The sequence below is a fragment of the Leuciscus leuciscus genome (genome assembly GCF_965113295.1).
Source record: "Leuciscus leuciscus genome assembly, chromosome: 7".
Taxonomy (NCBI): domain Eukaryota; kingdom Metazoa; phylum Chordata; class Actinopteri; order Cypriniformes; family Leuciscidae; genus Leuciscus; species Leuciscus leuciscus.
In genome coordinates, this window is record NC_138731.1 from 32,339,187 (window position 1) to 32,482,537 (window position 143,351).

General features: G+C 38.8%; 7 protein-coding genes and 2 long non-coding RNA genes across 18 annotated transcripts in view; 6 read left to right on the top strand and 3 right to left on the bottom strand.

The window, feature by feature from the left end:
* The window catches only part of LOC309503230 (ladderlectin-like), a 7,196-nt gene extending 5,894 nt beyond the window's left edge, over positions 1-1,302 (top strand). Inside the window, exons 4-6 of the mRNA XM_082175927.1 lie at positions 472-597; positions 761-881; positions 1,061-1,302. Of these exons, the coding sequence (XP_082032053.1) occupies positions 472-597; positions 761-881; positions 1,061-1,128 (315 nt within the window). The 3' untranslated portion in view covers positions 1,129-1,302. The remainder of the gene's footprint in view (positions 1-471; positions 598-760; positions 882-1,060) is intronic.
* Positions 1,303-16,257: 14,955 nt separating this feature from the next.
* casq2 (calsequestrin 2) lies at positions 16,258-43,015 on the bottom strand. Of its 2 annotated transcripts, XM_082175705.1 has the most exons (12): positions 23,286-23,462; positions 22,911-23,165; positions 21,828-21,912; positions 21,042-21,142; positions 20,827-20,938; positions 20,334-20,407; positions 20,066-20,196; positions 19,917-19,962; positions 19,159-19,213; positions 18,930-19,030; positions 18,722-18,796; positions 16,258-18,626 (listed from the first exon to the last, which is right to left on the bottom strand). In XM_082175705.1, exons 2-12 carry the CDS (start codon positions 23,145-23,147, stop codon positions 18,393-18,395), a joined length of 1,251 nt encoding a protein of 416 aa, XP_082031831.1. In that variant the 5' UTR covers positions 23,148-23,165; positions 23,286-23,462; the 3' UTR covers positions 16,258-18,392. The 2 variants fall into 2 exon arrangements, with proteins under 2 accessions (XP_082031831.1, XP_082031832.1); XM_082175706.1 differs by lacking the exons at positions 22,911-23,165; positions 23,286-23,462 and adding an exon at positions 42,877-43,015.
* LOC309503020 lies at positions 31,451-37,292 on the top strand. The gene is made up of 2 exons (XR_014207466.1): positions 31,451-33,625; positions 34,467-37,292. It is a non-coding gene; the product is annotated as an uncharacterized lncRNA (long non-coding RNA).
* Positions 35,040-43,015, bottom strand: slc5a3b (solute carrier family 5 member 3b). The gene is made up of 2 exons (XM_082175704.1): positions 42,877-43,015; positions 35,040-39,742 (listed from the first exon to the last, which is right to left on the bottom strand). The coding sequence occupies exon 2, from the start codon at positions 39,461-39,463 to the stop codon at positions 37,343-37,345; it is 2,121 nt and encodes a 706-aa protein (XP_082031830.1). The 5' UTR covers positions 39,464-39,742; positions 42,877-43,015; the 3' UTR covers positions 35,040-37,342.
* Positions 43,016-44,161: 1,146 nt separating this feature from the next.
* atp5po (ATP synthase peripheral stalk subunit OSCP) lies at positions 44,162-46,661 on the top strand. Its single transcript, XM_082175707.1, has 7 exons — positions 44,162-44,258; positions 44,813-44,863; positions 45,262-45,372; positions 45,464-45,593; positions 45,777-45,889; positions 46,075-46,161; positions 46,424-46,661. The coding sequence occupies exons 1-7, from the start codon at positions 44,232-44,234 to the stop codon at positions 46,532-46,534; spliced, it is 630 nt and encodes a 209-aa protein (XP_082031833.1). The 5' UTR covers positions 44,162-44,231; the 3' UTR covers positions 46,535-46,661.
* A 1,792-nt stretch (positions 46,662-48,453) lies between these two features.
* On the top strand, positions 48,454-75,206 carry dop1b (DOP1 leucine zipper like protein B). Of its 2 annotated transcripts, XM_082175725.1 has the most exons (40): positions 48,454-48,651; positions 52,227-52,299; positions 52,676-52,850; positions 54,377-54,558; positions 54,648-54,818; positions 55,204-55,393; positions 56,150-56,248; positions 56,343-56,466; positions 56,695-56,804; positions 56,893-57,004; positions 57,078-57,195; positions 58,124-58,243; positions 58,328-58,436; positions 58,520-58,729; positions 59,536-59,858; positions 60,360-60,763; positions 60,868-60,938; positions 62,578-62,775; positions 63,301-63,453; positions 63,542-63,642; positions 63,778-63,968; positions 64,809-66,477; positions 66,617-66,716; positions 67,119-67,289; positions 67,403-67,528; positions 67,625-67,759; positions 68,058-68,113; positions 68,362-68,466; positions 68,830-68,896; positions 68,994-69,147; positions 69,293-69,375; positions 69,455-69,564; positions 70,471-70,620; positions 70,794-70,855; positions 70,952-71,080; positions 71,178-71,314; positions 71,445-71,500; positions 71,581-71,718; positions 73,544-73,676; positions 73,805-75,206. In XM_082175725.1, exons 3-40 carry the CDS (start codon positions 52,710-52,712, stop codon positions 74,048-74,050), a joined length of 6,954 nt encoding a protein of 2,317 aa, XP_082031851.1. In that variant the 5' UTR covers positions 48,454-48,651; positions 52,227-52,299; positions 52,676-52,709; the 3' UTR covers positions 74,051-75,206. The 2 variants fall into 2 exon arrangements, with proteins under 2 accessions (XP_082031851.1, XP_082031850.1); XM_082175724.1 differs by lacking the exon at positions 52,227-52,299.
* A 7,166-nt stretch (positions 75,207-82,372) lies between these two features.
* LOC309503774 (ladderlectin-like) lies at positions 82,373-84,409 on the bottom strand. Its single transcript, XM_082176577.1, has 6 exons — positions 84,321-84,409; positions 84,116-84,183; positions 83,777-83,871; positions 83,070-83,195; positions 82,786-82,906; positions 82,373-82,600 (listed from the first exon to the last, which is right to left on the bottom strand). Exons 2-6 carry the CDS (start codon positions 84,177-84,179, stop codon positions 82,533-82,535), a joined length of 474 nt encoding a protein of 157 aa, XP_082032703.1. The 5' UTR covers positions 84,180-84,183; positions 84,321-84,409; the 3' UTR covers positions 82,373-82,532.
* Positions 84,410-86,938: 2,529 nt separating this feature from the next.
* Positions 86,939-89,969, top strand: LOC309503102. The gene is made up of 3 exons (XR_014207500.1): positions 86,939-88,329; positions 88,834-88,906; positions 88,985-89,969. It is a non-coding gene; the product is annotated as an uncharacterized lncRNA (long non-coding RNA).
* Positions 89,970-111,903: 21,934 nt separating this feature from the next.
* usp9 (ubiquitin specific peptidase 9) overlaps positions 111,904-143,351 on the top strand; it is a 39,238-nt gene continuing 7,790 nt past the window's right edge. For 3 of the 8 annotated variants that reach the window (XM_082175499.1, XM_082175500.1, XM_082175503.1), the window contains exons 1-41: positions 111,905-112,235; positions 120,734-120,987; positions 125,503-125,648; positions 125,845-125,924; positions 126,109-126,221; positions 126,729-126,947; positions 127,264-127,379; positions 127,470-127,721; positions 127,807-127,945; positions 128,147-128,299; positions 128,673-128,777; positions 128,969-129,175; positions 129,320-129,456; positions 129,655-129,693; positions 130,302-130,435; positions 130,581-130,668; positions 131,189-131,531; positions 131,862-131,957; positions 132,054-132,265; positions 132,367-132,607; positions 132,751-132,900; positions 133,675-133,795; positions 133,884-134,014; positions 134,883-135,161; positions 137,060-137,185; positions 137,444-137,581; positions 137,686-137,852; positions 138,347-138,455; positions 138,569-138,715; positions 138,807-138,953; positions 139,069-139,276; positions 139,387-139,607; positions 140,347-140,537; positions 140,630-140,803; positions 140,902-141,043; positions 141,140-141,343; positions 141,458-142,013; positions 142,465-142,588; positions 142,714-142,939; positions 143,106-143,235; positions 143,328-143,351. The exon at positions 143,328-143,351 is cut by the window's right edge and continues 162 nt beyond it. In XM_082175499.1, coding sequence (XP_082031625.1) covers positions 120,892-120,987; positions 125,503-125,648; positions 125,845-125,924; positions 126,109-126,221; positions 126,729-126,947; positions 127,264-127,379; positions 127,470-127,721; positions 127,807-127,945; positions 128,147-128,299; positions 128,673-128,777; positions 128,969-129,175; positions 129,320-129,456; positions 129,655-129,693; positions 130,302-130,435; positions 130,581-130,668; positions 131,189-131,531; positions 131,862-131,957; positions 132,054-132,265; positions 132,367-132,607; positions 132,751-132,900; positions 133,675-133,795; positions 133,884-134,014; positions 134,883-135,161; positions 137,060-137,185; positions 137,444-137,581; positions 137,686-137,852; positions 138,347-138,455; positions 138,569-138,715; positions 138,807-138,953; positions 139,069-139,276; positions 139,387-139,607; positions 140,347-140,537; positions 140,630-140,803; positions 140,902-141,043; positions 141,140-141,343; positions 141,458-142,013; positions 142,465-142,588; positions 142,714-142,939; positions 143,106-143,235; positions 143,328-143,351 — 6,631 coding nt within the window. In that variant the 5' untranslated portion in view covers positions 111,905-112,235; positions 120,734-120,891. Of the gene's footprint in view, positions 112,236-120,733; positions 120,988-125,502; positions 125,649-125,844; positions 125,925-126,108; positions 126,222-126,728; positions 126,948-127,263; positions 127,380-127,469; positions 127,722-127,806; positions 127,946-128,146; positions 128,300-128,672; positions 128,778-128,968; positions 129,176-129,319; positions 129,457-129,654; positions 129,694-130,301; positions 130,436-130,580; positions 130,669-131,188; positions 131,532-131,861; positions 131,958-132,053; positions 132,266-132,366; positions 132,608-132,750; positions 132,901-133,674; positions 133,796-133,883; positions 134,015-134,882; positions 135,162-137,059; positions 137,186-137,443; positions 137,582-137,685; positions 137,853-138,346; positions 138,456-138,568; positions 138,716-138,806; positions 138,954-139,068; positions 139,277-139,386; positions 139,608-140,346; positions 140,538-140,629; positions 140,804-140,901; positions 141,044-141,139; positions 141,344-141,457; positions 142,014-142,464; positions 142,589-142,713; positions 142,940-143,105; positions 143,236-143,327 lie in introns of all 8 variants that reach the window. The other 5 variants (XM_082175502.1, XM_082175505.1, XM_082175506.1 and 2 more) reach the window with 3 other exon arrangements.

Genomic DNA, 143,351 nt, shown 5'->3' on the forward strand with positions numbered 1-143,351 from the left:
GCTGATGTGTCTGTGTGAGTGTAATTGTGTGGGCGTGGTTACTCGTTGTGTTGATTAGTGTTTCCAGCTGTCATCAATCCCAGTTCCCTTTATATGCCCAGTAATTTCCCTCTCGTGTTGTCAGATCGTTGTGGTTGTTCCTCGGTGTGTGTCCTGTTTCTGTGCCTCGTCTGCAAAAGTTCTTCGTCTGGATTTCGTCAGTTTCTTCGTGTCGTCTGGATGTTCCACGGTTCCTGGTTTGTCACTCGAGCACGCAGATCACCGCACCACCACCGGATCGCCATCTCGTCCCTGCTTCATCGCCACCTGAGTGTTTGTCCCCGACCTGTGTCTACATCTGACTATTTATAATAAACTGACTTTTACTTGCATCTTGCATCCTCCTGTTATTTCACCACATTTAAAAAGTCACTTCTGCTTTCTGCTAAAAAGATTAGATTTTATATTGACAAAAAAAATCTTTCTCTTCAGAAAAACTGTCAAACTCTTGGTGCAAATCTTGCATCTGTGCATAGCAAACCGGAAAATGATTTCCTGCTGAGTCTGTTGCCTTCTCCGTCCACAGACTTGTGGATTGGTGGTCATGATGGTGAACAAGTAAGTTAAAGTGTGCCATTTGTTTGTCTAAACTAAATTTCTGCTTGAAACAGTAAATGCAATGTTTGAAGATGGTTTGACTTCAAAGCCTAACTTAATTAGCTTCTTACTTAAGTCTGACTACAGTAGTGCACTTTTTGTATTCATTCTCTTCACTCATTAGGACGGACAGTGGTTGTGGAGTGATGGAACTGTGAATGCTGACTTTACCAACTGGTGCTCTATAGAACCTAACAATAACGGTGGTCCCAACTCCGAGAACTGTTTGGAGATCAACTGGACCTGTGAGAATGCACTGTTTTTAAAAAATGTTTATGTAATTTACAATACTATAATTTCATATCATACTGTATATGACTCATTTGGATTTCACAAAGTGCCTTAAGTTGAACATTCTATTTTATTTTGATTCTAACACCACTATAATGATCAGAATAACTTATTTCATTATTCCACCCTACAGCTAACCATTGCTGGAACGATGCGTCCTGTTCAGTCTCAAAGAACTATGTTTGTGTTGCGGACGTGTGAGATCATATGCAGTCATCCTGCTCCACATGTACTTTGACTGTACAACATGTACTTTTTCTGATCTTATATTCACAAAAATGTTATTCTGAAATCAAATCTCTTCTAAACTTTAATCTCTTCTCAATATTTTCTCTGTAACACTCCTCAGTTTAATAAAAGCATTGACAAAGCAAATCATGTGCATTGTGGACAATCAAATTAATGTATATAAAAATATAAGTATATTGCTTAGCAAGGTTTGAGGATACGGTTAGTGGAATGGCATTAAATGAAGTCATCATCAGGGAAGGGGTTAAAGCAAGCTGCACACAGCAGCTTCATCATTGACAAACACTTGTAAGAGTTGAGAAATTAGGAAATGCCGGACAGTCTGTTTGAAGAGCGACCAGACCCTGAGAGGACAAAGGACCTCTCTGGAAATTACCATTTGAACTCACAATTTGAGAGGCAAAGTCTCACCTCAGAACACATCTCTCCCCCTCTTCCTCACTCCCCCTCTCACATGCTGAGACCACATGTAAATCACCCAAGAAAATGTATAGTTTAATGTGAATGATTATCACAGAGTATTTTTCATGTTTGGTATCATTTAAAATGTCTCAGTGCGACTGGTACAAATGTCTCTTTTCAAAATAAGTAAAACAAAAGGTAATAAGGCTTTTAAGAGTTTATGGATAACTGGCACACAAGGAGGGGTTGGCCTCTAGACAAATATTGTTTGAAACGTTGTTAAAAGATGTTTCCAAGTGAAAGAGGTCCTGACTATATAATGAAATGTAGCAGAGGGTTCGGGGCCTTTTCTGTATTTCAGATTCGCCCGTGAGGCTGAGAGTGAGTGTATTTCTTAATGTTGGGTTGCATCTTTTCTCTTTATTCCAGAGCATTTGATGTTGTGTATCGATTATCTTTGAATTGATTATGAAATTGGCATGATCCATTTACCTGACATAATAAATTGTTACATTTGATTATTCTAACTGACTTTGACATTATTTTCATTAAAGAGTTAAAAGGAATAGTCAAACATTCGCTCACAATTAATGATCCACAGATATCATTAAAACCTTTTCATTTATGGAGTCAGATGAAATAACGAGAGAATACATATTCAAATTTATTGCATTTAATCAAAAAATACTTTGCCTTGAGAAAAGGACAGTAACACGTTAAGACCTTCCGCGCTGGTCGGACGCCGGCTTTGGGCCGATCGAGCACGAGCTTACACACTAAAGACGTCTGTTTCCGACAATGGATTGTAAGCAAATTTGGACTTCATCCAGGGCTCTTTCTGTTTTCTGTCTTACTTATTTCGGTGTGAGAAACCTCTGCAAAAGAATCAAACTGAATGACAAACAATTTCAGACCATTTTCTAAACTTCTTTGACCGATTAGATCAGTAATGATTCTGGCTATTTGCATTGCTATTCTGGCATTCCTAGTTCTGATTCTAAACAGCTGATAGAAAACACACAGGACATGATCAGAAAAAAATTATTCTTTGGTCAGAATAAAGTAATCTCCAACATTTATCTGTAATATTTTACTGGGGGATCACAGTGTAGCTGTATGCCCTGATTTTAGTATGGCCTATTAGAACTTGTAATTTTCACTAAAAGAAAAAAAAGAGTCTGTCACTCAAACTTTAAAGTGTTTTTGTTGTTGTTTTCTGTTTAACTTTTCAATCAACATTTGAATCAAATGGCCTAGACTATAGAGCATATTTTCCACCATTTTATATTTTGTTAAAACATACTTTTTCAAACTCAATGCCTTTCATATATCTTCACCAAATCTTCATATAATGCTGGCAAAAAGCCTTTGGATCAAGCAAACCACTGTCATAGAAAGCCATGTCTTTAAATACTGACATTAACAAATAATAATAATATTATCTCCATTATCAATGATTGTCTGTGATTTCTCTCAATTAGTTTACGGTTCCTTTGTTGAAAGGCATAAATGTATAATCCCCCAATTTTTTTTAAAACCATTAATTTAAAGATCTCATGATGATACTCGAATTAAAGAACCAGGAGGGTCTTGAAAAAGAAATTCACGAGTTCACACTTACATACAATTAGAGGGAGTAAAGTTTAATGCATATTTGGCGTGCTGTCCAGGGGGAGGGCTCCGAGCTCGGAGTTCGGCCCGAACCCAGAGTACTCTCCATTATACTTATACACCCCTCTGATCTCAGGGGTCTATAGGAGTGAAGACTGACAACAGGGCTAGGTTGTGTAGAGCCTTGAAGACAAGTATGAGAATCGTGTAAATAATTATATAACAGGCGTCCATTTCAGTGAAATTAGTAACAGATTCATGTTTCTTGGCAGACTTAAGCATTCTAGCTGCTGCATTCTGTTTTTTTCTGTAAGCCTGCAAGTGCTCTGGCATAATATTCCATAGTAACGGGAATTACAGTAGTCCATTTGTTTAAAACCACAGCAGATAAGAATGGTTAAGTCTTGGCTTAAAGACATAAACAAATTAAACTGGTTGGTAAAATGTAATTTATTTGACTATCCATTTTTAAATGGATGTTCAAACAACCAGGTGGAGGCAGTATGTTCACAGATGGTTTTTTAAACAGGGGTTTCTTACACGTAGAGTTAGAAGTTTTGGTGGAGGGAACGCATACAGTTTTTATCACACAAACACTAGAAGCCACAAGTTGGATGTCCAACATCACCGTCAAAAGGATGTAACTAAGTGTTTGTCTGCAGTACGTTCAATAAAGTAATCAAAGAGTTTCACGAGTTCTCTTACGAGAGGTCTCTCGTACTGCGTAAGATATCTTACGCTAGGGGGAAAATCCTTTTCCGCGAGATATTGAAGCCAAAAATTATCCTTAATTTTGTAATAATGCAAAACGCGTTGCAGCAGCAATGCAGACATAGGCGAGACAGCTCGCGCGCCTATTGGCTGCTCTGCGGCAACTGCAGCAGCCTATCGAGCGAGGCCTGGCGTGACGCCAGACCCAATCAGGGCACTTCGCGCCCGCTGCGTCACGTCCCGCCGAAATGGGCGTGGTCTAGGCCAGTGGTTCCCAATCCTGGTCCTGGGGACCCACAGCTCTGCACAGTTTGTATGTCTCCTTTATCTGACACACCCAGTTCAGTTCAGAGCTCTTTCCTAACGAGATGATGATCTGAATCAGGTGTGTTAAATGAGGGAGACATGCAAACTGTGCAGAGCTGTGGGTCCCCAGGACCAGGATTGGGAACCACTGGTCTAGGCCTATAAATATCGCTCGCAGGCAGCTATTATCTGATTTTTCATCCTTCAAGCGAAGCACACGCATCGCTGGAGCTGGATTAGAAGCCGCGCCGTCGAGAGAGAGCACCTTCAGCGGGACGAGTCACTGAAGTCGCTGGCCGCGCCGCCTTCCTGCCTTCCTGCTGCGCTTTCCGGCGCTTATATCCTTCTCTTTTAATTACACTGTATTTCTGTGTGTGTGTGTCGCCGCCGCGACACACATTTCTAAAAGAGCTAGCGTCTTTTTAAAGATGCCTTCCTGCGGCTCGTGCAGAGCCACACTCAGCGACGGGGACCGCCACGTGATCTGCGTTTCCTGCCTGGGTGAGGAACATGCAGCTCTCCCGCTCGCTGACGGCGGATGCCCTCACTGCGAGCTGATGGCAATGGCGACTCTGAGGACTCGCCTAGCCGTCTTCACCGAGACTGCTCCCCCGCCCGCCGCGGCGTCGCGCCGTAAAAAGCGCCGTGCCCAGCGGGCCCCGGAACCCTCCCTCAGCCGCCAAAGCTCGCCGGTTAGCCCGCTTGCTTCCCCGGCTTCTTCTGTTTCGCTTCCTGACGGACAGCGGCCGCCGTCTGCCGCCGCTTCCGTTGATATCGCGGATGAGGAAGCCCTGCTGGGAGAGGATGATTCCTGCTCTATCCTGGCGTCAGGCAGTGAGGATTGGGCGGGCTCTGAGGACCCCGCACCCCCTGCCCGCACATCGTCAGGCAAGAGAGCTTCCATTGAGACGGAACTCATGCGAGTACTCGCACAGGCCGCGGCGAGCCTCGGCCTCGAGTGGTCTTCGCCTGAGCAGCCCGCTCACAACCGGCTGGATGGATTTTTCCTGCCTGGGGAGCGCGCTTCGCCTGTGTCCAGACCGGCGCCCTTTCTTCCTGAGTTACACGAAGAAGTCGCCAAGTCCTGGAGCGCCCCCTATTCTGCTAGAGTGCGTCCTGCTGTTTCTTTGGCATTCTCCGCCGTTGACGATGCCAAGAACAAAGGATACCTCTCGCTGCCGCCGGTTGAAGAGGCGATAGCGGCCCACTTATGCCCGCCCTCCGCTGGACGGCGCGCTAAGCCGGCCCTACCCTCTAAAGCTTGCCGCACGACGTCAAGCTTGCTCCACCGCGCTTTCTCCGCCGCCGGGCAAGCTGCGTCAGCGTTGCACACCATGGCAACGCTCCAGATCTTCCAGGCCGATCTCCTCCGTAAGCTGGATGAGGAAGGACCTGACGCGATCTGCGTGCTGGACTTAAGGAGTGCCACGGACCTCGCTCTTCGTGCTACTAAGTCCGCAGCACAAGCCATTGGACGGACTATGGCTTCTCTCACCGTGTCTGAGAGACATCTCTGGCTGACGCTCTCGGAAATGGCCGAGTCTGAACGCACCGCGTTCCTCGACGCCCCGCTTTCCGCCACAGGCCTCTTTGGATCCTCCGTCAAGGATTTCGCGGAGAGATTCGCAGAGGTACAGAAAGCGTCTCAGGCTATGAAGCACTTCCTCCCGAAGCGCTCCAGCTCTGCAGCAGGCCGTGCGAAACCATCTGCTCAGAGCTCACAGCCACAGCCACCGTCCACTGCCTCCACTTCACAGCGCCGCCAGGCCAGAAGCGCGAGACCGCGCTCCCGCTCATCCGGTCGCCGCCCCGCAGGACGCGGCTCGCGACCTAGGATCACGGTGAAGCCCGAGGCCCCGAAGTCGTCCTAGCACAGCTAGGAAAACGACGGTGTTCCAGTCCCGCTGCGGCCGGACTCACACCAAAGCTATTCGCTCGTCCAGTTCCAGAAAATGTGACTGTTCCAGTGTTTTCTGCAGCCAACAAGTCGGTTCTGTCACCCGCTTGCCTGCACACAAATGCCGTTTTCACGGCTACCCAGATAAATCCCCAAAAGAGTTTATTTTCTGGTGTCCCGGCCACGGCCGATGGTGTTTCATGTGTAGTAAGAATGCCCACTGCCCAGTGCCCATCCCTACACACAAGCACAGCCTGTCACACAGGGCTCGCGCACATAAAACCGACTCAGATCGGTTGCGCTTCAAACATGGTGAACGTGCCCACTACCCAGTGCCCACTAACACCACGTTATGCATGTCTCACGGTTTCTGTAAAAACGAAACCAACGTGCACTCGCTTCACGCAAGCGAACGATGCTTTCGGTGTGATAAATGTGCCCGCTGTCCCGCGCCCACATCCACACATAGACATGACAGTTCCCACGGGAACCGCCCAGCCCTCCCCCTCGCGGTTAACCACCGCAGAGGAGTCGAGCGCGGGCAATCTGCCCGCTGTCATCAGCGCGCCCCATGCCTCAAATGTCACGAGCGACACGCTTGTGTTACAGCACACCGAAGCTTCTCCATCGCTGAGCGAGCGGAGCGCGCTTCGTATTCGACCCCTAGCTATCCATTAGTGTTGCACGGTGTACCGATACTTCAAAAGTATCGCGATACTCGGAAATTAAAAACGTCACGATACCTAAATTTATCAGTATCGATACTTACATTTTTTTTTTTTTTTTTTCGCCTCCCTATGGACGTCTGTTTTTTTCCTGACGCACGCAGCAAAGAACCTGCCGCTGTCAGTGTCATGTGACAAAACACTACAGCGAGATGGCTGCATGTGCGAGCACAAGTGGTCCACGACTCGTAGAAAAAGATGACGCGAGGAGTGACATATGGAAGTACGTTGCCTACCTTGCTCTGTTGCACGGTGCACCGATACTTCAAAAGTAAATCGGAAATGAAAAACGTCACGATTCCTTAATTTATTAGTATCGATACTTCTAAGAATGACCGCGTTCCAGATTTGTAAGGCCGGTCACACACTGGCTGCGTGTCGTGTCCGTTTTTATTTCGGCTCCCATGTTAACTGCCTGCGTGACACACGCGTCTGGGCGCAGCTCGAGACGCGCGGAAAACGCGTGTATGCTACAAATAGAACCGACGCCTATTTTTCACGCGACACGCAAGCGTGTTGGAAGCGTTTCCAGGCAAAATAGAATAGGAAAAGATGTTTCTATGTCATTTTGACACGAATACATATTAATAAATGACATTTTGATGTTTGAAAGTTTTGACATAAATACAATATCAATGTAATTAAAAAAAATATTATCGATTTTCAAATATTGCACCTCTCAATACAGAACGAATTATTCTGTAGCCTATTTTGCCGTCAACACTGCCGACGTTGTCTTTGCTGCTATATATTTATGTTTAACATGAAGTATAGGCCTTCCACAACTCTCTCCCCACGTCAAATATATCACCAATGAGGCTTATCATATGTTACCAATATTAAACATTGTTTAATATAATCGCTGTTCATATTGTTATTCAAAGTTCAGAATCAAGATAAAGCTCTTATGTTTCTTATGATAAATGAGATAATGCTGCTAAATTTATAAAAAATTTTACCTTGAATGTCAGTGCTCTAATTTACTTTTTATATTTTTATATTTCATTCAAATGTTTAATATATCTGCTGTTCATATGTTCATTTATTAGTGTGTTATATGATTAGTATGTTGTCCCGGTTTTAAAATAAAGCACAGCAATGATATTTGAGAGTGTTTCTCCCTTTTCAGGAAAAGTATCGAAAAAGTATCGAAATCGCAATACTTGACTTGGTATCGGTATCGAAACAATAATTTTGGTATCGTGACAACACTACTATCCATGCAGACGCATGGGCAAAGCTACCCGGGGTTTCGAAGTGGGTGCTGAACATTATAGAAAGAGGCTATTCGCTGCAGTTTCGCCGACGCCCTCGCCGCTATGTGGCGCGCGTCGAGACCACGGTAAAAACAGAAGTGGCACATCTACTTCGAGCCGAAGTGACGAAACTATTGAGCAAAGGGGCCATAGAACCTCTCTCTCAAGATCAGAGCGAGGGAGGGCTATACAGCAGATACTTCCTGGTACCGAAAAAAGACGGGGGTCTCAGACCCATACTAGATCTAAGGCAACTGAACAAAGTGCTTGTGAAGCGACAGTTCAGGATGCTCACGACCAGGCAAATCCTTGTGCAGATTCGCCAAGGAGATTGGTTTGTGTCAATAGATCTGAAAGACGCGTATTTTCAAATACAGATAGCGTCACGTCACAGGCGATATTTGAGATTCGCCTTCGAGGGCCAGGCATATCAGTACACAGTCCTGCCGTTCGGTTTGTCCCTAGCACCCCGTACATTTACGAAGTGCATGGATGCGGCGCTCGCACCCCTCAGAATGAGAGGCATGCGAGTGCTGAACTATTTGGACGATTGGCTGATTCTAGCGCAATCTCGCGCAGTGCTCATAGAACACACGACCATTTTACTCGATCACCTCGAGGATTTGGGTCTGAGTGTCAATTGGGCGAAGAGCTCCCTGTCACCCAGTCAGAAGATATCTTTCCTGGGCACAGAACTGGACTCACTATCCATGATAGCGCGACTATCACAACAGCGCGCGGTAGACATTCGACGCACAGCGAACTCTTTTCGCTGCGGCGCGTCTGTCCCGCTCAAGAGATTTCAGAAGATGCTAGGTCTCATGGCCTCAGCATCGTCAGTGCTCCAGCTGGGTCTGCTCCGCATGCGCCCGCTGCAGTTTTGGCTGAAAGCGCGAGTCCCACGCGAAGCGTGGGCACCCGGTTTGCTTCGCCTCAGGGTCAATCAGAAATGCGTTACAGCTCTGAAACCCTGGAAAGCGAACGACTGGTACCAATCAGGTGTAAGCCTGGGGACTTCCTCGAGGGTGAAAGTGGTGTCCACGGACGCGTCCACCTCGGGATGGGGAGCGCTGCTCGAGGGCAGACCGTTCTTCGGCCAGTGGTCAGAACGGGAGAAGCTCCTGCACATAAACTGCCTCGAAATGCTGGCAGTAGACAACGCGCTGACGCGTTTTTGTCCCCAAATAAAAGGTCACCACGTCTTGGTCCGTTCGGACAACATGTCTGTGGTGTCCTACATAAATCGCCAGGGCGGCATCAGATCCGAGAAACTGTACAGGCTGGCAGAACGCCTCCTGGTATGGGCTCAGTGCAACCTGCGCTCGCTCAGAGCAGCGCACGTGCCAGGGATCTTGAATATAGGACCGGACAGATTGTCCAGGAACAATGTTCCGGCAGGCGAGTGGTCTCTACACCCACAGACAGTCCAACTGCTGTGGAAGAAATTCGGCAGAGCGGAAGTGGACCTGTTTGCGTCTCAAGAAAACGCTCACTGTCAAGAATTTTTCTCCAAGAGCAGGAGCGCGCTGGCCCATGTGTGGCCCCGCCGCCCGCTCTATGCTTTTCCCCCCGTCTCTCTCCTGCCTCAGGTGATAGAACGGATCAGGGAAGAAGGATGCTCAGTACTGCTGGTAGCACCGTTCTGGAAAAACCAACCTTGGTTCCCAGCCGTGATGCAGTTAGCAAGTACTGCCCCGTGGCCAGTACCAGTGAGGAGAGATCTCCTCTCACAGGCCCGCGGCTCGATCTGGCATCCTCACCCGGAACTATGGTCCCTTCATGTCTGGGCCATCAACGGGTACATGTTGGACTCCCTAAAGGAGTATTAAACACGATCACGCAGGCTAGAGCTCCGTCTACAAGACGACTCTATTCTTCGAAATGGTCAGTGTTTTCGGGCTGGTGCACAGCCCGTGGTGTGTCACCCACAAACTGTGATGTGACGGAGGTGCTTTCCTTCCTACAAGAGCTGTTGGATGGGGGCAGGGCCCCCTCCACGCTCAAAGTTTATGTGGCGGCTATAGCAGCGTTCTCAGAAACAACGCTTGGTCAGTCAATAGGAAGGAACGATTTAGTCATCCGCTTCCTTAGAGGAGCTAAGAGACTGAATCCTCCCAGACCTCCCTCAGTCCCCGTATGGGACCTTTCTACGGTTCTGGAAGCCATGAAAGGTGCGCCATTTGAGCCTTTACAGTCAATCGATTTGAAACACCTGTCTTTCAAAACGGTGTTTTTGCTGGCTCTCGCTTCAGTGAAGCGCATAGGGGATCTGCACGCGCTCTCTGTGAGCGCGGCGTGCATGGAGTTTGGGCCCAATGACTCAAAAGTTATACTCAAACCTAAGCACGGTTATGTTCCAAAATCCCTCAACACACCGTTTAGGGCGCAGGCTATCTCCCTGTCAGCCCTACCGGTCCCTGATGAGGAAAGAGACGCGAGCCTCCTTTGCCCAGTCAGGGCATTACGAGCTTATGTGTCTCGCTCGTCTGTTTTCAGACAGACGGAACAGCTCTTTGTTTCGTTTAGCGGACGTTCTAAGGGACTAGCCGCGTAGAAACAGAGCCTATCCAGATGGATAGTTGATGCTATAGCGCTGGCATACGCCTCCAAGGGCATGCAGTGCCCTTTGGGTGTCAGAGCGCACTCCACGAGAGGCATGGCCTCTTCGTGGGCCTGGTCAAGTGGGATTGCCTTGCAAGATATTTGTATGGCGGCAGGCTGGGCCTCCCCGTCTACATTTATAAGGTTTTATAACCTAGAGGTTCCCGCCCTGCAGGCCAGGCTGCTGTCGGTCTAAACTACCAGTATTATCTGACCTGATGCGTTCAGCTCAGAATGCTGCGTTTGCTGAGCACAGCTCAATGTTCGACAGTATAAAGCTGGGCAAACTGTGTAAGACCCACATTTTTCCCCATCAGTTCAGGCCGTACCCCGCCCTGTCTGTATGATGAAATTCGCGTCCCATCGACGCTACTTTATGTGGAAAAGTGAGGCTGCACCCCTCCCTCTTCCCGGACTCCCTGTGAGTTCACTGGGTGATTGTGCACTATATGTACCCCGGGCTTTCGCCCTTGGGTCTTTGGTGTCAGATCTCAGCATGCACGGCGTTTTACATTGGGTCCCCTAGCGTAAGATATCTTACGCAGTACGAGAGACCTCTCGTAAGAGAACGTACTCGGTTACTAACGTAACCTCGGTTCTCTCTAGAAGAGGGAACGAGTACTGCGTATCTTGCCGTGCATGCACACGCTCTGGTTGCTTCGATGATGAAAAACCAGATAATAGCTGCCTGCGAGCGATATTTATAGGCCTAGACCACGCCCATTTCGGCGGGACGTGACGCAGCGGGCGCGAAGTGCCCTGATTGGGTCTGACGTCACGCCAGGCCTCGCTCGATAGGCTGCTGCAGTTGCCGCAGAGCAGCCAATAGACGCGCGAGCTGTCTCGCCTATGTCTGCATTGCTGCTGCAACGCGTTTTGCATTATTACAAAATTAAGGATAATTTTTGGCTTCAATATCTCGCGGAAAAGGATTTTCCCCCTAGCGTAAGATATCTTACGCAGTACTCGTTCCCTCTTCTAGAGAGAACCGAGGTTACGTTAGTAACCGAGTACGTTCACACTTACAAATAAGTCAGATAGAATAAATGCGTATTTGGCGTGCTGTCCGAGGAGAGGGCTCCGGGCTCGGTATTCGGCCCGAACCCAGAGTACTCCCCCCGTATTCCTGGCTGTGAAGAAAGAGCCAAGAGTGAGGAGTCGGGGTGGTGGAGGGATGCTGGAAAACTGTCAAGGAATGTTAGGTGAGTTGACAGAGTGTATATATATACTTCTTGTCATGCTGATTAGGGTAGACGTAATTGTTTGATGACAAGTAGATTTGGATTGATTATCTGAACGTGCTCCTCCCGAACTTTGTTTATAAAACATCATTTAAATCGACTACAAGACTTGACAGTGCGTAAAGCGTGCGTTGCATATCTAAGCCAATGGCAGCTATAGGAGCTGCTTTACCAGTAACAAACTATAACACTGGAAATATTCTTCACAACATTTACATCGTTTAGAAACTTATTTGTTTGATCAAAATGTATATTGACTTAAACTGTTTGATTTAGAGATAACATCAAGTTAATATCAGTGAATAATGAGTCAATATTTGTGCAAGCCTATACGCACTCTTTATAGGTTAGTCGTGTGATGTTTTAAACAGAATCCTTTCGATTTACATTTAGATTAAATATGCCACTCTCATAAAGTTAAGCTCACAGACTATATGAAATTATCTGTTAGATTTTTCAGGTAGACTATCTGCAGCCCCTAACTATCATCACTTGGAAAAAGGCGCTTCAACCCCTGTGATGTGTGGCAGCAGCAGGGCGAGATTGATCTCGTGAGGATGATCAAGCAGACGCATAGTGGAATATCATAACATTCTCAAGTTTATTAAGGAAAAAATGTCATTAATGCACACGATAAAGCACAAACACCCACGATGTCCAGTCCATCCGATCATATTACTCAAAGATCAATCCCTACCATTTATGGCATATTAGTGGTACAGCTGTAGGAATGACATATTTCTTTGTAGGCCAAAACGCGTAAGCGAGTTAGCATTTTAGCACTTTCTGTTCAATCATCCCGAAGAGTAGACAATGGTCAAATGCCTGAAATAAGGTCAGTGGTGAACACAAGCTCAAGACACTTTCACGTTTTATTCCACGACATACAACATAAAACATCAACTTTACCCCACTCGTGATTTTTTTAAGCTGTTATGTGTATTGAAAAAGGAAGTTGCTAACAAGTGGCGGAATGGGACTACAGAGGCTGTTAAGGAAATTAAAGGTCATCATGCTGAACAGGTAAGCTCAGTCCACTTTTACAGCCTAGTTTTGCTTATAATTGTGCTCTTATAAACTTTTAACTCGAACGTTCTGGGAAAGTTTGTAGATAAAAACTGAAAGAGTTGTCGGAAGCTTAGTTATGGTGACGTTGAATTTGTGGGACCGTGCACCGTGGTGTAGTTCGTTTATACTGGTGGGCCGAAGAGTGTCAGACGGCCCACAGGTTGGTGAAGGCGACGTGATGTCTGACCCAGGTGGAGTCGACGGTCCAAGGGAGCTCAGTGAGGCCGAATGCCTGATGGTCACTGCTGATGTTGAGGGACGGAGGAGCGCAGGTCGAGGTGGAACGACGCGATCTGAGGCTGGAAGCGGAGCCACGGGATCCCCATGCCCTGGAGGAGGTGGCTCACAGTAGGCCTACGGTGTAACCACGTCACTGAGAGGAGGCAACGGAGGTACACTGGGACTGATGGGAGACAACTCGAGCAGGGCAGTAGACGTGGCAATACAACTATCCATAGGAACATTCAGAAGATGAGGTGGGAGAGTAAGGCTCGGTTGGACCAGTGACTCCAATACAGAATAATCTTCTAACCAAACCCTCGACTTCCACACATACTCTCTCGGCGATGGATGGGACAGCCAGCTCGCACATCTGGTCAGAAGGGCTCCACTCAGGCTCCGGTGTGATTTCAGGCTCAGTCGCTCCTCCTAGTGCAGGCTCAATCATCACAGCTGAGTCATTCTCTCCATCTGCGGTGGGCACGTGCTGCCTCTCCTCCCATTCAATGGGTTTCTGGCTGGTTATAGGGTCCACAGGATGTTTGGATCTGAGGTAGAGCCTCTCCAGACATCGAACAATGGCTTGATAATCTACTTGATGATAGTAGTTCGCCCCAATCCAATACAGTAATTTGAGCATCTCGGCAAGCAGGCAGAATTGTAGCATGTAATCAGCATGGTGAGGTCTCTCCTGGCCAAAGCAGTAAACTGCGCTGCTAAATCCATTTTGGGTCGGTTCTTCTGTCACGCACCTAAGCGTGGTGAAGGCAGATGACAGGACGAAGAGGAAGGATTCAAAATAGACTTTAATAAAAGAACGTAAAGTAAACCATAACCAAACTCAGATAACATGTTAACAAGAACCGACAACAGAAGACTGAAGCACAGGCAGAAATGCAGAGAGAAAACAAATGGAACAAATTAAGCAACAGCTGAATAAAATAACTACCAATTGGTGCCCTAATGAGCCTAACTCTGGGTGCTTCTCAATTCTTATTTGTGCATCCTCGTTTCCTTTCCTCGCTTCCTTTCCTTGTGTCTCAGCTCCACCCCCTGTAGGATGCGAGGAAAGGCTGCAAGGAAAAGACGCGAGGACGAAGGGATCGAATGAAAGCTTTTTTTATACATTGGAATACTTGATCATTCGAGCGTCACTTCACCGCGTCATCAGCAGCGCTCAGAGGATCTGCCCTTATGTTGTTGAAGTTTGTTTATTTAAGAAATTCATAATAAATATTAATAAAGCAAGATACCCTGTTGAAATATGTGAGATGTGTGGTTTATATAAACTGCAAAGGTAAAGTATAAATCAAAATTATTGTGACCAATGTGAAGGGGGAGGAGAATTTATACGTGCGTCACGTTTTAGTCGATAAAACTCTTCCGCATAGGATACACCTGTGTATCCTCGCTCATGACTCCTCAGGAAGCCTCCTCACTCCTCGATCCTCGACTCCTCGCGGTGCAATTAGAGAATTGAGATGTCCTTCAAGATGGCTGTGCTCGATCGGTTTCCGGGTCATAGGATGGAGGACGGAGGAGAGAGGAGACGAGGAGGGATATTGAGAAGTACCCAATGTCATGTCAGGAACTGCGGGGAGATCAACTGGTCCTGTAAAAATGCATTTTTTTTCCCAATAATTATCTCCTACAATTTCATAACATATAGTGACATAAAATAGCTTATTTCTCAAAAATGCCTTAAAGTAATAGTTCACCCCAAAATGAAAATTGTCTCCCTCGTGTTGTTCCAAACCTGTATGAATTTATTTATTCTGTTGAAGAAAAAAGATTTTTTGAAGAATGTTGACAACGCCCATCAACTTCCATAGTATTTTTATTTTTATTTGTTATTTTTCGCCATACTATGGAAGTCAATGGGGTCCATCAACCGTTACCAACATTCTTCAAAATATCTTTTGTGTTCAACAGAACAAAGAAACTCATATGGGTTTGGAACAAGTAAGTAATGACAAATTTTCCATTTTTGGGTGGACTATCCCTTTAAGTTGAACATTCTATTTTTATTTTTATTTTTATTCTAACACCACTATAATGATCAATATATATATTTCATTTCACCCTACAGCTAACAGTTGCTTCAACAAGCAACTGTTCACACCAAGAAGGCTATTGTGACAGAGCTCTCTTTCACCGGCTTGGACAGCACTTGCACTCCCACTCCCATCCCCATCTAATACTACACATTATGTTACACATTTTCAGCTCTATAGCCTTTCCCTCGGGTGCACTTGGGTTTGTGTTGCCGATATTTTTGCAAACAAGCACACACTGCCATACATCAAATATTCCTGCTATCATATCATATTTCAAAGTTCACAAGCACACACCAGACAAGTTCTATTATGACATCTTCATGAAGATATCTTTATGCCATAAAGAATCGCATGCGCAGGGTAAGATTTGTGAAGTGTACATAAGATTGTAAGCGTAAATTAAATTTGCATGCGCAAGAGAAGATTTGGTGTAAATCGCCTTTCAAGTGTAAGAAAAAATATATATTTGCAGCATTTTACTGTTATTCGTAATCGTAAGTGTAATACATGTATTGTGAAACTGCAGCTTCATGCTTACCAAAATAAATAGGATCTGTATTCTTCTGACTTCCATTTTTCCGCGCTTAACGTTACACTTTTGGCACATTTTTTTGCGCAAATGCGGCCAAAAGTATTGCAGGCCTGTGAACAGCGATTTGCAAGCAATAACGGCCAAAAGTTTTGCAAGTCAGGAACTCCAAAACTTAATTTTGCGTAAGATCAAACTTTGTGTAAAAAAAATAAATAAAATGTTGCAAATGTCTGAATGGCTTGTTGTGTGGGTCAAAAAAGTTCCCGAAATAACCCGATTTGTACAGTTGCGTCTTTCTTTTACCTGCGCTTCCAGTTTTGGCACGATTCTCAGTTTTGCAAGCACGAAGAGGAGGGCGGGTCCACCTTCTTCATGTAGCCAATCAAATGAGCTTCTCGCTGACTCTCAATTTACTCTTATCTGATTGGTTCAATAAACACGCCAGTCACCAGTACGTCATCTTAATCTTCATTTGGCTCAGAAACGTTATCGTTGCCGAAATGGTACTTTTAATGCTCACATAGGCCTACATGCTAAATAAATATAAATAAATAAACAAATAAATCATGATTAACCCCTAAAACGTTCTATATGAAGTGCCTGACAGAAACCTTTAAAGGGTTAGTTTACCCAAAAATGAAAATTCCGTCAGTAATTACTCAGCCTCATGTTGTTCCAACCCCCTAAGACTTTCGTTCATCTTCGGAACACAAATTAAGATATTTTGGATAAAATCTGAGAGCTGGCTCACTCCTTCATAGGCTGCAAGGTCATTTCATCTGCCAGTCCAGAAAAGTTAGTAAATACATTGTTAAAATAGTCCAAGTGACTAGGCTACAGTGGCTCAACCTTAAGTTTATCAAGCGACTAGAATACTTTTTTTGCGCAAAAAAACCCTAAAATAACGACTAACGACTATTCATTTTCTTCTGTGTGGGCCTCTGACGTGAGTTATCATCAACTGAGAAGATGACGTAGATGGGTCTCGACGTAGTGTTTAAAATGGTTCTAAGGGACTGTTAGTTTTTTATTTAAGCGGCTACCGGAGGAGTTTTGAGATTTATAGTCAAAATAGACTTGACCCTTCCTTCGCCAGCAATACATTTTTCTATGACCCTCCAAAATGATTGTGAAAAAGGCATGACCCTCCCCGAACAATTCAGATAGATGTTTTTTTACAAGCATGACAAACGACTTAAGCTCATCTTACACATCACACTCCACTGTTATGGTGGTCATTTCAGTAGATTTACTCACTAACATTGTTGTGGAAACACAATAAGCATGACAACTAAAATATGGTAGTATCGTGCTACAGCGCACATTCTATCAGCTGCAGTTCTGGCGCCTAGTCCCAAAACTGTAAAACTCAGCGTACATTCACATCACATGTTAATGCAGTATTAGAGTTACACTCACAGGACACTGCACTTATTCGCAATCACAAAAGTTCATTATTTGCTCGTGCTTTAAAGCTTTGCTGGGTAAACATTTCATTGGCGTTCTGTTCTGACATGATGCACGCGGACGCACTGTCTGGATTTTTGTTGGGTCAGACCCATCTGCTAGCGATGGGGGGCCGAGACTGAGAAAGCTACATGGAGCTACATGGAAAAATATGCACCAAACAAGCCACTTTGAAATTTAGCTGTTTTCATGAATACAAAAGTTGGGTGACTCTCCCCCTAGACTAAAAAAAGTTGGATGACCCTCCGCTCAACAAAGAATAAAAAGACATAACCCTCCCCTATTTTCCTCCGGTGGTCCATTCCATAAATACCGAACGGTCCCTAAAGTGTGCTTTTCCTGGATGTCCGAATCATGAGAAACCAAGGAGAAACCGTAAAAGTGCCTCATCAATGCAGCAAAATGAATGGCCATCAAATGATCGTGAGCGTCATCTTCTCAGTTCTCACGCATGAACTCAGTTGGCCCACACGGAAGAAAATGAAAAGTTGAATAAAGTCATTATTTTTGTTTGTTTTTTGCGCACAAAAAGTATTCTCTTCGCTTGATAAACTTAAGGTTGAGCCATAGTCATTTAAAAATATCTTAATTTGTGTTCCAAAGATGAATTAAAGTCTTACGGGGTTGGAACAACACGAGGTGAGTAATTACTGACAGAATTTTTGGGTGAACTAACCGTTTCTACAGTATAGAGTGAACAACAGTGTGCGTATACACTGTTTATTCTTCATATAAGTGATTTTTTTTTAAATCATATAAATGTGAAAGTCCATAAGGCCTTACATATTTAAATAGGAACACACTTTCCTAACGATTTGTAAATTTGTATTATTGTGAATGAGTAATTACAGTAGAAAATGTTCAGAAGAGTAAAATAATTCCAGAGATAAAATTACACTGCAAAATTTCATTTGAATCCCTTTATCAATTTATAGTTTAGAGCTGATTAAAATAAATGATTTTCACCTATAAAATAAGAGACATGTGCACTTGTATCATTTCAGTTAAACATTAAGAACACTATGCAATTTATCCACTGATGTACAAAATGTACAGAATGATTTTACTGTAAAAGACAAATTTGCTATCTCAGCAGATTTGTTTGAGGTTCACAGTATATGAATTATTCATCATCGTCGTCATCATCATCATTATCGTCGTCATCATCGTCATTGTCATCATCATTGTCATCGTCATCATCATCATCATCATCATCATCATCGTCGTCGTCGTCATCCTCCTCATCATCATCCTCTGTGTTGACTGTTCCAGAGAGGACATCTTCTATCCAGTTTTCCAGTTCTTCAGGTGATGGCAGCTCATCATCATCAGGTATCTCCAACCATACACTGTCCGCCTGTCATAGAGGTCACGAGTCAATGGACTTATGTCAGCAATAAACATTTAATGAACTTAATGGATCTGGTTAAAAAAATTAAGTATTGCACTTACATCTGTAACATTTACTATGCCAATCTGTGGTCTAAAGAGGTCAACCTTGAAGGTCTTCTCCCAGTACGGAATGAGCTAAGAAAGGAATTATGCATATGAAGAGGGGTTTAAAAAAAGAACGCATTTTTCATTCAGTTTCTGACATCCATTTTACATTACAGTTCTGACTCAATATAGTCATGCATCTATCCAGACTTATTTTAGTCACCAATGGGAAGTTGTCGGGGTCGATCCACACAATACTCAGATCTGGATTGTGTGTGTTGTCTCTGGCAACCTCCTTCAAAATCTCCAAGAATTCAAAACCATCTAAAAAACAAATTTACGGTGAAGTCCTTATCTCATTAATTCCTTTAGTCAATGATGCTTGCCCCAAACAAAAATAATTTGGATTTATGACTTATGAATTAAGAGAGGTGTCCTGAAACTGCACATACCAGGGTCCTCCTCTTCTGCAAAGGCTACAATGTGAATTCCATTCAAATCATCCTCCTGCATAAGAAAACATTTATTTCAGTGTCATTGCTTTATGATATCTACATGTATTCCTCCACTCCGCATCGGGGTTCGATTACCCTGTCAGGGCATCATTTTTGTGATAAGGCTGACTTTTCACTATCCCACTTTTTGCATGACCATTCACTAAATAAATACATATAGGCAACGTGGACATAAAATATTGATTTGAGTTTAAATTATTTTATAACTGCATATCTTACAATGTCTGCCAAAAAGAAAAAGAAAACATTCCATTACAATAAACCAGACCAACAATATTACAGTAAAATTAAGAGTGAAGTCAAAATTACAATTGATATCTGAGATGGTGCAAGATGGTATTTGTATGAAAAGAGCGAGAGTGTAAATCCACAGTGTCATATGATAGACATGAGCCACGGGAAAAAAAAAATTTCAACTTAAAGTAAGTGTTTGTGTTGCCTTCAAATTTAAGTTTGGTCAACTTGAAATGTGAAGTTGTACTAAGTGACAACTTAGATATTTGAGTTGGCTGAACTTAACATTTTAAGGCAGCACAAACACAAATTTTTTTTTTTTAAAAGAAAGAAAAAAAAGTACAGTACATTTTATTGGTTATGTTTAGGTATGGGGTAGGGTTAAGGGATCTAGAATATGGTAATGTAAGGCATTAATATGTGCAAAGTTACCAAAGTTTTATTTAAAATATATTGCTCACCCAGGTCTCAAACATGTCCTCTGCCCTGAGCTTTCTTAGAGTTGGTCTGTGGAGGTGAATAAAGGATACCATCGGTATGTAATATGAGATCGGTATAAAATATCTGTATCCATCCTTCAGAAAATCATTAGATTAGCTTTCCTGATTACCTCCTGTGTTCAGATATGAAGGCCACCAGCTCTTCCTCTGAGTGGGGTTTGTCTGGAATGGTGACTGGTTCCTCCATGAAGGGCTCATAGAAGTCCACCTCATTCATCTTCAGAGTCAGCTCTTTTGCCACCTACAATGCAAAAATAAGAGCAACTCATCTACCATCAATTGTTTTCAGAGAATTACTGCTTCCCCAAAAGAAAAATAATCGCACAATGATAAAGATCTTCTGAACATAAACAGAGCATAAAATAACATGATACTCACAAATTTCTCAAAGGTGGCAAAAAATTTGATAAAAGGCTGAAACTGTTCAGCTGCTTCTTGAAAAGCAAGATAATCTGAGGAAATCAGAGAAAAAAGAAAGAGGAAAAATGGTGAGGTGAGGCGATGATGTATTTATTTGATCAAAGACAACAGGTCAACAAAAACTGTAAATTACCTTTTTATTGTAAGTGGAACCTTTATTTTTGACAGTGTTGGCTAACAGAGTGGTGATTTGAAGTAAATTACCTCTAAATGTAAATTGCTTGAAAGAGAAGCCTACAATGCTCAAGAGAGCTCATAAGGTTTCAATGTGCATTTAAAAAAAAATCTGGAATGTACAGACATTGTGTTAACGTTTATTGCATGGTATTAATTCATTGCATAGGTGTGTGTTTGAAACATGCAGAGATCAGATAACTGCAGCTGAAGGGTATATTTGTCTCTGAACATTCAGATACCTCCTGCCTCTCATAGTCTGCACATACATACTCACGTTCAGAGTCACGACTCTTGAAGAAGCCAATGAGTTTGATATCTTCTTCCATACGGTCAAAAGCTCGCAACTCCAGAGCATTGTCAATTATCTCAACCGGATCTTCCAACAGCTGAAGCATGAGGGAGAGAAGGGGAGGCAGAGAGTTAAAGTGACATAGAAAAGTACTAAAACAAATGAGATGTCTGGATTTATGATAAATACAGATTCTTTACATCCAGAATGAATTCCACAAGAGTGTCTGCAGAGAGCAGTCCATCAAATTCAATCACACGGTCCTCCTTAAAGACATAGACGCTGCCCTCCTCATGCAAACCTTACAGTGAAACACATACTATAGTCACTCATCATGGCAGTGTAAAGTACATTGTACAGCTTTTATAGCCTACTGTATCATTATCCATTTAAGCAAATCTCCTGCAGGGATTGATGTTGCATTAAACTATAAACTGTGATATTTAATGAGGATAATGATAATAATCATGTCTTTATCTCAATAAAAGATTTATATGAAACAAGAGAGTGCAAGTTCACGGTGTCATATGGGTCACAGTGATTTTGCCAAGTAAAACATGTTCCTGACCTGGATCAACATAGTTTGTTGGTCCTGGAATCCCTACCCATAACTTATCCCTTAACTCAGAGGGAAATGATAGGTGAATAACTCTGATGTAGAAGCACCTAACCCTGGTTGTAAGCCGAAACTTGACATAAACAGTAAACCCTCAAATCTGATTGTTGATTGGAATGTTGTTTCAGGATCAACAAAGATGTTTTTCCAGGAACATGTTGCACTTGGTGAAATCACATTCACCATGTGATATGAGAGTCATGAAAGTAGTGCTACTTTGAGCAGCGTGATACACCGTTGCCATGGTCGCTGATACACATATATAGAGTGTATATATATATATATACTGTATATATAGAGAGAGAGAGAGAGAGAGAGAGAGAGAGAGAGAGAGAGAGAGAGAGGGAGGATATACATTGTTTTGCCTCACCTAGTTTCTTGGCAACCTTAGCATCTTTTTGGGAGTCAACCATTCCAAAGCCAATATCTTTTTCCTCCAAGACTTGAGCAGCTAACTGTGGAAAAACAAATGATTTGTACTATAACAGTATGTTTTTATTTGTCTTATTTATTAGTTCAGGCTCCAAGGAAAATTCAAAGTATCTAGCATTATGTTATTCGGTCAAAGTTAGTACCAAAAATTGTCCACAAATTGTTCAAAGACACATAGGCCTATTCAAACTAAAATAATTCTTTACTCAGAGCAAGAGGTTTTGTAGAGTGCATACAGTTTGCCCTCCAATGTGAGACACAGACTCTCACCCAATATGATAATATGGGGAATTGCTGGAATTGTTGGAAGGCATGAGTTAAGCAGCTGTTTATACTCAAGCAAGCATTGTAATTTAGAGGATTATATGAACATGAAAAAAACTTGTGTGATATGGCTGTGAATATCAGAAGTACAAAGAGTATCATGCACTGACATAATAGTCTAGATAGTGAACCTGTGAGCCATACATTTGGAGTAAAGGAGAGCACACTTATGTAATCATTTTAGAAGTGATCTGGTTCCATAAATACCCTGCGTGTTCTGCTTTCATTATGATGCAAGTCATTTGAATGGCTGAATTTTAAAAGCCAGTTCCCCAAGCCCACATTCAGAAGGCTATCAGGAATACTGAAAATGAAGTATGCTTGATTAACATGCTTACTAAAGAAGTCCACTTTTTTAAATCCAGATAAATACATAAGTGAAAAAAGAGAGCCATGCGAAGATAGATATGTCAATCGGCTGCAGTCTGTGGGCCTCTAAACTGATATTGCTACATACAGCATGCAAAACATATATTTGAATTTATGAGGACTACCCATATTCATTTTATACACAAATAAAAAATACCAGAAACTCCCCTGCATTAAAATTTTTAATGACAACTGCACAGTTGTTGAAAGCCGTACTGTGTCTGTAGTCAATCCCATGTTGCTTTGCTCCAATAAACACTCTCTGATTTCTATTCAGTCTTACATCTACCTTATATCATGCATTCACACTTGACTTTTCCTCTCTTACCTCTAGCACTAGTTCAGTCATTTGTAACTGTTTCTGCTGCTCTTTTGCAGTTGGCGGAGGAGCGTGGTAGAACAGGCAGAGCATGTCGTATTTCTTCAGGGATTTGCGGTAGTTCTTGTCATCTATGTCCAATACACGGTCTTTGCCATCATATCGTGGGAATTCGAGGCCTTTCTCAGCACCAGCCAGGGTAGAGACACCCAGAGAGGCAAACAGCAGGATCCAGGTGGTCTGCATGGTCTATAGTGACTAAAACTTTTTCAAAAAAGAAATTATGGCACTTCATGCAGCTTCACTAGCTTTCAGAAAGCTTTGGTCTAGAAGTGTGAGAAATATAAGTCAAGAGTTATTAACACAAATAATAAGAGTGCCAACCGTCGAGGCCTTCTTCCACTGTCCTTTCTGAGGGTCTGTATACCCTTCTTCTGAAAATTCAGCTTTCTTCAGCAAACCCTTGACTCTCTGCCTTCTCTCCTGACCTGAGACAAAGAGTGGCTGATGGATTGTGCTGGTAATAGGATTGGAGAGAGCAGCCAGGATACCTTACATAGCAGTGTTCCTCTAACGCTTTTTTAGGAGACCAGTTGTCTCAGAGCTAAAAATACCACAGCTGGACAGCATAGGGACAAGAGCACTGTGGAAGAGTGAATAAGCCGCAGCTAATGACATTTGATGCTGAGAGAGGGAAAGAGTGACACGAAGACTTCACTGCAACATAACACAGATGTAAACAAGAGCAAATACACTCTTTTCAGTATGTTCATGTGTGAGAGATGGAAAACAGCTTGCAGTTAGTGACAAAGTCATTGTGCATTTGAGTGTACTGCACTGTAACCGGACACTTGTCCACTGTTAAAAATGCGCGCGTGTGTGTGTGAGCTTTTTTAAAATTTTTGGTTAGGTATGTCCCTCTACATTTGTGTGCAAGTTAAGCTTACATTGTGTGCTGTTGTGGAGATGTGACAGTGATTTGTGCTGTGAGCAAAAAAAAAAAAACATTTGCACAGGGACATTAATTGGAACATTAATTGGAATCCCTAATGGTGGCAGGAACCCTGGAGCATACAATCAGTTATTAGAATTATATAAGGCATTATACTAAATATTGTTCTCATATTTTTCCCATTACGTTTCAGGTTAATTCTCCATGAATGAATAAATAAATAAAGCAAGGAAGGAAGGAAGAAAAGAAAGAAAGAACGAACGAACTCTGACTTACTAAAAATGCATTAAGTGACAAATTATGTTCACAAGCTTCTAAATATGTTCTTTAATCCCCAGTCCTCACACTTGTTACATCTGAATCACATTTTATAACTTGAACTTTTTTAAGTCTGTGTGACTTTAAAAATAATCTGTTGTCATAGAAATGACACCAAATTAGGATCAGCTGTCTCAAAGATTCCTGTCTAATTGCTTTGGACATTCCTAAAAAGTATCTTTCTAATATTAACATATACAGTCTTAAAACTAGTCTTAAAGCACAACATCAACAGATAAATCTTAAATCAAATTCAAATTGCTAACATGCTTTACAAATCTATCACGATAGGAGATGCAACTAATCTCAATCCTGTACTGGAATTTATTTCAGAGCTGTTCGTAGAGACGGGTCAGGGTTCATTGAAGTTACAGATAACAAAATGCTGGCAGGTATGCCTTAAGCCTGGTTCACACGGGACGGTTTTAAAATTGTCGGCCGATTTTCCAAACCTGAGAGACCCCACACACGGGGATAAAAAAATCACGGGTCTAACAGTTTTGGTCGTACAGTGTGTGGTGCGCAGCCACACGGCAAAATCAACACATCACACACGAACCGATTTGACTCCCGAGCATTCCCAGATCAGACGGGAAATCGCGCAAAATACCTCGAGATCAAACAATCATGGCGGAAGAAGAGGATGCAGTGGCAATAGTTTGTAGTTTGTTTTTAACCGAAAAAAAACGTTATCAAAAGAAAAGGCGATGATCTCTGACGTCCACCGGACTTTCTGGTGCGCCATGCCGCCGGCTGTTTTGATTATATTTCCCGGTTCCTGGTTCACACGGCAGGATAATTAGGCCGATTTTAGCCCCGATTCACCCCTTCCGACAATCTTAAGGATGCTCCGATTATCGTAAAATAATCTGATCAGATATTCCTGCCGTGTGTGACTGCTCTCGTCTGCTCAGAAGGACGTCGGGACCGCTCCGATCTCAAATCGGGGATATCCAACATGTTGGATTTATTTGGCCCGATTTCTTCTCGTGTGTGGTGTTGTCCCCCGGGGACAAACGAGCACGCATCCTGTGGACTGTGGCGTGTAGCCAATCTGAAAGCGACGTGACGAGGCGGCGAGGAAGCATCGGGAAACAAAATCAAAACAGCCGGTGGCATGGCGCACCAGAAAGTCCGGTGGACGTCGGAGATCATCGCCTTTTCTTTTGATAACGTTTTTTTTTTTTTTTTGGTTAAAAACAAACTACAAACTATCGCCACTGCATCCTCTCATACATCCTCTTCGTACGCCATGATTGTTTACTCTGAAGTCACGTTTGATCTCGAGGGATTTTGGGAGATTTCCCATCTGACCTGGGAATGCTCCGGAGTCAAATCGGTTCATGTGTGATGTGTTGATTTTGCCGTGTGGCTGCGCACCACACACTGTACGACCAAAACTGTTAGACCAGTGATTTTTTATCGCCGTGTGTGGGGTCTCTCAGGTTCCGAAAATCGCCCGACAATTTTAAAATCGTCCCGTGTGAACCAGGCTTAAGTCTAGGAAGACCAGTATTCATCTTTGTACTTGTGGTACTCTATGTAATGCTCCCTTCTTTTGGACAATGTGCTTATTAGCATTGACAACAAATCATCACAAACAGTTAGCTGATGATGTTGCAGATATTTCCCCCAGTAAGCTAGCTGTTGGTTTAAGCTATGCTGGAACTGGGTGACATTAAGCTGCTAGTTCTTGAAGAGTTTATTTATGCCGCTTGTGAGTGACTCGTGCAGGTTCAGGGAGGCTCAGATTTCGCCAATCAGTCATCACAATGAAGTAGAAAGAAATCACTGGAGAGAGAACTTGGTTGTTCCCGGTTCTCTCTTCAATATTTGTCTCAATTGAAGTTGCTAACTGAAACCATTAGGGGGCATGTGTTTCACATGTTTCATTGAATACATTTGAATTTCCATGAGGTTTGGGGTGAGATGAGAAGGAAAGAAGGTCCTTTTAATCAAAATTACACCCCAGGTCTAAATTTTCATGTTTACTACATTCATGAATACTTATTTCCTGTCACACCTGAATTATTTCTTTCAATTTATCACACAAGATTTGAAGTCTGTATGGTGAAAAATATAGTCACCCAAAATTGCAGTAGGCCTATAACCTAGTTTTCTCAACAACAACAAAACAAAAAAATTCCACTGTTTCTACACTTCACAAAGAAAATCACAATGTAAACATTTAGCTGGACATTTTAAATGAAACACAGCTTTGGACATAGCAAACTGTGACACTGTAAATTAACCTTGAGTGTTTCCTGTGTTGTTAGCACTGACATTTAAAAATGGTGGTTCTAGCACCACTGTAAAAACCCTCTTTATATATAGAGAGAGAGAGAGAATAAAGCCTGTTTCTTGCAGATACACACTGCCTTATTTTCTTTCTTTCATAACAAAGATAAGGTATGATGTTGTTCCTTTGAGACTTACTCAAGGACAAGAAAGTATGAGAAATGGAGAGGGGGGGGGGGGGGGGGGGGGTGATGGAAATGTTTGACTTTCCACTGGCACATAAAATGTTTAAAAAAGAAGAATACAAATAAGCATATCGTCACCTTTCTCTAATTTAAAACAGACAACTTTTCAAAAGTTTTTCTCTTTGGTTTATTTGATTTACACACAAGGGGTCTGAAGTGAACCAAATAAAGTTGCATAATGCATCATAGTAAGAACACTGTGACGTTAGAAGGTATGGCATGATTAGAATCAAAAGAACGTTATAATATGTAACACAATAAAGTGACCTGAGGTTTGTGGAGTGTAACATGACTGGTCATGGACTGAACATTGTCAGTGCAGGCAGCAAGAGCAGATAATGATATATAAAGTTATTAATCTAACTTCACTTCTATGAATTCAGAGTGTGTTATCAGATATTTTCAGAGTAACCATTATGGGAAAAAAAAGATTTCTCTGCAAGATGTAAGCATATGATTTATATTTTTGAGCTGTCGGGATGGATTTCGCGGGAAATTGCATAGGCTACTCTCTGTCATTTGTCTGTGCGTGCTTATACGTATATTTCTACAAAAGAAAAGGTGTGGCTATGCTGTGGAAGATGTCATAGTAGCTTGGTTGAAAGCATTAGTCACAATAAATTAGCAACATTCACCTGGCTCTGATGAATCACGAGCGAAAATAGAAAGCGACAAGTCTAAACAAAAGAGGTGCATATGTCATAAGAATTGTTTCTTTCTTTCTGATATCCGTCTTTCTTTCTTTCTTTCTTTCTTTCTTTCTTTCTTTCTTTCTTTCTTTCTTTCTTTCTTTCTTTCTTTCTTTCTTTCTTTCTTTCTTTCTTTCTTTCTTTCTTTCTGTCTTTCTTTCTTTCTTCATTGTGAAGTGGGGGTGGGTGCAGACAGGGCCGGTTCTAGACATCTGGAGGCCCTATAGGCAACTGCCTATTCCGCCTAGGTATAGCGCCGGCCCTGGGTGCAGAGTCAATCACCTGCAACCATGGGTCCACCGGTCCACCGGTACGCCTCAAACCATCAGATCCACCCAGAAGAGAAGCACAAGTGCACAACTCGCATAATTCCAAACCAATGTTCCTCCGCAAGTAACTCGCAGTTCAATGCTTGCAAATTATGCTTCAGCTGCTAGAGGGCCAATTACGTAGTGTTGTTAAAAAAAAATAAAAAATAAAAAATAAACTTCAGTATTGTAACAGAAAAGCAGCTTTGAGTTACATTATTCTGTTCCTGAAAGTTAGAATTTGTATGTATGTTTGCCTTAGAACCTGATAAAATGATGCACTGATATTAACAGAGTTCCTGCTTGTGTTATCTCAGGCATTCTCCTCAGTTTTATACATTCAGTACTGGTCAATTCTGATCAACATTATATTGTCTCACGCACTAAAACGCACATTTCCAATAGGCTACTGTCATTTGTACTTTACAATCATTTATTTATAAGCTATGTTGTTTATATATATATATATATATATATATATATATATATATATATATATATATAAACAACATAGCTTATAAATAAATGATAATGATATATATATATATATATATATATATATATATATAGCTTCTTGTTAGATGATAATGCTTTCATTGTTTCCGAACTTGGACTCTTTGCAAAGTTTTAATTAAATCTAAAGTGAGTTCGATTTTACTTGGATTTTATTATATATAAACAGACATAAACTTCTAAGAAGGTTAATGAAAGATATGAAAAAGTACAAAGACTGTATTTTTCCATGAAGTCTGTCCCCTCTGGCGTCATCATGCCTCACCCAGTTACTGTCGCTGGGTGTCAAACTCTTTACCCTCCACCCTTCTGACTTTTACCATTCTACATTCTCAGAAAGAAAAGGTGTCACTGGTGTGGCACCCTTTCAAAAGGTCCATCTTTGTACCAAAAGTACATATTAAGTACATATTAAAACATATTAATATTTACTTGCTTGTAGTTAACTTATAGCTAATATTTTTGTTAATTATATCACGTTTCACTAATTAATAAAGAGAACCAGTGTAGGTGCATGCAGCTGTATTATGAATTACAATATAAGGAGGACGGATCTTAAAAAGTGTGGCTAATGATTAGAATCAAAAGGGCCATTTAATATGTAACACAATAAAGTGACCTGAGGGGTGTGGGGTAATGTAACGTTCCAAGGTACTGGAGCAGAAAAAACAGGAGCATGAGATGAAGGAGAATTTAAGCAAATAACTTGTCATGGGCTTAACTTCAGCAGCTATGCAGGCAGCAAGATCAAATATAAAAATGTACAATGATCCATCTTTACTAATCTTGATCAGTAGTTCTGCATCTTGTGCTAAGTTTGGTCCTATGATGACTGAGCATCATTGTGGCTCCTCTGACTGAGGTCTGTTACCACAGGCCTGAACACACTCCTAAAGCCCCTTGATTAACCCAGCATCAATAAATATTTCCCTTTTCCATTCAGAAGCCTTTTTGTGGAATGATTTCATTAGTGGAAGAATCTCCTGCACAGCGGAACCACCTAACTGGTCATCTTTATAGAATTTTGGGAATGTGTGGCATCCGTGTTTGTTTTGCTGTGGGTTGTGGTGGAGAAGAACTGAATTCATCATATGAGATGCTGAACAATGCTGTTTTTCGTGTGTCTCTGCCCTGGTGTGTGATTGCTTGTGACAGGTTTACATTACTACATTACCTAAGCCTTGACAGGGATGTTGTTTTCGAGGAATTCAAATGTAAGGTTATATGATTCAGTTAACTAGTTTATTATACCACCACAAGAATGAAGAATACCTCTCAAGTCAATGTTGAGGTTAATTGTAATTTTTATACATTGCAGAGCAATATATATAAAAAAATTGTTTCATCAAGAAAACATTTAACAAACATCCGAGCAGCACTGAATGTCCCACATCATAAAACAGTAAAAAAAAAAGAAAAAAGAAAAAGATGCTATTTTCATAATATGACAGTATTTACACAGTGGATATACACAATATACAGTACACAACATATGGTATTCATCACCATAACATCATCATAGTTGGGAGAAACACATTATATTACTGTATAATTGCTGTTAATTCAATTCAATATATGAATAGACAGCCTCTAATCTTCTGTGTTTAAAAAAATGCTTTTTATCACAATACTTTTTAAATATGTTTTTTAAATATAATTTTGTTTGAATTTGTTTTGTTTTGCCAAACGTTATAAAAGGTTTAGAGTAGAGTTAAAGGTGCCTGAGCTTAACACGCAGTAGGAAATGATAACCTTGAGTTTTAAATAAATGAAACGAAATTGTGGATGTGATACAAATATAAAATGCTTGAAAATGTTCTCAAGTACTGAAAAAAAGAGTGAGGCATGTGACATTATGTAAGAGTCATTTCATAATCAAATTCATGAGTCATTTGCATTTTATGGTGAATCATGCTGCAGTCTAGTGGTTGTCTGATTTTTGATTTGCAAATAAAAATAATACCACATTAATATTATGTGCCTCAAAGCCATTTGAAGCAAAATCTGTAATAAAAAAAAATTAAAAAAAATTAAAAAAAGTGTTTTTTTAAATTATAATTTATAAAGTTGCCTAAATTGCCTAATAACTAAAATATTTAAAATTGAAGTTGGAGGTAATTGCAGAATTTTCTTTAAAAGAAAAAACTGTGCATTTCCTCCCAATTTCTTTTATTTCGAATAGATGATTTGTAAAAGAACAAAAGACAATGATTTGTAAAAGAACATGTTATGTTAGTTTTTGAATTGCACAATTACTAACAATCAACGTGTGTTGCACCCATTTGCATGCAAGGTGCATTCTCATCAACTGGGGCTGCAGGAGTGACGTATTCTGCAATGAGTGCACTTCCCACAGTTATGACCTTTAGTCCTGAATATAATGGTCAAGTGGTCAGTTTAAATGCGCATGCCTAATAGATGTAGAAATAGATTTGTTGTTCTTCACTAGTTGCTCTCCAGCTGCAACAATGGACAAAGAGCAGCCCACGGTATTGTTTTGCCAGTACTTTTCCACTGCCAGTAGAAGCAGCGCCAACCTCAGGAGGAAATACAGAGTGAGAATAAAGGGCACAGTAACATTAACTAAACAGAGGAGCAAATAAAATGGTGTTTTCACAGAACTGCTCTGTATCTGATGAGATGCTGTTAAGCACTGAATAGGTAAAATAATGCCTATTGAATTGATGCTTTCAGACTTCCTTTTGCATGTTACACTGCCTATATTTGCTCTCATCAAGCATAAAGTCTCAATAAATCAGCCATAATACTAAGTTTCTGAGGACTCTTTTTAAAATATTGCTCATTGATAAATAGTAAGTCCAAACCTTAACCTCCTTATCAATGCTGAACTCAAGGTTATCCCTTTGATTATGAATGCTCTCATACAGGTCAAATGGAAAGTCACAGAATCTACCAAATTATGGCCAAGTATTTTGGACATAGTCAAAACAGAGTCTCTCATGGATTCTTGGAACATTGTCCTCGTTTTTTTTTTTTTTCTCAGAAAGCAACATCAAATCCAGTAGTGACACACCCTAATAACTGCCTGCAGGGCTTTACCAAACATAGGTGCGAGGTGGAAGTTAGGGCAAAACAATTATTCACCTACGCATTTTCAACATCAAGTCACTCAGTCACCTCCATTCCTAACATAACTCTAAATGGAAAACTACTGTGCAGTTACAAACTGTCATGCAAGAGAGAGAGAGAGAGAGAGAGAGAGAGAGAGAGAGAGAGAGAGAGAGAGAGAGAGAGAGAGAGAGAGAGAGAATGGAAACAAGGACAAGCGAAGATGCAGTGAGTGTTTAAGGGAAAGCATTTCTGCGGCACTGCAAAACACTTTATCCTTTACAATGCACTTGTTAATTAAAAGCAATGCCTAATCTAAAATATTTTATACTCTTTCAAATGCATGTATTACATGTAATTGAAGCAGACTACTAGTGTCTATATACAGCAGTTCTGCAAATGTCAAATAGCCTACTGTGTAATTTTACATCTAACGTGTAAAAACATTTGTCACAAGCTATGTTTCCAACCAAAGTTGCGAATTTAACTTACCGGTATGCACAAAACTGGAATATTGCATAAAACATTTGCGAATAAAGCAAACATTTTCATCCAATGGGTCATGGAACAACGAATCAAAACGCCTCTGATTGGACATTGCATTCCTAAACTCAACAGAAACATGTGTGATTAGTTATAATGCTCAAACTATGCGTAAGAGAAAATGACTTTAAATATTAGGCCTATGTATCACGAACAAATGTAAATGTAATTCCACGGTCTTCATATTTAGGTAACGCTTCATATTACGGGTAGCTACTTTCTTTGAACCCCAGGTCAGAAGTCCCCAATTTTGTACTCTCTTGAGCAGGTATTTATTTTGAATAAGTAATTATTTCACAAACGCTAAAAAAGTATGTTCTATATGAATGTGTAGTATAGGCTATGAATGTAATCTGAATGGCATTGTTGTCATTATCATGTTATCCACTAACGCCAGTTGCGTCGCTTCACTGCCATTCACAAATCCTCTCCCGTGGCCTCATGGGATAAAGTGTCCATCGTATGCACACTTCAGAATCTCGCTGAAGAAGTAGGTCATCCGGGTACTTTTTTCCTTCTCTTTTATGAGTAGCCTACTGTGATTTACAATATTTACAATACATATTTACAATATTTATATTTGTACACATATTTACAAATGTGAGAGCCCATAATTACAATGGTGATATGGAACTATTAAATTGGTCAAGTTGTGAAATCAGCAAAGCTGCAGTATATTCACAATGAAATGTTTTAGTTCTACTCTGCAAGCTTTCCATAACAATTAAAATGTTTACATTTTAATGACATTTATTTAGCAACTAAAATAATACATCATGTAGTAATTTGCACATTTACTGTAAATATCAAAGATAAAAGTAAATCATAAGTAGTTTCATTTTGAATTAAAAAAGTCGTGACATATATGACGTGTTTAGCAAAAACACTTTTATTTAAACACATAGCCTACATAACACTTTACACACGGTCTTGGGATCCCAGACAAATGAAAGTTTAGTCTGCTCATGCAATCCCAGTGATTCCAGCCTTTGCCACTGACACATTTAATCTAAAAAAAAAAAAAGAAAAAAAAAAAAGACATTTACAACAAACCCGTATTATTAAATTATTAGACAGTATTAAAAGTTTACTGCTGCCTTCACCACAGGATCAATTAATATTATAATGATACCATACATTTCGGCAAACTTATAAAACAATACGCTTTAAAGACTTCAAGGTAAAACTGAAACATAACAAAAATAGGCTAACAGTTACTTAAACGCTAGCTCATTTAGCGTATCCTAACGACACCTCTGGCAAATCATTGGCTGTAATCATATCAAACATAGCTAACACACGACACGAAATAACACAATATACATATAAACTATTGTGCAGTAATAACAGAATAAATGGTGCTTAAACACAAAACAGGAAACTTGTGAATATTCATGTACCGTTAAGCTCCGCCCAGTGTCACCGAAAATATCAGTCCTAAATTGTGTACTCTCTTGAGCAGGTACTTATTTTTTATTAATTATTTATTTCACAACCGCTAAAAAGGTATGTTCTATATGAATGTGTAGTATGAATGTAATCTGGATGTAACGTTACAACATTTGCATCTGCAGCGTCAGTTGCGTCGCTTCTGCCATTTACAAATCCTCTCCCGTGGCCTCAAGTAAAGTGTCCATCGTATGCACACTTCAGAATCTCGCTGAAGTAGGTCATCCAAGTACTTTTTCCTTCTCTTTTATGAGTATTGTGATTTCTGAAATACCTTTTTTTGTCACATAGCCCTACTGTTTTTCACCTTACTCAGCCCCCCGACTGACCGATAATTTCAGAACAATCGCGCAAAGTCACATGACTTTTTTGATGTGTAGCCTATTGAGGAATGTATTCAGTAAATGTGTTTCCATCCAGTGGGGATTTCTTTAAGACTGCAAGGGAAGCTCGGCTTCCCCTATAATGTCAAAAAATTAATGGTCAACTATGTACTATTGTGTTAATATTTTATTCACTAAAAATGCGTTCATCTCAAAGACGAGTTCGTTCAGAATCAGTGACATACAGCAGGTCGGCTGACTCGATTTCCTTCTCATAAATTCCTGTAGCGTCACAGTGCTTTTCCCTGTTGAAGCCCAGCGTCCATTGACTTCAATGGGGCTGCTTGAACAGTTTTTTTCAGTGCTTCAGAACTAGACGGTCATTGGATAAATGCTGCGATTATGTCCCGCCCACGGACGCTCAGCTTCTCTGGGGGTGAATGAGGAGTGGGCTGGCCTGGACTCCGGGCTTCTGCGTGATGATTGGAGGGTCTGTTCAAAGGCTGCATCTCATTTTGATTGACAGCGATTTCATACAATAAAAAGTTGCTGATGTTGAAGCTATTTGAGCTCAGTCCCATCGCGGATTTTTCAAAGACAAACTCCTGCAATCATTTCTTGCTAGCCAATTTTCATAATACATTTCACACAATTATACATTTATACCTTTATTATATTATTACTTATTATATTTTTTATATTATTATTAGTAATAATTCAAAAATAATTATAAAAAAAACGATTATTATTAGTATTATTATACTTTATTATATTATTATTTATACCTTTATTACATTATTACATTCATTTTTCACAGAGCATTTTCTTGAAAAGGAACGTAGAATTTACGTATAAATAAATGAATAATTTTTATGATGTAGGCCGAAAATGAGCTTCCCCTCTTTGAAAGACCAGCAGCCGCCACTGTTTCCATCGTAGTTCATGTGCATGGCTTCTTATCGGATAAAAAAAAAAAATATGACTGAATTGAGCGAGTTTATGAATTTATGCTTATGGCGTTTTCATCCAGTGGTTTTTTTTTATGCGATATGCCAAAATGTGCATAAAAATAGGTGTATGGAAACATATAGCTAGTGTGATGCACCATGTGCATAAGCCTTAAATACCAGAGAATACAAAAGTGCAATGGATGATTCTCATTGCATATGTTTAATGTGAGTATTGTCTTCATATTGTAGATGGATATTTATGCAGAATATTAATTTAAGGATAAACAACAGGACTAAATAACTTTATGTATTATGTTGATGGCAAATTAATGAATGTCATAAAACACAGGATAATCATCTCTACAAGACATTATGGAGCCACTGATAAACAACTATAAAACTGTCATTTTGAAACACAGTGCTGTTTGGAATATGAAAGTCAATTGTTTGGAATATGACAGATGAATTAAAGAATAAAAACATGCAAGTAAATGATACAATATATTACAAGATTTAAAGTCCAATAACCAAGCTCACGCAGTTTGTCGTTCTCAAATGAATCTTTTTATTCATCCACAACTTTTGATAATAAAAGTAGCAAATGTACAAATCATTTGTGTATGTCTGAATAGATCAGAGATTAAAGCAATAAACTCCATATGCATCTTTTAAGCTTATGAAACGTTTCACAATGAATCGATGAAGCCCGTTTTATGCAACATAAGGAACGTTAAGAGATGTACACACTCTAAACTAAAGCACAAAAGAAATATCTGGAATCTATACACCATTCAATACAAATGTAAAAGAAGATCCATTAAAATCAAATAAATCACAAAACCTTTTTGTTGTCATAAAAAGCCATGTTAAAAAAGTAACTTAGAGGATGACGTTAAATGAAGTAACAGTCTATTAAAATTCACATTATCAAACACAAACAACATTTTAAAAAAAAGAAAAAAGAAAAGAAGATAGAACCTCATCATCATTTTACTATTAAATATATGGATAAATATTCAAAAGCTTTGGTTGTTGGTTTGAAAATCTGTGGTGTATCCAAAACCAACAATCACTTCCACCCCCCTAAGCAAGTATAGTAGTTAGTTGGTATGGTATTGCCAGAGATCATATCAGTTTTGGATCAATCAATTAGGCCTCAGATAATCACAACAGCTCCCAAATTCTGTAATTTAACATTTTTGTTAATATGTTACAGCTTAAGCAATAATATAACTATACCGCTTCACTCTGAGATTGAGGTCAACCACAAAATTGATGTAGTGATTCAGTTAGTGTAAATGCTATGAACCAGAATAAGATGAACTGATACCTGCAAAGAAATGGTAATCACTTCAGTAAGATTGACAAGGACCATAAGAGTCCAAAACCAAATCAGTAATTTGGGGGAAAGAAGCATAAAAGAACAAGGTCTCTATTGAACATTCTTTTTATTTATGTACCTCTTTTCCAATACAAAGATAGTAGCTGTATAAAAAATTATTAAAAAATATAAATGTTTATTTTAAATTTGGGTATGATAGGAGACACAAAATAAATGCACCTCTTTCTAATATCTCTTTTGGCATAACTCCTCTGAATGAAGTCAAAATAATTTTGTTGCACCTTTGGGATAAATTTTCATTAAAATTATGGACTTGAATGTCAAAGTATAAATACAACATTGTGAGCTTGCACTTAAAAAAAATTAAATAATAATAATTTACAAAATCCCTCAGGCCCATTTCATTTTCACTAAGGCCATCCACCAGTTCCCATTTGTCTGAACAAATAGAGCATTCAACAGCAGATCAACAACAGGTAATGCATGTTACTGCAGCCATACTCAAATTCTTCTTCTAGAAGAACAAGATATTATTTTTGCGCAGCAATCAAAATTGGACATCCCAGTTAAAATAACCTGTTTTGGGATATCATAATATCAGATTACAACATAAATGACAGTGTTCTCTGAGTCTTTCCTGTGGTGGTTCTGAGGGTCATTCAGTAACATCCACATAACCAGACTGTGCATTTTATAGCTGATTTGTTTTGGAGCGATAACATCTTGGGAGTCTTTTGCACATTAACTATGTCATATTCCCAAAATGAAGATAAAGCAGGTTTTTTTTTTACATGCTTATGCTCTGCACAAAAGGCATTTTGGTGTTTTTTAAAGTAGCTCTAAATACAAAGAAATTGAAGTACTCAGAAAAATTCACCAAATTACATACAGAGTTACAGTTACAATTTACATCAATGGACCTAAATAGTCTTACTTGAATTTGGGAATGTACAGCAAGGTACAAGGTTTAATCAGATGGCACAACACCTTAGTGATATGGCATCTTGTTATGCAAAAGATTTTTAAATAAAATCTTTGAATCTTGTGATAAATGTCCCACTTTTTTTCACTTAAAATTAATCATTTTCACAATTTCCATTTCACATAAAACTTTGGAAATACGATTCCGGTTACACGAGTGACAAAATTAAGGCAAAATTCACAAAGGAGAAAAACAGTAAATCCTACAGTTGCTTAACTTGACCAACCATAAACTATACAAAAGCTACTGTTTCAATAATGCATTTGGTGATCAACACACCAACAAGGAAGAGTTTAAATATTTTCAAGGAGGTGTGACACAGAGCCAAGGAGAAACAATAAATAACTTCTATCAGAATTATTCAAAATGTTTACAGTCCCTAAAAGGAAGTTGTAAAAAAAAAGAAAAGAAAAAAAGAAACAACACTGTAAATATTACAGACCCTAAATGGCTTATAAAAAACAAATAGATCATATAAATGTGCTGTCTTTCACACAGATCTTAAGATAAGATCAGCACATTACAGGGAGAAGTACACAAACATGAACACACCCAGTGAACAAACCAATACAAGGCCTAAGTTAAGTAACAGCTTGATCTTAGGGGGCTCATAAAGCATTTTACGAACAGCTCCTTCATCTTCTTCAATGACTTTGGGTTTGACAACAGACATTTTCTCCTTTTGACAAATCCAGTCAAATACTTGAGGGCAGCTCTCTTCATCACGCTTGCCTTCATCCTTCCGTTTCACAAGCTTTGCGTGACCATTGCCGTACAGCTCCATTGGCGTGGATGCCTCTGTGCTGGGAGTCTCGGGATCTTGGTCACAAGGCGAGGGCATAAGGAGTTTCGTGTCAGCCATATCAAGACATCTCTCCTTCTGGACATCCTCAGGCACATCCTTCTTGAGAACACCATTGCCATTAGTGAGTTTGTACATCTCTTCTCGTTCAGTCACAGGAAGCCGTTTAAGTTCTCTCAAGCCCCAGATTGTGGTGCGCTTGATCTTCTCCAATTCAGGCGGTGACGTGCACAGACTGACACCCACAGCCACCAGCCCAGAAATCCAAAACAGCCCGGCAGCAATGTACATGTAGTGGACATCAGTAATGAAAGCTGGACGCTCATCAGGCTGGTCACATCTTGGCTCACGATATACAAAGCCAAGGAAGAGGCGGATGGTGCCTAGCACAAACCCAGTCATACCGCCCCAAAATGCGCCGGTCTCATTGCAACGTTTCCAGAAGACTCCGAGTAAAAAGAGGGCAGCAATGGGAGGTGTGAGGTATCCTGCAATTTCCTGGATGTACAAGTACATCTGGCCACCTTGCATCTCAATAATGACAGGCACCCAAGCAATGCTGATAATCACCATGAAGATCACAAACAACCTGCCGACCACCACCAGCTCACGGGAGGATGCACGTATACGCAGCATTTTATAAATGTCCAATGTGAAGATGGTGCTAGCGCTGTTAAAAATTGAGTCCAGGTCGCTCATGAGGGCAGCGATCATCACTGCCATCATCAACCCTCTGAGACCCACCGGCATCACGTTCATGACCAACCTAGGGTAGGCGATGTTGGAACAGCCAGCTTGACTGCCACAAACAGCCATGCAGTGCTCTGGTCCGATGCATGCCAGCTCATCTGGGAACAATATTCGTGAGATCATTCCTGGAATAACGATGATAAACATGGGAAGGACCTTAAGAATTCCTGCCATAAGTGTGGAGCCTTTAGCATGGACAATATTCTTGGCAGCTAATACTCTCTGAACAATGACTTGATCTGCACACCAGTACCAAATGGATGAGGGTGTCTGACCCAACAGGAAGCCCGGCCAAGGGATGTCCTCATCAAGCGGTCCTCGTAGGAGCTTAAGAGAATCTGGCTTGGGATGGATTCGGCAGGAGTTTGTGTATTGGAAGCTGAAGTTGCTGTTAGCCAGGATGGCTGTGACATTGGGGACTGCTTCCATGTATTTTTCCCGCACCCCTTCCAAACCGCCTACCTTGACCAGACTGATGATGGTAAGGGTCAATGCACCGCCAATCATGAGCACAGCCTGTAGAGTGTCCGTGTAGATCACAGCAACCAGTCCACCAGTCACTGTCAGGAAGGCAGTCATAGTGATAAGCAAGATGATTGACAGGTATAGATTCCAGCCAAGAGACTCCTGAATGAAAAGAGCTCCTGCGTACAAGTCCACTGAGAGTTTAGTAAAGACATACAGCAGAAGTGAGAGGGCAGCAAAGTAAATCTTTAGCCGCTTGCCTCCGTAGCGCTTGGAGAGGTACTCTGGCATGGTGTAAACTCCACAGTGGATGTAGACTGGGATGAACACCCAGCCGAGCAGCTGCAGAAGAAGGAGGGCATTGAACTCCCAGGCGCCCACTGCAAAACCACTTGCTGCTCCAGAACCAGCGAGACCAATGAAATGCTCGCTGCCGATGTTGCTGACAAAGAGTGAGGCACCTATCACCACCCAATTCATATTTCGACCTGCCAGGAAGTAGCCACTGACAGTGCTATGGTTGGACTTCCACATGGCGAGCAGACCAATTACAAGCAAAAGTACAAAATAAAGTGCAACAACTGCAATATCCGCCGCCTCCATCATGGGTCCTGTTTGTATCATGTTTAAGTTACTATCACAGTTCAAAATGCAATTGTCTGAAAAAAACAGGTCTATTTGAGTAAAAATGCAAGCAAATGCACATAAAATCTCTTATTCATTTGGTTTGCTGTCTTTCTAGAAGGAAACGGAAGCATCCGCCATCTGTCAGATGAATTTCTATTTGGTTTGTGTTTGGTTTAGATTTGATTGGTAATCCAACGGTGCTCTCATGAAGCACAAGAGTTATTTTGGGGAGGATGTCTCTGGCTTCTGGTCTAGAAATGGCAAGAGTTTACATTCCTGCAAGACAGCAAACACAGAAAGAAAGAGAGAGACATGGCATGCATTAGATCAAGTGTGTAGATCATTAATTCATTATTACTATGCACTGATTTTAATTACCACAAAACGGGAAAATAACATTTGGATAAAGATTTTTTGATAACATTGTTACAGTTGTTATTTTGTTGAACAAATATACATAGACAATATACATACATTTATGCCCAGTTTCACGGACAAGGCATAAGTAGTCTCAGACTAAAATTTATGTTTGAACTGTCTTAGTGCCATTGTTTTGCCTCTAGATCCACACAGTAAGGCAGTAATCTTTTTCTAAGGCACGTTAATAAAAGCTATTTAAATGTCCTAATTTAACTAAGGCCTACTTTTTGCTTAATCTAAGCCCTATCTGTGAAACCAGGCCATTATTAATTTATCGGTATTGGACAATGTTGATATTTAATTGCACATGCTCATTTCACTATTTTTACATTAACTTTGCCTCACTTAATATAAAAAAAACAAAAACGAATAACACTGTTAAATGCAATCTTCAGTGAATTTCAAAATAAATATTTTTCATACAGTACATTTATAATGTGGAGTTGCATTTAAAATTATTGCAATCAGTTCATAGTGTTTTTCTTATTTAAATAGTATCGAATTTTGATATTAGCTCATTTATCAGTTGTCAGCCATAACATGGAAATAATTACCAGCATATCACAGTCAGGATCTTAATATCAGTGTATCCCTAAAAGAAATTAGTAACAGCAATAAAAAAAAACAAAGAAACCTTTTAATAAAGTCTCTATTTTAAAATAGGGTGATCAACAATGATAACAAAATTATAAAACAAGCAAACCATCATCATAATAATCTATTTCTCCTTTCAAGCTTCATGAAAACAATTATTTTCCCCAAATTTATTTAGACCTCACTTTCAACATTTCAACAATTTTTTAGACTGGAAGTTGTTACATCTCTGTCTCCAAGTCATCATCGCCTGACTTTAATGGTTGCATAACTTAGACATACGCAAATGTGCCGCATCACTTCCCAATTCACTTCTCTGCCACCTGAAAACTATACCAGCTTGGACTTCAGGCACTAATTCCTTGTAAACCATAGGGCAGATTATTGCATAACACTACACTACACCGGTTGGTTCTAACAGCCAGCTTAACATCCCATCTAACAGCAAGTTTATGGTCAGACTGCAACAGCTCAGACAACTATCCAAACAGTTTGGTTGTATTAATGTTGAGGTTTAAAGCGGAAATTAGAAAGAAAGATTTAAAAGTAATCAATGGTAATGCACACTACCTAATGCTTAATACAATAAGCAAAAAATTAAGGAACGTCAATAAGAGTGACTATTGCCACCTGTTGGTATTTCAAAGAAATGTGTCCTGGAACTCATTCAGTATGCATGTCACATATCAGAACAATGCAAACACTTACCATATGCAACCCTTACCAAACAAAATTGCTCTGATTGTTGCCCCTCTCACTAGCGGTCTTCATTTTTCCCAATCTTGGTTAAAGCCACACAATGAAAAAAATAAATAAATAAATAAATAAAGTCCACCATTACTCCTTACTTTACTTTTCATAGACCAGGCTTTTTATAAACCAGGTAAGTTATGCCCTACCCTGTCTAAAATTATACACATTAAGAAATTATTACAACAGTACCTTTCATCATGGCCTATCTTTGTAACAAAGCACCACCATGACACCATGACTCTGTCACTGTATGACACGACTTGTGATGATGTTATCAGGTTGCAGATGCACATCAGTGCTATAAATTTAGCATAACTGACAACATATCACAAATGACAAAATACTGAGTCAATACTGTAAACAGGTGCCCGCTGTGCAGGACAGTTAACCTTAATTATTTCATAATTTACTGATCCTCACATAATTCCAAAATGCATTTGACTCTCATTCTTAGGTGACAGGTCTGGCGCCAGGACACACGTTTTCGGGGGGCATTTATATTTCTCAGGGGGGCCAGACACTGAAATGAAATCGTGGGGTGCAGTCCATGTTGGCACAGCCTCAGGTATGCCCCCCCCCCTCTGCCACCAGGCTTGGGTAGAGCACAAAACAGATGGTAGGCAGAATGACAAGTCTCGGCAATGAAAGTGAATGGTGACCTTGACTGCCAGTCTGTAACATTGTGCCTAACATCTCTTTTGAGTTCCACATCAGAAAAAGAATCTAAACATTTTTTGAATGAGACATTTTCATTTTTGGATGAACGATCCAATTAAATCTAACAACAACCAACCAGACTGGGATAATCTCTTTATGAATTCTCTGGTTGGCCAAGAAAAAAAGAAAAGACATGGCATGGAGAGGAGGGGTGGGCAAGGAGGAAAATTTCCACTGCTAGACAATTCACCTCACACCACCTTCAGATGTGCTCTAGTAACCAATGGCAACGACTTACTGATAAAGATATAAATAATAATAATACATGACAGTAAACACAAAAGAGACCATTTATTCAAGGATGGGTGACTAAATTAAAAAATTTGAAAACAAAGACCTACAACTGCTTATTGACATGTCTTGTCTGTAAAAATGTGTTTTTTCACATTTGCGTGGAAAGACGATGCGTGGAATTTTACGCCTGGTGGAAACACCAACTACAACTCAAACACACTGCGACTCCTGCGAAATTTCTGGAAAGCAGCGTTCGCCGGACAGAACGTAAAACGACACTACGGCAGAACGATATTTCTTATTGTAAACATTTTATAGTAAATAAAAAAACTAACCCTCCAAACCTGTATGACGTTCTTCCGAAAAGCCCCAGTCACATTTCATAGAATCTAAATAATAAAAGTGAATAGGGACCGAGCTGTCATGCCATCCTTGCTCAATTTTAAATGAACTATCGCTTTAATTCAAGACTTAAGCTGCGTCATGTCGTTTGAAAAACAGTACCTTAGAAGATTTAATATTTATCGTGCAGATATTGACTACTAAATGACCGAATTCTTCGAATATGAAGCATTTATACGCCGCTACAAATACAGTCATTTGCAAGACCTATTCTGTTCGGATCATTGATTCAGTTCACTTCTCAATTCCTGTCTAATACAATGGTTTCACTTGAGATACATACAACTTACCATTTTTAGGATAGGCTATAGTCTTGAAATAAAGAATTGATTAGCGCGTGTTCCTAGAATGAACGAACTGCTCCAAGCGAGGTGATCCTCTTCATCAGTGTCTGACAGCTTCAACGCAGAAGGGTGCAGGATATGTTCGCTCGCACAAAAGGTCTTTAAAAGTTCAGTAATGGTAGATTTCAGTCCTTTGGAATGAATTGTGCTGCAAACGCGCCTTTTATAAACGTCCATCCACTCCTTTTTCTTCCGCTGTACACACCCTTTCACATTTTGTGTGTATGGGTAAACGTGACGTGGCCAAGGCTATCACTTGCATATTAAGTCACGCCTACTGTAAATCACAAGAGCTATTGTTTTATGACTTTTCACCTCTTGTAGTCCCTTACTTAATACTGGAAACTGCCAGAAATCCCCCTTCTTTAGCCACGATCAAACAGGGTAAAGGGACTAAACGAGAAGGGCTCATTCTAAGCCTCTTGGGTTTTGCAGTCAAAAGAACAATCTGGAAATGCACCATACGATTCCTGAGCAGGGTTTACAATGCTTATTATTATTTTTTTACCTTAGTTTTTTATTGTATGATTTCATTTCATCCAACACAGCAATCGATTTTATTAGCTAAAGTAAATTAATTAGCGAATTAGCTATATAAGTAAGCTAAATAGAATTCTAGTCTAACAGATCCACATGGTCCCTATCACCCACAGGTGCACCTGAAGTGTCCACCTACAATTTGAAGCTGAATAAAACACATAAATAAACACAACTACCCATTTATTATGTTCCATCTTTATCAATATCCTGTGATCTAGGTAGCCTATGCAGCTGATATGCTCATGAGGAGCTGATCTTCACACAAAATAAACAGATATAGTGCAGTGAAATTAAATTGCAAACATAATGTTATGCTATTCGAAATCAGCTGAGATTATGTTGTCATTAATGAACAAGGGCAGTCCAAGCTTTCTTTAATGCCATAAGCCTATATCAGGTTTGGTAAACCTACATTTTTTATTACATTTTTATTAAGATAATTATATAATTTGGAGATTTTGGACTAACCACCAAATAAGTAGCCCTTATCTTAGCCTACATTTCAAATAGCTCAAGGCTTTAACTGAAGACGTTTTACACATATTGTAGATTTATATAAGATATTTTGTCCCAAAGAAAAAAATAGTTGTATAAATATTTAAAGCTGTTTCCAAAGCGGTTCATCCCGTGATCTTTCCGAGTAATTTTCCACTGACATGATTAACTACATTTCCCACAATGCATAAGCGCAGCTCTTGCGTATTACTTCCCGGACTTGCACGCATGCTCAGTGCTTTTGACCTACACAGTTGCAGGAGAAAATGGCAGCGCTTGGACTGGGGCTGCAGGTATGACATTCTAAAAACCTTGTCAGTTGTATAGAAAACCACGAGCTGTTTGGCTTCGTGTAGTTACATCTATGTGATCTTTTGAAACTGTAAATATTTTACAGGCTTAAGCCAATATGATTTGTCTGATAACTGAACGAGGCCTTGACAGGCAGTGTCTAATCCGTAACATGTAACGTTACAGTGATTCAAACCCTGTGCTCTTGTGAGATCTTAATAATCCGTTATCAAGTTAATAATGTTCATTAGCGTCTCGCATCTTGAGTTGTAATAATTGAATGAATTAATTTAAGAGTTGTGCAAACCAGGACCTGTCGAGTTTCTGCTCCTCACATGCTGAAGCATACAGTGCTGAAAATGTGACTGGAAATACGTTTTAAAACCTATAACGTTAGAAGTTAAGTTATCATATGGTGTAGTTTAGTAGGTTTTGAGACGCAATAAATGACAATACTGAAATGAAGAGCATATGTTTATATTTATAACCAGGTCGTGTCATTGAAAGTCTGTTATATTTGTCAAATCTGCATGCAAGTTATTCTGTTTCTCTCCAGGTGCGTCAGTTCAGCACCTCTGTGATCCGACCAGTAGCAAAACTTATCAAGGTAAAAAAAATAAAAAAATAATTGTATTTCATACCAGGGCAAAAGAACAAAATACATAATTTTTTCCATACATATAAAAGTTACCATGGTAACCACAGTTTCACCTAAAATAGCTAAACCATGTATTAGCTATCAGTGTCATAAAATAAAATAACAAATATTCTAAAAGTGTCTTACGATGTATATGTGTTGTGTAGAATTTTTCAGTACTGATATTGGTAGTAATTATGGTGTTTTGGTGAAATAGTGGTGTAGTAATAGTATTACATTTGTTATTTAGCTGTTGATTTAACTCCATGGTTTAATACTAATGCATTTACTGTGTGTACCATAATATAGTGCCATAGTAGTTACAGGCTTTTTTTGATAACAATTCTTACTGTTGTGTGTTTCTTCAGCCTCCTATCCAGGTCTATGGGGTCGAGGGACGCTATGCTACTGCCCTGTTCTCTGCTGCCAGCAAGCAGAAGAACCTTGATAAGGTTGAACAGGAACTTGGACGTGTGGCTGTGAGTTTCCCTTTAAATTTCTCTCTTTGTTTCTGCTTGCTTTACACAGTGCTTCAATAAGTTCTGGATTTGTAATTTTCCCTCTTCCTAGAGCCTGATTAAGGATCCAAAGCTGTCAGGTATTGTGATGAACCCCCATATCAAGCGCAGTATCAAACAGAAGACTTTCGTTGATTTCTTGATCAAGGCAAAACTCTCCCCCATCACCATTAACTTCATCAGTGAGTTTTCTGATCAGCTGTTTCATTGATTCACTGAAAAGTATTGTTATTGTAATCACATTGTAGAAGTCTGGAAGGGAGTGTCCTATATAGTAAAAAAAAAAAGACGTGCACATTGAAATGAATATTTGTTGCATTTATAAAATCGAGAACAAAGTAAATATTATATATTTTGATTTGCAGATGTCCTGGCAGAAAATGGCCGCTTGACCTTGACCCCTGATGTCATCACAGCCTTTGGCAAAATGATGAGCGCCCACAGAGGAGAGGTCACATGCTCAGTCACCACTGCTCAGGTAAGCCGTGCATAAATGTATGGTTGTTTGCTTGCCTTGTACTTATTACTTTTGTTTTATTTTAACCTTAATATTACTTCTAAATTAAATGTTTTTCTGCTCTGCATAAAAAGTTTGGTTAACTTTGATTAAAATCTTCAAAAATGTTTTGTCTTTGTTTTTTTTTATGCTGAATGTCTGAACAGCCTCTGGATGAAGCTAATCTTGCAGAGCTGAAGGTGGCACTGAATGGTTTCCTCACAAAGGGAGAAACTATTAAACTTGAGACCAAGGTAGGAGGGCTTGTTCCAGGGGGTGGGCTTCGGGTATTCGGGTCAGCATAATGGTGTTTTTTTTCCGTTTTTTTTCTCTTGTTTTCTAAAGTTTAAAAGAAAGAATGTGAAACTTTGCCAAACATTGAATGCTCGTATGTTTTTTCGTCTGCTCATCCTTGTAAAAAAGAACACGTGCAATAAATTGCTTCTATCAAAGTGATTTCTTATATTTATTATAATACGGAGGTTTAATGTGTGTTTCTCTTCCTCCTTCCCTCAGTCTGATCCCTCTATTCTTGGGGGCATGATCGTGAGCATTGGTGACAAGTATGTGGACATGTCTACCAAGACAAAGATCCAGAAGCTCACCAAGCTGATCAGGGAGACCTAAGTCCTGTGGACTGTCCAGACCTACTCTAATAAGATTCAGGAGTTGAAGAAAGAGCGACCTCTCTGCTATTGTGTAGTTGAATGATCTTGTCCAGTTGTGTTCCAAATAAATATTATGTAACATTTAAGCTGTGTTTTTTTTTCTTTTTCTTTTTCTGAGGGTTTTAGTATGATATTAAATATAAAATTATATTTACAGTGTGTATTTAGTGAAAATGCAACTTGGAATTTCTAATCTTTTAAAAATACTAAGGTATTAAGGTATCTAAGGTAAAATACTAAAGACTGAGCTTTCCTCAAATAAATGCTGTCTTTGGAAATTGTTAATCAGTCCTGTAAAAAAATTATCATTTTTTAGCAGTAGAACCATTTTCATTCAGCATATCACAATGATTTCTGAATGACTATAAATTGGAGTAATTACTTTAATAAAATAAACAAAATGAGATTAATTATTCTGCCTTGATCCGTTAAACAGAGCCAGTTAAAACTTGTGCAGTTTCAGCCTGACGTGTACTATGTTTTTTATAAAGCAGATTTTAAAATAATCATTGGCTTAAAGCCTATTCACTCAGAGCAATTTTAAGATGGGTTTTCAAATATTTAATTCTTTCACTTATTACAAAGTGTCTTTTTAAATGGATCTTTATCTAAAATATATCTATATATATTTAATATTCACTATTCTTTGAATTGTATGTTCATGAAGGTAAGAGTCCTGACTTAAATTGCTTTCACTGTTATACCTAGCATTATCTGATGGTCAAAATGTTGTGTTCATAATAAACATAAGGGGGCACTAGCAACCCACAATTTGTACATGGAATTTTGTCAGTACACAAATGGTAATCATTAGGGGTAAAGATTGTTTTTGTTCTCAATCTCCTTTGTCATGTGCTTCACTACAGCCAGAATACCGTTCCAAACTTGTATGAACACAAAACTATATTTTAAAGAATGTTGGCAATCAAACAGTTGACTCCTATCCTAAAAAATACTATGGAAGTCAATGGCTCCCGTCAACTGCCTGGTTTCCAACATTCTTTAAAATATCTTCTTTTGTGTTTCTCAACAGTCATACAGGTTTGGAACAATGAGGGTGAGTAAATTATGACAACATTTTCATTTTTGGGTGAACTATCCCTTTGACTAAAAAACTTTATTTATTTATTTAAATCTCTCATTAACCTGATATAAAATCAATGGAAGTCTATGCAATGTACTCACTAATATAGTGAATAGATAAGACTATAGTTTGTAATGCCACCTTTACTGGGATTATGAGGAACGTAAGGCAAAACGATGGATGCTGGGATGCTCCAAAAAAAATAAATAATAGCGAGTCATACTACACTATGATGATACATTTAACGTTTACTAAACTATACTGAAGAAAAAACAAGAAAGAAAAAAAACAGGACGTATAATAGCAGGCTGATTCAAACAAGGTAAGTTAGGCTACAAGTTACAAAAGGTCATCTACAAAAGGTGTCTGACAGTCTCTCTCTATTCTTCCATCCATCCATGTTTTCAGATGATGGTCATTGCTGCTCTACATCTCACATTAAAAGCTATTTATGGTGTAACGATGCCTAGGTAAACTAAGTGCTGTTATCACTATATGCACTGATGGTCAGCCGCTGTAAAATGTGACAACTTGGTGCGAGAAATGTAAACAGACGACATCCTGGAAGATACCAAAGTATAGGGGTAAAACTGACAAATAATATAGCTGTCTAAAAATACTGTGTTTTTGAGCAACACTAAAACGGATACCAAGAACAATATTAGACCTAATAACTAATGTGTATTGATATGAACACAAAATAAACCAAGAGTGCAATAAAAGCCTAAAATAATGTATTGTAAACCCCCCTCTTGTCATCGCCACATGGTTTGTGCCCCTCCGCCCATCAGGAAGTGTACGCAAATGAACTGTTTGTTTGGTGGAAATCAGCTGAGCGATCCAATTCTAGGTTAGCTGATTGAAGCTTTGAATATTATTGTACCGTACCTGTCCTCTCTTATGCTCGCTTTTTACTGTTTCCAAACTGTCGATTTATCGTTATTTGGCACGAGACCCTGTGATCTGTCGTCCATCCTATTTTGCTGCAGTGGGTGAGTCATTCAGTTCTTACAATAGCATGACATGTCTTAATGAATGTAATAAAATATTAATGGGGAGTTTATTGTAAACCATCACTATTAGTACCTCTGTAATCATGACTTAAGTTCAAACAGAAGATAGCTTTCATATGTATAATGCTAGTTATCCTAACAGTAGGTGAGACAAATATAGTTAAAAAATATTATTTAATTATTTATTCATTCATTCATTCATTTTATTATTAATTATTTTTATTAAAATGCATTGAACCATCCAGCATAATGGCACGTGTCTCACTATGTAAAATGTGGATTGTGGATGGACAGTAATTAACGGTCAAACCATGAGGTTATACTCTATAGGATGAAAATGCACAGTATGGATATGATGTTCTGTGTGCCAGAAAGTCAATGGATGTAACAACAAGGACAGATTTGAGTTACATAACATGGTCTCTGTTTGTTGTGTTGCTGTGCCTCACTGCTGCTTGAATGAATCTGTTGCTCAAACATTGTGAAAGGGGTACATCAGAGATCCAGCTTCCATAACCGCTGAAATGAAGGTTTATGTATTTATCACATACACACATATATCCATTTGCAGTACATTTCTCCAGCACCCACTGCACTGTTTTCTCTGGTATGCTGCTAAGAGAAGCACTATTAATGGCCAGATCAATAGACCAATATTATTATGTGCAACCTTGTAGACTAAATTCATGGCCTAGGGAGAGCTGACTATGTATATGCTTTGTAGAGTGGCTGACAAATCAATCCTTTAGAAAATGGAGATTGTCCACAATATGTGGTGCAGAAACTGCAGTTACAAAAACTTACAGTACTGTAATCTGGAAATGAAAATTATAGATGACATTTACACTACAATTAAAATGTCTGGGGGCAGAATATGTTATTTATTTATTTTTTATAATTTCCTTATAAAAGGTAATGAATACTTTTATCCAGCAAGGAGGCATTAAACTGATCAAATTACAATAAAGACATTTATAATGTTACATGAGATTTCTATTTAAAAAATATTGTTCTTTTGAACTTTCTCTTAATAACATACTATTTATCAAATAATCCTGAAAAAATATATTATGGTTTCCACAAAAATGTTGAGCAGCACAACTGTTTGCAACATTGAAAATAATAAGAAATGATACTTGAGCACCAAATCGTACTAGAATGATTTCTGAAGGATCATGTAAAGACTGCAGTAATTATGCTCAATATTCAGCTTTGCCATTGCAGGAAAAAATTACATTTTAAAATATATTAAAATAGAAAGCGGTTATGTTAAATTATAATAATATTTTACAATACTACCATTTTACTGTATTTTTGAACCAAACGAATGCAGCCTTGGTCAGCATAAGACACTTCAAAAACATTTTTAAAATTCATACCTACCCCAAACGTTTAAACAGTAGTGTACATGCACAGGTAGGCTATATCCTGATTTTATTTCAGAATTTAGATCCACAACACCTTAACCTGATAGCTGTAAGCCAATGTTCCATTTTCTAAAAAATCTGAATAAGATAACTGTCATGTCATATGTTTTAATCAGTTATATGTAAACACCTTATGTACACTATGTGAACAGACCTCACTATAAGCACAAAACATTCAAATCTGCTCATTTTCAATCAAAGTTAATTCTAGTTTATACTAGTTTATTTATCACTAAAATATAAGGATCTCTTTACCTCCATTTAAAAATGATCATGCTCTTGTCTTTTATTCTTTAGGACATTAGTCAGAATTCATTAATTGGGTTCAATGAGTTACTGACCAAAATTACTAAAATGGCAATATTGAGCATCTCCAGTATTTACGGGAGATAACACAGCAAAATAATGTACATTATCTTCATTTACTTATTCAAAATATGCTGATTACATGTACACAGGAATATTCAAATAGTTGCAGAAAAATAAACCTCTTAATTTTCAGGCAAGTAGTGTAAAAGATGTAGAAACTAACCACCGTCATAATTTTAAAGGCTTTATGTTGCTTCCTTGGGACTTTTTTTTAATGAGCTGCTGTTGTAATGACTGTAAGCTGCTGATGACATTAAGAACATAAGCTAGGATCATTGTGTGAGTGTTTGTGTTTGCTATGCTGGCTTTATGCCTCCCCCTGCCAGACACTGAATCTATTTAATGTGTGAAGGCTACACTATAATTTTTATTATTTTCTTTACAGAAAAATGTTAATTGGTTAACTGTAAGTGACCTTAACCACATATGGTGAAAAACTGTAAATGTTAACATCATATTATATGTAATTTTCTTGTATCATACTGTAAAAGTTATAGTTCTTGCCAGAAAAAACTTTGAATTACCATATAGGCTAATTAATGGAAAAACAGTAAAATAATATTCCCAGAATTTCCTGGATTACACGTCACACTTGATTTTATACATAATTTTGTTTCCTCTTATTTTTGTTATCAGTAATGCACATTAGTGTTTTTGTGTACATTTTTTTGTCATTTAGTTAATGTTTATAGCATTATATTAGTGTCATGTCATGTGTGTTACCCTGATGGTTTTTTTTTTTTGTCTTTGTATGACCCTGTGCACCGTCTATGAATGAGTTGTGACCATGTTTTATAAACAGGTCACTTACGATGAACTCTGATTCATAATCCGGCTTTCTATTGTGCCACCTGTATTATTGTGGTGGTATCGGGACATTTTAAGGTAAAAAGGCAGATTTTGGTTGTTAAAGTAAAAGTAGGTAATAGGTATATTACAATTATTTATATCACTTAACTAAATATATAATTATAAGTTGTCAAATATACAGCCCTTCTATAAAACTGGCATATCAACTAGTTGGACTGGAGTTATTGTGTATATTTCTGGGTGGTGGTAAAACTAAGAACGGAAAGATGAACAGGTAGAGTGCTTGGAGTAGTTGTTTAAGTAGACATAGATCATCTGATTGTTTGGATGGGTTTGTGTTCAACAGGCACGTGTTTGGGGGCTTGCTTCTGTTTCTTAAATCCTCTGTAAATCTCTAGATGCCCATTTGATGCTCATTGCGTCAGATTAAACAGATGTAAGTCTCACTGTGTGTGTGTGTGTGTGTGTGTGTGTGTGTGTGTGTGTGTGTGTGTGTGTGTGTGTGTGTGTGTGTGTGTGTGTGTGTGTGTGTGTGTGTGTGTGTGTGTGTGCGCTTGTGCGTGTTATCAGGGCTTTTATCACCGGAGAGCTAACAGATGTCACCATATCTAAGCAGAGACCAGTATATTCTAGTTGTCTGTTGTTTTTGGTGCGTAGCCTATATATTTGTAATGTCTGTTTATGAGCTGGCCCACACAGAATATACAGACATTTTTGCCTGTATGTCATTTGACATGATTGGATATGTTGTTGTTATGAGTTGTTGCTCTGCAATTGATCCGTCCATTTCCACCAGTTTGACCTATTCAGGCTGGTTTGCGAATAATATGATTGCATTGACAGTGTAATCAGCCAATCGTAGTGCTATGGAGGCACTGATTCCTCTCAAGTAACTTTTCGCCTGTATTTTGTTGTTCCCCTCTGCATTCCTGGCAAGTATTAGAACAGTGAGCTCAAGGGAGGAAAAAGAGATGCTGTGTCCATCTGTAACCCATTGATGTCTCTGTTGGACACTTGGACGGTATTAAAATGATTATTTATATGCTACTTATTTCATCTGGGTTTATTTAAGTACTGTCACTTTTTTTTTATCCTTTAGGAAACTTTTAAGAAATTGAGTACTGGAAATGTTATGTCATATATCATATAAAAGTTTGAGGTCAGTAAGTTAAAAAAAAAAAATTATTCAACAAGGATGCATTAAACTGAACAAGGGTGACAGTACAGACTTGTACATTGAAAACAAAAAATATTGTTTCATATAAATACTGTTCTTCCTTTGTTCTTGCTCTTTTTTTCCTTTTTTGTTGAAGGAATGTAAACTCCGATGGCCTGCTACATTATAGGTGGTGGCTGAGGTTCCTTGTAATGCAGGATTTCTCTGTTTTGTCTCATAGATAGATACTGAGCATGCTGGGACATGACTGAGGCATGATGGATCCTGAGGAAGCCGAGCTTCAGAATGACTACCGTTACCGTAGTTACGGAGCTGTCATTGAGAAGGCGCTGCGGAACTTTGAATCATCTAGTGAATGGGCGGATCTCATCTCCTCACTTGGAAAACTCAACAAGGTACTTAAAGCCTGGAGAAAACAAATCCATACACTTAGAGATTCGGGTTATCATTTGCTTTGAATAACTCTTTAAAACTTCTTTTACTGATTTATGTTTTTAAAGGAGAGAATTTTGAAGATATCCTGCTTTCTTGGTCAAATTTGTCTCATCAACTTGCCTAGGTTGACACTAAAAAACTGGGGGGGGAAACACCACAGAGACAGTTTTTACATGTTTCAGGGAGATTAAGTATTTTAAAATAAAGTTTGGCACACTTTACCTCCCTCTGCAAGTAGACGATGAAGTTTGCTTGCTTCAGTTTAAGATCGGTTTTTAGATACAGTTTTTGAGGGAAGTGAGAGACTTCCTTTTATGATCTTCAGTCCTGTTGAATGAAGGCATTGGTTAAAACATTACTGCTTGACCTCAAACATTATGTTCAACGTGCAGCTGATTTGAATAAGCTGAAAAGGACTTGTGTACACTGTCCTTAAGATTAGACAAATAGTCTTTGTCTCAACCTTCCTCTGCACTTTTTTAAAAAACGTTTCCATGTTAATGTGCAGATGTAAAAAAAAAACTGTTGTCTTATTTAAATGTATTTCTTTCTCTCTATATCACTTTATATGGCATGTGATTTTCTTGTTTGCTCAATGGGACTTTCCGGATATTATGTGAGCTACAAGACAACCTGTGTGAATATAAAAGGATTTCGTGTATTTGTTTCAGATATTTGACATTTAACATGACGCTATTATCTATAATCTCCTTTTTTACACACTTGAAGCATTTTCACTTTGTATAGAGAGTGACATTTTTGATGGCACGTTTCAAGTGCTGTGCAATAACAAACTAAACCCTCTGTCTCGGTTCCTCCTCTGAGCTATTGTTGATAGTTTGTTTGAAACCTGTTCAGCAAATGTGGTTGCTGAGTGAGATACGTGTTGAAGAGTGGAAAGCTAGTGACTTATAATACAAGTCTCTTGCAGTGTGCATAAATACTAGTCATCATTTGTTTTTCTGATATAATCCACCTTCAAGTAACCTTATATTATTGGGTGGGGGGTGTAATAGTATGTTCATGTGTGTACCATAATTCTTGATGTTTATATATACACTACTGTTCAAAAATGTGGGGCCGGTAAGATGATTTTTTTGAAAGAAGATAATTAAGATCATTTTGAAAGAAGTCTCTCACACTCACCAAAGATGCATTTACTTGATAAAATAAATAAAAACAGTAATATTGTGAAATATTATTAAAATGTAACTATTTATGATTTTCTATTTTAATATTTTAAAATTCAATTTATCCCTGTGATGCAAAGCTGAATTTTCAGCATTGTTACTCCTAATTTAGTAACTATTGCCATTCTAATTTAATATGATGATTTGCTGTTCAAGAAACATTTATTATTATTATCAATGTGGTTCTTTATATGTACTAGACATCTATATATATATATATATACATATAGAAAATCATAAAAAAAATCATTAAACCGTCCATCCTGCTCTCCTCTCCCACTCATTGTGTTTCTCAGGCTCTCCAGAGTAATCTGAAGTACTCTCTGTTACCACGGCGGTTGATCATCGGGAAGCGTCTGGCTCAGTGTTTGCATCCTGCTCTGCCCAGTGGCGTCCATCTCAAAGCACTTGAGACCTATGAGGTCATTTTCAAAATCATTGGCACAAAATGGCTAGCAAAGGATCTCTTCATATACAGGTTGGTGTCATTGACAAATACTGAGTGAATCTCACATATAAATGTCCAGGTCATTGATCAAATCACTTGTGCGTGTGTGTACACTTCAGCTCAGGGCTCTTCCCATTGCTGGGTCACGCAGCGATGTCAGTGAAGCCGGTTCTGTTGACGCTGTACGAGCGGTACTTCCTGCCCCTTCAGAAGGCACTGTTACCCAGCCTGCAAGCTTTTATCATGGGCCTGCTGCCTGGACTGGAGGAGGGCGCTGAGGTCTATGACAGGTACAACTTTACACCAATCATCAATAAATGATTCACAAGTTGACACTTCAGAGATGTGACGTGACCCTAAACTTTCCACAACTTACTCACTATGGTACCAGGAACTCCTTTGCCAATCTCACTACAACTGTGCCTCAATTAATACGTAACCAATTTAACCTTAAGTGAGATTACCTTGATTATATTGGAGAAAAAGTATGTGTCCTTGTTCATTTAAACATGGGGCTTCCATAGACTTACATTAGACAAGAGCTAAAACTTATCAGAGAATCTGGCCGATTTCAGTTTTTCTAGGCCAAAAATCACTTTTGGCCACTACTGTATTTCCTGATAAGGCTTTGATTTCAATGTTACAAAACCCACTTCATCTTTCTTCCTGTCTAAGGACGGATGCGTTGCTTGTGAAGTTGTCGGTGTTGGTGGGTCAGTCTGTGTTTTATGGAGCGCTGTGGGGTTCAGTGCTTATATGTCCTCTGGTACGGCTTCCAGCCTCACTCTTCATCGTCGCACACTTTGACCACTCAGTCACTGCTCGAGAACAGAAGTATATGCTTGGAACAGACCACAGACTAGTGGTAAGTGTGTGTATGTGTTTGGAGATAATCTATAACATAAACATTTTATTTTGTACATCTAAACTAAAAAGATTATTTGTTTGAAAATATATAGAAAAATGGACCTCTGTCAGGGTAGACACATTCATTTGACATAAATGAAAAAAAGACTGTGATGGAAAACGTATAGTCTGTTCAACAGAATGTTGAAAATTTAAAACGTTGAAAATACACTGTATATTTTATTCCTGTGATGCAAAGCTATATTTTCAACATCATTACTCCAGTCTTCAATGTCACATTATCTTTCAGAAATCATTCTAATAGGCTGATTTGGTGCTCAAGAAAATATTTATTATTATTATCAATTTTGAAAACCGTTGTGCTGCTTAATTACTTGGGGAAACCATTACACATTTTTTAGGGTTCTGTGATGAATTAGAGTTAAAAATATCAGCTTTTATTTTAAATAGAAATATTTTTTAACATTGTTAATGTCATTACTGTTACTTTTGATCAATTAAAGCAGCCTTGCTTATTATTTTCTTTTTTTTAAAGTTTACTGACCCCAGACTTTTGAACAGATCTTTTGTAGGGGTTGTGAAAGTTAGACATGACCTAGAACCGGTGTGACATATTGAACAGACTGTACTTTTGTTCCTCACAGCCAGACATTTGTGTCAAATTACACAGGGTGTCTGTCTACTCTGACTAAGCTCTGTTGTTTTGAAGGAATTGTGTAATTGATATGGACACCTCCCCATCTCTCCTCTCCAGGTGAAGGCTGTTTGTCTCGCTTTACAAGACACTAATGTTTTGGTCCAGAGAAACATGCTGGAAATCCTTCTCTACTTCTTCCCCTTCACATCATTCCAGGTTAACCCCTTTTTCTTTCTTCATGTCTTCACTCCCAACTACATTTGACATGTCCCAGACCATGTGTAAGACATTTTTTTTAAACAATCTATAGGATCCTGAGGAATGTGCCATCCCACTAAATCCAGATGAGATGATCGGTGTGGTGTCTGCTGCATCGCTCACCCTGCTCAGGAGAGATATGTCTCTAAATCGACGCCTCTATGCATGGATGCTCGGTACAAAACACAAATTGTCAGACAATTACAGAATAGCACAGAAATACTCCAGTACTGTTTCATAAAATAAATGGCATTTATCTATTAGAGAACAGTCATTTTTATTAAGGAAAGATATTTTTATGGATCTTTTATGGCAGTTTGTCTCCTTTTCATTGTATGTAAACTAAAAATGTACAGGTTTGAAACGACATGGTTGAGTATATTTCTATATGTGTGTATTGTCAGGCTTAGACATCAAAGGAGGAATGGTGGCTGCAGATTCCAGTCGCTTTAACACTGTGGAGGAATACACTGCATTCTACTTCAGTACACACTCCAGAGAATTACTGGTGCAGGTATAGAAGATAACACACTCACTCAAACTGTACAAAATTCTGTGCATGCATAGTTAAAATCAACTCATATTTGATATTTTCTTCATAGGCTCTGGTTAATATTTTAAAGCAGAAAGATATAGAGGCCAACCCAGACAATCTAATAGAGTATCTCAGACCGTTTCGCATCATCATTAGCCTGTTGGACAAATCTGAGATAGGTAAGTTGTAAAATGCTTTACTTTGGCCATATTTGACATTATTACTCATGTCTCTGCATTCTCTCATTTACAGGGCCATTGGTGTTGTCTGATGTGCTGCTGGAGGTGGTCAGAGCTTTTTATAGCTACTGTAAAGTGATGCTGGGAGAGGATAATCTCAACACCAGCCTTAGTGGTAGCCAACTCAACAGGTCAGAGAGAAGAATTCAGTGCTCATATTTTCACAGTGGACAAGTTTTCCTGTAGCTTAGCTGGTAGAGAATTATAACTGCAATACCTACATCATGATTTTGATAACAAATAATGTCAGGGTCCCGATATAACAGTCAGCAAGGGTCTGAGTAAAACCTGGCTAAATGAGTGAGGGACAACTGTAATGACTGTACATTTTTACCAAATAAATGGGCATGAAATCGATTTCAGCTTAAATTATTTATATAAGGGCTATGAGAAACATAATATTATCACAATATTCAAAACCGGTTGTCAGGGTCAGCAGTCGAATATCCAGTATAGAGGTCCATTATGGAAATTTTTTGACTGCAGAATTCAGCCATTGACCATTCAGAAGTGAAACCTTTTGATATATTTGAAAATGTATATTGTTATATTTTATATTATATTGCATTTGAATTCACTATGAGTGGATATACACTACCGTTCAAAAGTTTGGGGTCAGTATTTTTCTTAAGTGAATTCTTGTTGCAAGGATGCATTACCGTAAATTGATAAAAAGTGACAATACAGATTTTTATTTTAGTTTTTTATTTTATTTACTATTCATCAAAGAATCACGGTTTCCACAAAAATAATAATATGCAGTACAACCGTTTTCAACATTGATAGTAATGAGAAATGTGTACAGACTGGAGTAAAGGCTGGTGAAAATTCATCTTTGCCATAACAGGAATAATTGACTTATTACTTATTTTAAATTGTAATAATATTTCACAATATTTTTGATAAATGCAGTCTTGGTGAGCATAAGAGACTTCTTTCGAAAACATTAAAATATCTCACTGACCCCAAACTTTTGAATGGTAGAATAAATGTACAAGATGAGTAAATAATACGCAAATGAACGCTGTTTCTAATTGTTGATTATCTATTTGTGTTCAGTAAAATCAAGGAGAATAAAACCGCCTCAGAGATTATAAAGACCGTCAATATGCTTGTGAGTGCCATGAGCAGCAATTATCTCTGGCACTACATGACAAGGCATTTCCAAATCTCTCTCAGGTAAACGTGCACAAACTCATAATAAACTGCATTACGTGAACATAAATAGAATTATGTCAACCTAGTGTTATGGTTGTTTCTCAGCTCACTGAGTGATCCAGATGGGAAGGGTCCATTTAAAGAAAGGAGCAGCCCTCCTTCAGTGACTGAACTTTCAACACTCATTATCTTCCTGTTGGATGTTATTCCTTTGGTATGATCTGGTGAATTCATCTTTGGACGACTTTTTTCAAACTTTTGGTCATTTGGTCTGATTTGGTCTGGCTTTCTTTTTAGGAACTCTATGCAGAGATGCAAACGCAATACCTGCCACAGATGCTAGGCAGCATGCTGCAGTCGCTGCATAGTCACATGACATCCCTCAGCCTACAGGAGCTCACACAGGCCATGAGGGCATGTTTTAAAGTGCTCAGTAAGATCCAGATGCCAGTGGCTTATATGGACATGGAGGCCGAATCGCAGACACAAGATGTGGAGCAAACACCGGTATGATGGGTCGGTTTTACTGTAACTACCGTAAAGTCTGGCGTTGGTAAAAAAAAAAATTCGAATGTTTTAAAAATATATATTTTATGCTCACCAAGGCTGCATTTATTACCGTAGAAATATTGTGAAATATTATTACAAATTTAAATAACTGTTTTCTATTTGAATATAAATATTTTTTAAATAAGCATTCATTACTCTAGTCTTCAGTGTCACTGATCCCTCAGAAGTCATTCTAATATGCTGATTTGGTGCTCAAGAAACATTTCTTATTATTAGCAATGTCGAAATTAAAAATGTCGATATTTTTTGGGAAACTATGATAAAAAAAATTCAGGATTCTTTCATGAATAGAAGGTATAAAATAACAGCATTTCTTTAGCGATGTAAATGTCTTTATAGTCACTTTTGTTCTCTTTCTTTCTTTCTTTCTTTCTTTCTTTCTTTCTTTCTTTCTTTCTTTCTTTCTTTCTTTCTTTCTTTCTTTCTTTCTTTCAAAAAAACCCCCAGAAAAAACAGAAAGATATAGAGATCATTGAGTGGTTATGGCACGAAATTGTGGGAGAATATTATAAAGGAAGAAATATTATATAATATAATATTTCTATAAATAATTACATAAGCAATCTTTGAAATCTTACTGACCCCAAACATTTGAGCAGTAGTGTAAATGTTTGGGCCACTGCATTTAGTATATAATGAATTAAAGCTTATATTCTAATGCCATTCATATTATGGGTTGGAAATAGGTGTGTATTAAACGGGTTCTGTTTTTTTTGTTTTTTTGTTTTTTTTACACAATATAGATTGTGATGACTAGCAACAACAAAGTCAAAGAAAGTGACCAGGTGAATAGTAACCATGACAGCAGCACTAGTGAGGCCTGTCTGAACGGACAGGAGACCCAGGAGGCAGAGCCAGGTGAAGCTCCGTACCCTCCTTTGCGCTCTGAAGACAGTGGATTAGGCCTGAGCGCATCTCCATCTGAACAGCACCTTCTACCAGGCTGTAATGTATCAGAAGCTGCTTCTGAGGTGAACTCTGAAGCAGAGGACGTGTGGAAAAGAGGAGGAACTATAGAAAACATGTCCAAATGTGTGCAGGATATACTGGCATCTGTTATCACAAGGTAATTTACAAATTCGGTGCATACTGTGTGTGCCCAATAAGCATATTTCAGTATGCATAGAATACCGAAATTACCTGCTATATTTGACAAAATGTGCATATACAATCAGAACACCTAGCAAGGAAAAATATATTCCAGAATGCAATGCACTTGTCTTGACTTTTCATTTGCTGTGTGAATGTTCCAAAAGTTTGATTTTAACATATCCACTTTAATATAATTAGCTTGCTTCCTAATCTAGCTGTCTAATAAACCTGGCTTTGTGTATTACAAATATTGTTGGCTCTTTGACAAAGTGCTTTTGTTACACTCATTTTTAATTAATTACATGAATTACATATAGCTCATATAACCAGGTTTTTCAAGCCCGTGGGAATCTTGGTTGTTCAAAGAAAAGTTTAGTTGTTTTAGCTTATTTTAAATCATTTGAGGTCATCTTGAGGCCCTCTTGGAAGTTTGTTGAAATCTGTCTCACTCGCATTCACTTCCTGTATCTCTCAGGCATTTGTTAGATGTTGTGGATCCAGAGAAGAAGAAGAAACAGGACGAAGCCAATCAGCTAGATCCTAATGCTTCTCCTAGGGGCAGTAAACGGTCTCCATTGAAACGGAAAGGCAGCCGAGACTTGGGTCTTATTAAAGACAGACTTGCTGAGTTCTTCAACCCTAGTAAACTGAGGATCCATGCCCTTCATGGGTCTTCTAGGGGTGGGGGTAAAGACCACAGACCAGTAGAGTTGGAGTGGATGGGAAGTTTCCAGTCAAAGGGCAAAGGGGAGATATCAGAGTTGAGCCGCCAGGCCTTCACTGTGGTCTGCCAGCTTCTCCTGGAATGCACAACTTTTCCTGTGTATTTTACTGAGGAAGAGAACCAAGACCTTCACGCATCTATGTTCAACAAGACAGGTGAATAAAGGAATTGTATTCCAATACTACATTAAACTATGCTGATATAACATGTCAGAGCACATGGACGTGTTCTTTTATAAACTGATTGTTTCTCTCCTCAGATATAGAGGGAAGCCTTCCTGAGTGGCTGAGGTCCTTGATGACTCTGTGTTGCCTGACGAAAGACTACCAGGTACACAAGTACTTAAAGGCGGAGATTGAAAGGGATAGTTGACCCAAAAATTCAAATTGTCATCATTTTCTCAACCTCATGTCATTTCAAACCTGTAGGGATTTCTTTCTTCTGTGGAACACAAAAGTATATCAAAAAATATATATATATATAGAATGTAATGGACTCGAAAGTTGTTTGGTTCTCAAAGTGCTTCAAAATATCTTCTTTTGTGTTCTGCAGAGCAAAAGAAATGTATACAGGTTTGAATGGATGGAAGACATGACATTCCCCCATTCATTATTCATAAACAAAGACATTGAGGTTGTAATGTCAGTTAGTTGTTAATGCATGTTCTTTGTATTGTGACCTTGTTGTCTGTTATTTCCACCCTTAATTTCTTTAAACATTTAAATATAAGCTACATGTCCACGCACTCCATCTTCCAATGCTCTGAGAAACAGGTAGCCCCGCCCCCAAACTCACACTATTGGTTGAGTCAAAATCTGACCTGTCAAACAAACAGAGCAATGTTTTGATAGCGATCCTATGGCGATTCCCATGGCCTGTACCATGATGGTAGTTGAACAAACACTGGGTTGCAGGATTCGTTTCGAGTTGACAAAACCAAACCAATCCAACCAGGCTTTGTTGGTACCATGATGCTGATCATCAACTTTCTCTGTCAACTCAGGCTTTGATCCTGAGTTTAGGAGTTTAGGTGTGACATCAGTAGCGAACAGCCAATCACATGCTGAGAAAGAGTGAATCTGCGATTCATTTCTCACGAGAGAAGCAGCGCAATTCACTTATTAAATAAAAGTATTAAAATATTAAGAATTTAAACAAATTTACACAGCAAGAAGAAAATAGCTGTCTATGAAAGAGGACAACTAAAAGAAAAAGTCTTGCTAAATTTCAGATCAGTGCAAGTAAAAGTTGTGAAGTTAGTCTATCACTCTATACAGTTGATAAAGGTATAGAGAGAATTAAACATTTAAGCTCACGTGTAGTCATTTTATAGCTTCATCTATTGATTCTAAAGCGTATTTATATTACCTTTATATATTTATTCATTTAAACTCTGCATAGTAATAATTGATGAACTAAAATTGTACATGTGTGATCGATTAAGGGTATAATAATTACATAAAAAATATCTAAATCATACTTAATTTCATACTCCTTCTAAATAAGCATTACTAAAAGCCAGACGATTTTGTCTTTAAAAATCATTTGCTATGTAGTGACCTTTAATTTGGAGTAGAAACAGGTGGAGTGACTTTATCCTTTGCTCACAGCTGATTGGTCCATGTCCGGTTCGCAACCTCTTACCTGGAACATAACCTGCCCCGGACCGGGTTAGCCGTGGAGTATAAGTTATTATGACGATGAACACTGCTAAAAGCCAAACCACTTTCATAGTGCCTAAAACCCAGGGTTGGCGCAAACTTAACTGAAACATACCTGGCTAGCCACCTAAACCGGCTTCATGGTATAGGCCCCAGGAGAGTCAGCCTACGAATGGCTTATGTTGCCTCTGCACAATGAATTGTGATAGGACATTTTAACATGGAAACATTTTTACTACATCTTTATTTGTTGCATTCTGAAAGCTGAATCACTTGATGCAAAATTTTTTTTTTTTATGTGTCTTTAGGTGCAACATGTTGCTATCTCCTCTTTGTTGGAGCTAATCAATCACTCTCAGTCTTTAGCCCTCGTCATTAAAGATAAAAACCAGCGTTATAAGAACTCTGATGCTAACCCACTTAGCGGACAGCTGCAAATGGTCACCCTGCCACCCATCTACCCCGCTGTTCTCAAAACTCTGGAGGATTCCACAGACTTTTACCTGGTAAGGCACATTATGATTAACAGGTTGCATTTCTTATAGCTTGTTCTGTCGTGAATGAGAAATGTATAAAATAGAAAAGGGTAATTGTAGAGACATTACAAGGGTCAGGAGATGGACCACTATTTTTATTCTTTTTTATGTTTGGAAGTCCTGCAATTCAGTTTAAAGAGCCAATTTCCCTTTTGATTGTTGCATTACCTATTTTTTTAAATCCTCTATTATAGAAGGTGCATGCATGTTAGATGGACTAGAAAATGTTTTTTTTTTTTGTAGGATTTGAGCCAAAGGAGCAACATTTATGATACCCAAACTTGACTGATTTGACATGTTATTAAACCTTTAATGTGACTGTTTTCATAACATATTATGAGATTTCAGTCTTTCTCCATTCAAGTAGATAGGAATTGTACTGCCTATTGTCTACATAAAAAATAGCTACCTGTGGGTTTTACCAAGATGGCCGCTGAGTGATCTGACTTCCTTAAAGTGACTTTGGTTATTGTCTTCTCTTCAATTCTCTTGTAGCGTGTATCTCAGGTGTTATGGGCTCAGTTAGACACAGAGCGTAGAGAGCATCACGTATCTTGCGTGGAGCTCTTCTATCGGCTTCACTGCTTGGCTCCGTCTGCATCCATCTGCGAGGGAATCATCTGCTTAGGTTTACTCAGTGAGGACAAGGTACTGGGGAAACCTCATTTAATACATTTCACACATATATAAAGCTGAAACGTTTTTTAAATTGTGTGTGTATGTGTGTTCATTTTAGGTTGTGTGTCTGGAGGCGCTTCACAGGTTCTCAGTTTTGTGGCACCTCACACGAGAGATCCAGACAAATCGCAGCACTTCTCTCAACCGTTCCTTTGACAGGTTTATACACCATATTCCTTATGTAATTATTTATAGAAATATTATATTATATAATATTTCTTCCTTTATAATATTCTCCCACAATTTCATGCCATAACCACTCAATGATCTCTATATCTTTCTGTTTTCTCTCAGGTCTTTGTTTGTGGTATTAGATAGATTGAACAATCAGGATGGTAGTGTAAGGGCCGCAGCACAGAACTGGTTGGTGCGGGCTCTTTCCCTCAGTGATGTGGTCCGTATCTTGGAGCCAGTGCTACTCTTACTGTTGGACCCGAAAACACAGAGATCACCCATACAAAGCGTCAAACAGAATCTCTCTTTTGGTATGGAATCAAGACGCACAAAAACACACAAACCAGATCAATACACACAGAGGTACCTGAGCTTGAGTTTGGGAGTTACATTTTCAGGTCTTGCATTGTAGTATAAAAACTGAAATGGTACAAAATTAAGTAATACAATTTCAAATCAAATAATTAGTAATAAAAATTCTACTTAAATTGTGTTATTATAATTGTGTTATTATAATTATAAATTGTGTTCAATTATAATACTGAGTAAACTGGACTGTACCTTTTAAAATAATCAATATAGTAATTTGCACAAATAGTGTTAAAGACAGATAGCAATAGCAAGAGTTCCTTCTGGTTATTGATATGTACACTGTCATTCCAAAGTTTGGGGTCAGTAAGATTTTTTTTTTAGAAATTATTACTTTTACTCAGCAAGGATGCATTAAATTGGTTACAAGTAACAATAAAAAAGTGACTCTTTTTCGAAGGACATTATGGGATTTTTTATTACCACAGATAGTCAGGACCTTACATTTATAATGTAACATTATAATGGTTTACATTTATAATGTTACATTTATAACATTTATAATGTTACAAAAGATTTTTATTTCAAATAAATGCTTTTATTTTGAACTTCCTATTAATCAGAGCATCCTGAAAAGTTTTTTCCATAAAAATATTAAGCAGCACAACTGTTTTTAACACTAAAAATATTCAACAATAAATATATATGAAAGTTAAAGTATGGAGCACCTTGTCAATTGAAAGGTTTGTTTGTAATCGAATACAATATTTTAGGGCAATGGAAATGATGAATTTAAGATATATATATTATTTGTGTCTGATTCTACTGTATATGTGATTTAGGTAATGTAAAGTCACTGAGCTGGAGAGACAAATCCATCACAAAAAGTGCTGAAGACAACATGACGCCTGGTTGCCAAACAGAAGAAAGCTTTGTTAGTCGCATCACCATAGTAGACCGTGAAGCACTGTGGGCAGAGTTGGAACGAGATCCAGATCTAACACCCACAGACTCCCCAAAAATGTCCCGGAGTGAGAGTGAAGAGACTGAGGGAGAGGACGAAGAAGTAGAGGAAGAAGAGGAAAGTGAACACACTGAATCTGCAGACACAAGTGGTGCTCAGAACTCCACTGAAAACTCCACCTCAAGCTCCGCCCCTTACTTACAGCGACATGACGACGGTAGCATAGAGGAGGAGGGTGTGGCCATCGGCCTACAGAGGGTGGATTCAGAACGAACACAGGTTTCAGATTCGCTCTCAAGTGATGAAGACGATGGGCAGTTGGAGGCCATGGCCAAATCCCGGATGCTGAAGCGACAGCGGGAGAAACGTGAGGCGGTGGATTCACTGTTCCGCCATGTTCTACTCTATAAGCAGCAGTATGAGAGCAGGAGAATTCTCTATGCCTTCACTATTTTAGAGACCATCCTCCGGACAAGTGCAGGGCCATTTGTGGAGGCTTTATCCAGTACTTCTCTGGACTGCAGCTCCATTGCCCATCTCAACCTCATCCAGAACCTTCTGCAGAGGCACCGTCAGGCTCAGGATGGTGGCAGCTTCTATGGGCAATTGCAGATCTCAACTCCACCAAGTGGAGCTACTCCTGACCCATCCCAGCCAGCGTCTTCTCCTCTTCATTCACCACCTTCTCCGTCTTCTCCACCAACTCTCCTTCTAGAGTTACTCACCTGCCTTTGCATGCGCTATCTCCGCTCTCACTATCCCTCCTATGCCAGTGTTCCCAATTGCCAACTCCAGGCCAATCGGGAGGTGCAGGTGAAAAGTGTGGAGGTACTTACTGAGTTGATGATCCAGTTGGTGAGGGTGGCCCAGCAAGCTCAAATTGGAGAGGCAAAGGGAACTGCTAGTCTGGAGGCTGTCCGCAACCTTCTTTGGGGCTACAAGGTGCAGCAGTACGTCCTTCTAACACTTTCTGCCTCCATGTATGTCTGCCAGAGAGCTGATCGGCTTGACCAGCACACGTTGCCCGAAGAAGACCAAGGAGAAGACAGAGGGGAGATCTCAGAAGAGAGCCTGATCAACTTTGGCCGGGATGGGACCTGGGCTGAGCACCCACTCCAGATTGCCCTACTGAAGCTTCTGAAGGTTCTTATTGTATTGGAGCACCACGTGTGTCCACCACACTCCAAGTCACAAGATCACGATCAAAGCCATTCCAACCCACAGCGACGTGCAGAACAACCCTCCTCAGCCTTGGCTCGAGAGTGGCAAACAGCTGTGATGTTTCAGCAGTCCATCAAAGCAGTGCGTTACATAGTCAGTCAGCCTATCACCGCTCAGGGCATGTTTGTGTCGGCAGCAGCCCGAGCTTTGCACCCACAGTATGGCTGCGCCATGCACCCAGACTGGGTAACTCTGCTATGTGAAGTTCTGCCTTATTTAGGACGATCACTGGCCATCATTGTATCACCCATAATTGCCCAGATCTGCAGGAACCTGGATGAACTGGTTAAACAGCACGAGCACGATGGAATCAAGGCTTCACATAAGTAAATAATGTGTGTGGTTGTTTGCGTTTGTGTGAGCATGGGTGCACATGAAGTGTCTGATAATGTGTCAATGCTTACATGTTGTTGTTTTGTTGCAACCATAGCTTGAATTGGGCTTATATTTTGTGGCTTTCTTTAGTGGTACCTTAAAGAGGGAGAACATAGCGCCTGACTATCCTTTGACACTACTGGAAGGTCTGACCACTATCACACACTACTGTCTTCTAGACCACAAGAAAGTAAGACATACAAGCACCCGTTAAAGAAAATAGTGGCAGATCCTGGCATAGGTGACAGACATTTGCCTAGTGAGACAAATCGTCCTATGTAACTCTCATAGCTCTCAAGGTCTGTTCACACTGACTACATTTTTGAATCTGAAGTTGCAAAGTTACTGTACTGTTGGTTGCTAGTAGGAGTATAGCATTGTGGGTTATTTTGCAAAAACTATTTGCACCATAAAATTCAACCAAATACACCAGTTTTCCTGATATGCATCCACGTACAGTTGTAGTTACAATCAAGTCTGATTTTGCCATGGACATTAAAAATGTCAGGATCACCACTGAGCATGTAAGAATGCTTCAAACGTGACACTAATGTGAATTGTGTTCATTTTAATTTTTTTTCTGTACCTGTAGACAGCTGCTGGTTGTGATGTTCCAGACCTACGAAATGCTAGCAATGCCATTCTGGAGGAGTTTCCACACATGATTAGCAGCATGGCCTTACTCTGGGGTGTGGTCAAAGGCTGTGACTCCTCCCGTAGCAGCAGAGCCTCACCCACATCTGTGTACTTTAAAGGCACAAAGGTATATCTCATACTTGAATAAATAAAAATGTTTTATATTATTTTCTTTACTTAAACATCATGCCGTCTTGTTGACTGCTTAATGGTGCGTATGTATGTTTTTGTTCTCTGTAGATCTTGAGGCAAAAGGTTCTGGACTTCTTAATGCCATTGACTCAGCAGTTTGGGGTGCAGGTCATGGCCTCTGTGGCTGCTGTATGGTGTAGCAGGAAGAGCCGGAAAAGACGTTCCAGAAATAAGGTTAACAATGGCTATCAGAATGCAAAAATTATATTATGTCATACAATAGACTACTGGAATGATGTTTTAAAATTTTGTTTTTATATTCATGCATAGATTTTACCAGATGCTAGTGATTCTCAAATGACCTTGGTGGACCTTGTGAAAGCACTAAACACACTCCGTCCGGACACCATACTGCAGCTCATCAGAGAGGTGGTGAAGAAACCTCATCAGATCAAAGGAGACCAGGTATTGCACTCACACACACGTTCACTTAGCTATCTAAATTGGGACATTTCAGAGACTTTTATTGTTTTTATATACAGATAGTTATAAATACTATAACCTAACCTTAAACAAAAACTTTCTCCATTTTTACAAACTTAATTGTTATCATTTATACAAATAAGGATTTTTGTCATTTTAGCTCACTTCTAGTTATATATTTGTCCCCAAAATATGGTTAAATGGGTACACCACACACACACAGATATTTAACTATCGAATTACATCATGTATTAATGATCAATCTCTTTCTCACTATCAGAAGACTACTTTAGTTGACATTCCAATGCTACAGTTCAGCTACGTCTACATTCAAAGGTAAAAGTTTCCATTGACATCATTCTCGATTTTAATTGTACCTTATCTTATTTCCTATCATATAATGTATTTTACTGTAAAATGACCATAGTCCAGTGAGCTGTTGCAATCCAGTATAAGCAAATGGCTAAAGATGTTGTTTACTGTACATTGGAAGATTCAGCCTTGACTATATTGTTCTACAAGGCAGACGTTTTTAGTGGAGTGTAGATGGTAATGTCCTTGGTCTTTTCTTTTTTTTTTTGCAGTCTCACCGCTCAAACTCTTCAGGAGAACATCAATCCTCTTCTCTGTCTGCTCAGAGAATCTGCCCAGCTTAACCTCGCTCCTCCTGGACACTTCTTGCTCCTCGGGTGAATAAACTAACGTGGTCACTATTACGTTTGCTGATAGAGATTTGAACAAACCCTAACCCTAAATATTAACCTTTGGTGCGCAAATTTAACAGTACGAAACCACCTAGCAACCACATTGCAACATACTAATAACTAAATCAGAACACCTTAGTAACCACATTACAATGTCCTGGAAACCACTCATGACACCTGCATCGCCTAGTTGTTTAATACAACATTTTAAAAAAGGCAGTCGCAAAACTCTTAAAGATAAATAAGAGCTCTTGTTAATTACATGAAACAATTATTGTTCTTGTTATATACTATTGGAAGGTAAAGTGTCTTTTGAAAGACTGATATCTGTTTATTTTACTGTTGCAGCATCCTTAATGACTGTGTAAATAGACTTCCCAATATCGACAACAAGAGGGATACTAAAGAACTGCAGGTAGGACAGATACTGCGAGAGATTTTGTTGATATAGAATTATGTTGATATTGTAGAAATGTCAAAATATTTTTACATAGTAATTGTACCCTCAACAGGAAGTGAGCCAGCGCATACTAGAAGCGGTGGGAGCTGTGGCAGGGTCATCTCTTGAGCAGACTAGCTGGCTGAGCCGTAACCTGGAAGTGAAAGCTCAGCCTCAAGTCTGTCCTCAGGGAGATGAAGATGACCATGATGGCAATGAGTTAGAGGGTAAACCTATGCAGAAATTCATATACTTACTGTATAATGCCCATTGCTGTATTGCCAACATATGAAATTAATAATGCCTAGCTGTATTACATACTTCGAAACAGAGGCAGTTTTAAAATGGATTCTTTTCATGTCTTTCTCTCAGAGTGTGCCGGCCAGGGTAGCACTATGGTGTCATCTTCAGTGCCATCTGTATTCAGTGTACAAGCTCTGGTTCTGCTGGCTGAGGTAAGAGACATGCAGTGAAATTGGGTGAAGAAATGCAACAGAAATGCAGTGTTCTCATTTGTGCTCACTGTGTTTGTAGGTTCTGGCTCCTCTTTTGGACATGGTCTATCGCAGTGATGAGAAGGAGAAAGCTGTGCCTCTCATTTCCCGTCTTATGTATTATGTTTTTCCCTATCTAAAAAATCACAGGTGAGTATGCCAAAGAAGCACTTCAGTTGAAATTATGCAGTAGTTGTTAATACTGCTTAGTATTTTATTCAGAAGCTTTGGTCTATTTATTGTCACATGACATTGGTGTCAGATCATTTTCATTTATAACTAGGGGTGTGACGAGATCTCGCGATATTAAAACGTGCCAATATTTCTCGTTGATGTGAAAAGCTGTCTTGCGATATCAGCATGACGGAGTTGAGTTTTGTGGCAAAACATTTGACAGTGCTTGCGTTATAATGTTCTGTCTTTTACTGCATATGATAATTCATATTCAGAAAGTTGAACTTAAGTGACATTCATCATTATAAGATGATTAATTACAACATTTCAAAATGCAACTGCATTGTTTTGCATTTTGTGAATTTCAGTTTAATAAAAGATTTTTCCAGTCATATATTTTGTTATTTAAGAATTATTAAAAATAGTGTTAAAATATCGTCTCGTATCGTCTCATCTGTAGGGTTGGGTACCGAACTCGGTACTTTTAATGGCACCCAACGACCGAATTACGTTTGTACTACCGGGTACCGATTCACATTAAATCAAACCGTGCCAAATTTCAGTACCTGAGAACGCACTTTTTATGGATATTCATACATCACAGACAGCGACCAAGGCAGCTCTGGCATAATGTCAATAACACTTCTATAAATTACTTACAGTTTCTTTAGTCATTGATGTAAACATGCCTAAAGCACAGAAAAAAGGTACCGTTGGGTACCAGCATAGAATTTCAGGTACCGGTATCGGTACCGGTTAAAATGTAAACGGTACCCAACCCTACTCATGAGCTAAATGTATCATCACACCCCTATTTAAAACTCTTACTCATTTTTTATGTTTCTATAGCTGTTTCTCAATTTATATCTCTCTATCTCTCAGTGCCTATAACATGCCTAGTTTCTGTGCGGGTGCTCAGTTGCTGAGCAATCTGAGTGGATATGCCTACACTAAACGAGCGTGGAAGAAAGAGGTGCTGGAACTCTTCATGGAACCAATGTTTTTCACAATGGAGTCCTCGTGTTCCTGCCAGTAAGATGGATACTTACACAACACTGTACATTTTATTCTGGTTTAATGTAGTGGTTTTTATCAAGTCATGCACAAAATCAAAATAGTCAAATAGTTTGCGTGACCTATATAAATAGATTGCTGGGCCTACTAGTTTGTTTTTTAAGCCACTAAACTTTCATATTGTGCTTTAGTTGGAGATCCATCGTAGACCATCTTCTGACTCATGAGAAAACAATGTTCAAAGACTTGATGAGTGAGTATATGTACATATTTCTGCTTTAGACAGTCATTTGTTTTATGATCAGTGTGTTGATTTGCATTGTGTGGGTTCATGTTGTACCATATGCAGGCATGCAGAGCAGTTCTTTAAAGCTCTTCAACAGCGCTGAGCAGAAGCCCATGCTACTGAAACGACAGGCTTTTGCCATGTTTAGCGGAGAGAATGACCAGTACCACTTCTATTTGCCTCTCATACAAGGTATCACTGAGTCTGTGTGGAAAACAAATATAGGTTACTTGTAATGTAGCATAGGAACAATTTCAAGCTAACACTTTCTTCATCAAATATATTCTAGAGCGTCTAACAGAGAACCTGCGTGTGGGACAGACTCCATCAGTGTCAGCTCAGATGTTCCTCATGTTCCGTGTTCTCCTGTTGAGGATCTCACCACAACATCTCACCTCTCTCTGGCCAATTATGGTCACTGAGCTGGTAAGAATTATGCCAGTGGTCCTCTCTTCACAAAGAGCATTTGTTCTTTGTGTTCAAATGCTTCATCAGTTGTTTTAAATGTTTTTTTTTTAGTTGGGTGCAGTTTGAAAATTTATGTTGAATATTTCAGATACGCATTTTTAACCGCCTTGAGAAGACACTGCTGGATGACAAAGAAGTTTCAAAGTGAGTCTTCCTTTATGACAAATTGCTGTCTGTATATATTTTTCCCTCAATTTTCATGGAAAAAAATCTTTCTGTTTCAGGAGTAAATTGCGAGGTGGCCATGACAAGAATGGTCTACTGTGCTTCCCTCAGGCAGAGCTGGACATGTACCTGTCAGCCTGCAAGTTCCTGGACACCGCTGTGTCCTTCCCTCCAGAGCAGATGCCTCTGTTTCAAATGTGAGACTCATGTGAACTGTGTGTATGCATGTACTCCTGCCATACCTGTGATAAATGATGAGAAACAGTTTAATTGAGCATTATTATAGATGTTTTTATGAATTATTGTCAAATTTTTGTATACTTAAACTTCTAAAGAACAGAAGCAGTGGTTGGACATTCTCCAATGGTCAAATGACCAAACACAGTTCTGTTGAAATTGAAATTAATAAGAAATGTTTCTATATTAGAATGATTTATGAAGGATCATGTTACACTGAAGACTGAAGTAATGGCTGCTCAAAAATTTAAGCTTTGCAATTACAGGAATAAATTACATTTTAAAATATATAGAAGTAGAAAATGGCTTTTTTAAATGGTGATAATATTTAACCATTTTTCGTTGGTTTTTGATCAAATAAATGCAACCTTGATAAACATAAGACACCTCTTTCAAAAACAATAAAGTCTTACCGGTCTTACAGTAGTGTACGTGGGGCTAAAAGGGTTAATTCATCCAAATATTACAAAATTACATTATCATTTACTTGCCCTCAAGTCTTTTAAAGCCGTTGTTCTCCATACAATGAAAATGGGCATGGTATTTACTGCCAACAAAGCCAAGTCAAACAAGTCCAAAAATCACCATAAAGTTGTCCTGGTGTGCTATATTTAAATCTTCTTTCAGTAAATATATTATAGACTTGAAATATAGCACACAATTCAGACTACTTTTATAAATTTTATTCCACTTCTATCCTTTTGTGGAGCTTGGCAATATAAATTATCACCCATTTTCATAGTATGGAAAATAAAATGGCTCACGGAGGAAAAAAACAAAATTTCTTAAATATTCATTTTCTTTACGCAACTACCTCACAAAGACCTTTTATTTAAAGGAACACTCCACCGTTTTTTGAAATAGGGCTTATTCACCTTCTTTCCTACATTTAGATAGGTGGGCAAATGCATTTTTGTCTCAGTGCATGCATTGTTTTAGTTTGACAGGGTTGGCGCTAGCTTAGCTTAGCATAATGAATGGAATCCTTTGTTGCCAGCTAGCATGTCCTGAGTAAAAGTGATATATAAAAAAAAAAAACCCCACCTAATTACTTCTTGTGGCCTGCGTATTCACAACAAGTACAAATAGCGATGCAGATTAACACTAGGCGATTTCCTATGCAGATTTTGACTTGGGACTATATTAGGGGGAAGCACAGGCGAAGCACTGCTACTTGGACGCAGAGATATCACGCCCAAGTAGCAGTGCTTCGCCCTGTGCTTCCCCCTAATATAGTCCTTAATATTTAAGTTAATATCTGCCTAGGAAATCGCCTAGTGTTAATCTGCATCGCTATTTGTACTTGTTGTGAATACGCAGGCCACAAGAAGTAATTAGGTAGGTTTTTTTTTTTTTTTATATCACTTTTATTCAGGACATGCTAGCTGGCAACAAAGGATTCCATTCATTATGCTAAGCTAAGCTCACGCCGACCCTGTCAAACTAAAACAATGCATGCACTGAGACAAAAATGCATTTGCCCACCTATCTAAATGTGGGAAAGAAGGTGAAAAAGCCCTATTTCAAAAAACGGTGGAGTGTTCCTTTAAGGTACAGGCACCTTCTATAAATATAACATAGTGAACTTCTTATTAGGTCCTTTGACCTAAGTGGACTGTCATGGCTGACCTAACATTGGCAGCTGTCAGTAATAGATCATTAGGTTCTGTATTATTTCTAGGTGACCTGTCATGCCTGCCCCAACATATATGACTTCTGATATGCTCCAAACCCTAAAATTGAATGTACATGACCTCTTAATGGCTTGCCAATATGTATTTATAGGTATCGCTGGGCTTTCATTCCTGAAGTAGATGTTGACCGTTATGATGGACCAGGAAACACTCTGCTGGAAGGCGAACAAGAATGTAAACCCCATATTGTTAGGATACTGGATGGAATAAACCGACGCTATGGGGTAAGATCTCCTTACACAAGACATGCTCTAATATATCTGTGACTCAGCACCACCGAACCAGTAAAGATGGTGCTTTTTCAAAAGTAGACTCAATTGTCAGTCTATAAATATTTTGGCTGTGTGTTCAGGAGCTGAATGGAACAGCGGGAGAGTCGAGCACAGATCGATTGGTGTTTCCTTTGCTCACACTGCGTTCCCTCTGCTCCATCGTGGATCTCGTGCCGTTCTTCAGCACCCTCTGCTGCTCTTTTAATGGCTCCTCCGCACACCTCCCACATTATGCTGTGGACTACCCACCGCCCAGCAGTGATCAGGTCATGAAACGCCTAGAGAACATCATTGAAGGAGAGTTCCTCGATGGAATGGACAGTTAGATGATAGACCACATTCTCAAATTCTGCATTTGCTTTTGTAATTTATGTAATTGGTTTCTCTTTGAACACAAAAGTGCAGTGAAATTTCATTGTAGCATAATAGCTTACATTTAAATGCATAAAGGTCCCTGCTAATTTTCTTATGATCTTAATCAATGCACGTTAAGCTGTTGAAGGTCTCTAAAATTGTATGACCATTCGGAGTCGTATACGCTGTGAATGTATATCATCTTTGTATTTTAATTTGGCTTAATGTGGGCTTTCCAAGCATTCTGTTCATTTGAACATTCCATTACTTTTTTTTTTACTAAATGAGCCAAAATAATGATTATTTGGCCATGTTTCAAGGGCCATAATGATCACAACAAACAAATAATTTATTGTCTGGTCCATGGCATTTTTCAGTTGTGTGTAGGGCTGTCCGTCATTTCTTGACTTAAAATCCCTTTGCAGTATTTTTTTCTTCCTGACAAATTTCCTTTTTCCCTGTATAGCTTCCATCTATCTGTTTAAAATTATTGTATTTTGTTTATCTACAAGTATCTATTTAAAATACTTTGTTGCTTTCTTTATTTCTTATATTCTGCTATATTTCCCCACTTGCTTTAAGTTAAGGATAATATGTATTTATTCTTATGTGGATATTGAATGTCTTCTTTTACTCTGTAGAATGAATATTACAACAACGGAATTGTAAAGCACATTTTTATTTCTGTACCCAAGGGAATGTTTTTGATCCATGTTTGTGTTCTCGATCATCTCAAGGACCTCAAGGATGTTTTATGCTGTTGCTTTAATTTTAGAGTGCACCTGATTTGGCAGTTATAGTTTATCTCTAATGTTACTGCTAGACTAGTATACTATCTTGCCCTTTGATTGAAGTGCCTAAAAATAAACGCTCTAATTATGAAACATCTTTGCTTGTTCTGTAGTTGCTATATGCAATTGTACCACAGAAACAGGCAAATGAGAAGCTTATATTTCCCATTAATGGCAGTGTAAAGAGCTATTATTTCAGTGATATCAGAATTTAGTGATTTGTTCTCTTGAATGTAGACTTTTTTTGAGGAAAAATAATGTTAATGCTTAATAAAGTGAATTATTTTATGTGTATGTTCTGCACATCTGAATAAAATGACTCAGAATCACAAAGTTATGTTGCCTGGTGTTTGTGTTTTTATCACTTAGATTAGATTTCTTAGATTTCCTTAAGTTGGTTTTATGAATAGTTCCTTTTGTCCTGATGGTCTTTGGTAATATTAGACCAAAACAAATGTATGTATTTAATAAAAAACAAAATGTGGACATGATTCAAAAAGGGGAAATGGTCTTAGAAAATAGTCATACTTTTGATGCACCATACTGCATGAATTACTACCATGAATGGGTATATAAGAAAATACAGCAATTTTCTGGGGTACAATCCACAAAAAAACATCTGCCTAGTTGATTAGTCTTTGATAATGTTTAAATACATATACAAATAAAAAAAACTAATACAAAGATAGGGTGAAGGTTGTGGATTGGAATCCACTGCTGCTTCAATATGTAATGAGTTATTATAATCAAGGTATTAATCAATATGTTTCCTTAAATATCAAATCAGTTGAATGACTTCTCAGGAGATTTTACTTTGTTATAGAAGTTACCAGTGTGATTACTGAAATGTTCTTGTATTCTTTAATGTCTGTATTTGATATTTGAATGCAGTAACAGTGCTTGCTTATTTAGCCCGGCTTCCAGAAATGAAATAGGGACTTGTTTTGTGTTTGAGAAAGGTCTTCAACGTGTTAAAACATATAGGGGTCATTGAAGCCAATAGTTTAAGGAACTATTTCTTTGTTAAAGCCTTACTTTCCAGTTAGACTAAAGTGTAGCTCTCCTTGAGAGAAATAATGCATTATCTTGATGTTTTGAGAGGACTCTCCTGTTTATAGTTAGAGCCTGGCCAAATCCAACCTTGGAAAAGCTGTGTGTCGGTGTGTGTGTTAGTCTTCGGTTACAGGTTAAGGAACCACTGGCATTATTAGAGATTGAATGAGTTGTTGTTCTGGACATGCTGGCGCCCAGCAACCCAAATCTGAGACCTGGAAGGTCACGACGTGCCTAACTTCAGGGTCCGAGTGTCAGCTGCCTAATCGATGGAGATATGCTTCCGTCTATCTGTATTTGTGTGTTTATCTATTTCTTAGCCAATCAGAAACTGCAACCTGAAGCAAGGACGTAGCTTAGACCTTGGTGTAGGGTATAACTGCTGTGATCTTTGTAACTGTAAGCGGGGCGGCCTACAAACTCCCGTGCGAGTCTTGAAGCTGACTTTTGCTAATGAAACAGCAAACTATCTTCAGTAAAACTTTTCTTCAATGTATTATAATTCTGACTCTGGGTCTTCTTTCAAACATCTGGTCCTTGGGTCCTAAACTGTTACCCCCTAACAAGGGATTATGTCTTGAGTATTTGTTTTATTTTATATATAAATTGTGCCCAATTTAGAGGTGAATATTGTCTAATGGCACAAAACCTCCTCAAAATACAAAATATTAAAGAATAAATGGTATTGGACCAAAATTTTGTACATTCATTTCATTACAAAGAAGACGTTATTGACTCCTTGTGTGACTTATGTGTGATCCCTTATTGAGAAATACCAGAGAGTTAATGATGTACTAAAAGAGGGTATATAAATGGGGTACTGCATTCAGTGTGTGCTAGCCCATAAAATTAAATTGATTTGACAATAAATGTAATAAATTGACTTAATTTAGCTTTTAGCCTTTTACAGTGTTGCCTTATGACAAAATATTTACCTTTTTGGTTCTGTTCTTATTTACATCTTGGTCATGAGTCCATTCCATTTCAAATCATGCTTTTTTTTGGATGTTATAAATGTGGTGTGCATGCCTTATGATATATGCTGCTGCCTGTCTTGCATTGTAAATGTGCAAAATGTGCAATAAACATTTTTAAAAGACAGTAAATACATTTATAATGTTATTAACATTTCTATAAATATTTTCAAATGATTCATTAATTTATATTTCTCATTTCATATATCTATTTAAATCTTTCTATTTTCTTAAAAAAAAAACTGATAAAAACACTAGGCTATACATACATGTCAGTATGCAGCACAAACATTATCAGCTAATAATAATAATAATAATAATAATAATAATCAAAAATATTTCTTGAGCAGCAAATCAGCTTATTAGAATGACATCTGACCTTGAATCTTGAGACACTGAACACTGGAGTATGGAGCTTTGCCATCACAGGAAAACATATATTCGAATAGAAAACAGATATTTTTAATTGTAATAATATTACATAATATGAATGCATTTTTGTATCAAATAAATACAGCCTTGGTGAGCAGAAGTCTTCTTTCAAAAAACATTTTTAAAAAATCTTACTGACCCCAACCTTTTGAAAAGTAGTTCAATTCAATTCAATTCAAATTTATTTGTATAGCGCTTTTCACAATACATATTGTCTCAAAGCAGCTTTACAGAAAGTGCATTTCAAAAAAAATGTACATAGAAAAATACAGTTATTTAATCATGCATTAATTTAGGGCATAACATATCGCCGGCGTCGAGTCGTCTCCTCACGGGCGTCGAGTCGTCTCCTCACGGGCTTCGAGTCGTCTCTGCATGGGTGTTGGGGCATCTGAAGTTTCCATGAGAGGCTGGATACAAACTGGAGCTGACGTACTCTATTTACCTCGGGACTAGCGTCCCGAGATAACAACAGAAAAGTAGATGGGAAATAATTAGCGTAGCTGCTGTTCCTAATATTAATGCATTCAATCTGATTCAACTGTAGTATAAAAGGTAAGTATTATGTGAATGCTTGGCTAAAGAGATGCGTCTTTAATCTAGTTTTAAAGTAGTGTAGCCTATATTATAGATTTTTATTTATATTTTGGTGTATTTGATTATTACTATTATTATTCGTCAATGAATGCCATACCAGATTTGATTTGAATGAACAGTTAGAATATCATTATCATTAGCTTCCCAACTCCCAAGGGTGAGCAAAAAACAAACATGTGAATGGAAATTATATTTATGAGTGTTGAACAAACGGTTTTGAAATTTGCCATTGAAACATAGATTATCACAAACTGCAGCCAATCAGCAAACAAGAAGCGTTGGTATGAACATATGACATCATAGGCAATTAGTGGACGAACCTAACATGAGGGTTTAGGGGGTGATTTCGGATTCAGCCTTGCCTTTGTCGCGAACGGCTTAACACGTCGCGCCAAAAACACATGGAACCCGTTCATTTCTGTTCACATTGAACACGTGCCAAAATCGTCGACAGTAAACAGATGCTGCTTTCTATTTCTGACGCCCTGGATCCGCGCAGACAGACAAAAGCATTGGAACGTTCGCTTTGATGTTTGTTTTTATTTTACTTCCTGTTTAGGTTTATAAGCCACGTGCTCTCACACACACACACACACACACACACACACTGAGAAGTAGGCTAGCCTACTGCCCGTTTTCCTGCCTTACTGAACGTGCTCCATTGTGTTATTGCCTTGTCTTTTGTTATGATCTTTTGCCTGGTCATTGGATGTACGGTTTTGGATTATTGTTTCTGTTTTTCGACCACTGCCTGCTAGTGTTGGCGAGATGAAGCAGATGTGTCATCTCGAGGCTTCGAATGCACGCAGGGACATCTGCTGGTCAATGGAAATACGGTGCAGGAAAAAATGGGCTGGAGTGTGACAGCGCCAAAAATGTGTTACATGGTTCATGATACATTAACATATATACACACGACACATGTATGTATATAAATAAATAATTAAGTAAGTGATTATTTTAAGTATTTATTTCATCAGATAATTTTGTAACTGGGTAGTGCTTTTGTTGAACATACGGAAATTGAGTTCTTTAAACTGGATAAAAGAAGGTGAAAGTGATTAAGGTGGACTGGACAGAGAGAAGTGGAAGTTCTTGTGTAACATTAGAGGAGGGGAAACGCATCGTTCCGCCGCTCAATCGAGGCTTCGAAAGTCACCGGTGACGTCATTTCACAAGCGGGAAGTAGACTGACTGACGATCTCGACACAAGCTTCGAAGCTTCAGGCGTAACATCACTAACGTTAGCTGTTTGTCGGTGTGCTTCTGTTTCCTAAGTTCATCGTTGTTCTGTTCCGTGTAATTTTTGGTTGTTTTGTATTGCTGCAATTGGATCTTACTCTCCTGCGTTTTTAAAGCGAACAAGCGTTACAAATGTAGAATCACTGTCATCTTTACCTCAGACACACAGTAGGCCTAGCCTTACCAGCCAGGTCCCAGGTCCCCAAGTCCCCCAAAAAGTCAAATAACCATTTCATTTGTAATCTGTTTGATAATTTAGATATTTGAAGACACTTTGAATGTTTTAAATATTTTCAAAGCACACGTAGTTTGCTTGATCCAAAAGATGTTTCCCTGCATGATTTTGGGCCCAGTCAAATCTAAATTTTAAAATCTCATGTGATGTAAAAAAATAAATAATAATAAATAGCCTAGCTATAGGCTATTAAGTATACGTTCTCCCCAAAAGTTTTGCGTTCCTCCAAGAAACTTCGCATTCATACTCAAAATGAGAGAGAGAATGCAAAGTTTCTTGGGGGAACCAGACATTTGCTAGCTAGAACGGAAAAACAAACAAATATAGCCGTATATAAGGTTGTTAGAGGCTATATTTTGACTGGTTCATCTCTGATGATTGTGCAAACAGTGATTAAAAAACATTTAAAACTAAATATAATATTTTGTTAGATATTGATAACTGTTTGGGGGATTATTTATGGCGCCAAAGTCTCTCCTTTTACTTTCCTGAAAGGCGTAATGTCTAATTCTACTATACTTTTAACGGCTAAAATTATCAAGAGCAAAATAAAAATATAAATGTGTATATAGCCTATTAGGCTACATGATAGAAATGTTGTATTTTTACCAGTTATAGGCTAAAGCTTTTTATTTGTTTTGTTTTTACATTTTGTTCCTGAAATCCACCCTTCTGCTGAGATCAGGATAATCCAGAATTTTTATTTATTTATTTATTTATTTATTAGATCAGGTATCCTTAGCACTCTTAGCCTAAAACGTTCTGAACACCAAAAACTAACTATTTAATCCAGATCAAAAGCAATGTTAGAATTTCTGATCTAATCCAATTTCAGAATCTTTATTTTCTTTTGAACAACCCATTTTCAAGATTTGATCCAATCCGATAGCCGAAACCCAATCAGATAAATTGTGAACAGCTGAGGCCTGGATTGAGCGCCCCTGGTCTAAATCATGATATCACAGCGACATCAAGTGTCCCAATGAAATGAAACATTACAATACTATTATTTGTTCCAAAGTTTATAGTGGTCCATTCCCAGGCAACAATTATGTTCTTAGAATGTTTTACAAACATTCCCATTAGCCTAAGTTATAAAACGTTGTAAGCCCGTCTATTGGTCCAATGGGGGTTTCCAATAATACAGGGAAGGTTTCTCTGCGCGTTACTGTCTTTCCTTTTACGCAACACAACAAGATTAAATGGAACACAATTCTCATATGTATTTTCTCGTTATTTCATCTGACTCCATAAATGAAAAGGTTTAATGATATCTGGGCATCATTAAAATGAATGAATATTTGATTATTCTTTTAAACTCTGATTATATTTTACCCGCTTAGATCAGGAAACTATATCGCCTTGAGTTCCTTACCAGGTCTCCGGCACAAGGGGCCAGCCCCGAAGATCAGAAGCAGAGGTAGTTGGCTAAATATCTAGGATTTGACGTAATTCCCACGCGCACAATCGAAGATAGGCCTATATTCATATAGCCCCCTTGGATGCCCTTCAGGAACTTAATTCAATCGTTTACTTTAGTAGCGTTTTTTGACCACCATTTAAAGACGTTAGTCGATCAACTTTACCTTTCTTAAAAATGGCTTTGTTTGGCCAAACTCGTGGCTTGTTCCACGTATACTTATCTAAAGTAACATTAAATTAGAACAGAAGTCATCAGACGCGTCCAAGCTAGGTTGACCAACCAGCTTCTTGCTCATTCTAGACAGACAAACCCATCTTCTCATCCAAGTACACTTATTTTCTTATATCAGTTATCAGTCGTCACTAATCTCTGACGCAACCTTGTGGAAATATACGGATCCGTTATTTGGGAAAAACAAGTCTCAGAGTCGTTCAGAATAAAATCAAACGTTTACAATTTATTGCAGGTAATGAAGCAATAATTCAAAATCCAATTCACAAGAATAAAATCATCAGTTAAGCATAACAATTCAGAAATAGAGGAATTTGTAGAAATTATTACCTGGCAACAAAAATTACACACCGCGGTTGTGTGGGCAGTCAACCTACAGACTCCTTGAACTTTTCTACACCTTTTCCTTATATACCCAGATAATTCAATATTCTTACCAAATTGTGGCGTCTGTCATTATAATTCGATTTTGGTTCCCTATTCAGGGATTCACACTGTGAGATCAGAATTTGTACTTGAATAGGTTCTTGTTTTAGGCTACATACAGGAGGTATAGTCTGAATGGAGGACAGGGCCGGAGTGGGGCCACTTTTCAGCCCGGGAGTTTCAGGCCCAAGACCGGCCCACTTTTTCCATGGTGGAATTCCAAATTAGCACTTTTTCTAAATTGGATAAATGAAGCAACAGTTCAGCTATTGTGTAGTTTGTATTAATACCATGGTTCAACAAGTAATGTAAAGGTTAAATAATAATTCACTTAGACTTTATAAGAAGCAATTGCGACTTTATCACACAATTCTTACTTTATATTTCACAATTCTGACTTTATAACGCGACTTTACTCTGGAATAAAGAGAAAAGATGAAAACCCAACATTAAGAAATACATGAGGCTGAGAGGTCTCACTCTCAGCCTCACGGGCAAATCTGAAATACAGAAAAGGCCCCGAACCCTCTGCTGCATTTCATTATATAGTCAGGACCTCTTTCACTTGGAAACATCTTTTAACAATGGAAATTTGCATTCAGAGGTTACACCTTTGGGTGTAGGGAGACCATTTGTCTAGAGGCCAACCCCTCCCTGTATGTCAGTTATCCATAAACTCTCAAAAGCCTAATTACCTTTTGTTTTACTTATTTGGAAATTAGACATTTGTACCAGTCGCACTGAGACATTTTAAATGATTAGGGTTAGGGTTAACCCCTTCCCTGATGATGACTTCATTTAATGTCATTCCACTAACCATATCCTCTAACCTCTAGCCATGCAATATATTATATTTTTATATACATTAATTTGATTGTCCACAATGCACATGATTTGCTTTGTCAATGCTTTTATTAAACTGAGGAGTGTTACAGAGAAAATATTGAGAAGAGATTTGATTTCAGAATAACATTTTTGTGAATATAAGATCAGAAAAAGTACATGTTGTACAGTCAAAGTACATGTGGAGCAGGATGACTGCATATGATCTCACACGTCCGCAACACAAACATAGTTCTTTGAGCCTGAACAGGACGCATCGTTCCAGCAATGGTTAGCTGTAGGGTGGAATAATGAAATAAGTTATTCTGATCATTATAGTGGTGTTAGAATCAAAATAAAATAGAATGTTCACCTTAAGGCACTTTGTGAAATCCAAATGAGTCATTTCATGTTACAGTATGATATGAAATTATAGTATTGTAAATTACATAAACATTTTTTAAAAACAGTGCATTCTCACAGGTCCAGTTGATCTCCAAGCAGTTCTCGGAGTTGGGACCACCGTTATTGTTAGGTTCTGTAGAGCACCAGTTGGTAAAGTCAGCATTCACAGTTCCATCACTCCACAACCACTGTCCGTCCTAATGAGTGAAGAGAATGAATACAAAAAGTGCACTACTGTAGTCAGACTTAAGTAAGAAGCTAATTAAGTTTGGCTTTGAAGTCAAACCATCTTCAAACATTGCATTTACTGTTTCAAGCAGAAATTTAGTTTAGACAAACAAATGGCACACTTTAACTTACTTGTTCACCATCATGACCACCAATCCACGATACTGTGGAAGGAGAAGGCAACAGACTCTGCAGGAAATCATTTTCCGGTTTGCTATGCACAGATGCAAGATTTGCACCAAGAGTTTGACAGTTTTTCTGAAGAGAAAGATTTTTTTTGTCAATATAAAATCTAATCTTTTTAGCAGAAAGCAGAAGTGACTTTTTAAACTACATTTTAGTCATTTGCAAACAAAGTCTGCTCTGATTGATTATTTGATCAGTATCAGTTTTCTGTATTATTTATTTGCAGAATAGAAAGTTTTACTTTTTAAAATATATATAAAAAAATTCCCACTTTATATGAAGTGTCTTTAACTAATATGTACTAACATTTAAATTATGCATTTGATTCAGTGCATTTATGGTGTACATACATGTTTTTGCATTGTACTTATATTTTAAAAAAATGCATCCAATTAATACAGCTGTAATTAATTTCTGTAATTAGATATATGATTACACTGTTGATTCGTCCCTTACACCTTAACCCACCCTTAAACCTAACCATACCATCAAACCTGTCCCTAACCTTAACCATTTCCCACCTCAATAGCAGCAAAAGTGTTTTACATCAACATATTAAGTATTGTACTGAACTATTTATTTATTTACTTAGATGTAAAGACACCTAATAGAAAAGTGTTGTCCAAATCACCTTGTTGTAACTAATACATTACCTCTGCTGTGATCCAGGGAACCGACTGAGGGAAGTACTTGTAGCACCGGAGTCCAAAATTTTTCCATCCATAGGGGCATTTTTCAACTAAATGAACTGTGCATCCAGTACATAAATGTTATAGGGCTTTTGTAATACTCACAGCAAAGAATGTTTTTATTTTGTATTATTTTATGTAGCTTATTTAATATTTGTGTGATTATGTGCCTAAATTATAGTGTACTTTGACACTGTAAATCCCTCATTAATCATGTAGATATTAGTAAATGGAATAATGTACATTTCCAAAATGCTCTATTAAAGGGTTTCACAATTAAATGTTTAAGGTTGTAAAGGTTACCTTCTGCATTTCCCATGGAGAAGATAATGAAAAGAAGAATTAGACTTTTCAGCATTGCCATCATGAACCTGAAATGAACCAAAAAATGAATAAGCAGGAAAGGGTAAATGTCTGTAGGCACTGTGGATTATCATTGCATTTTAAATTTAAAGCACAACGATACTTTAACAATTTTATTCAGTAGGTTTCTGTTTCAAAAACTCACCTTGATTTTCAGATAGCCTAGTTGAATCTCAGAGGAAGTTTTTGTGAAGTTCCAAAAAGAGCCCTGCTTTTATACTTTAATGTCACTTAATGTGTACTTAAAGTCACGAGAATGAAACAGGATGTGATTGTTTGGTATGTAGCCTAAACTTTCGTTCACAAATATTGGATAATGAGATGAGATAAGCCTGTAGAAATGTAAATGTTAAAAAACGAAATATGAGTGAGTATTTTAAATATTTATAGTTGTTAGTCATAAGGGATATTTATCGTGTGTATACATATGACACTTCTTCCTTAATAAACTTGAGAATGTTGTGGTATTCCACTTTGCGTCTGCTTGATCATCCTCACGAGATCAATCTCGCCCTGCTGCTGCCACACATCACAGGGGTTGAAGCGCCTTTTTCCAAGTGATGATAGGGGCAGTGGTGTAGTCTAGTTTTTTGTAGTGAGTATACTGTGATACACCCCGTCACCCCATAAGAGCACCACACACTCACAAATGCATACAGTATGCATCGACATGTAATTGAGAGCATTATGAAAGACTAAGTGTTTTATCAGCTGACAATTTAAAAGAATTTTTTTTTTTTTTTAAACAATTTAAAACATTATAGGCACAAATACAAATTTACTTTTAGAAATGGTGTTTTTGAAAAAAATTGTTTTATTGTTTTGGCAAGTTTACTGTTAAAATTAAAACATGCATGAAAACTTGTGTGATATTCCATTAAAATAACATTTTAATAGATTTCATTATTATTATTATTATTATTATTATTTTAAAGTACATTTACTGTGCAATTTCTTTCATAATTTTTTTGGGTTAGACCGAACTTTTATTTTGGTGGGTTGTAGACATTTGAGTTTCTGTGTATTTTAATAAACTATTATTATTATTATTATTAGGCCTACTTGAAGTATTCTCTACTGTGCAATAGTAATTTCTGTTATAATTTCTTCAAGTTATACCAAACTTTTATTTCGACAGGTTGTCCTAAAGACATTACAGTTTCTGTCTGTATATGATACGAATGAATGACGATAGTTTTATCAAATGAAATGGTGAAATTCTTGTGAAGTGACTCTCATAGCAGCTCTGCAATGAAGTTCACGTGTAGCCTACATCATGTCTCAATACAGTGAAACGCTGAAAACACCACGAGCGTCACGCGTGCTTCAGTGTGTGTGTGTAGGCTAGTAGTAGAGTAGGCTACACATTGAGCGCTCATTCCCAGAGACGCGTAGAACAACTGCAGTCTCTTTGAGCTTTAATATTCACAGACACTAGTCCATATCGAGATTTGATTCATTGTAGGCTACAGCCCTACTTTTGATTTATTCATTCAAAAATGGCCAAATTCCGTGATGACGTTCTGCTTTATACAGCAAGTTCTGGATTCCGCGATTCGATCCGTGTCGCTTCGCAAACACAGACGGGGTGAATTTATGAACGAAAGTGAGAAAGTTCTGACAAAATGAAGTTGTTACGTATCCTCATGCTTTTTTAAGGGGGTATACGGAAATCCTTGGCCTTAGTGGGTATAATACGGCGTATACGTGCGTATCACGTAGACTACACCACTGCTTAGGGGCTGCAGATAGTCTACCTGAAAAATCTAACAGATAATTTCACATAGTCTGTGAGCTTAACTTTATGAGAGTGGCATAGTCTGTGAGCTTAACTTTATGAGAGTGGCATATTTAATCTAAATGTAAATCGAAAGGATTCTGTTTAAAACATCACACGACTAACCTATAAAGAGTGTGTATAGGCTTGCACAAAATATTGACTCATTATTCACTGATATTGACTTGATGTTATCTCTAAATCAAACAGTTTAAGTCAATATAGGCTACATTTTGATCAAACAAATAAGTTTCTAAACGATGTAAATGTTGTGAAGAATATTTCCAGTGTTATAGTTTGTTACTGGTAAAGCAGCTCCTATAGCTGCCATTGGCTTAGATATGCAACGCACGCTTTACGCACTGCCAAGTCTTGTAGTCGACTTCAACTCTTTGATTACTTTATTGAACGTACTGCAGACAAACACTTAGTTACATCCTTTTGACGGTGATGTTGGACATCCAACTTGTGGCTTCTAGTGTTTGTGTGATAAAAACTGTATGCGTTCCCTCCACCAAAACTTCTAACTCTACGTGTAAGAAACCCCTGTTTAAAAAACCATCTGTGAACATACTGCCTCCACCTGGTTGTTTGAACATCCATTTAAAAATGGATAGTCAAATAAATTACATTTTACCAACCAGTTTAATTTGTTTATGTCTTTAAGCCAAGACTTAGCCATTCTTATCTGCCATGGTTTTAAACGAATGGACTACTGTAATTCCCGTTACTATATTATTATGCCAGAGCACTTGCAGGCTTACAGAAAAAAACAGAATGCAGCAGCTAGAATGCTTAAGTCTGCCAAGAAACATGAATCTGTTACTAATTTCACTGAAATGGACGCCTGTCTGGTATATAATTATTTACACGATTCCCATACTTGTCTTCAAGGCTCTACACAACCTAGCCCTGTTGTCAGTCTTCACTCCTATACACTGTAAAAACTAAAGGAGCCTCAAATATCCTGTCGGATACTCAAGGAACTTCAAAATGTAATTTAAGTGCCTCAAAGCTCTTTCTCATAGTAGGGTTACTGGAGGAGCATTGACAATCTTTGAGGTTCTTGCTGGAACTTATGGGATCCTTTAAGCACTTTGTATTTAGTTCAGAGGTTCTGGAGTCACCTTTTCATTACCATGAGACCTCGAAGTGCTGTGGGGGAAAATAGAGGAACTTGAATGCGATAAAAGGGTTATTGGAAGATCTTTTAACATTTAAGTGGTTCCTGGAAGATCTCTTATGTTAAAGCCAGCATCTGGAGGAGCCCAATGGTTCTGTGAGGCCAGAATGAGATTATTATTATCCTATTATTATTATTATAGGCTACTTAAGTTTGATTCAGTATACATACCCAGGTGAAAAAGACGTACTATTAAAAATGTACTGTACTTGAGTGTGTTTTTAGTAGGCCTACAATACAAATACTTTAATGCATTTTTAATACATTTAACAGTAGCCTACGTCTTTTTCACCTAGGTAGCTTACATTTATTTATTATCTATAGGCCTATTTTATTGATTAATTTAAACCATAAACAACAACACTATAATAATATTAATAATACGAATTCATTAATTATTATTGAATAAATAATAGTAATAAAATAATAATTTGTACCTACTTCTTCATAAATTATTATTTGAAGAAGAAGAACCAGGAGGAGAAAAGTTTTATTCTGTCACGAAACTGCTGCTATTCCTCTACTGTCGTCGCTTCAGTGATCCTCGCGCTGCTCGCGCGCAACAAAGCTCAGCTGATCCACGTCATCGGGGAAGTAACGGCTCCTCTCATCAAAGCTTCCGCCGTTTGTTCGGCTCTCCGTTACAAGGTTTGTAAACTCGCCAAATAAATATAAATACAGAGTCTACTCACTATATATTCAAACACACATATATATAAACTAAATGTATTATACATTACTACTTTTTTACAGTGTTTACCACTCGTTTATTGCACAGTAACTGGTATGAAGGTTTTAGCCGCGATGCTAACTACGTTTATCTAACGTAAGTTAATGAACAAATGGAAATTATTGACTTATTGTCTTAGATAGATTTAGTCATTCAATTCAACATATTCTGTAAAACTGTGTCTTCAAATTGCTGATATAGCCTAACTAATTTAGCTGATTCCTGCTGTCGTCATTGGCGTTTGTTATGAATAACAAAAGCAGGTTAATATAGTTTGGTCTGTTTTTGTTTAGCCTAACTTTACTTACTACAGGTGCCCTCATTCTCTCAAATACCATTTTAAAGCCATTTACTGGTCAATTAATATTATGTTGTGAATAATCAGCTTTGTTCTTTTGTTTCCCCAGAACAACCATTACATTTCTAAAATAATCTGAACATTTCAGAGGCAACATTGAATTACAGTAAGTTACCTATACACCACATGCAAGTACTTTATTACTATGAACTTTCTCTGTGTGAAATTGTATTGTTTGACTGTGTACTTGTGTTTTTTAATCAGTTATTCTCTGAAAATCTTCCCTCATGCTCTCAAATCTCATTCATGTTACTCAGAAAAATAATATCACAGGTTTGGAGCTAATAATGCTATGCATTTTTATAGGCTATACCTTAATCATACGCATTTGAATATGAGACATTTGAACCCTGAATTATAACTTCAAGTTTAGTCTTTTTCGAAAAAAAAAAAAAAAAGGAAAAAGCTATTATATGGCTTCAGAAGACTTACAACACAACTCATAACACATGAGTTGAGACCTCATTGATTATTTTTAGGATCTTTTCTGGCACATTTTTGGAGCTTAACCATTTTTACATAAATTGTTGCATTGAATTGAACTAGACAAGTGTACATAAGAATAGTTTGAATGAATTACAAAAAAATGTTATGCTTGTGTTTCATGCAGTGATATTGAATGGTGACGGGTTGTATTATGCCTGAGATCTGCTTTCGGGTTCCACAGACAGAAAGTCAAACAGGTTTGGAACGTCACAAGGCTGAGGAAATTATTTAATAACTTTAATAACCTTACTAACAGTAAATTTTGTACTTTGCAGGGATCTCGGTAAGCTGAAATACAAGTTTGATCAAGAATAAAAATCCTCCTGTAGACTGAAAATCACTGAAGTGCCTGGACCATCCACCAGAAAAGAGGAAAAACAAACCGAAATGAAGCTGATGCACCTTTTCACTTTTCTAACTCGTTAAGTACCTCACGTGTCCCTTGTGAAGATTTTATAATTGATTGCATTTTATGTTGCAGCGAGTAAAGGTGCATCACATTTGTGAATTTCATGAAATTACACAGGCAAAAAGGTCCATTGACCATTGTCAGCAGTGTAGCGATGTAATGTATGAAGCACCACACAAAATTGCCGATCGTGTGGATTCTTATTGAAATGACTGAATTCACCAGTGAACATTCACAGAACAACAGATAATTTTACTGCACCTTAACTCTGTTAAAATGGAAAATGTTTTCTGCTTGTTGTGACATAAGGAATACTGTTTCCGGGTCAAAGCCTCTACTTCTACTTCCTCTATCTTGTTTCTAGATATTGAGAATACTCAACAACCATTTATGGGAACTGTTGATTCAAGTCACACATTTAAGCTTTTCAAAAGCCATAGTGTACATTTCAGTCTCCAGTCTCACGGCATTCCAGACTTCAACATTTTATTATTCAGAATAGCTGAATAACTAACCATCTTAGATTTCGGAATAGAGATAAAGGTTAGGATCCTAATTTTCAGGAATATTACAGCACAATGAGTGCATATTAGCACTGTTTGTTGTTTGTTTTTGGCATCTGATAGAGCTTTTGGACTTGGAAACAGTGACGTCAGACTTAACAAGCGGACTGAAACACATGTTTTAAAATTAAGTGAAGATGGACATTTTTAATTAGTCAAAATTGTAATTTTTACATTGATTTATTACATGGAACATGTGTTTTCCATGCATTTTGTTGAGATGTCTTTTCTTGTGTAGCCTATTGTATACACATGGTTGATTATTCATGTTACTTATGTATTATACTATTTTTTTTTGTGTGTGTAATCATTGATATTAATCTATTACTAGCTTTTTTTTTCAAGTGCATGGAAGTGTATATATTAAAATGGATCTAAAATATGTAATAAACAATTCTTATTTTGTATTTGGTTCAGTTTGTTTATTATAATAGAAGTCAATGGTGGTAACTAACAACATAAAATTTATTTAATACAAATAAAATAAAATTGAAATTTGGTTCCTGGAGGCACCCACAGTGGTTCCACACAGTGCCTTATATAAGAGTTCCTCAGGAAACCTGTGTGGTTCCTCAGAGAACTGCCCCTTTTTAAAGGGTGCCTAGAGGATCTACAGACTGTTCCGCCGGTGTGGCAAAGTGAAGAACCCCAAAAGGTTCCTCCAGGCACCTTTTATTTTTACAGTGTAGACCCCTGAGATCAGAGGGGTGTATAAGTATAACCCCAGTGAGGGTGACAGGGCTTTCTCTCATGTGGGCCCTAAACTCTGGAATGATCTCCCTCTCTCTGTTAAGTCTGCCAAATCATTAGCTATGTTTAAAGTCATGTTAAAATCACATCTTTTGAAAAGCCTACTATTTGGGAATATCCATGAAGAGGTTTTGATCGCTATTATGTGTCTGTCTATGAGATATGTTGTTTTATTGTTTGTAGTTAGTGAATGTGAAGCACTTTGGGCAACATGGTCCGTGGGGGGGAGTACTCTGGGTTCGGGCCAAACTCCGAGCTCGGAGCCCTCCCCCTGGACAGCACGCCAAATGCATTAAACTTTACTCCCTCTAATTGTATGTAAGTGTGAACTCGTGAATTTCTTTTTCAAGACCCTCCTGGATCTTTAAATTAATGGTTTTAAAAAAAATTGGGGGATTATACATTTATGCCTTTCAACAAAGAAACCGTAAACTAATTGAGAGAAATCACAGACAATCATTGATAATGGAGATAATATTATTATTATTTGTTAATGTCAGTATTTAAAGACATGGCTTTCTATGATAGTGGTTTGCTTGATCCAAAGGCTTTTTGCCAGCATTATATGAAGCAACAACAAAAACAACAACAAAAACACTTTAAAGTTTGAGTGACAGACTCTTTTTTTCTTTTAGTGAAAATTACAAGTTCTAATAGCAGGCCATACTAAAATCAGGGCATACAGCTACACTGTGATCCCCCAGTAAAATATTACAGATAAATGTTGGAGATTACTTTATTCTGACCAAAGAATAATTTTTTTCTGATCATGTCCTGTGTGTTTTCTATCAGCTGTTTAGAATCAGAACTAGGAATGCCAGAATAGCAATGCAAATAGCCAGAATCATTACTGATCTAATCGGTCAAAGAAGTTTAGAAAATGGTCTGAAATTGTTTGTCATTCAGTTTGATTCTTTTGCAGAGGTTTCTCACACCGAAATAAGTAAGACAGAAAACAGAAAGAGCCCTGGATGAAGTCCAAATTTGCTTACAACACTGTAAAAAAGGATTTGAGATTTTTGCTACCTCAACTCATTTTCCTAAGTTAGCTCAACTAAAATGTTGAGCGTACTTAAGTGATCAAGTTTACCTGTGCCCAACTACTCCATTTATTCAAAGTAGTTAATTGGAGGATCTGGGGAGGGAAACACCTTTAAGGGACACATGCACTTTTCTCATATTTTATAACTTCTTTTAGCTTTTCATTATGGTTGGGAGAATGAGACCATTTTACCAGGCGCACTGAGACACTTTAAATGATATCAAACATGCATAGTTACTTCTTGTACATACATTGCATAGGTTTTCAGTGTATTTCAGGTGAGGAGGAGGGGGATGAAGGGGAGATAGTGTGTGTGAAGTGTGAACTGCACTGTGTGCTGCGTCTCGGAAGTTCCTGTTACATATGCAGGAGATAGTTCAAGTGTTAATTCTCAGGAAGGCCTTTTGTTTCATCGAGGGGTCGATCAGACATACTGGCACCAGCCTTACAAAGTTATTTCTGAATGTTTTTAAACGTTCAAAAGGTCCAGTTTTTAATGTATTAAGAACGTTTTTTCTTGGTTTATGTAAACGTCAGAGTAACATTACATTCTTGAAAATGTTATGAGAACGTTATTTCTGATTGTTTTCTAAATGTTCAAAACATCAATTTTTTTTACGTTTTAAGAACGTTTTTTTTTTTTTTATGCATAAATCCTCCAGACATTCCCCTGGAAACATTGCTTCTACTTCCATCCATTCTCCACACCACTTGTCCTAGGATTACGCTGTTGCTTAGGCCTATATGGGCCTAAACAGCCTGGACAGATAGCTATCACAGCACAGGGCTCATACACAGACAATTTATCGCCACTTTAACTATGCTGAATATCTTTGAACTGTGGTGAAAACTGGAGTGCCTATGGGAAACAATAGAACTTTTTTGTGCTAGCGTTTTGCAAACTTTTAGCTAACGTTAGCATACTGTTAGAACTTTTGTTAATACATTTAGCCAGAACGTTAGTTCTGCGAACGTTCCCTGAGCTGGCAATCTGTAAATGCGACTATAAGGCATTAAGATTTAATGATATTATAAACATTATAACATCATGATTTTCTGTAGTGCTGATTTGAAACAATATGTTTTGTGAAAAGCACTATACAAAAAAATGTACTTAGACAAATAACACTTAACATAACACAAATAACATTTTATGCAAACATTCTGCATTTAGCAAATATTAATAACATAAAGACCTTCCGAGAATGTTGTTCAAATAACGTTCTCTCTTATGAGAATGTTCATCAAGTAAAAAATTACATTTTAAGGACGTTTCATGAACGGTGTTCTCACAACGTTTTCTCTCTACATAATGAGATCATTCATTGAGTTCAAATGACATAAGGACATTCCATGAACGTTGTAGCCTACTCAGAATGTTTTATGCAGCCGCGGCTCGTCTATATGGGACCAAAGTAGGCTACTCATCCAAACATACCTCTAGATGCACTGAATTAATAATAAATTATAAATGTGTTCAGCATTCTGCAACAAATATTTTTTGGATTTTCTAGACTATTTTAAGTCGCAAAGTGACTTGAGCAGGATCTGATAGGCATACTAAGCGGGGCAGCCGCCCAACAAATTCCCAATGTTTTTTTAGTTTTTTGCTTAAAGAAGCATACAAAATACCAAACAAACCTCAAAAGACTAATCTTATTACATTTCAAAGAAGTCAAAATAGCAGCAAACAGTATAGATAAACACCATAAACCTAAAGAAACGTAAAGAACAAAAATGGAATTAAATAATAAATACACAAGGGGGTTCAACAAAAAATACTTTCAGAAGATTATATAATTTAAGGGCTTTTTGCACGAGTGCCCACTACTGGCGGAAACTGCAATGGGCTGGATTGGAACGTCCTAAGCCCTTGATCACTTGGAATCAGCTATGGAGTTGATTTATTTTTTTATTTTTCCCTTTAAGAATTTGTTTAGTGCAGCATCCAAATGTTTATAGGTGTAACATCTTTATCAATTTAACAAGTTTATAACCAAATCCAAAAAACTTCAGTGCATGTAAAATGAATTTATGTTCTACAGTATCGAATGCCTTATAGAAATCAAGAAACAAAACAAACCCATCATCCTTAATCAAATGTGCATAATCAATTAAATCCAAAATAAGTCTAATATTGTTGTGTATTAACCTTCCTTTAATAAAACCAGATTGGGTTTCACTTATAACTTGATTCAACCTCAATTTTAGCCTGTTTGCAATATCAGATGTAAGAATTGTATAATCAACATTGAGTATAGGGTAATCGGTCTCAGATTATCAATAATTATTTTGTCTGCGCCTGACTTTGGGATACGAATGATTTGGTTGGAACGAATGGTTTCATAGTTGGAAGTAAAGAGTTAGATTCAAAACATTCCTTTAAAGCTTTAAACAACAAATCTTTTATATCTTCCCATACCATCCTGACCAGGATATTTACCTAAAGGCATTTTTTTTTTTTTATAGCAGAATCGATTTCCTCCAATCTCAGGTCTACATAACAGCTTTCTTTAAATTCAATATCAATATGGGGAATAAAATCTTTGATCTTTTCTAGAAATTCTTGGCCATTTTTGTCAGAATATGAAGAAGAATAAATATCACTGTAAAATGAGTATACTTCCTCGGATATTAATTTGGGGTCTTTGATTACCTTCTCATTAATAATCAAACTATGTACAGCATTGCTTTTCTGTCTCCTCTTTTCTAACTGACAAAAATGTGCTGTATTCTTTCTCCTTCCTCCAATCATTTTGCACAAGACCTTACAAAAGCTCCTTGGGCTTTCATTAAATACAAATTATCTCATTTAGCTTGAAGAGAGTAATTTATCAACACCTTCTTGAGTCATTTCCTGTGTATTACAACAGGTATTAATTTCTTGAATTAAACGTAACTCCATTTGCTTCTGTTCTTAGCTTTTTTGTTTACCAAACCGAATTGAAACTTCCCTTGTTTTGAATTTAAAATACTCCCATTTATTCCCATTAGAAGTTAAGGTCATCTTTAATCTCAATAATCAAATTTTTTATTTGACTACAATAATCTTTATCCTTTAAAAATTCCGCATTAAACTTCTAGTAGTCTTTTCTAAAGGTAGCCTATGTTTTATTGTTGGCGTCAAAATTAATGAAATACGGCAATGATCTGATATATGGTGCGGAAGAAATGGAAATGTTAGTGGCAAACTCAGAATGTTAATAGTGAAAATACCTTCACAATTAACCACAGCAGCAAGCCAATGACCATGAGCATCAGACTGAAAAGTCACAATCGTCCCAGGGCAATTGTTAAGGCATATGGCGACACCTGCTGATCGATTGGAGCCATGACTAAACAAAATTGTCTCTCCCCACTGCATCTTCCAAAAAGAAGCATCTTCATTAGTAGAGTGAGTCTCTTGTGGAAAAACAAAATGTGACTTCTGCCCCTTGCAAAAACAAAAATATACCTTTACGTTTTACTTTGTCCTTTAGTCCCCTTGCATTTAACGAACAAAAAGATAGAAGAGTCAAAAAACAACACATTTCCCATTTTCCAAGACTTCATCATCACATCAGGCAAAATGTTGCTTCCCTTCAATGAAAGCAAAGGGACCACGAAAGTATGCCACTCTCCCTTCAGCTCGCGCTTGTTTAATGCGTGGCCAAAGTACTCCCCTACCCAGCAAACACAGAATGTTGGCACAACGTACCCAACCTTCTAACAACGTTTTAACAACATGGCCAAAAGGTTGCTATAACTACGTTGTGTGGTGAAGGTTAAACCAGCGTGGTCACATTGTTGACATTGAACCACCGTTCAGGGCCATTGCTTAAGGTTGTGCCCGGGGTGTCTGGACAACCACTGGACGACATTATGTACTCGTCACTGCCCTAAAAGCGCGAAAATCAGCCTTTTAAATTTCAACCGACCGTTGGGCTCATTGTGTTGTCTCATTCTTCATCGAGCATGGATACGTGAGTATTGCGTTTAGTTTACCTCAGCTAAATAAGAAACGTAATTATTCAAACACAACCTACAACTTCATTGTCTAATGTGACATTTATTTTTTCTGTCTAACTGAAGGGACAGAATAACCTTAGCTGATAATTCATGGCGTTTGCGTCTTTGCGATCTTGTGTAAATTACAGTATTAGTGTAGGCTATGCTAACGTTAGCTATATTTCTTTTAGTACTAGTCATCCTTAAAGCAGTAGGGCCAGAGCCCGTCTACGGAGAGCCTTGGCACTCCCTATTTAGCCCCATTGTATTGATTTTGGTTGCAGTACCATTAGAATTCCACTGGGGGTGATCGCGGGCGAGTGCAGATTGAATGGGAGTCAATGGGGCTAGATGGCTAAATGTGTCTCTTTCACCCGATTGCCGTTGAGAAATCTCAGATTTTATTGTAGGTTTTGCAAGTTCAACATAGGTTATAGGTCGAAAGTTGAATGAACCAGTACTTATGTCCTTTCGATTTCTTACAGGTTGGGCCGTTGTTGGCCGGAACAAGCTAGCATTCTGCTAATGAATGACGTCATCACATTTTTGAACGCTTTTTTAGAGCAGATAAGTGAACTTAAAAATGCAATTTTCAGCTGAGTGTATTATCTTAGCCCCCCCTTTCGAATACAACATTTAAATTACTAGAAAAAAAATTATATCCTGAGAAAAGTGGGTTTTGAGGGGTATTTCGCCATAGACCTCCATTCATTCTGCACTCGCCCGCGAGCGCCCTCGCATGGATAGAGACGTGTTACTGCAACCAGTCCAGAACCCGGAAGTAAGCAGAGAGTGCCAATTCTCTTTATATTAGGCCCTGTCCCAAATGGAACCCTAAGCACTCGCGGTCTTCCTCTGAGTCCGCACTTTCGCGACGTAATGCCGCTTTGACTGTCGGGAAGAAGTCTGCTGCGCAGTCCGCATCAGCGCGGGCTCGGCAAAAGTGCGCATCAAGGCCGTAAATCGACCACGGGGGGGCGCCCGCGAGCACCCTTCTGAGATCTAAAAATGACAAATGGGACACACTGCGGTCTCGCGGACTTGACGGACACGCGCACGCGGCAGCCATTGTAAGTCCACAAGACCGAAAGTGCACATGAAGTGTGCCATTTGGGACAGGGCCTTAGACATTCTCTGGTAGGGCTCAGTAGTTTCGGGATTTCTTCGCTGTATTCTCGCTTTTTGCTCGCAGGTTTCTCTCTAGAGCTCCCCCCACAGCTTCGGAATAGATATTTGACAACACTGTTGTAAAAACTCGTTGGCGATTCTCAGACACCAGAGGCTAGTAGATCAACGACATCAAAGCAGATGGGACGTTCTTTAAAACGTCTTCTTCATTCGGGTTCGAACAGAGGGAGCGCAATAATGAAATGCATTTTAGCAGATTTCTTTTGGCCGTAAAGCAATTGTTTACATCGCGAGACCTGATATCACGCGATACTTCCTGATGCGGCGGCCGGCGGCCCGCCGGCTCAAAGTTGCAAGTGTGGACAGAGAATGTCTAATATAAAGAGAATTGGCACTCTCTGCTTACTTCCGGGTTCTGGACTGGTTGCAGTAACACGTCTCTATCCATGCGAGGGCGCTCGCGGGCGAGTGCAGAATGAATGGAGGTCTATGGCGAAATACCCCTCAAAACCCACTTTTCTCAGGATATAATTTTTTTTCTAGTAATTTAAATGTTGTATTCGAAAGGGGGGGGCTAAGATAATACACTCAGCTGAAAATTGCATTTTTAAGTTCACTTATCTGCTCTAAAAAAGCGTTCAAAAATGTGATGACGTCATTCATTAGCAGAATGCTAGCTTGTTCCGGCCAACAACGGCCCAACCTGTAAGAAATCGAAAGGACATAAGTACTGGTTCATTCAACTTTCGACCTATAACCTATGTTGAACTTGCAAAACCTACAATAAAATCTGAGATTTCTCAACGGCAATCGGGTGAAAGAGACACATTTAGCCATCTAGCCCCATTGACTCCCATTCAATCTGCACTCGCCCGCGATCACCCCCAGTGGAATTCTAATGGTACTGCAACCAAAATCAATACAATGGGGCTAAATAGGGAGTGCCAAGGCTCTCCGTAGACGGGCTCTGGTGTGGATTTTCCGCTCACGGGCACCAGGGGGGTGCGAAACGACCACCATTCAACCCGAAATAAGTAATATAACCATTCCAATGACTCCGAAGCTGTTCAGTTAAGGTAAAAAAGTTACTTAGTTCACCTTTAATTCTTACCGTTAGGAAAAGTGTCAGGTATCTGACACCAAATGACACCAAAGTGACATCTGGCCAGGTATGACAAATATTTTAACCTTATGACAAAAAGTTATAAGCCATAATGAAGCCAAAATGACTTTAATTGACATTTCAGCACTCCTCGAACAGACAGCGACTTACCTTAATGTTTTTTTCTTTTTTGAAACCGCTTAAGAAAAAAAATAAAAATTTGTAACCAATTTTCATACCTGTTTAGTTTTTTTCCTTTGATTTGTCTGCTATTTATGCTATTATGTCTGCTCATGCTAGTATACTAGCTTACTCCCTGTATAGTCCTGTCATGTGAAGCTCCGATTTGCTTTGTTCTCTGCCAAGTTTACCTGTGCCTGTTCATATGTTCTGATCTGCCTTTGCTTTTTATGTTTTATTTATTATACTTAAAAGAAAATGTGTACTCGTATAGGCTATTTAGTTTTTTTCTTGTTTTAACAAATGTATGACTTTTGGAAGTGCAATTTGATTACCATATGCAGTTTTAATAAAGTTGAAATAGCTAACCTTCTATGTCATTTTTACTCTGAAAAGTGTACACTTGCAGGTGTTGATTATAATTTATTTACTGTTAGGCCCATAAATAATACAGATAAACAATATTTAAAATGTATAGCCTATAGCCTAAGTATCTAACATCTGACATATTAAAAATGAACCACGAAACATAACATGCTAAATGGGGGATATATGTATAGCATGAAACATTTTTTTTGTCAGACCGTCGTCTCACAGTTGCTGTATGTCGCGCAACAACGTTGCTAAAGCCCTGTCGCGTCTTACAATTCTACGTTGTTGCAATGTTGCGAGCACATAGACAGTGACGTTGCCATAGCAGAAATGCAACGTGCCACAGACATTGCCACAATGTAAATGTGTTTGCTGGGTAGCCTCTCTGTCTTCTTTGTTTAAGTCCTCAGCTAAATGAATGCCTGCCTCCTTGCACACGGTTGATCCCTTTGACAGTGTCCAGATTTGGTCTCTGTAGATTCGCTTTGAAAACTGAATGATGATCTGGCGCATGTGATTTCCTTCTCTTCCAATACGATGAACCGTGTCAACTGCCTCTTCCATTTCCCAGGGCACACCAGGAGCAATCTTGGCCAGCAAGGTAATTACCTCCTTCGCGATGTTCTCGTTCTGTTTCTCTGACGAGCCTTTGATGAGTAAATTCCAACGCCTTTTGTAGCGATCCAACTCTCCTACCCTTGACCTCAGCTCTTTATTTTATTTTTTAAGATCAGAAAGTTACAGCTCCAATACTGCTTCCTTCTGCTTGTGAGCTTTCATCTCTTCCTTAACCTCAGAAATGGCGTTACAATTCTCTTCCATTTTTTTGGACAGCTCCTCCAGCTTTTTCTCCTACTTGTTAAATCTTCTGCTGAGGGAGTAAATTGCCTTGAGTATATCCCCATTAGAGACATCTTCCACCTGATCCACACTTTGTTGGGAGTAACATTCTCAGCACCGTCATGCTTGTTAGTTTCAGCACACACCTCCATCGAGTCATCGTAATCATGATCATTTCTGTTACTGATCACGATCTTCGTGCACTACTTGTCATCTTTAGATGATGAAAAAAAATAAACCTCTATCAAACAGTTTGGGAAAAGTCTAAAAATAAGAAAAAAACTTTGAGACTTTGCTAGTGGTTAAACTATGCTGCTATCTAGTATGCCATCTTGGCCAGAACCCCAAATTCCCAATGTAAATCTGTGGTGAAAAATGGAATTGCAGCGCGCTCTCATACCCCTTGTCCACAGTGTTGGTGCTGGTTTGGAGCCAGAGCCTAGTTTCAAATCAGTTCTTTGTTTTTCGACACCCAAAGCACCAGCTCTGAACCAGGAAAAGTGGTCCTTAAAGGGATACTCCACTTTAAAATGAAAATTCTGTCATCATAGGAAGGCACCAACTCCGAACTGGCAATAGCTCTGTCTCTGAACTAGCACCCGATTCTTGCTGGTGGAAAAGGGGTTTCATAGAGAGCCATTGGGGCAGATTTCTGGCTGCCCCGCTTTTCACGTGACCTTAAACCTCACTTCAGACCAAGAGACGCTATCAGTCCGCTTTAGCTGTGTCTGCAATCTGCATCAGTAACTAGTTGGCATGTTGTTTGTTTTATGTTTGTTCTGAGAATAGATATGACTTTGTTTTCCTCACTGGAATTCCTAACTTTCCAATATTTTAAAACAACATTCGGACACAATAAATACATTAAGGTAATTCTATGATGGCGTTCTATGTGTTTGTTGTGTGTACTAAAGTATGTCAATCATCATTAGAGCGCCACCCTCAGGCTGAAAAATGCAAGGACATTAGAATTCTGTCAAAAGTGTGTCTGATGTGATCAGTGATTAGAATATAAAGTTTACAAAATGTTTATCATAAACTAGCGCTAAGACCCAGAATCTGCCCTACCTAAATTTATGGCCAGGAGACCCTACTGGTTTTATGATAACATTATGAAAACATTCAGCAAATATAATAACATTGAGGATTATCAGCGAATATTATTCTAAGAACGTTTTCTGTCATTATTACGAGAATGTATATTTTAAAGAACGTTAGTGAAAGTTATGGGAACGTTCTCTGTTAGCTGGGTTGCAGTGCTTCTCACACCTGTCCTGGCTGGGAGGACCCCACCAGTGCTCATTTTGTATGTCTCCCTCATTGAACACACAAATCTTGCAATCTCTACTATTAAGCTGATGAGTTTATGTGTGTTAGGTGAGGAAGACATCCAAAATGTGCAGTGGTGGGGGGTCCTCAGGACAGGATTGAAGTGCACTGGTCTATAGACCTAGGGTAGCACCATATTACATTTTTGACAGGGATGAAAACGAGGCTGTGACGCATAGAATTACAGTGTGTTTAATGCATTGTACTGTTAGTGTTGTTGTACCGATTGTTTAGTTAGCTGATGAAACGTCTTTCCGAAAACAACCTTCAGTAGACAAAAACTCCATGAAACAGTTAACTTGTGAGTTGTGAAAATCACTATCAAGTCATTCCTACCCATTGACTGGCCAGCTATGGGAGCGTGATGTGCCGTGATAGCCACCACATAGACCTTAACCATGGATGGGTTATGCCCCGCTTTCAGCAGCTCTTGTAGGAAGGACAAGATTGACACAATGTCACAAGATAAGGGATCTTAGTTCCAGACTGTGCACTAATCAGAAACGACTGACCACTTAAGGGCATAGAGACGCCCAGTAGAGGGCACTCTGGCCTCTGAAACCCTCTGGGGAAGGCACAAAGGCTCCCGTCGAATCACGGATGGTTCTGCCAGAGGGTGGCCACTAGAAGGACAAAGTATCTGTTCTCACTGATTTATCAGATAACCTGAAGGAGCAGAGCTACTGGGGGGAGACATACAGCCATGAGCTGGGCCACTCATGGGCTAGTGGATCTTTCTCCCTTGAGAAGTGAGAGTTCTCTTCTAAGGCAAAGAGGTCAACTTCCACTCACCCAAAGACACTCCAGATCATCTAAACCATCTAGGGGGGGAGTGACCATTCCCCTGGAGTAGTGTTAATTTCGTTAACAAAAATAATGACAAAAAATATTCATTGACAACCTTTTTTTCTATGACTAAGACGAGACGATGACGAGGGTTTTTTTTTTTTTAGTTCAGAGCGCGGCATTTCAGGAGTAGTTTTGTGGGGGCAGCGACACAGCATATTACTGTCACGGTTATGTGGCTGTAATAAAGTGCACAACGAAGGAGATATTCAAGGAGAATTTTATATAATACTCTACATACCAAACAGGAGAAAATCTAGGAGAATGTACAACCACATAACACATGTGGTAAACACACGTAAACAATGCAGGACCAGATCAGATCTGTACGTCCTACAGATTTGAAGGGACAGTCTGCTGCTTTCCACACAGTCAAGTCCAAATGAGAAGTACAGCCTCACAAATGTGTTTGCTGCTCCTCTCCTTATGTTAACTGAGCAAACTTATCCTATTAAGAGGCTTCAGCGATGCTATTACCACCTCAGAGGAATTCATCTTCCATCCTTTGATAAGATGCTGCCCCTTCTCCTAATTGGGTCTGACTACCCAAACCTGATCACAGCTAAGGAGCCCATCAGACTAGGACCAGCTGGTGGACAGGCAGCTGTACGTTCACAGCTCGGTTGGGTTCTCCAGGGACCAGATGGACTTCTCCCACATCAGGTACCATCATCACAATGCTTATTCACTTCCCTTACTCCAATTCGAGATCCTGTTTACCAACATGTTGAGCGACTGTGGCAACTAGACGTCCTCCCATACCGCAGTGAAAAGCTGGTAACACGATCAAAATAGGGTCAAGCGGCTGTGAATATGCTGGAGACCAGAACACAACGTGTAGAAGTTAGTGGCATCTGGCGTTACACTACTCCACTCTTTCGTGCACGGGATGGCCCACCTTTGAGAGGAACCAAGGAGTCAGTCTTGTCCTGCCTCAGGAATACTGAGAAGCATCTCAGCAAAGACACAGAGAAAGCTCAGGTGTATGAAGCTGAAATACAGAAACTCCTCGATTCAGGGTATGTTGTTAAGATACCACCAGAGAATCTGCAGCCCAATGAAGAGTCATGGTTCATACCACACCACCTTGTACACCACAATGGCAAAGACCGGCTGGTTTTTAACTTCTCCTTCATGCATCTGGCTATCTCCCTTAATCAGCAGCTGCTTCCTGGTCCCAGCCTTGGTGCCTCATTGTTGTGAGTTCTCCTTCGGTTTCAGCAGTATCCGGTTCCCATTAGTGGTGATATACGCGGCATGTTTCACCAGGTGAGACTCCTACCCAAAGACAAACCCCTGCTGAGGTTTATTTGGAGGAACATGCGTAGTAGTGGAGCGGCTAAGTGATATAATCGTTCAGTTAATGATACAAGCGTGAAAATTGGCATGAGGAGTCTCCATGGGTCACTTGACAAGAAAATTGTCCGAGCCACTTGAAATTTCAAGATGGCGGCCATTTTTCAAGATGGCCGACACCTTAGTGGAGCAGTTAAGTGATATAGTGGTTTATTTGGTGATACAAGCATGAAAATTGGCATGAGCAGTCTCTGATGGTCACTAGACAATAAGCCACCCACAGCTACTTGAAATTTCAAGATGGTGGCCATTTTTCAAGATGGCCACCACCTTAGTGGAGCAATTAGGCTTAAGAAATCATTTAGTTGGTGATACAAGCATGAAAATTGCCATGAGCTGTCTCAAAGGGTCATTTGACAAGAAACCGCCCACAGCAACATAAAATTTTAAGATGGCGGTAATCAATTTTTCAGGATTATTGCCGCCCGCCATGTGGATCTTTAAATGATACATTTTCTCATAGAAATGTATTGGGTTCCTCAAAAGACTCTGTCAAGAGAGGTAGTTTGACTGTGTTTTGTCTGACTCCTCACCCATGACCTGTCCAGTTTGGTAAAGCCTGTCAGGAGTTGGCTCCCACCGGCATAGCTCTCAGGGTTCATTGAGGTACACAAGCTCCCTTACCACGACAAGGTAACAGTCACAAGGGAGGTTTTTTTTTTGTTTTGTTTTTTTACCAACAGTTATTAAACATGTCAAATTAATACTGAGAGGTGGGGAAACAAAAACACGATGAATAAATTAGCACAGTTGTGGTGCTGAACGGACAGTGGACCAAACAAAAAATTGAGCAATGACTAATACGGAATGTCAATAAGAACAGATCCAGAGGCAACAGCGACTCTGGCTGACACAGCCATGGAACCATGACAAACAGAAAGTATCTCAAACAATACTAAGGAACTAAACTGAAAATGTCACAGTGATAGTCTGGTGACAAAATAAAACATGATGCGCCGATGTGGCGAGGGGAAGCCGAGCCATAGGCCTACACCGGAAAACATAGAGGACTAACACTGGCAAAAGAAACATGCAAATAGGTTCTAGCAGGGGCAACTACATAGGCATGTGCAACTGAGTCCATATCTTAACCACTTACACCTTCCAGTACATGCCTTGTTGCACCCACATTTGGTCAACTCCCAACAACTCTCTGCAATAGGTGGAAGTGGAGTCCAGAAGACTTTCCACTCTTCGTCCTTTTTAACCCATCCCCAGTCGGATGGGCTCGGCATTTGTGGATGTCGCTTCAATGCCTGTCCCCACACGTATCCAGCCTCATAAGAAGCACGTTTGGCATGCTCTTTGAGTGCTGCTTGAGTTGGTGGGATCAAGTCATATTGTCTTTGCTTTCTGGCAAAGAGATCAAGCCTGGCCTCGTTCACAGTGGTGACATCGCTGGCCCTGTTATACATTAGCACAACAAATCTCTCCAAAGCTTGCAGGTCACTATCCTCCACTGCAGAGGGACATTTGCTGAGTCTTGCAAATGTGTTTGAGACCTCATCACACACGTCCCATGTTTTCCAGGCAGACTTCTTTGATTTGCCATGGAAGGATGACACAATGTCACAACCACTGAAGGCATGGAAGAAGAGGATACCACGTGTTTTCTCTGATCCTATGGCTGAAACCACCTCATGTATAGGGATCCATCTTGTCTTCTCTCCTTTGCCAAACGTCACCCACATTTTCTCCAGGCCAAGTTGCATCAAAGACGGCATAACAGAAGTGGCTATGATTAAAATGTCTGTGTCATTGGCACCAATCATCAGGGATTTGTGTCCTTGTTTCACTGCATGCTGGGCATGAAGGAAAATACGCGTGTCTGCCTCTTCATGACTGCACGGGGCTACTGCATCCAGGTTAGTAGTTTGGTTGCTCTCCCGCACTGGCACAACCTGTCAATTCAGGTGCGGCTATTTAACTGTTTTGGGGTAGATTAGACAGCATTTGGGATACTAACTTTACAATTAGCTGACATTGAACCCCACTCTGAGTTTAACAGCAGTGATATATCACCAGTGTGCCCTGGTAGTGCAGATATAATCAACAAATCAACACAACTGTATTTTGATGCGTTAAAGGTTGTTCTTTAGAATAATCTAAAACATATAAAATAAAATGACACCAAATCGTCCTTAATGAAGAAAAAAACAATACATTTCTATCGGAAAATTTATCTTTTGAGGATCCAGGGGTCGGCCATCTTGAAAATAGAAATTTCAAGTGGCTGAGAGTGTTTTCTTGTCAAGCAACCCTTAGAGACTGCTCGTACCAATTTGCATGCTTATGTCACTAACTAAACAATTATATCGCTTAACTGCTCCATTTAGGTGGTGGTAATCTTGAAAAAAAGGCCGCCATCTTGAAATTTCAAGTGGCTGTGGGCGGTTTCTTGTCAAATTACCCTTTGAGACAGCTCATGGCAATTTTCATGCTTGTATTACCAACTAAATTATTTCTTAAGCCTAATTGCTCCACTAAGGTGGTGGCCATCTTGAAAAATGGCCGCCATTTTGAGATTTCAAGTAGCTGTGGGTGGCTTATTGTCTAGTGACCATCAGAGACTGCTCATGCCAATTTTCATGCTTGTATCACCAAATAAACCACTATATCACTTAACTGCTCCACTAAGGTGTCGGCCATCTTGAAAAATGGCCGCCATCTTGAAATTTCAAGTGGCTCGGACAATTTTCTTGTCAAGTGACCCATGGAGACTTGTATCATAAACTGAACGATTCTGCCAAACATAAGCACTTAGCCGCTCCACTATAGGGAGGATCCGCCTGACGTCTACGAGTGGCAAGTCTTGCCTTTTGGGATGACCTGCAGTCCCTGCTGCGTTACCTTTGCTCTACAGACATATGTTCGCAGCCAGCAGCCCGGAAATGAAGAAGTACTGCAGTCTATAGAGCGAAGCTTTTACGTAGACAATTGTCTACAAAGTCTTCCTACTGCTATGAAGCTAAGCAACTGATCGACAAGATGAGACCTCTTCTAGCCTCGGGCTTCAAAATAAGACAGTGGGCTTCTAATGTACCTTCAGTCGTTCAGCATTTACCAACAACGGCTCGTTCAGAGAGCATTGAACTGTGGTTGCAACAGTATAATTTAGATCCTTTGGAACCAGCTTTGGGTTTGATGTGGCGCTGTCTAGAGGATCTACTGGGCTACCGACATTGTGACATGGTAGAGCACCCTCCAACAATGAGACACATTTACAAGGTCTTGGCATTGCAATATGACCCCCTAGGGTTTATCATTCCCTTTACCACACGGGCCAAGATTCTTGTCCAGAAGCTTTGGGCCAAACCAAGGAATTGGGATGATCCGAACCTTCCCACAGACTTGCTAGAGAAGTGGAAAATATGGGTGGAGGAGTTGCCTGACCTTGGCAAGATCAAGCTTAACAGATGCTACATCCCTTCCAACTTTGATGTGGAGACATCAAAATTGTGCTTGCATGTGTTTGGGGATGCATCAGAGGTGGGCTATGGATCAGTTGCTTACCTCCTTGTTGAGCAGCATGGAGAGATTCATTCATGGCCCGCTCTAGGGTAGCCCCCAAACAACAGCTGTCAATCCCACGTCTCGAACTCTGCGCAGCTCTGACCAGTGCCCAGTTCGCCAATTTCCTCAGCCAGGAACTGACTATCCCCATAGAGGAAGTGATATTATGGACTGACTCTACTACTGTCCTGACTTGGAAACAGTCAGAGTCTTGTAGGTATAAAGTTTTCGTTGGGACAAGAGTGGCAGAAATCAAAGAGTTGACAGAGCTTCACTCTTGGAGGTATGTGGATTCCCCCAATAATCCAGCGGATGATATTACTAGAGGGAAGACACTTACGGAGCTGGAGAACCCAAGCAGGTGGAGTCAGGGTCCAAAATTCCTTCATGAACCACCAGATCACTGACCAGTCACACCCTTGATAGAGGCCCAAGATGACATATCAGAGATGAAGAAAGTTGTCTTTTGTGGTCTAGTTGTAATTTATCAAGGTACTGGCATTTCTGATGCATCCAAGTATACTTCCTGGAAGGACTTGATTGATGCTGCTTACCGGTTTCTTCACGGGGCAGCCACCCGAGACATGAGCATGCAACACCCTGATTACCGGAGTGCGGAAACACTCATATTGAGTCGATGTCAGGAGGAGACCTTCTCAGAGGAACTTCAGGCCTTGAAGGCAGCGAAACCTGTGCCTGCATCCAGCCGTCTGAACACACTTTCACCAGAGTTAGATTGCACACTAGGACTGATCCGTGTGGGAGGAAGACTGCGGAAACTGAATGGCTTTAGTCAAACAGAGATCCACCCAGTGGTTTTACACCCACACCATAAGGTGACTAAATTCTCATAAAGCACTTTGATGAACGCCTTCTCCACCCAGGACCTGACAGGGTTTTCGCTGAATTCTGTCGCCACTATTGGATCCTGAGAGGCAGACAAGCAGTAAGGCAACATCAGAGAGAGTGTGTGGAGTGCCAAAAGTGGAGAGCCAAGCCGACCGTGCCAATCATGGCTGACTTACCTTTAGCTCGCCTGCGACTGTACCAATCGCCTTTTTTCTCAACTGGTGTTGACTGCTTTGGGCCCTTCATTGTGAAGATTGGCCATCGCACTGAAAAGCGATGGGGGGTCATCTTCAGGTGCTTGACGACCAGATGCATTCACCTCGACCTCCTCAAAAGCATTGATACAGATGCATTTTTGTTGGTACTTAGACACTTAATAGCCCGCAGAGTCACCCCATCCGAAATCCTCTCGGATCAGGGGACCAATTTCCGAGGAGCTGAGACTGAGCTAAGGGAAGCCTTCAAAGTAATGGAACCTAAACTGCAAGAGTTGTTGGCTAGTCATTAGATCAACTTTAAAATAAAATCCTCCTGCCGCACCACACTTCGAGGCGCATGGGAAAGGGAGATTAGATCAGTAAAGTCTGCCCTGCGTGTAGTTATCGGGAGCCAGTCGGTTCCAGAGGAAGTACTACGTACAGTACTGATTGAAGAAGAGGGCATCCTCAACAGCAAGCCACTGGGATACGTCTCATCCGAAGTTGCAGACATAGACCCGGTTACCCCTAACATGCTGCTTATGGGGCGGCGAGATGCCTCACTTCCCCAGGTGATCTACACTACCGAACCTCTATCCAAGCGCCGCTGGCGACATTCTCAGACCATTGTGGATCACTTGTGGTCATACTACATTCGACATTACCTACCCAGCCTCTAGACTTGCCAGAAGTGGCAGCGATAAATCCAGGATTTAACTGAGGACATGGTGGTAATGATTATGGAGCCGCAGCTTCCCAGAGCTCAATGGTCAACTGGTAGGGTTGTCAAGTTGATTACCAGTGATGATGGACACATTCGGTCAGCTCAAATCAAGGTCAATGACTGCTTATACCTACGACCTGTGGCCAAACTTGTCATACTTCCAGCACTTCCGGGTGGAGGTGACACCGACTCCAAGGACTTAGGGAGTTTATCTTTACACACATTAGCTATGCTAATCTGGGGACAGCTGTTCTAAATGCCCTCTATATTAGAGTATACGAGAAATACTTTTATTATGAAACATTTTACTGTTTACGCTGCTGGGTAACGTTAGTTTCCGCTATCCCGCTATTGTGTTTACTTTCACTTTCACCAGCCGTTTGCTGCGCCATTTCCTCAGTTGTTAATGTATAAAGTGATGTATATTTGTTACATTGTTGTATTCAAATATTCAGCTAGTGCAACCAAACTTTACATTGTACATTATATATACAGTGATTCACGTGTATATGGTCGCAGCTGTCAATTCTATGTGACGTTGGTATATAAATAACATGTCAGTAGTGAGTTGCTGTTTATGTTTGTGTAACTCAAAGTTATTAGACATACACTGATGTATCTTTTTATTCGGTTTATTCCAGAAAGACCACATTCAATACCTTGTACATATAATAGAAAACTCAGTACAGCTGGATGATGCCAATGCGTGTGAACATTCAAATCTATAAAGAGTTTAATAGTTCCCTGTCTCATGTCACGCTTCTTACCAGAGCCCCGTAGTTGATGAGCATTCACCTACCTATATTTAAACCCTACACTCCACAACATTAACCATTAACTATTAAGGCTGAATGGGCAGGCGAACTCATGAACTAGTGGTTCTATCATAAAGCATGCATATAACTATACAGTACAAAAGACACTATATAAGAATAATCATACACACAATGTCCTAGAGATATGCATGTACCTTCATAGAAGGTTTTCTATGAATGAATGGGGAAGAGTCCTTTTTATGGGCATTATGTGTGTTTCAGTAGGGAAATGGAGTGAGAGTTAACTTGTTCACATTCCTTTCGGTTGTAAATGGCTTTCATGCATGGGTGTTAGTTGCTCTACGGGGGTTGTCAGAGCATTTTGTTATTCGTAATGAGAGTGGCTGTAGCACATTGCGCTTTATGTAAGGCAGACCGCCGCTCCGAGACGGGGGCTGCTCACACTGCATGAGTGAGAGAGTGACTGAATTGCTTCACGCTCTGTAAATAGCAGGTCTCCACTCTGAAGCAACTGGGACTACTCTGTGCACTGTACACGACTGACCGCTGCTGAGGCAAGGGGCTGCTTATATCGTGTGAATGAGTGAGTAGTTGGAGCCCCTCTGTGCTCTGTACATGGCTGAACGCTGCTGAGGCAAGGGACTGCTTATACCGTGTGAATGAGAGTGATTGGAGCTTCTTTGTGCTCTGTACACGGCTGACTGCTGCTCTGAGGCGGGGGCTTGTTGTATCATGCAAATGAGGATCTGTTTTAAACCCCTGTAAACCTCCTCTCCTAAGCAGCACTATCAGCGACAAGGCTACTTTCCCGCCAACATCAGGTGAAGACTGCGCTATGTAGCTCTCTGTCCAAGTCCTTGTAGGCCTTCGCTGAGAGACGAACTTGTGTAGCACTGCATCTGCATGGGCACAGCCCTGGTAGAGAGGCAGCGAATATTCATACCGAAGGCTAGAATTGGAAGGTTTTGGCCGGGAATTGCGGGAATTGACCGGCACAGGCGCATCACCTAAACTTCCGGGCTCAAGCTGCCGCGGCTTCCGCCTCCGCGGCTTGGCATCAGAGAGGGAGAAGAGGTGAGTGGATAGCTTATCCGTAGCATAATATAAAAAATGTCATACTCACCGGAACACTGCAGAGGAACAGCAGTCCAGGCACTGTCCTCTGAAGGGCGTACCTCAACGGCGAACAATAGATGGCTTCTCGAAGACAGCATAATCGAGTGAAGGAGAAAGATCTGAGGCAAACAATGGTACTCGGCATTGAGCTACATAGCGGTTGGACCCTCCCCTCACTCTAGCGCATGAGAGCCATTGGCTATTGCAGTTGCAATAGCGTGATTCAATCAGGCTTCAGCATTTTCGGAGAAAAGGAGTTTCCCCAAAGCATCAGCTAACCTCGAAAGGGAACTACAGCCTTTTCCATTCATTGCACTACACAAGGACGAACATCAACACTTTGCCCAGCATGGGGTCTTCTCTGCAACGTACAAAAGGCTTTTTTAGTGACCAGTCAATTGTATGCCTGTCACAGATGGATTGTAGGGGTCAAGCGCTATTCAAGCAGAGATTGTACAGCTGAGTGACTCATGTTATTCAGGTGGTCTGTTCATGAAGCATTTCATTCATCCAGGTCATTGTAGTTGGGTAGAATTTAGTTGAAACAACTGCACTTTTTTCTTCTAAAGCAAACAGTTGTTGTAAAAGATGTTTATCAATGCTTTGGTCTACAAAATTGATAATCTGTGTTCGGAATAGCATACTAACATAGTCTACTCTTATGTTTTTACATTATGTATCCAGCAGCATGTATACAGTAGCCTATAGAATTGTTTGCATACAGTACATGAATGACTTACATGACCTACATTTGTTAAAATGTGCAGTACACAATCACAGCACACTGTACAAAATACTGTATCCCACAATGCAATGCACTTCACTTAACTTAATTTTTGATGAGTGAGCCATAAGCAGTAGCCACTAATTTTAGCATATCTCTTATTTTACTCACTTTATCGGACTGACAGAAATGATCTCACAAAATTGGAAAAAAAAACCCTGCCTTTATTTCCAACTCAATTGTTCTATGCCACTCACATGATGAGGTCATGTGACAACCATGTAGCATAACAATTCTTCAAAGCATTTATCATGAAATAATGCCTAATGTTTCCTGGTTACATGTCATCTACTTAAAATAAATATATTTTTGGCATGTGTCAAGACAGCCAGTTTCAAAATATTTAGATTTTAAAGTGTAATCATATGTCACACTCATAGGTTTGTTGTTTCTGATGCATTGGCTTTCATGCAGTGCATCACCCAGTCCTAGTCTTTCAAGCATGCAGGAAAACGTCATATGCAACCGTTTTTTCTCCTAGATGATGCTCATGTTGCCTGCTTGGAACTCTACTTTCCTTTAGCTAAGAGTGAGTGTGAAAAAAAAGCTATGTGCTTGTGTTGTTGTCCCAAACATTTTTTTATTTTATTTTTTTTTTACAGAAAAGAGGTGTTTTACATAGTTACATTAACATCATCACCAGAGAAAAACATAATTTAAAATTTTATAGATAAATTGCTATTCCATGATGATGTTTCAGTGTAGTTTTTTTTCCTAAAAAGCTGACATTTAAATTCAGCTTTAAATTCATATTATATTATTAATAACCGTCCGTACATTATGTTTATTTTATTTATAAAATGTATGAATATTCCAAAATGCAGTTAACAATCTTTAAAATATAGTATCACATTAATGACACCAATTCTTACCAAAATGATACTGTCCGAATTCTTCCAGAACAATCTTGAATAGAAAATGGTTAAACAAGTTTTTTTTTTTATCTCCAATTCACAGAATTCAGAAATGTATAATATATAAAATTTTACTCTACGATACGTTGAAATATAAATTATTCAATTATTAAAAAAAAATTATAAATATTTTTAAATGTAATTAGTTATATGAGTTATTTCTATGCTTTGTCCAAGATAGGCCTACACCACAAAAGAAAAAGAAAAACTTGTAGCAGAAAATTAAGCGCAATCTCAATAACTTTATCACTATACAAACGTTTTGAAACATCAACATTTCCTGTATAGGCCTAAATGTGTTCAGGTGCATCACAAAACTAAGTAATTTCGTTAGATTCGAAGAATGATTTTTAATATCACAAATCTGGTGTCAGGAAGGCGAGCTGTCCTCGAAACCACGCATGCCCAGCTGAGTCACACGTCCAGGCAGTTAGTGCACGGATATACTTCTCATTTACTTCCATCCATAGCACGGTGACGGGTCTCTAAGCAGCCTGACACAGGAGAGAGAGAGAGAGAGAGCGACTGGAGGCAGTTTAAGGGAGGGGGGCAGCAGCAGCAGTAGTCGATGCTGGTGACGCAGGAAAAACACCCAACAGCAGACAATAAACCAATGGTCTGATCTCAACACAAGCGTGTTATTTATAATCGGGACAGTCAGGCACATGCACGCGGCTGAGTAATTATTAAACAGCACTTAAATGATCCGATCTGGGATCGTATGGAGGAAAGATCCCGTTTGATTCTCGGTAAGTGGGTTTGTGTGTGAAGCTAAAGGAAACTAGCCGCTAATGGCAGATGATTTGCAAGTCAGTGCTCACTTAGCTTAGCTCGAACAGCTCAATGAACGAATTAAATACGTCTGAATATTTGTCAACGCTCATATATTTACAGTCCCCGCGCACTTTAGCAGTTCAGTCGCTTTGAAGATCTATTCGAGCTATATAGCATTTACATTTAACGGCAGCTCTGTTTGAGGAGGTTGATTTGTGGCTAAACAAGTGGTTTTGACGTGGGCAGGTCGGTTGTTTTTGATACTAGTTGATCCTTTTTAGATTTTTTGCAGGTTATGAAGTATAATATGGGCTTGTTGGATAATTAAAATGGGTGTTTAGATGTTTTAATAGCTTTAAATCCACTGTCACGAGCTGATTGTGTTTTGCTGGAGTCCAGCTGTTAGCCGTTAGCACGTTAGCTTGTTTCTGCTGCTGTATTTACATTCACTTTCGCTCTTACTTTTGAGTTATAAATTAAGATTGTATGTACCAAAACAGTATAATCTAAAGCCTCAGAGCTTTAATAACATTTTATGCATGGCTGGTTACACAGATACCCCTGTTGTAACTCTGATTGTATTTGGAAGAGGAAACGGGCCTAAACTGCCACAGTTTCAAACTAGGCCCAATACATAATGGCTGTGTCTCGAAACCAAGTGTGGTGCCCACCCAGACAATGTATATTTGGTAATCGTAGACGCGTTTTCAGATTTTAAATTGACCGAGGCTGAAAACCTTGTAAGCTCCCTTCCTTGACAGCATTTTGGGCGTCATAGGCTGTCTAGGTAGCAGCTCAATGTGTTTTGTGAAACGGCCAATATCACCTCTTTTATGTATAATTAAGTATTCTGGAATATGGAGAGATACAATATGTCTCAATATGTCTCATAGCTACAATATTTATATTGACGTTATGGGAAACGCCCATCTTTGTCCATTAGCGACAGTAAGGTTAATTTCCTCCCATTATCTAATCAGGTTAGTTTGTACGTTTTTATTCTGCTTGCCAGTTCTTGGGCATCTGGTGGGTTTATTATGACAAATGTGAATGGTGTGTGTGTTATAATATTAGGGAATTGTTATATCTGTGTAGTGTGATGTCACATTGTTTCAGGGAAATGTTTCTGTATTCATTATGCATACTAGCCTGTCCATAATTACTGCCAAACCAGCAGGTTAGTTTAAAAGTTTAAAACAATCTTACTCAGTCTGGTTCTGTGTGTTATTGTCTTCTGATTTGTGGGAAGTTTTTCTCTTGTATTAGGGAATACTTTTCATTGAAAAGTCAAGTCGAGCTTTGTTGTCATTTTGTAAGACCTTGTTGAAGAACTCTTATTTTCCAACATTGGTCAAATGTGTTTATAAATTGTTACACTAACCTTTGTGAATTTCTGTATAGTTTCATTTGATATCCCAAGTTCTTTAAGTTAAATGGATGTTTAAAATATTTTTAATACTTTTAAAACCAGTAATGCTGTGATGGAGATTTTTTTTTTTTTAGAGAGATTTCTTTTTTTTCTTTTTCTTTTTTAAAAATAAAATACTAGGATTGCTCTCATTGATCAACAGAAAATACGCAAGAGGTTTATTTGGTGCATAACTTTACAGAAATCAGTGCCCAAATGCCATGTCAGCATTTCTTTCTCATGTATGGAATTTGTGTTGGTTTGGCTTTGTCTTCATTTTTTGTAGCTAACGAAAATGTTTTGCTCATTACAAATCAAACATCCATTGAATCGTTGAGTATAGCTGCAGCTATTCCGCCTTATTAGTATGAGAGCCATTTGGCAATTCGGTGAGTGCAATGAAAAAAGACTGCTGTTTAGGGTTTTATTACAGTGCACAGACATGCTTTATTTGAAATATTTGTTAAAATCCAAAATATTCTTTTGAATTCTGTAGCACATCCAATGTTGTTAGTATTAACTTACCATGACACTTAAGATTTCTTTAAAGGGGTCTGAGCTGCATTATTTTATTAGTTTATAATGTTTCCTGGGGTGCACTTGTAATGTATCGTCAAAAATTAAAGGCCTGGTTTTAGCCCTCGGATTTGAACGCTCTGTTTTAACTGGCGTGTCTGCTGTGAGACTTCAGTGTAAACGCCCACTGCTGTGATTGGCTAACATCTTTGCGTTTGGAAATAGCTAAGTATTACATGTGTAATTTTATCAAACTTTAGCATGTTTTTACTATTCCAATTCTTAAGCCTACTAATTGTGAAAAGTGTTGATTAAAGCATTTTATTAAGAACTATAGCGTCATTTAGATATTTAGAGCGTGGCATGAAAGGTTGCAGTGGATGAACATTGTAGCCGATCACAGACATGTTTAGTGCATGAATGCAGCGATCTCATAATTTTAACTCGATTTCTGCACACTAACAAATGCTTTCATCATAACTAACAGTGCAAACACAATGTAAATGAGATTTGTTGATTCAAACTGTAGTTTAGTCCAGAACACTCGTGCTGTTTAATTGACAGTTCCAGCGATTGTAAAGGAAGCGTTTCTAGATATAATTTAACCACAGTTTAAATAACAGATTATTTTCATCTTACTAAGAGAAACAATGTGAAGTTGACTGTTTAGTCACTGGTTTGATATACTGACAAAGAACGATTTTGTGACACAAACATCTCACTGTAGGCCTACATGAATCATTACATATCAGAAATCACTGGTCACTGCACTGGTGATTTTGTTTAGACATGTACACAGAATTGATCGGTAACAGCAATAGTGACACAGTAAAAACTTTTTTACTCACATAAGTGTGTTGCACCATTCCTGATGGATCCAATATAGAAGGCGCAGCATAGTTTTAAAAAAAAAAATTCAGGCTCTCTGCAAATCCAATGCAGCTACTGTGTTTTTTACAACCTGGCACTGCACAACATTTTGCACTCTTCAAATACATGTTTATTGCTTAGCTGCTCGATCAAGTGTTAGCATCACGTCTTATTTACCTACTACTACTTGTCGTGCTGGAATCAGTGGGTGGGGCTACTGAACTTTAGGGTTTTGATGTCACCAACCTGGGAAGAAGCTCGTTGTAGTCCCTTAAAGGGCCCCCATTATGGATTTATGGATATGAAAATTACCTTTCATGTAGTGTGTAACATAGCTCTAAATGAATGAAAACATCCTGCAAAGTTTTAAATCTGAAAGTGCACCGTATATAAAGTTATTGTCTTTCAAAAGTAAGTGTCGACTCTTGAGTCAATTAAATGAATCGATTTTCATACGAGTCATAACCCGTTTCGTTGTGACGTCAAGACGAAACATTAACATATTGCCCGCCCACTTATTACGCACTTAAAACGAGCATGTGAAGAATCGGTGGTTAAAATTAATCTTTACCATGATATCACAGCAGTATAATCCTTAACTTTTGCTGTGCTCCCTTTATTTTACTTATGACTGCTTCTCAAATCTCAGAGATCAATGCAGGATTTGCAAACCGCTTGCTCTTGAAAGATGGTGATTCAAAATACTTAGTTTTGAGTTTTATATTGTGTAGGTCTCCTGCTAACTAGCTAACTCACGTTATCACTGTCTTAATGAAATACTTCTGCTAATCAGCTGTGGGCCACTATTACCTAAAACTCTGTCTATTAATGCAGATTATCTGTCGTTCTCACTACTTTGAGGAAAGATTAAGCATGGAGCAATATTTGTTTTACCAACGTTTATGTTTTATGTACAGTTTCCACTAGGGATGGGGCCGATCCGATCCAGTATCGGTATCGGGACCCGATACCAGCGTAATTCACGTATCGGATTTTCCCGATCCAACCTGCTGAGATATCCGATATCCATGAGTCATGTCTGCGCTCGCTTTAACGTCTGCTGAAATGACTCCAAAGTCCAAAAGTGATTCCCGCCGGCGAGTCTGCTAGCTGGCTGCAAACTGTGGAATGGATTTCCTGAACGGAGGCGCGGCTCAATGAGACACAGAGTTATGAGACACGCCCCCGCTCAGGAAATCCATTCCACGGTTTGCGGCTAGCCAACAACGTCCGCTGTGTGGAAATACTTCACACTGGAAACACCGCAGAGCAAGACAGCAAAATGCAATGTTTGCAAAGCTGTAATTCAGAGCCTTTAAAGCTCCCTCGCGTCGTACAACACAACGAACGCAATCAAACATTTAAAAAAGCACCACGTTACTGTGCGTTCACACCAAACGCGAATAGCGTGTCAAATTCGCGTCTACCGCGTCTATTTGGACGCTTGAATATTTTGAATCCATTCGCGCGACCAGAGAAAAATTGACGTGCGTAAAAAGCAAAAGTTTGAAGCGAAATCGAAGCGGATCTGAGGCGAAATCCGCTTGTTTGTTTGCACGATCGAGCATTCATCGAGAGAGTTAATGCATCGGAGCGAGGATCACCCTTCAGATAATGTGTGTGTAAGATGTTTACACTTGCACTTTTCTTATATTTCAAGACGCAAGTATTTGACATTTTGGTAATGTAATAAATATTGACATGACAATCAATTTGAAACCCTTACAGTTGCATATTTTTTTTCAGAATGGGATTTTTCCTGTTTTTCTGACTTCCTTTTCTGACCTTATACTTACCTCAAGTTGCCTTTTGGGACATACATGCATACATACGTACATAACATATCATTCATACTTGCCTGTTGAGAGAAGTTTATTTCAGCAACATATAAAATAAACAATAATGATAATAATAATATTAAATCAAACACAGCTCTGGTATCGGAATAGTATCGGTATCGGCCGATATCCAAATTCAGGTATCGGGATCGGATCGGAAGTGAAAAAATGTGGATCGGTGCATCCCTAGTTTCCACGTGTTCACCGCAATATATTAGAAAAACACTCGGTAAATAAATTTGTACAAGTAAAATAATTGGTTTGTTGATGGACATGCACTTGTTAATGCTGATGGTGAGGAACTACAGTTGCAACATCTCATAATGTACCTCAAACTGAGTAGTGTATCACTGAGAAACGTTCTGCACAAGTCATACTTGTGATGGAGGTTCGGGTAACTAGTTATTCCAATGTTTCATCATCGGACTCGCGCTCGCATTGATATGGTAAAATCTACGTCATTGTTCGTTACTGTGTTTAATTTACGGTGTAGGAAGCCTGAGGACACGCAGAACTGACGTTGTTATGGCAATGGGCGATTTTGTTTTCGACACGCGCGCTGTACGCGGTAGACCAATCACAATAGACTGAGCTGTCTGGCCAATCAGAGCAGAGCAGCTCGCGAAAAGGAGGGATTTAGAGAGATTGATTCATCTGACGATTCGTTTGAGAATCATTGAAAATGTGGTGATGTGCAAATGTATATTATGAGGAAATTAAACAGTTTTTTTTACCTCTGATGCATGTAAACCTGTTGTAGGAGACTCCAAAACAACATTAGGAAACTTTAAAATGGCATAATAGGGGCACTTTAAATTAGGGCTGCACGATTAATCGCAATTTCCATGTAATCGCACTTAAATCGAGATAGTTATCACGATTTTGAAATCGCAAAGGCTGCGATTATATTTATGGGCAGCTTGTCATTGATGTACGGCTCTGTAAATGCTGCTCCATCTGAAACGACTGAGTTTGAATCACTTATAACGTCCTTTTGAAAAAGGAACATGCGTCAGACAGCTTTCCAAACATGAGAAGCATTTAATATCCTCTTGTCTAACAAAAGACAACATTTAATAACATGCTTTTACTCCAAACTAACGACAGTTGAGCATCCTTCTGTGAGATGATGTGGCTTTTTAAACAGAATAAGGCAGTTGTGTGTTTATTGGTCATGTTTAATCAATCAAAGCATTTCAATCTCCTGTTTATTCATATTCAGCTACAGCAATAGGGATTTCCTGGAGTGACGGGCTATCTACTTCTGTGGCGGGGCATATTTGGCATGTCTACACGAGAGTGCCCTCTGGTGTTCAGATGGAGCAGCATTTACTACCGATCAGCCGTGCTGCACTGACAAGCTGCGCATAAAATAAACGCAGCCTTTGCCAAATCGCGTGCAGTTTCAGTGCGATTAATTGTGCAGCCCTACTTTAAATCGATTTCTGTAAAAGAAAATATATCCCTTTGCATTGAACTTTGAGCGTTGTAACTTTGCAGATGTTTTTTATGCTCAAACAGCAACATTTCACTAACTGAAGTTAAAAAAGTGAAATTATAATCAAGGACCCCTTTAAACCTTTTAACGTTGTTATATTTTCGATTATATTTTATTGTGAAAATCATCCAGTTTGCTAAGAAAGGTTGATGAGAAAGCCCTCTTGTTTTTCCTCAATGTATTTCGGTCATGTTATTCGAGCTAACCTAACTTTAAAATAGACAGGTTTCATTTTGAACCAATGTCTTTTTTTGTAACTTGCATGTGGTTGTTAGTGAATTTATGTTATCTCATCAGTGCTGATGTGTGCTCTGCTGCTGCCTTTTCTTTATTTGGCCTTATATTAATGTACTAACCTGGGCTGTGTTTCCTAAAAGCATTGTAAGCCTAAGTAAATTGTAGAACCATTGCCACCAATGGTACGATCAACTTGGCGCTCAATGCTTTTGAGAAACTCAGCCCAGACCTGTTTTTTATGCTATGATTTAATATACTTTGAACCAGCCAACAGGATCCTCCTGGGAACCATAACATGTACTATAAAATTATCTGGTAGCCTACTTGTTTTGAACAACATATATTGTAGTTATTTAGTGATTGTTATACAATATGATCTTATAACTCTAAATCGTTCTTCAAGAATCTTTATCAAAACGATCAGCTTTGCATTTAACATTGTTTCTCACAAGCAGTTCTGTGCTACCATGTATGTGCACTAAATATGAAATGGCAGATATTCATTTTCATGAGAAAACAAATTTGAACTCTTGGAATATATGTAGGGTTTGGTATCGTTTGAATTGTAACCAAAAAGGTTAAAAAACAACTCTGATATCATTCACATTTATTTGATGTCTTGTTGCTAAACATTTCATTGTAGCTGAACACCACAAACAAAAATCAACAGGCTAAAGAACACTTACACAAGGAACTTTAGCCTATGGTTTAAAAACACCATAGCAAAAACAACTAGCCTAACTAATATAGATTTCAAGCAGCATTAAATACAAGTATATACTCAGTAGTTAAAAAAGAACAATAAAAAAATCAGCAAGTGCACAAATAAATACAACTGAACAAAGATATGATTGAAATAAACAAAACGATTTTCAGGTATTCAGGTACAGAAACTGTAATCAAATGTAAAATAACACTGCACTTTATAAATAAAATATACATTACAAATATAGTTACAAAAGTTATTTAGTCAAGAACAGCGACTGAATTTTCTCTTTTCGAGTAACATTATTATATGCAGATGGCAGCAGGAATATTAGGCTTCTGCCACTTTAAGAGCTGCATGGATCCAATGTACTATTACACGTGTTTTATTTGTCAACTGTTTACGTTCACTTAAGACATAACCAACTGTGTTTACGAGGATATTTTGACATTTTTGTGTCTTTGTCCATTCAAAATACACAAATTCGTGCAAAAAGACGTGGAAGAGAACTTCCAGTAACTATTCGCAATATTCAGTATGAGAGGCGGCTTTCTTTGTGCACAGCACAGAAAACAGCGGGTGAGTCTTACGATTTAAATGGTTTAAAGTCATATTAAAATGCACACAAAGGAATCGATAAGAGAAATAATTATTTTTATAACAAGTATCCAATTCCTGACCTTGAATATGAAATGTAAAGTATTTTGCATATAGATTTGTAACTATACAACATCTATACAAATGTGTCTAAACAGGTTGCCATTATAAAGAGCATGGTAAATTTAGTCTAAGCGTTTGCTTGAATAAAAACAAAACAAAAAAACACCCTGTTTACTTTATTAGTGCACATACCTGGTCTTGTACAAGATATATCTGTTCCAAAGAAAAACATTTCTTTGTGATTTAGAATCATAATTTAAAAATCTGCTCCTCCTTTTCCCTTTTGGCTTAGGCTATGTCAAATAGGCCTTACTGTGACGTAATATGAGTAATGTAGACATTGTCATAGTTATCTCACCTTTGGTCTAGCTCCGTTCTGAAATGCAACACCTACTTTTCACAATCCAATTCCTGATAGATAAAATGAAGTCCCTCCCTATTTTTTTCTGGCCGCTCAGAAATGTGTCAATTCACATTGATTTTATCTTAAGAGCGCATGAGATCTAAGCCTGGACATAGAATGAAAATGAATACAATCTTAATTTAAAAATAAATTCTAGTTATGCTTAGCTCTAAAATATTGCATGAGCTCTTTAAAAGCACAATCTCTATAAAATGAGTTAAAAAATTCTGTATCCAGTAATCATGAATTTCAGGCAGGTCATGTGAATTCATTTGTCAAAAGGTGTGAAAACTCCTTTTAAAGATTGATTGATGTTAGTATCTTTATTATTTTTCAGGTTATGCAATGGTCTCTGCAACATATCCAGTCCCCCAGGTGGTGCTTTCACTTTCAGAAGTGTGCCGGTTCTCCATCGCTCTTGAGGAGAAACTGATTTCTTCTGGTGTGCCAGCGACATAAGCAGACAAGATTGCAAAGATCTGCCCCGTGTCGAGTATGACGGCCACGACCCGTGGCTCCCCTGTGGGAGGGAATGACGGTCAGGGCCAGGCTCCGGATGGCCAGTCCCAGCCACCCCTGCCCCAGAACCAGGTCAGTGCTCCATTTGGAATTCCCCCTTTACATTCCGATCGCTGTTGGAACACATCTGCCTTTTGCTGTTACTCAAGTAAAACTGTCACTGAAAATAATTTATATTTCATCGATAAGGTTTGCAGTCCCTGGGTTGTGCTGCGTTAAATTCTTCAAACCACTTTTGATCCGGTTTGACAGTTGACTTAGTTCCAAAGAAAAAAAAAAAACATTTGCTGACACTCATGGATGCAAATGTGTTTCTGTAATTGTGCTCTGCCCTGAAAGGAACAGATGTCAACAGAGGGAAAAGTTATTAGGTAACGGTAGGAAGATCCAAAAAAGAAAAAAAACGCCTCTCCTGGATCAGATCACAATGTTTCTTCTTTAATGTATGTGCCTTCTGCATTTAAGAGATAAACATGAGCTTATCTCTGAATTGTTTGTAATAATTGATCTTTTCTTTCATTTTTTTTTTTACATTTCCAGTATTTTATAAATATTAATCTTGTACACAACTTAGAAAATACCAAAAATTCTTTGTTTCTAGGAATGTCTGTGATATAACACAGTACTTTTTTGGGTGGTCAGATTTTTTTTATCACATAGTGTGTACATATTTTCCATGTTTTTTTTAGCATTGTTGGTACAATAATCCACAGCGTTCTGCTACATCATTATTTGAATTACTTAATTGCTCATTAAATCTGTTTATCATATGAAGTGATTATGTCACAGAAGACTTGGATTAAGCTGCTTGGTTCATATTCATATAATTAATGTCTATATGAACTTTTGAAGCTTAAATTTGTTTTGTGTGGACCTTTAATGGATGAAACAAAATTATAAGAGAATGTTTTAATTTTGTTTCAGATTATGGAAAAAAATTGGGTTTCTTCTGAGATGTATATAGCCTATGTCTTTCTGAGCTTTTGGAAGCAAGGGCATCACTGTCTTTATTGTGTTTCCGATTGAATAACGCTTTAACAAAGGTTTAATGCATTTGTGGTAAAAAAACTGAAACCCCAGCATTATGACCAAAGAAAAGGCAAGAGGCTCCCTTTGATTTTGTTTCAGAGGGCAATTGTTACAGTCTCCAGGGATAGACTGCAGCAGTGTTATCTATTACACCTGTGCTCAACGAATGCATGTTAAAAGGGAGGAATCAATGAGGATGAGACGCCTGGCAGAGAAAAGCACACCAGTTGGTTAGAAATGTGTAGTGCCTAGACATGAGAAGCAAACTGGCTATGTAGGTCAGCCAAGCAGAAGGAGCCTTTTCCAGCACACCCCCACATTTCCCAAGTTCCGCAGGCTCCATTCAGCTCTACATGCAGAGCTCCAGCCCACATGCATCCATTGACACGGCACAGGAAACTGACTCTGAGCATCTTAAAGCTGCTTTATCTTCCTTACGGTCGCTTTCATTCTTTTAATCCCTCACATGGAAACATACTTTATGCTTGCTTATAAGACACCTGAATCATTTAGGTAAAGACCCGGCGCCAGACACAAATTCACGGACGGACATTACATTTTTTTCAGGGGGCACAAATGAGATCAACCTCATAATAACATTAATCGATTATGATCGATTATTTATGATACAATGATAATGATCGACAGTGCATAATAATGTACTGACGGTAACAAGGTTGCAATGTTGAGGAGAAATCGAAACAAATGAACGCAACGCACACATAGAAACTCAGTTAACATATTGTGGTAAAAATTCAGTTTTTATATTTATAATATGATAGTCAATCACTCGACCACGAGTGCTGAATACCATCACGATTGAAAATATGACTGATTTCATATGACAGTTCAATAACAAGTAATTCATATTAAAGGAGAAGTTCACTTTTAAAAAAACTTTTGCTGATAATTTACTCACCCCCATGTCATCCAAGATGTCCATGTCTTTCTTTCTTCAGTCGAAAAGAAATTAAGGTTTTTGATGAAAACATTCCAGGATTTTTTCACATATTATGGATTCCATTGGGACCCAAACGGTTCAAGGTCCAAATGACAGTTTCATTGCCGCTTCAAAGGGCTTTAAACGATACCAGACGATGAATAAGGGTCTTATCTAGCGAAACGATCGGTCATTTCAAAAATAAAATAAAAAGTTGACGTTTTATAAGCACAAATGTTCGGCTTGCTCTGTTCTGTGATGCGCGTTCGTGACGTCACGTAATACGCAATTACGTTGAAAAGGTCACGCTTGAAAAATTGAAGAAAATGTTCTTTTTGGCTTTTTAATATTAAAACACTCAGGATGCGCACACGAAATGGGCATTTTAAACGATAAACTGACACAAATACATTTGAAAATGTTTATATGGTCCTCCTTCCGCACATTTGTAAACACATCAAACTTGACCTTTTCAACGTAATTGCGTATTACGTGACGTCACGAACGCGCATCACAGAACAGAGCAAGGCGAACATTTGTGCTTATAAAACGTCAACTTTTTATTTTATTTTTGAAATGACCGATCGTTTCGCTAGATAAGACCCTTATTCATCGTCTGGTATCGTTTAAAGCCCTTTGAAGCGGCAATGAAACTGTCATTTGGACCTTGAACCGTTTGGGTCCCAATGGAATCCATAATATGTGGAAAAATCCTGGAATGTTTTCATCAAAAACCTTAATTTCTTTTCGACTGAAGAAAGAAAGACATGGACATCTTGGATGACATGGGGGTGAGTAAATTATCAGCAAAAGTTTTTTCAAAAGTGAACTTCTCCTTTAAGTCACTTACATTTTAGACTAAATATTGACTTTTTGTTCCATTTTAGCTGCCAAAATAGTTCCAATCCAAACAAAGATAACAGCAGAACCATTTTGTCTCACCGTAACACTCAACCGTGTTTTCATTACTGAATGATTCAGCGTTTTGAACGAATCGGTTGAGCCAAAGATTCAATGAGCCATTCATAAGCAACTGCCTCATTCTTAATGAATCAGCAGTTTGAATGAATGACTCAATGACTTTCTAAATAAGACCGCTTATCACCTGCTTTCCCGCTCATTATCGACAAACCAATCAAATCTGTTTAAATTATTCTTTAAAAAATCAGAACAAACACATTTTTATTTTTATTCAGGAGTTATGTATATACAAAACGATAACTTTTGATAACAGTAGCCTATTGATTAAGAAAAAATATTGTGCAAACAAGCAAGTACGTGGAGTTGGTGAAGGGAGACCACTAGTGACTCACAGGGCGGGTCAGGTCCCCCAACGTCCGGCCATGGCGCCGGGACGAGTGTGGCTTTCGTTTTTTAGTTTCACTTAAACCACATAAAGTGTTAAAAGGAAATCTTCTAGATTTTTTTCAAGTAAATTATTTTACACTCATGTTTAATTTATTTACCATTTACCATCATTTATTTGCCATGAATAGTCTTTATGCTAACCAGAGCGGCATGATTAATCGTTAAAAGATTGCAATCACGATTAAAAAACCCAGACAATCTTATTGCTAAATGACAACGATTCGGATGTCTATTAAACCTTGGACAAAGTCACACCGGAACATTCAAATCTACGTTTGCGCTGTCACTTACTGAGAAAGCAGTTATCATAGGTATATACAGGTCTTTTCACCCACACATTATCATTATTTCTGTTACAATAAAAGTTTTTAGTTTGATTTAAACACTGATATCTATCTTGGTGATCAATAATTTTTTTGAATGTAACTTGACATTTCAAATACAGATTGTAATATTGTATCAATTACATTGTAACACCATTAGCTGGCGACAAGTGACTTAAATTGGTTGGTTGTTGAATAATTAATTCAAGAGATTTATTCAAAAACACTGCTTCATCCAGTAATGAAACAAGGGAAGTCTTTTTGACTTATACTTCACCTCTAGTAAAGTATATATAACTTTTAGTTGTCTATTCAGAATCATGATCTCTATTTTAAAAAAAAGAAAGAAAAAAGTGATTCTCAATTTATCTGGAATCATGAAGATCTGATGCTAGACGTTCCAAAGTTGAGTTGGTGTAATTTTTTTTAATGTTTTCTCTTATGCTGCATTTATTTGATAAAAGAAAAAAAAAATCAAATTGTGTTTTTTTTTTTTTTTTAGGATACTTTGCTGAATACAACGTTTTGAAATATGAAATAGGATTTACTGTCACTTTTAATCAATTTATTGCATCCTTGCAAGATGAATAAATTAGTATTAATAAAAAATTGTGTTAATCCCAAACTTTTGAACTAAATTGTGGTGTATATTTGGGGCAAAGCCTATAATTTCATTGCATACAATTAATGGTTCAATCAAATCCAGGTGGTTAAAACCACCCTACATAGTTATACTGGTAAATGCAAAGCATTAAAGAAAACAAGTGTTGCGAGCATAGTTTCGCGTCATCTTTTACAGCCTGTGTGGCAAACTTTGATTAATGAGGCCACTTAATGGTGCTCTCCAAGTTTGTAGTAATGACCCAGAATGTTATCTTTGTATCTGAATCGTGCACTTCCTCAACCTCGGAACTGTTTGCATTTCAGACATCCTCTCCCAACTCATCAAACGAGAACTCCCCAGTGAGCCCTCCAGATGAGCAGGGTCAGGGGGACTGTCCCACTCCCCTGGAGGAGGAGGAGCCAGCTTTCCCTCACACTGAACTGGCCAAGCTGGATGACATGATCAACAGGTTTGGGCTCTTATTCTACATTTGGTCAAATTTTGTGTATAATTGAATCAGGAGCACTGGAGATGAACGATAAGGATGTTGATATGAAGTGTATTTTATTAAGGCTATTATCCATTGATAGAGAGATTGCACATCTGTGTCTTATCAGTTATGTATTAAGTAGACTAATTATGCTGTTGTTGTTTTTTATGTACAGACCTCGCTGGGTCGTTCCAGTTTTGCCAAAGGGTGAATTAGAAGTTCTTCTTGAAGCTGCTATAGATCTTTGTAAAAAAGGTAATGCTTTATTTTTAGCTCTTGTTTGTCATTTGATATTCATTAGTTTTTTTGCTACTCAGTAGCAGAAGCTGTATTACCTTTATCTGCATAATTTTAAGCTTTCACTTTTGCTCTCAAAGGAATTATTCAGCCTCATTAAATCTCAGCCTCTGATAGGTTTTTCTTTCATTTCTATCTCCAGGACTTGATGTCAAGTGTGAAGCATGCCAGAGATTTTTCAGAGATGGCTTGACAATATCCTTTACGAAAATACTGACAGATGAGGCTGTTAGTGGATGGAAATTTGAGATCCATGTAAGTCCTGTAACCTGCTTGATGGTGGCATTTTAATCATGCCTCCCATTTCAGAAACACATTTCGTCTTTTTGTTTCCACATTAAAGGGTTTTACTAACCATTTTGCTGTCAGGTCTGTCCTCTCAAGAATTGATTACTTATTTGGGTGGCTGTGAAGAAACATAATGTTATTTTGGTTGCCTTCATCTTATTTGGCTGTTTGATTGAAATGCCAAAGCTTTGATCAAAGAGCTCCTTTCAGTAAAACAGAGGCAGTATTAGGACATAGCTCTGAGTCATCGCTCTCGTATAAGGCTTGTTTTCGCTCCTTAATGGCTGCTCTAGGATCAGCCTCAATGGCACTGCAAATATAGATCATGTTTTTGCATTTAAAGACTTCCCACTCACTGTAAATCAAAGTGCTTCAACTACATTTGCATTTTAGTGTATTTTAAAGCCAGAACATACTCAACACTTCTAGGGGTACGTTTCTGGCCTGACATGTTCTGTCTCATTCTTTCGACAGCGGTGCATCATTAATAACGCCCACCGACTGGTGGAGCTGTGTGTGACCAAGCTATCTCAGGACTGGTTCCCTCTTCTAGAACTCTTGGCAATGGCCACCAACCCCCACTGTAAGTTCCACATCTACAATGGTACCCGGCCCTCTGAGACGGTGCCTGCTGGGGTTCAGCTAGCTGAGGATGAGCTGTTTGCCCGTCCACCTGACCCTCGCTCTCCCAAGGTGAGAGGGTGTTTGTGCCACTGGAGAAATTTAAGATTAATCTTTTGGACCTTTATGAAACCTTCAATTTATGAATTATTGAATCCGTTTTTTGAAATGGTTAAACTTAAAAAGAAATGGAGACTATTAACACAGCACCTGAAATATACCCTTTTTTTCTTATGCATTCCTATACATTTTTAACGTGTATTTTAATTTGATGAACATTTTAAGCATCAGCTACCTGTTTATGAATATGTCTTTAGCTTTAATTTTAAATGTTTTATCCTGTATTGGTCTATTCAGTGACAACTTCCTGTTTATTTGTTTCCTTCAGGGCTGGTTGGTGGATTTAATAAACAAATTCGGCACCTTAAACGGGTTTCAAATTCTGCTTGATCGATTCATGAGCGGCCAAGCTCTGAATGTTCAGATTATTGCTGCACTCATTAAGTAAGAACTATCAAACATATTGGACCAGTTTGCTTGAAAGCTGGAATTTATTTTAGTAAGGTTTGATTAATTTTTTTTATTTTTTTGCAGGCCTTTTGGACAGTGCTATGAGTTTCTCACTTTGCACACAGTGAAGAAGTACTTCCTTTCCATCATAGAAATGGTTCCCCAGTTTCTTGAAAACCTCACTGATGAGGAATTGAAAAAGGAAGCAAAGAACGAAGCCAAAAACGATGCCCTGTCTATGATAATCAAATCTTTGAAGAACCTGGCTTCTCGAGTACCAGGACAAGAGGAAACCGTGAAGAATTTAGAGATATTTAGGTTAAAAATGATTCTTAGGTGAGCTGAACATTGGCTTAAAACAGTTTCAGTTTAGGCAGTACGTTAAATGGTTGTTCTTAATCATTAACCTTTTGTGTTACAGGTTATTGCAGATTTCTTCTTTTAATGGCAAAATGAATGCACTAAATGAAGTAAACAAGGTGATTTCAAGTGTTTCCTACTACACGCATCGTCATGGCAATCCTGAAGAAGAGGAATGGCTGACAGCAGAGCGCATGGCAGTAAGTCATGCTGCAGTACTTAACGATTGAACCGGAGAATGTTATGAGCCTTGTCAGGCAAATTATTTGGTCATTATCATTGAATATACTGAGCAAACGAAACTTGTCATTAAGATATAAAGGTCTTTAAGGCAGTTGAAAAAATTTTTTGGTTCAAATCTGTATATTAACATTAGATGAACATGTATTTATTTCTCGCAGGAATGGATTCAGCAGAACAACATTTTGTCTATTGTGCTGCGAGACAGCCTTCATCAGCCACAGTATGTGGAGAAACTGGAGAAGATCCTTCGATTCGTCATCAAAGAAAAGGCCCTAACGCTTCAGGACCTGGACAACATCTGGGCCGCTCAGGTGAGAGACAATCTCAAGTTCCTGTGTGATTAATGTATATTTTATGATAATGTATAATTGTTTAAAATGATGGCATTCTTACATTCTTCTTAAATTTGCTTTTAAATATATAAAAAAATCCCTTTAACTCATTGTTTCCAATAATGCATTAAGTACCTGTAAGAACATTGATGACATTCATACATTGCCATACAATGTCTACAATATTACCAATCAAAACAAAACATTAATCTGTAAATATAATGAAATTATATATTTAACGCATTGCATTTGGCAGTTTTTCTAAAATGTATGCTTTATTAGTAAAGCTTTATTAGGCAAACTGTCATTCAAAGAGGTTTTGTGATTGTAATAATGGTATTTATATCCTCAGGCTGGGAAACATGAGGCTATTGTCAAGAATGTTCATGATCTCCTTGCAAAGCTGGCGTGGGATTTTTCACCTGAACAGCTGGACCATCTCTTCGACTGCTTCAAGGTTATTTATAATGAACTGGCGATTGCAGTTTTATACTTAAAAAAAAAAAAAATGTTTTATTAATGTAGAGACCATACGTTGGTCATACGTAGACTTTTCATTAGGACTCAGCATGTCTATGTGTGCCTTGCTAGCATTCCCACAGATTACAGAATCTCTGTCTTCAAAGGAATACATTTTATGGTTTATAGGAGAGCTGGACTAATGCAAGTAAAAAGCAGAGAGAGAAGTTACTGGAATTGATTCGTCGGCTGGCAGAGGATGACAAGGATGGTGTGATGGCTCACAAAGTGCTCAATCTGCTGTGGAATTTGGCCCATAGTGATGATGTCCCTGTGGATATCATGGACCAGGCCCTTAGTGCTCATATCAAGATTTTGGACTATAGCTGCTCCCAGGTACCATGATCAACCTTGGTTAAATATGGAAAATGTACTTAATTTACTTGTAAATGTACTTGCATGTACCAAAACAATTCATTTTGATATGATGTAAACGGTTGAGAATGTTAAATTAAAAACAGTGCTTTTCATCTGCTGTAGGACAGGGACACACAGAAGATGCAGTGGATAGACAGATTCATTGAAGAATTAAGAACTAATGACAAATGGGTGATTCCTGCACTGAAGCAAATACGGGAGATCTGTAGCCTCTTTGGAGAAGCCCCCCAGAATTTAAGGTAATACAATTGGTCTCAACCAAATTTAACCATCAATAGCATTGATGCTTGTTTTAGTGCAAAAAAATAAGTGGACAAATATATTTTTGGTGTTATTTACTCATATTCAAGGAGTATTTTCATGAAATTCAACCACACATTTTAGGAAGAGCATGTAAATGTAGCAAATGTATCGTACACATCCCTGTTGTTTTTCAGAAAGAAAATACCTATTAACTTACTAAAGAGCTTAGAGGGGTAAGTGGACAGTTAATTTTGGGAAATATTATCATTATTATTATTATAACTAATTTTAAAGCTTAAGTTTGCTTTTGAATTTCAGTAAATTAGTAATTTGCTTGGTGTCTCCTGCACCATCTAATCAAATCACCAATCAGTGTCCATGGACAAGATTCATGTGTATAAAGCTTCTTACAGTAAGAGTGCTGCTGTGGGTTACATTTCATAAACTTACAAATGCATACTCTTGGTATATGGACAAGGTTTGGATCTAGTGCACTCTTCCTTTGGGATGCTTTAAACATGTGAGTCTGTTGGAGAAAAATAAAATTGCAGAGGAAGGCTGAACTCACATTTTCCAATACTTTCCAACACCTTATGCAATGAGTTTTATATGACGACAAATTCTTTTTCTGCCTTTGCTTTGATGTCTCGGGATATTGCTTCTCTTATGTAAATTTAAGCTTTCAATTAGGGACAAGGAAATAGTCTGTTTCTATATACCTAAAAAGCCCATTGTCATACAATTTAGATGAATAAATTGCAATATAATGGACATATTAAAAATAATTAATGTGAAGGAAATTTTAATCAGTTATGTTTAATGCGTTTTTCTTTCTTTACAGTCAAACGCAGCGGAGCCCACATGTCTTCTATCGACATGACTTAATCAACCAACTGCAGCACAACCATGCACTGGTCACTCTTGTAGCAGAGAACCTGTCTGCATACATGGAGAATATGAGGCAGTTCTCGAAAGGTTTGTGAGTCTTGACAATGTTTTTTTTTAATGTTTTTTTTTACATACCTATTCATAATTTATGAATTAAAACATTTGTTTTTGTTCAGGTTTATGCCCACGATGTTAAACATTTGTTTATGCTAACTTTAATATGTTTTATCAGAGCACACAGACTTTGATCCTCAGACGGTTAGGCCAGGAAGTCGGTATAGTCATGTTCAGGAGGTCCAGGAACGGCTTAATTTCTTGAGGTATTTATACTTTACAAGCAGCCTTTCTATATGCTATATAGATTGCAGAACCCATATTCTATTCCATCCCTTTCTCTTTTCACATTATAATTGGACTCGGAGCGTTACTCGTTTTCTCATGAACCTAAGTATCACAGTGTCTACTAGATTAAACTGTTTATCACTGTAGCTAGGTAATGAAGGTGCCAGAAATGGAATGTTTTTCACTTCACATTTTTACTTGTTTTTTTTCATCCCTTTGATTGAATTACCAAAACTAAACGCACACAGAAATGTTCTTTGTGTATTAGGCTATTGTATTATTAAAATCTAATTATTTGTCATAAATGTCAAGATTTTTGTACACCAAGGAACAGACAGTTTCTTGGTGTGCACCTGAGGTCAGGAAAACTGATTTCACACCAATCAAACTTTGTCATCAAATGAATTTTGTCAGCATAACAAGGTCTATTATGAAAACGGACAGTTCTTAGACTCTCTATAGACTCTTAACAAATCACTAAATACCCTCATCCTTCAGGTTCTTACTGAAAGATGGGCAGCTCTGGCTCTGCGCACCTCAGGCTAAGCAGATCTGGAAGTGCCTGGCAGAGAATGCGGTGTTCTTGTGTGATCGGGAGGCCTGCTTCAAATGGTACTCCAAACTCATGGGGGACGAGCCCGACCTTGACCCCGACATCAACAAGGACTTCTTTGAGAACAATGTGCTGCAGCTCGACCCTTCACTGCTGACAGAGAACGGAATGAAATGCTTTGAACGATTCTTCAAGGCAGTCAACTGCAGGGAGGGCAAACTAGTGGCAAAACGCCGGGCGTACATGATGGATGACTTGGAGCTGATAGGGCTGGATTACCTGTGGAGGGTAAGCTGTTGGATCTTCATGGGTATGTTCAGAGCTGCTTGTTCTGGGATATTACCTGCCTAAAATGTCTTCGTCTGTAGTCTCTTGGTTATTTTGGTAATTTTGAAATATGTCTCTGTATTGTAAATGGCAAGAAGCAAAGTTGGAAAAAAGCCCTTAAATGAAACATTTGGGTTTGTAAATAGTTATCAGAATTGTATATTGTATTGCAATGTAAACAGGGGAACAATGCTAATTTTGCTAGTATTTTAAAGCTAAATGAAATTTAGCCAAATACTAAATGTCTGTCTGAGCTCAAACCATCTCTCGTCTTCCTTTTTTTATTGACAGGTTGTGATTCAAGGAAGTGATGATATTGCTAGCCGAGCAATTGACTTGCTTAAAGAGATTTATACAAACCTTGGACCAAAATTACAAGCCAATCAGGTAATAGTTTTTAGTGGAGATGCATATCACTTGGTGTAATAAATGTTGCGTTTCTCTTGAGCTTGTTTTTAAAATGTGTCACATGACTGTTTGCAGGTAGAGATCCATGAGGATTTTATTCAGTCTTGCTTTGACCGGCTCAAAGCATCCTATGACACCCTGTGTGTGCTGGACGGAGATAAAGACAGCATTAACTGTGCCAGACAAGAGGCCATCCGCATGGTGAGAGTACTGACTGTGCTCAGGGAGTATATAACCGAATGTGACAGTGACTACCATGAGGAGAGGACCATCCTGCCCATGTCTAGGTAGACCCATTCAACCCTGTCATAAATTGAGTTTAAATTGTTATTTTTGCTTAGCTGTGACGACCAGATTCTAACAAACTCTCTCAAACTCTTCCTTTAAGGGCTTTCAGAGGAAAGCATATTACACTAGTTGTGCGTTTCCCAAATCAAGGCCGACAGGTTGATGATCTGGATATTTGGTCGCATACCAATGACACAATTGGTTCTGTGCGACGCTGCATTCTGAACCGAATAAAGGCCAACAGCACGCACACCAAGATTGAACTTTTCATCGGGGGAGAGATCATAGACCCAGCAGATGACAGGAAGCTAATTGGGCAGCTAAACCTCAAAGACAAAACTGTAGGCATTTGCTTGGGTGTTTTTCTCAATTTACATAATAAGGAATTTCACACACATAACCGTTGCCTTAAATTTAACAGTAAGTGTGAACATGATCTGTTGTTATATTTTACAAGAGTACTTTTTCATTCCCTCTCTTCCAGCTCATTACAGCCAAGCTCACCCAGGTCAGCGCCAATATGCCTTCCAGTCCAGACAGCTCCTCAGACTCCTCCACTGGCTCCCCTGGGAACCATGGAAATCACTACAGTGATGGGCCAAACCCTGAAGTGGAGAGCTGTCTTCCTGGCGTGGTGAGCATCATGCCATTCAGGCACATAATTGAGCCAAATTGTCTATTGTGTTAGGGTAATGTTTACACATTGAAAGGGGAGCACAGTGACTTAAATTACTAGGTTACTGACATGGTGAAAAATGGAATGCGTTTCCTCCTAACACATTTTATCATCCAAAGTATCAAGCTGTCTTTGACAGTCATATGTTATACAAAAAAAAAATAGATGGATAGATGGAGCTGATTTTTGGAATCTGGCATTTGTGTCTCTAAGATGGATGGATGGATGGATGGATGATCGATCGATCGATCTGAATTGGATAAGCTATATAGATACAGATAGATATGGCACATATGCCAGAATCCAAAATTCAGCTCAGTAACTTGATTTTTTTTTTTTTACTTTTAATGTTTTGAATCTACTTGGCAACATTGGCTGTTTGTTTAAAGTTATGGTTAATGTAATTGGAAAAAATTACCCTTTTAAGCCATTTTGAAGCATTGAATGTTGGTCAAGCCTAACTCAGCACCAGTATTGCAGATCCCTTCTCCCCATGTCATCATTTATTCTATTATGTATTATATTAAAATGTATATTGTAAGATATAAACATCCTTTTGCTATGCCCTTGAGAAAGGCACTTGACAACATTGCTCCAGGTGATTGTCCATGTAATACGTGTATTGGAAGTGTTGCAGAATTGATATTACATTTATCACTGCCTTTATTACAACTACCTTAATGTTTTGTGTTGGGCAGTTTTAAGTGTAACCTCTGATTCTTCTTGTCTCAGATAATGTCGCTGCACCTGCGCTACATCTCTTTCCTCTGGCAAGTTGCGGACCTGGGCTGTAATCTCAACATGCCTCTCCTACGGGATGGAGCTCGTGTTCTAATGAAGCTCATGCCTCCAGGTGCTCTATATGCTTCATTAGATGCCTGTTTGAGATGACTAGCTGTACCAATCTGCTGTCTCTATTCATTACGCTTTCTGCTTTCCAGATAACACCACAGTGGAAAGCCTGCGAGCCATTTGTCTGGATCACGCCAAACTTGGCGAAAACAGCCTTAGCCCCACATTGGACTCTCGTTTCTTTGGGCCGTCACCATCTCAAGTGCTTTACTTGATTGAGGTTTGTTCAATATGACAATAGCTACTTTTCCACCATTGGGCCGAACAGTTCTAAAAACTGCAGGGACCGGTTCCAGATATATTTTCACTTGAGCTTGTTTCGGCAAGGCACGATTACAAACCGTTCTCGGCCCGGAATTCTCCAGTAGAATTTGTGTAGTTATGCCGCCACTCAGGATTGGTCACTTGTCTGTTGCCTGGCTACCTCTGTAGCTGACGAAGCGTGGTATTTTAAACGCAAGTAAATAAAAAAATGAAAAGAAATATCATCCTTTATAATGCAGTTGCTATTTACATGTCATATGTCTATAGACTGTTGTGTTGCTAAGGCAATGACTGCCACAGTGGAAAATGAAACCATATCCATACCGGCTAGGCCAGGTCGGCACGGAATGGAACGGTTAAGCACCGAGAACGGTTTGGTCTGATGGTAGAAAAGCGGCTAATATTTTATGAAACTATTTTACATAAAACTATTTATGTATAGAAACACATCTGGTTATGTGTACCACTCAAAAGCAAGGTTCTTTTAATATAATGTATATACCATTATAGTATTTTATTTTATTTTGAATAAAACAAAATGTCAGGCAAACACAGTTATACACATTAAGTGCTACTGTACTAAAAATGTAACATAAATAATAATACAATTAGTAAAGTTTTTTTTTAATATATTTAGCTTTTTTATTTCAGTTTTAGTAATGTTAGATATTTTTTGTTACTTGCCAATGCAAGGAATAATATTTATATTTTATTTTAATGAACAATAACAATATTTAATAGTTTTAGTATTAGTTGCAATAACAGCTTTTTTTTGTGTGTGTGGCATGAGTCTTTGATTTGCACAATGTCTCTGTGTACCTCAGGTGGTGTATGCCTTACTCATGCCTGCCAGTGGGACGTTGGGTGAGGATGCTAGTGACTTCCAGTACAACTTCTTGAAGAGTGGTGGGCTGCCACTTGTTTTGAGCATGCTCACCAGAAATAACTTCCTGCCAAATGCTGACATGGAGACCCGGCGGGGAGCTTATCTCAACGCACTAAAAATAGCCAAACTGCTGCTCACAGCTGTAGGCTTTGGCCATGTGAAGTCTGTGGCGGAGGCCTGCCAGCCTGTGGTGGAAGGGACTATCCCTGTATCTCCTGTAAGTTGCCCTTGCTTGAGCTCTTAACTGTTCCTTCTAAGGAAGGTGTTGCAGAAGTATAAGCACAATACCTTCGGTGACTATTATTTTTACAGAAAAGAGAACATGTACACATTCAGTTTTTAAAAAAATACTTTAGAATTTTGTTTTAATCTTGTACATTTTTTTTTTACAAGGAACACAATTAAAAGCCATTACAATATCATATTTGGACTTTAAAACTGCAGAAAACACAAGAGAGGGAGAGAGAGTGAACCTGCTGTCACTTTTTACACTTTTGTCTAGTACTGCATCTCATAAAATTGCACCTGGCACAGCCATAGTTTGTAATTGGGACTAAGTATGGTGTTTTATTGCAAAAACAGAATTCTGTTGCAAACACTGCAAGTAAGTAAAGTGTTTCCTACTGAGTGGTGTTGATTCAGTGGATTTTATAGGTTCAGTACTGAGCGTTTCATTTCTGTTTAAGACTAACCTTTCAGCCTCCCTGACATTCATCAATCATATTAGAAACAGTCTGGCTTGGACTATGTATCTCCACAAATGTCAAGGGTGTACAGTGTCTTGTGAGGAAAACTCAAACAGACTCCAGAAACGCTTCTGAGTTTTCATCACAAGACACTTACATAAAGGATTATTAACCATGAGAAAGAAGAAAGTCTGGAGTGCTTGAATCATGCAATTTTCTCTTTATTTGACAATTTTTCTATACATATAATCGAACAATATGTGTGCAACTAATAGAGGTGAAAAATGACCACTGACTCAATGATACAGTATCACCAATGTGAAGCTCAATTTTTTTTTTTATACTAACTTCCATGAATTCTTTAGTTAAAGTGTTACCCACTTTTTATTGTTTTTTTATTCTAGTAGTACATGTAAAAAAACAATGTTTACTCGTTCTCCGGCTTACCTGGACCAAGACATTCAAGTTAATTTGTCAGCAAAAGTTCTCCAGATGATGTGTTCTGGCAGCTAGGGCTTTCATGAAAACTACAGATTATACTTCCGCATTTTTGTGTCCCCACCCATGGACAGTCGGATTGACAGAAGGTTATTAAGTTATTGTAAGGGTAGGTTTATTACTGAAATGTGTATCTTACTATGTCTACTCTTTAAACAACATTATGGTAAAAATGTAACACTATGGCAACAGCTTTCTTACTTGTATGTGACAGCATTTTGCTTCAGGGGGTTGGGCGGAACTGAGAGATTGACAGTTTTTCATTTTACCCTTCTACCCCTAAAACACTGTTTGTGGTCATCCAGTTTGAAATGTTGACCACAAACACAGAGATTTTTCAGATTTCCCGTCGCGGAGTTCTCCATATTTACTATTGTTTTATTTAAAGCCCATTTTGCCAGCCATGAAGGATCCCTTTAAAAATCATGATTTGAGATATTAAGTCCTTGTTTTAGGATGTGGAAATGACTGATGTTGGGGATAGTTTGCTGCATCTAAACAGTATTTCACAGATTATAACTTTGCTCGGAGAGGGTTGTTAAACCGTTATATCACTCCAGTCTTATGCTACAACTTAAGCACTTAATGTTGAAGTTTTGTGGTTATATCTCTGAAACAGTATGATGCTGGCATTAGGGTATCTCACTATAAAATACGTATTACAATACATTTCATGTATATACACTACCATTCAACGGTTGTTAAAAAAATAAAAATCCAGCTTTGCCATCACAGAACTAATTAAAAATAATTATATTTTATTTATTTTTTTACTGTATTTCTGATCAAATAAATGCAGCCTTGGTGAGTTAAGCGATTTATTTAAAATTTAAAAAAAGACAAACTTCCCAAACTTTTGAACAGTATTTATTTTCTGTTTGTTTTCTTTTTGGAATCTGCAGGATAACACTTTTTCTTTAATCATTCATAGATCAACCAGACTACACATGACCAGGCTCTAGTGCTACAGAACGCCCTACAGAATATCCCTAACCCCTCCGCCGAATGCATGCTTCGGAACGTGGCAATCCGCCTCGCCCAGCAGATCTCGGATGAGGTATGTTATACAACTCCACACAACCTTAGCCTGCAGAAACTGGTTTGTTTGCATTCAATTTAAATGAATGTCCTTGACAAAAATGTCTGTAATGTATTTTATGATCAAAAGGAAAGCAGATGTACTATTAATGCTGGTTGCATAGTGTTTCGTCAAAACCTCTCCTTTTCTTTGAATGTGACAAAAGATATGTACAAGGGAAATGCCTCATGTTTCAGGCTCAGTTTTCAAAGTTTGTCCTTCTATTCCTATTCCTAGAACTTCTTCCAGGCCTCAAAGTATATCCCAGATATCTGTGTCATTCGAGCAGTTCAGAAGATAGTCTGGGCTTCTGGCTGCGGCTCTGTTCAGCATGTCTTCAGTTCTAATGAGGAGATCAGCAAGATCTATGAGAAGGTTCTAGTTCTTATCTGTATTGAAACACCCAAACACATCAAAGTGTGATTGATTGATAAGAATCAGACTCAATATTTACGCCTGTTATGTGTGATCTCCCGCAGACCAATGCTGGCAATGAGCCGGATGCAGAAGATGAGCAGGTGTGCTGTGAAGCTCTTGAAGTCATGACCCTGTGTTTCGCTCTCATGCCCACTGCACTAGATGCACTTAGCAAAGAAAAGGCCTGGCAGACCTTCATTATAGATCTGCTGCTGCACTGCCAGAGCAAGTGAGTTATTGTAGACATCTTTAAAACTTTCGTTGGGTAGTGTGCTTGGGCCATTTCAGTCATGCTGTTCCTTTTGAAATGTATGACTTTTTTCTTTTTTTTTTTTTTTTATAAAATAAATATGCTTTTTTTTGTATTTATTTAATTTAAATTTTATAACATATTATACTAGACTTTCAGAAATGTTTTGAATTGTAAAATCCTTGTTTAATTATTTGTATTTAATTTTGTAATTTATTATTAATTAACGCAACTTATTTACATAATGTCAAGAAATTTAACTGAAAATTTAAAAGTAACAATGAAACTAAGCTCAGTGAGGAATTCAGAGTATGAACTTAAAATTTAAATTAAGATTGTCATTTTTGTAACTGGATTTGGAAAATCAGTTGGAAACTGATTTCTGTAATTTTATCAAATATGATGTGTGTTTTAGAGACAAACCAACAATTTCGTAAAATTCATAGCTAATACATTCTGATGTTTGATCCTAGGTCTGTTCGTCAAATGTCCCAAGAACAGTTCTTCCTCATGGCCACCCGATGTTGTATGGGCCATAGGCCTCTTCTGTTCTTCATCACCCTTCTCTTCACAGTTTTAGGTGTAAGTGTCTTTCATATTTCTCTGGGACAAAGCTGGAAAATTAAAATGTTTCCTTTTTTGCTAATTCAGAACATCTCATGATTTATATTTCTCTGTATCCATTTGTGTTCCAGAGCACTGCAAAAGAGCGGGCAAAGCACGCTGCTGATTACTTCACTCTTCTAAGGCACTTACTCAACTATGCATATAACAGCAACATTAATCTTCCTAATGCAGAAGTTCTCCTAAACAATGAGATTGATTGGTTAAAGCGAATCCGGGTATGTTCATTTACTTAAACTTCTTTTTGGAATTAACACAAAGCAAACTTTAGTGTGTGCAATTTTGAGTCTTGTCTCCCTTTATTTTTAGGATGAAGTGAAGAGGACTGGGGATCCTGGGGTTGAGGAGACCATTTTGGAAGGTCATATTGGTGTCACAAAAGAGCTACTGGCTTTCCAGACCCCAGAGAAGAAGTTCTACATTGGCTGTGAAAAAGGAGGTGCTAGTCTCATCAAGGTAATCTCCTGGGCCATTTTTAAATGACAAAAAAAAAAAAAAAAAAATCCATATTTGTGTTTGCCTTGTGTCAAAACTAATTGATTTTCCTTTTCTTTGTACAAACTCTTTATAGGAGTTAATGGATGACTTCCTGTTCCCAGCATCTAATGTGTACCTGCAATACATGAAGAGTGGAGAATTCCCCACTGAACAGGCCATACCTGTGTGTAGCACCCCAGCCACCATCACTGCTGGCTTTGAACTGCTGGTTGCACTTGCCGTTGGATGTGTGCGAAATCTCAAGCAGATTGTGGACACACTAACTGATATGTACTATTTAGGTGTGTGCAAATATTAGAAAGAAGTGCAGCAGATTCTGATTCCTAGAAACGGTGCAGTCAACTCCATCATATATGCAGTTATTAACTTGTTTTTTTTAATGTATCTTCAGGTTGTGAACCACTTACAGAATGGGAATATTTGCCACCGGTTGGCCCACGGCCCACCAAGGGGTTTGTGGGTCTGAAAAATGCAGGTGCGACTTGCTACATGAACTCAGTTATCCAGCAGCTTTACATGATTCCCCCCATCAGGAATGGCATCCTGGCCATCGAAGGCACAGGCAGCGATGTGGATGATGATATGTCTGGGGACGAGAAGCAAGATAATGAGGTACTGTCTAACATGGTTCATTCAGTTCATGAAAATTTTAGCCTTTACGTGAATGCTTCAAACAAACATAGACTCCTATTATGCAAAACAAATATCTCTAGATATGGTTCTAGTATGGTTCAATTAAAAAGCACAGTGTGAATGCGAAGTGTTTAAGGTTCGTTTGATTTTCAAATTTTAGAGATTCTATATTTTTGGCCATTACATATTTGAATTCACTTTCAATGGATAGTGCGATTGCAATTAACTCAGTTCACTTTTGGTCCATATAAAGTGTTGAAGATTAAAAAGTGCTTCAGTCTTATTTTAGTATTATTTCATATTAGTATTAGATTCATATTGCCTTGGGAACAGCTCAGATGGAGGGGTGTGGCTTCTCATTTCCCACTATAATTAAGCTCAGGTGTGAGCTTTAATAATCCAGAAAGTGCTTACATCTCTTGCACTTGTTGTTTTAGAAGCACACTTAGTGGACTGCTCCAAGAGAGATTGTGTCTTCAGTTTCTATTGTATGTTCATGTCATTACTATTACATTGTACTTGTTTAATTGTTGAACTGCCCAGTGATGATGATCATCCTTTCTCAGTACCAAGTGACTGACAAATATAGCCATCTCCAGGGTGTACGGCCTGTTGCCATTCCCTGGAGCTGAGGGCATTTTTACAAAAGATCTCTGTTTTAATCATATCGCAATGGAAGTTACTTCAATTTACTGAAAATCTTGCTTTAATTTTGCAGAGTAATGTGGATCCCCGGGATGAGGTGTTTGGCTATCAGCACCAGTTTGAAGACAAACCTTCTCTCGGTAAGTCAGAGGACAGGAAGGAATACAACATTGGGGTTCTTCGGCAGTTGCAGGTCATTTTTGGACACTTGGCTGCCTCCAGATTGCAATACTACGTGCCTAGGGGTTTCTGGAAGCAGTTTCGGTAAGTTCTCCCTCTGTTTTCCTTTCTTTTAAGACTACAGGACAATATGCAACACTTTAAACTGGTCTCTTCATCTCTTCCTCTCTCTGCAGGTTGTGGGGTGAACCAGTCAATCTGAGGGAACAGCATGATGCTCTGGAGTTTTTCAACTCGCTGGTGGACAGTCTAGATGAGGCTTTGAAAGCACTGGGTCACCCTGCCATGCTGAGCAAAATACTGGGTGGCTCTTTTGCTGACCAGAAAATATGTCAGGGCTGTCCTCACAGGTACATCAGAAATCTTATACTGTGATTTGTTAGGACTTTGTTTTTTCCCTTACTAGATCCTTTGTGTCTCATTGAAACACTCCATACTGTCTTTTCAGATATGAATGTGAGGAATCGTTTACGACGTTGAATGTAGATATCAGAAACCATCAAAATCTTCTCGATTCTATGGAGCAGTATGTAAAAGGAGACTTGCTTGAGGGTGCTAATGCCTACCACTGTGAAAAGTGCAACAAGAAGGTGCGTGTTTTGTTTTAAATTATCTTTATGATGTCTCTTATTGTTGATTTAAGAGAACGCCATATTAAGCTCAAGGTGGTGATGTCTTTGTGGCAGGTGGACACAGTGAAGCGTTTGCTCATTAAGAAGCTTCCTCCAGTGCTGGCCATCCAGCTGAAACGCTTTGATTATGACTGGGAACGAGAGTGTGCCATTAAGTTCAATGACTACTTTGAGTTCCCACGGGAGTTAGATATGGAGCCCTATACGGTAGCTGGAGTAGCTAAGCTGGAGGGGTCCGATGTGCACCCAGAAAACCAGGTATTACACCAACATGCTCTTTCTTTGGTCTTTAAGCTATGTCAAATTTAAATAAATGTGATTTGGGAATATGTTTTACATAACTGGAGTTTAAGTTGTTCTTTATGGTACCAGGTGATCCAGCAGAATGAGCCGTCAGAGCCGGAACCCCCCTGTAGCTCTCGTTATCGTTTAGTGGGAGTGCTGGTCCACTCAGGCCAGGCTAGTGGAGGTCATTATTACTCCTACATCATTCAGAGGAATGGCAGTGGTGGTGAGGGAGAAAGGAACCGTTGGTACAAGTTTGACGATGGTGATGTCACCGAATGCAAGATGGACGACGACGAGGAGATGAAGAACCAGTGCTTTGGTGGAGAGTACATGGGCGAGGTCTTTGACCACATGATGAAACGCATGTCCTACAGGCGGCAGAAGCGCTGGTGGAACGCCTACATCCTCTTTTATGAGCGAATGGACACATTAGACAAGGACAGTGAGCTGGTTAAATACATCACTGAGCTCACAGTGACCAGCAAACCTCACCAGGTGAAGATGCCCTCTGCTATCGAACGCAGTGTGCGCAAACAGAATGTGCAGTTTATGCACAACCGTATGCAGTACAGCTTGGAGTACTTCCAGTTCATCAGGAAACTGCTGACCTGTAACAGTGTGTACTTGAACTCACCGCCAGGTAAATCCAGCCATCGACCTTGCTTTGTTCTCTTCTGTTGTAGATGGGATTAGGGCTGTCACTTGAGCAATTTAATTATTTCAAAAGAAAAACAAAACCTAATTGACCCCAAACTTTTGAACAATTGTATATGTGCTGGACAAAAGTCCTCTGAAATGCTTTAGGGGCCATTCACACAATGCATTTTTGCTTTAAAAAAAAAACGCAGGACACGGGCAGTGGAATGGGAAAAAACAAAAGATGCCAGCGTCTAAGTATAGTTGTTATTACTGTTCAAATGCACTTATACCACCTCTTAGCAACATTAAACAGTCTGTGTAAATACCCAAATACCACTTTCAGATGCATGTTTATTCCTCCACTTCTCTGCAGTGTAAATTTGGCATTAGATTCAGTATTTTGCAGAGGATTTTGTTCTTATCCATCAGTGTTTGAATTTTTTGTCTTTTAGGTCAAGACCACCTTTTGCCTGAAGCAGAAGAAATGGCTATGATTAGTATACAGCTTGCTGCTAGATTTCTCTTCAGTACTGGATTCCACACCAAGAAAGTAGTCCGTGGCCCTGCTAGTGATTGGTAAGAGTGTGTGTGTGTGTGTGTGTGTATGTTTGTTTGTTTGTGTGTGTGTGTCAGGCACATATTTGCATGTGTTCTTCAACAGTTAGTTGATCCTTGTTTATCAATGTTTTTTTTTGTTTCAGGTATGATGCTCTTTGCATCTTGCTGCGACATAGTAAGAATGTGCGTTACTGGTTTGCACACAACGTCCTCTTTGCATATCCAAACCGCTTCTCTGAGTACCTGCTTGAGTGCCCCAGTGCAGAGGTTCGAGGGGCTTTTTCCAAACTCATCGTATTCATTGCACATTTCTCATTGCAAGATGGACCCTGCCCTTCACCGATTGCCTCACCTGGACCTTCAAGTCAGGTACGTCTTTTCAGTCCTAGTTAGCATTCATTTCAGTCTCTACACAGGCTTTTGTGCATTCATGGAAAATCTAAAAATATCTGTGGATACCTGACTTTCGCAAGTTGGTGTGGCAACTCGGTCGATAGGTTTTTGTACATTTATGTTTTTTGTCCTTTTGTCTCAGGGCTGTGATAATTTGAGTCTAAGTGAGCACTTGTTCCGTGCCGTACTTAATCTGCTGAGAAGAGAAGTGTCTGAGCATGGCCGTCATCTGCAGCAGTACTTCAACCTTTTCGTCATGTATGCCAACCTTGGTAAGGAGCAATTGCCAGCCTTAAGGTCTTCATCCATGCAGACTTGCATGCTACAGTGCTGTCCTGTCTCACTCCTAATTTTGTTCACTCAGGCTTGGCAGAGAAGACGCAGCTGT

Excerpts from the sequence above, each read along its gene's own strand:
- casq2 (XM_082175705.1), bottom strand. The coding sequence starts at position 23,147 with ATGCAGACCACCTGGATCCTGCTGTTTGCCTCTCTGGGTGTCTCTACC. Across the intron at positions 21,143-21,827 it reads TAAGGTTGCCAAGAAACTAG|GTTTGCATGAGGAGGGCAGC; the intron begins GTGAGGCAAAAC and ends TTTCACTGTAAG. Across the intron at positions 20,408-20,826 it reads CAAGAGTCGTGACTCTGAAC|ATTATCTTGCTTTTCAAGAA; the intron begins GTGAGTATGTAT and ends TGATTTCCTCAG.
- atp5po (XM_082175707.1), top strand. The coding sequence starts at position 44,232 with ATGGCAGCGCTTGGACTGGGGCTGCAG. Across the intron at positions 45,594-45,776 it reads CATCACCATTAACTTCATCA|ATGTCCTGGCAGAAAATGGC; the intron begins GTGAGTTTTCTG and ends TTTGATTTGCAG. Across the intron at positions 46,162-46,423 it reads CTATTAAACTTGAGACCAAG|TCTGATCCCTCTATTCTTGG; the intron begins GTAGGAGGGCTT and ends TCCTTCCCTCAG.
- slc5a3b (XM_082175704.1), bottom strand. The coding sequence starts at position 39,463 with ATGATACAAACAGGACCCATGATGGAGGCGGCGGATATTGCAGTTGTT.
- dop1b (XM_082175725.1), top strand. The coding sequence starts at position 52,710 with ATGATGGATCCTGAGGAAGCCGAGCTTCAGAATGACTACCGTTACCGT. Across the intron at positions 59,859-60,359 it reads CTGGCATCTGTTATCACAAG|GCATTTGTTAGATGTTGTGG; the intron begins GTAATTTACAAA and ends TGTATCTCTCAG. Across the intron at positions 69,565-70,470 it reads CCCTATCTAAAAAATCACAG|TGCCTATAACATGCCTAGTT; the intron begins GTGAGTATGCCA and ends TCTATCTCTCAG.
- LOC309503774 (XM_082176577.1), bottom strand. The coding sequence starts at position 84,179 with ATGATGGCAATGCTGAAAAGTCTAATTCTTCTTTTCATTATCTTCTCC. Across the intron at positions 83,872-84,115 it reads CTCCATGGGAAATGCAGAAG|TTCATTTAGTTGAAAAATGC; the intron begins GTAACCTTTACA and ends CTGGATGCACAG. Across the intron at positions 82,907-83,069 it reads GTGGTCATGATGGTGAACAA|GACGGACAGTGGTTGTGGAG; the intron begins GTAAGTTAAAGT and ends TTCACTCATTAG.